The sequence below is a fragment of the Chamaea fasciata genome, unplaced genomic scaffold, assembly GCF_029207755.1.
Source record: "Chamaea fasciata isolate MVZ Bird 193981 ecotype frontalis unplaced genomic scaffold, bChaFas1.0.hap1 SCAF_1, whole genome shotgun sequence".
NCBI lineage: Eukaryota > Metazoa > Chordata > Aves > Passeriformes > Sylviidae > Chamaea > Chamaea fasciata.
Window position 1 is genome coordinate 66,262,512 of NW_027094086.1, and position 144,179 is coordinate 66,406,690.

General features: G+C 38.7%; 1 protein-coding gene and 1 long non-coding RNA gene across 2 annotated transcripts in view; both read left to right on the forward strand.

The window, feature by feature from the left end:
* The first annotated feature begins 288 nt into the window (after window positions 1-288).
* Window positions 289-77,440, forward strand: TMEM245 (transmembrane protein 245). Its single transcript, XM_066185327.1, has 18 exons — window positions 289-804; window positions 10,273-10,390; window positions 11,536-11,637; window positions 12,515-12,622; window positions 17,569-17,793; window positions 21,568-21,737; window positions 26,564-26,587; window positions 32,068-32,172; window positions 33,479-33,561; window positions 35,545-35,635; window positions 36,443-36,541; window positions 38,397-38,528; window positions 45,549-45,671; window positions 49,578-49,723; window positions 65,521-65,621; window positions 66,936-67,110; window positions 69,243-69,437; window positions 70,504-77,440. Exons 1-18 carry the CDS (start codon window positions 304-306, stop codon window positions 70,547-70,549), a joined length of 2,544 nt encoding a protein of 847 aa, XP_066041424.1. The 5' UTR covers window positions 289-303; the 3' UTR covers window positions 70,550-77,440.
* A 58,495-nt stretch (window positions 77,441-135,935) lies between these two features.
* The window catches only part of LOC136302366 (uncharacterized), a 25,785-nt gene continuing 17,541 nt past the window's right edge, over window positions 135,936-144,179 (forward strand). Inside the window, exons 1-2 of the long non-coding RNA XR_010724045.1 lie at window positions 135,936-136,066; window positions 143,329-143,387. This is a non-coding gene — a long non-coding RNA (uncharacterized lncRNA). The remainder of the gene's footprint in view (window positions 136,067-143,328; window positions 143,388-144,179) is intronic.

Sequence of the window (144,179 nt, forward strand, 5' to 3'; positions counted from 1 at the left end):
CTTTCCCGCCGGGCTGGGCGCACGCCCGGAGCCGCGCGGCGGCGGAGGCACTACAACAGCCCGGGGCCCCTGCCCGCCCTCGGGCACGACCGCCCCGGCTGCTCCGGCCCCGGTCCGCGCCCGCGGGCGGCGCCTGTCCCCGCCATGGCTGACAGCGCAGGGGCCCCGGCTCCGGACGCCGGTCCCGCCGCGGCTCCGGACGCCGGTCCGGCTGCAGCTCCGGATTCGAGTCCCGCCGCGGCCCCTCCGGGCTCGCCGGCGCGAGAGCGGCGGGCGGGCGGCTCCCCCGGCGCTGGCGCGGCCATGCCGCGGCTGCCGCTGGGCGGCCCGGGCGGGGCGGCGGGGATGTCGCTGCCGCGGCTGGAGAAACCGATCAAGCAGGCCTTCTACAACACCGGGGCGCTGCTGTTCGCGGGGCTGTGCTGCGGCGCCGCCGTGCTCGTGTACTTCATCCTAGAGGCGTTCCTGCGGCCGCTGCTCTGGGCCGTGCTCTGCGGCACCTTCCTACACCCCTTCAAGACCTCGCTGACGGCGCTGGGGCGACGCTGGCTCGGCCGCCTGCACCGCTCCCGCACCCCGGTGCTGCTGGCCGCCCTCCTGCTGCCCATCTGCTTCGCCAACTACGGCGTGGAGGCGCTGGGCGAGCAGGTGCTGCGGCGGCGGCGGCTCCTGCTGCTGCTGGGCGCCGGGGGCCCGCTGCTTTACGGGCTCTACTGCCTGGGCAGCTCCCTGGGCGTGCAGGTGCTGCTGGCACAGGCCGGCCGCGTCATCTGCCAGGGGCTCGACTACTTCAGCAGCCAGTGGGTGAGTGAGTGAATGAGTGTGTGTCGCTGGTCCGCGGCCGCGCTTTAGGCATGCCCCGCTCCTGGAGATGCTGTTAAGGTCAGAGGTGATTCAGGCGGGTTCTTGGGCAAACATCGAGGCTTGTTGAGGTCTAAGGTGTGTATTAAAGTGTTGTGAAATGGCAGCACGGCTCCACAAGTGACCCGGGGTGGGGGAAGGCACCTTAAAGCTTTTTTCTCTTTTTTTTTTTTTTTTTTTTTTTTTTTTTTTGCGTATGGTTTTCTTTTTCTTAGAGTATCAAACAGTGCAAGCGCAGTTTGAATGTTAAAAGGTAAAGCTGTTTAACTTACAGATGTTACTGATGGTAACAAATCCTGGGAGACTACTTTTCCCTGTGTTCTGGTCGATGGGATAGTTAGAACTTCTGGCAAAACTCTTTTACACTTTGTTAGTTATAACTGAAAATACACAAAGTACTACATAGCAGGAGCAAATGGGTATGTGAAAGATCAGAAGCTCAGTAAGCTGTACTCTTGTTGAATACTGATGTACAACTGGCATACTCAGATTTCTTAGTGTCAAAGACTTTTCAAAAGCTGCTCTGTTTTTTTAAACAAAGTATGCCCTTTCCCTAGGTAACAGTGTTCCCGAATGGACTGACAGAGAATATTTTGACAGACTACCTCTAGTGTGAATAGAATGGACAGGAGAATGTATTTAGTCTCTTGAAAGTAAACACCGGAGGAAAAGATTTTCTTGACTTTATTTGGTGCTGGAAGATGTCAGAGGAAATGTGTTTCTGGTCTGTTTTGTCCTCAGAAGTATAGTTAGGACTAAGTAGACAGAGATACATTCTCTCTTTATGAAGAGGCAAGATACTACCGTGTTTACTTTCAGCTGAGTAGTAGCAGAACTAAAGCATGGCCTGGTACTAGTGGGAAGCTTTGACTTGTTGCCACACAATTTGCTTGGTAAGCTTAAGAGTTTTCTAAGAACTTTGCACTGACCTCTTTGTTTTATTTTTAACAAATCTATAATGTTCCTGCACTAAATGACCTGGTTAAGTCCAGGCTTTTATTAAAAGTTTGTTAATTAAGCCATACTTAACACTTATAATACTTAACAACTATCTTTATACTAAATATAAGGGTGCTGAAGGAAGCTGCATTTATTTAAACTTGTAACTATGGCTGTAATGCACTGCTAGATGTCTGTGCCTGCTCAGTACAACATTGTTTAGCAGTCTCTGATCCTTCTGCTTGGCACTGGTGTTTCTGGTTTAACACTGGTGTTCATTGACCTGTGGTAGGATTTTACTGCACAAAACATAGTAAGCTCCCACAACTCTTCAGACTTGAATTTCTTGGGAAGATTTTGGGTTTGTGTCAACGTAACTATCACCGAGTTCCTTAAGCAAACCAGTTTCTTTCTAAGCATGCTGTGTCCCTTTCTGGGGCCTTATAGGAGAAAAAAATTGTGGGCTTTCCTTTGTGAATAACTGCAACTCGGTCTGGCATCATCTGTACACTTTGCAGTGTTTTCTTAGTCCAGTTTTCTGAATTTTGCAGTTGCTTGATGTGTATTATCTCAGAGCTGTAGCAAGATTATTTAATTTTATCCATGCAGCTGAGGAGCCCTGAGCTGGATCAGTTAATAGTGTCAGTTTTAACTTCAGTTAAGCACTTTAAAGCCCTTTAATTGCTGTGTTGTACTGCAGGGCTCTATTTGCATGCATATGTTCTGCTTGTTGGCTGCACGGGAATTTGGGATATTACGAGTTGATTTCTCCATTGTACTCTTCTCTGGGCTCTGAATCCTCCATAGTTCCTTCTGTATGCATGATTGTCTTCTCCCTTTCTGATTCCCTCTCCTGTACTAGAGAAGTGAGTGGCTGCCTGTCATTAGAATTACGGGGATTTGGAATAATGATTTGTTATTCTCTAACTAAAGGTATTTTGATGGTATCTACTAGGTCATGATACTGAGACAGAAGTTCTCCTCTTACGTTCTAGAAAAAAAAGAAAGTTCTTCAAATGCAGTAATTGTATGTGACAATGACATGGTAAGGTGTATCTTGGCACCAGTATGTTGAAAATCTTTCCTGTTCAGCTGCTGTCCTCAAATCTGACATTGATGAGTCAAGATTCAGAAGTGCCTGTGTTCCCATCCCTGGTTCTTAAGTCGCACCTGCAGTTGAGAAATTTGGGTACCTCCATGATTGGATTGTTTGATAGCTGGTTAAAAACACTGCATTTGGAGAACAAGTTCAAGATCTTAGGCTAGTCTACAAGCAGCATGTTCCCATGGTCTCCTTTTCTTTCCCTTCAGGCTTTATAATCTTCGAAGAAGCTTGCTCAAAAAAATGTAGTTGTCTGGTGGACCTTAAATTAGAGGCTGGTTAAAAATTCCAGATGAGTTCCCTGTTCTGACTCCAGCCTTCTCTTGGTTATTTGCAGAGTTCTGATGCAGAGGGCCCTGCACAAACAGCAGTTTCATAATATAGGGAAGGGGAATGTTTTTCTCTGTAGTTTTTTGTCTTGGAAAGGATGGGATTTTATCCCATAGTGAACTGAATATAGTCCTGCATGCTTTTGGGCTGCAGCAGTTTCACTAGTTTTGCAGGAACCATGCCTGGTCACAGGACCAACACTGTATCTAAAAACCAAATTCTTTTGCTTTGTGACAAGAGTTCAAACTACTTTAGGCTGATGTTTTGCACTTAGGTTAATATATATCCAATGCCGGCTATTCATTATATTTTCTTCTTTTTTTTTAGAAGAAGAATTTACATGCTCGTATTTTTTTGGAAAACGGATAGTTTGTAGATCCCAGCAGATGTAAAGAATTATACAGCTGCTCTTTGTTGGCTCTGAGGTTCATCTTAGTAAATTAAATTTGATGTAATCATAATGAGCAGAATTCTCTGTACTGAACTTGATTATAGGGCTGTCAAAATCTTTCTGTCTGGCCAGTCTTTCTTCCTTGATTTGTCACGGGTTATTGATCAGGCTCACAACTGTGTAGTCACGTGTGTGTCTGTGTATTTTTATATCTCTGACTGTACTGGGTACAATTCATATTGTTCTGGGGGTTTCCATGCAGTTAGAGCACTTAATCAATCCTACCCTCACAAGGGTGCTGGGCAGATCTGGAAATGCCTTTGCCCACCATTGCTCTGACTGCTGTATTGGAATGTTGTCAGAGTACATGCTACCTGTTTTGGCTGGTGTACTGTTTGCTCCCCATCAGGGATTCTGTGAAAGACATCCACCAGGGAAACCTCTGTTTGTGTTGGCACTAAATGCCAGCAGTCCCCAGGCAGCCCTTGCAGACTGAAATTCTCCAAGCATCCTTCCTGGCAGATGCTTTGGGGTGCCATGCTCTGAGATGTTTGCCTTCCAAAGTCCTATTGAATATCACTTCTGGGGGCAAAATGTTTTGTCGAGTTCACCTCATGGGGCAATTTCTCTTCCAGTAAAGGAAAGGGCACAGTTCTGATTTTTAATGTGCATGCAATTTCTATTTCTTTGAGCATTTAGGGTAGGTGGGCTTTTTTTTTTCCTCCCTTTCTTCTTAGAGTGAACTTGCAGGTTTCTAAAACTTGCCTGCCATAAGAAAACCCCAAAACCAAAACAAACACCTGTACAAGCTCTTAAGTATTATTTCTCTTAAGTATTATTTATCCTTAATTATTGTGGTATCCTGCCTTATAAATCATGAAGCCAAGTACTGACTGTAAATATATCTTACCAAAACCACAGATTTTAGTTTGTTTTCACAACTTTGCTTGGGTAGAGATAAACTGTGTAGAGGCCACCTGTGGCCTGTTTGACAACAAGATGGGGAAAGGCAGGGTAAGTCTGGAATGATGATAGTGTTTTTTACTGTTGTTTTTCTCACACCCACTCTCAGTTTTGGAAGGGCCTGCAGTGAGATACCTTTCTTGGAGTGGCTGAGGAGCTTGTTCTGGTTTATATGCAGGAACTACAGCCTCAAACTGGCACTAGCCTAAAGCCTAATGATACATGCTATGTAATACTAGTTATACATTGGTATTTTTATGTGTTGATTGAACACAACGTTTCTTTTTCCAGCACCTCTGAAAAGGAGTGATCATTATGGAACTGTCCAGCAAAATTTTAACTGTGCTTTATATATTAAAAGTAGAAGGTGAATAAATTGTGTGTATTTAGGAGCCATCTCTTGCAAAAGTATTCCCATGAAGTATGTCAGAAGAGTGGTGCTTTGTCTGCAGGGGAAAAAAAATTGATGTGCTCTGGGAAACCTGTTTTTGCAAGAGAATCTTGAAAAATTTGATTTCTGAACAGCATTTTTATTACGAGTTTCTCATAAATAGCTTTTGTATTAAGACTGGAAAAGTGAACTAAAGGAGAAGTATTCTCAACATCTGTTGCTGCAGTCTTCTGGATATCTTAGATTTATTTTTTTTTCTTAAATTCAGTGTCAGAAATGTTGCAGGATACATTGAAAATAATTTTTAGCCCATGTGTTGCAGTGTTGATTTTGATTGTCAGTTCCCCCCTGGCCCAGGGTTCTGGTTGTAAGTTCATAGTTTCATCCCTTCAAAAAGGGGTAATCTCACTAAAGCCCATGTTTCTGTTTCATGTGGTTTAGTAGTCTGTGTATTTTAATGCCAGAAGTACCAAAATGGATATATGTCACATATGTTCATTTCTAGAAGAAATGGAATGGGCACACTGTTCTAGTCCTTTGGACCTGAGACAAGGAATAACTTACTTGTGTTCACTTAGAACCTACTTTAGGTAGATGAAGGCTTCCTGAGTAAAGGGAAGAGGTGGTTGTCTTTGCTCTGAGGTGAAGAATAGTCTTAGATGTGTGATTAGTTGGAGTTTGGGTATTTTCTTACATGTTTGATAAAGGCTGTCTCCATGCTGAAAGGGAAGGCAGTTACACACTCTTATTCTGCTGGACTCTGCACATTATGGGATGTTTCCTCTTGTGTACTAATGAAAATGTACTAAAACTACATTAAATTTATTTTGGTTCTGGAAACTGGAGTCAAAATGACATTTTCATAATTTGTCACCTGCCTCCTTATTATCTTCTGTATTGTTTAGAAAACCATTTTCAAATGAAGAGGCAGATGAAGAAAACACTGATTTTTTTCGAAGGCAAACACAGTTTGGCTTTTAGCAGTGCATGTAAGGCCTTGTGTCGCTTCATTTTTCAAGTCCAACTCTCTTCTGCTCAGCTTTTGTGGTAGGTTCATTTTCCGTTGTCAGCCTGCATCATCACTGAGGAGGGAGATGGAGAAGTAGTGAACTAGTGTCGTATGATCACCTCTTTAAACCATCTTCGCTCTGCAGCGCTGTTTTAAAAGTTTGCAAAAGTGCTGTGTAAATGCTTGGTCAGTGTTTTTAATGATTTTTTATTTGGAGGAAAGCTAATGATAATCTCTCTTTCCAAATTAAAGTTTTGTTTTAAAATATTAAAGGGAACTGATGAGGTAGTTCGGCCCTTTTTTTTTTGTTCAAAACACTGAGACTGGAAAATAGCGGTTTGAATTAGATCTGTAGTTCCATCAAACAACTTTAAATTTAAAGCTCAGTTAAAATCCCCCCCCCCCCCCCCCCCAATAAACCAATCTCTGAAAAACCTTGCCGTATGATTTCCAAGTGGGAAAGAACAGCCAGGGAAAAAAACATCATTTCAAAGTGGTCAGGGGAGAGGGTAGAGCTGCAATTAGAAAAGGAAGGAGTTCAGACACTCAGTTTTGTAGGTGCTGACTCGTTAAAAACTGAAAAATGTTGACAGGGCATATATCAAAGGAAGTAATTGTTGGTTCATCTTCTCAGTCTTCACTGTTGTGTTGACTTATGGGGTGGTTCATAGAATCATGGAATATCCTGAGTTGGAAGGATCGCTGCAGTCCCACTCCCAGCCCTGCACAGAGGCCAGGAATCACACCACGTGCCTGAGAAGGCACATGAAGCAAGTGGGAAATGTATTTGCTGCAGGATTTTGAGGTGTTGGGGCAGCATTCCAAGGAAGACTAAATCGTTCCGACAGCTTTGCTATCTTCTACAGTGGAAAGCTCTTTTTGCTTTTTCCACTTCCGACATATGCTTCTAGTGCCCTGTTGTTGGTGCCTGTCATATTTCTGTGGGCCTGTTTTGCTATAGCTGAATTACAGGTGGCTTTTTTATGAGCTTAGGGAGCTTGAGCTGGCTGGATGAATGTTGAAGCTGTTGTGCAGAAGAAGTGGGACTGCCCAGCTGGCAGCAGGAGACAATGAATTGCCACTTTCAGTAGCAGTGAATTATTGAATGTGCTCATCTGCAACACCTTCCCCTTAGAGGTTAACTTGTTGATAGGAGAAAAGGGAGGGAACCACATAAAGAATTTTACTCTGCAATATAAATCAGTATAAAAGTTGTCAAGAGTTGAGTAGTAAGGGCTTGTTCTTGAAGAATGAGGCCAAAGCCAAAAAGAGTGGCTCAGATTTTCAAATCCTTCAGCTTTAACAGGAAGGAGAAACAAACTTTCAGTGATGTTGATGAAAGCTCATGCGGGAAAGTCCTAGACTTTCCATCACTGAAATTTCAAAGAAAATTCACTGAAGCAGATGCTTGAGTTTAACGTAAAAGCTGCATCTTTCTATGCTGTAATTTTGTCTCCAGTTGGCAATTGAAAGAGAACTGAAGCCCTTCATAGTTGCCTTAGACACCTCTAAATCTGCCTCTTAAATTTACCACTTTAATATAGAAATGGATGCTACAATCCAAGAAGTTACTTTGCAGTTTTAGCACTATTTATTCAGAAAAGCCAGCAGTTTTGCATGTCTAAAGGCAAAGCAACACTTTGTTCAGTTTGAGAGATGCTACAAAATGCAGAGGAGATGTGAAAAATGAGGTCTTTTCTGTCTGTTAATACTGCAAAGATAGGCAAGAGAAGAAAGAAGGGCAGCTTGCAGGATTAAATATCCCAAAGTTGTTATATATGTGGAAGTTGTGCATGTCTGTGAATAATAATTGTGATTGAGTAGTGATTTAAAATCTCTGAGTATGTGGTGAAAGTTAGGCATCTGCAACTGATTTCAGCTTGGTAAATAGTTGATGATAGTTAATGCATTCTGCAAATCTGAAGTGTATGTAGTCGTTACCTGGTTAACTGTACACTCTAACAAATCAAAATTTTAGGTATTTTGGCTTAGCATGGAATCTTACCAATTACTGTTTCAGTGCAGTAATTGCAGTAGCTTAATTTTACTGAAAGTGGGCAGTCTTTCATTCTTTGTTTCAATTATGTCAGTTCTTGAGAATGACATATAATGGTAGAAAGGCTATTAATATTCTCCAAGCTTTTCAAGCCAAAACCTTTGGAGACCATCCAGAAAAACAATGGGAAGGATTATGTAACATTTAAAGCTTTAAAGGGTTAAGGAAAAAAAAAAGTGTGCTGTTGCCAAGTTAGTATGGGATGAAATCCTAGTCCATGTCAATCAATTTAAGTTAATTTGGTTTGTCAGTTGCTTTCAGGTATGAACTGTTGGAAGCAGGCTACCCTAGTTCCTGTGTGCTGGTTCTTGCAGTGTAGGGATGTGCTTGGTCATAACATTAACCAATAAAGGGCTGATTATTCCACGGTGAAATATTCCACTGAAATTAAACTTCTTGCCCCAGTCAGTTGACTACACAGTTCTCTTTGCAGGGCTTCAGGAAGGTTATTGTTTGATCTCTGAAACAGGGTGACTGGTTTAAAAGTAAGCTATTTCTCTCTATTCAGTAGAAATAAATACTTTTACTTGGATCATTGCTAAACTTTTAGAAATGAGAACTGATTAATTATTTTAACTTTGAATACAGAAAAAAATTATTGAATACCTAAACCCTATAATGTTCAGCTTCATGCCTAGCTAAAAGCAGTGCAGTCTGTTTTGCTTTGTTGGCTGTTAAACATAGGCTTCTTTCCTGTTTGCCTCCTAGTTTTGGCTTGTTTTTAAACAGAAAGTTTCAATTACTGAATGTACTGAGTCTCCTATTTGTAATTTATCATTGAATTCAAAAGCTAAAGAGAAAATCATATTGGAACTGGAACATTCATCATACAAAGATGCTGTGTGGCTGATATTAGAGAGTAGGATAGTATCTTTGTGATGAGTTATCTCTTGCAATTAGAGTTGTGCTGTAAAGTGCCTTATGAGTGAATTTATGTTTCAAACCTATGCTGCTGTTAAAGGAGTTGCTACTGTGCATTTCTGGTGAAAATTTTTATTCGCTTGTGACTTTAGTCTTGGTGTCTATGGGTTCTGTTAGTTTTAGACCTTTATTTTGAGTCCACACTTGGCCATAAGCATTAGCTGAGAAGTATTAGTGTGCAAAGGGTAGGTATACCTTTGTTCACATGTCATAAGTGATTTTAAATGACCTTGCATATTATGCGATGGTTCCCTCTGGAGTTATCAGGGACCATCTCTCACTGCTTGTCTGCTCAATTCAGTATAGCTAAGATTTCCTCTCCACCAATTGGATACGTGGCAGTTGTCACACAAACCTGCTTTTCACAAGGACTGTTGCATTTTCAGCATGAGTTGTATAGTGCAGAGGTGAAAACTCTTCTGGTGTGTTCTGCCTAATTACTTCTTCCCTGTCTCTGCCTGTGCATTCTTTCTTCTTACAGTGATGTCTGATTCAGTAAATGCTCTTAATAGAAATTCTGTTCAAACTTCATTGGGATTTATGGATTTATAAGGGTAAATTTGAAGGTGTACTTAATTGGTAATGGATAGGGAATGTTCATTGAATTTGAACCAGAAATGTCTTCAGTTATTTATTTTAAGAATGAAACACTGGGTTTTAATTTTTACAGGTTTTTGTACTTCTTTTATTTCACATCCTCTCCTGACTAGCAGCTTTTCACCTTCTGGCGCCTCTTCTGGTTTCTGCTTCATTCTTCTTTCTTTTCAGCATTTTCAAGCTCAAATTCATCATCTCAAGATTCTTAACTCCAAGTCTGTATTGTGATTTATCTGATGAGTAGAGTAATAGAAGGCGGTTAGAGGCAGCAAATCCAAATTGTCACTGACGTCTTCCTGTCATTGGATTTTTAGTTAAAAAAATGAAAAAAAATTACATGTCACGTGTCGCAAAAAGGCATCTGTTTTGTGAACCAACACCACTAAGGAACAGCAGTTTTTATTGTGCTTCCTAATGGCTTCTTTGGCTTAAGCTCCCTTTTGTCTCTCTGGACTGAAACACAGGAGCTGGCAAACTGCTCCATGCTGGAATGAGTGCTGTGCTGGCCAGCTCTGTCTCCCTGAGGCCACACAGGTCTGCTGCTGAACTCATTTAATAATTGAAATGTGGATTTTTAAAGACTTAGAAGCTGACTTCAGTTCTCTGTCTATGGCAGTTATGGGTGTGTGCATGAGTGTACGCACATGCATGAGTACTGTAGAGCTTTCTTTTGATGTATGTATACATACCTCTGTGTATCTTTTTCTTACAGATATGGACACTGGTAGTTGGTTACCTGCTGATGGTTTCATTCAAGTGGAATATAAGCACTGAACGTTACTTAAAAGCAGTGTCTGTTCCTGTCTGGATTATGCTGCTCTTTCACTTAGGTGAGTAACAAGAAGTTATTATTCTGGTAACTGAGGGTTCTGTCAACAAAGCTCCTTGCTTGCTCTTCTGCTAAATCTGTGAAATGGAGTTTGAGCTGAAATGCAAACTGTTTTGTCTGCTCAGTAATTCTGGCTGGATGTGTCCAGAAGGGTGCATTGGAGTAGGGAATGGGAAGGCATGAAGATGCTGAGCAAAACCTTGCACTCCTCATGGCTAGTTTGTGCTTCCCATGGTTTTCTCTGATTTGGTTCACAGTCAAGGTATTTCTTGACAGTGAGGAAGGGCTGGGCTCACGAGGCTGGCTTTAGACTTTCATTTGTGATATTTTATTGAAAGCCTGCTATTAATCAAGGCTGAAGCTGCAAAATGTGTTTAGTAGTAGTAACAGAAGCAAAAAAAAAAAAAAAGAAAAATTCTATCTGTAGTCAAGATGCATATCAGGATAATATCAGCAGTATAAAATACATTTGCCAGCAATCTATATAATCTGTTTATACAAATATAAGATTATAGTAATCTTTTAGACTTATGTTACACATTTAATATAATAAATTATCACGTTATGTTCTCATATCAGGGTTTATGGTGAATGGATCATGCAATGAATAGAAGACTACCATGATACAAGGTTTCACTGTGTACTTCATGATTTACTTTACTCTAGCACTAGGTTTCAAGGGTTGTTCTGACTGTGGGGGATGCTTCCCTGAGGTTTAAGCTATATGTAATGGCTTTGCATTTGCTTAAATTTTGAGAGTCTTGTATTTACTGGAAGTACAGGCTGAATAGGCAAAATCCAAGAAAATGCCCATTCTGTGGAGATCTAACATAAATACGCATTTTTGGGGGGAGCATGACTTCTCTGATGTCATATACGTTTTAATTTTGTATGTATTTCCATGTGATTTTGAAAGTTGTTTTTAAAATTGTTCTCTGTATCAACATAATATCACTGTAACAACTTGGTTTCTTCATTGAGAAACTTGTTCACGTTTGTTTTCTATTTTTCCTTTTCTTTAATGCAGAAAGCCTGTTTCTTTTATGACTTTTTTTTTTTGGTTGATTTGCTGCCTTTCTTGGTTTTGCTGAATGTAGGGTTTATTAATGGTGTAATTATAAAAAATCCCAACACTATGTCTTTCAGCTTCTGTGGCAGGTTCCTGGAGAATTCCTGTATTTCTGGTTATAGTTGTTCTGATGACAGTAGGCATGTTGCATGAACAGCAGAATGGAAAGGAGTCTTCTGGTAAGGAAAAGTCACTGTTTCTTTTATTGCTGGAGGCAAAAATTCACTTAAGTCACATAAAATAATCTGGGCTGTATCTCCATGAATTCAATAGCATATGGATTGCAAGAATTTACTATAGGATGTTTAGTGTATTTCAAAGTGTTTACTCATGCTGAAGTGAATCTTGGATTCTTTGCAGAAAATGATTACTATGGGCTGATGCTTCTTTTCTGTGGTAGAGTAGCAACTCATTATTAAACCAAATTCCTTGAGTTTATGGATTTTAATCTGTAATTTCAGGCATGAAGGTAGCCCAGAATGTTTGGCTAATTTTGAAAGAAATGAGCCATATGGGTTTTTTAGCGCCTATAATGCTGAGTATGAGAGAAACCACGGCAACTCCCTCCAGAAAATTTCCAATATCCGGTTATTTGTTTTTAAAATAGTTTCTTAAAAACATGTTTTGTGTTTAGATTTTGAGGAGAATAGTTTTTTCCTGTTGCAAGTCAGTTTGGAAAAAAGCAAAGGCATAGTATATTCTTGATGAAGGAAATCTTGTTCCTGTCTGGCTCTTTTGGTTGGTTAGTAATGTTGATTAACTGGTATAAAAATTTGCCAGCAACTGTGCATGTCTTGGTTGGTAGCAGCTCATTATCAAGAAAAGCACTAAGCAAATAACTGATTTTGAGTTTTGGCTGCAGGTGAATAGTAATACTGAAATTAATAGCACTCATTCCTGTTTCATAATATTGACTACATATAATACATAGTAAACACTAACAGTGTCTGTCCATATAATTTCTGCTGCCTGACAGCTCCAGTGGATATCTAACCCAAATGAAACATTTTAAGACTTAAGCTTTTTGTTCCTTACATACACATATATATTTTACAGGGGCAGAGCTTCCTGGTCAGATGATTTCCATTGCTGCTTCAACAATTGCCATGGCAATCTCAATGACAGAAGATGAGTCCAGTAATGAACGTTCTTCCCAACCCTCAGGTGACTGAATACTCTGTAAGAAACATTTGAATTTGCTCTAAAGGCATGACTGGAGGGAACTCAGAAAAAAAAATCAAAATAGTCTGTAACCTCTTCATTTTGTCCAAAATAGTGTCCAAATTGTGAATCGGGTTTATCTGTTTTAAAAAAATGTCAGTAAGATGCTAGTATAAAAACTTTCTAGCAAAAGACAGTTTATGTGGCTATTGAAGGCCTGACTAGAAGGATTTTTGATTATTTTGATTTTGTTTTTTTTTTAGAATGAAGGTGTGATTTTTTTTTTTCCCCTGTTCTTCAGTATTAATTTTCCTAGTCTTTTGATTTGTTGGCAGTTACATGTTATACAGCTGGATTTCTGGACCAGCCATAGACAGACCGGAGGAATTTCTGTGTACATTGCAAGGAGAAAAAACCTTACCGCTTTGAATATGACCTGCTCAAAGTCCTTCCTATAGGGAGTTTACTTGACTTTGTAGCTTGAGTCATGTGATACTTTCACTTGGAATAACACAAGTGGCTTAAAAGAGTTCAGACAAAGTGTTTAGATATCCATCATGATTTTGAACTTTGCTTGCTATCATTTCTTTTTTGGGTAGGTCTTTGATGAAATGTGATACTGGAAAATTAGCTATTATTAAGTTTCATGCATTTCCTGCAAACCAAACCAAAGAGATTATTCAACTTGACAGTGTGTGTACTTCTAAAACTAAAAAATCTACATTAAAACTTTTAAATCTAAAAATGGCAGCTTTAAACAACTTACTCCTACCTTTTTTTCGCCATTTTACATGACTATCATCAATATAAACAGAGAAGCCCATGTAATTATATCCTAAAATTTGAGATCAGAGCATTATGGTGACAGTTATCCTGTATTTCTGTGTCTAATCTTTAATTTTGGAAATGAGATTTTTTTTTTTTTTGAGCTGAATTTTGAAATCTGGAAAAGTGACAGATGCCCACAAATGGGCTATGTAGGTGGTTGTGTTCTTTTGTTGCTGCTTTTTAAACTTAGCAGTTCTTATTTTTTCACTTCTTTAAGACAGTTCTCTCTCTGTTTTCAAGAAGAGATAACTACAGCAGTTTTTCAAAGGTGTCTTTTATATCTTTTATGGGTTTTTTGACTTCTCTTGAAACAGCTAACCGGATGGGGTTTTTTTTGTCTTATGAATTCTGTTGTTTTCCTTCACGGCAGAAAAAAAACCAAATACAGGATTTTCTTTTGACTCCTACTAAGAGTTAAAATAATTTTCCAGCAATCTGGAAAAAATTAGTATTCTGTTCTGTGATATATTAAACATAATTTTGATCATCTTTGGTTTGGATCTTTTGTGAATGCTGTTGAACATTTTTCTTACACAGTGAAAAGTTTTACCTACAGGCTTGAGAACTTACAACTTTCTTGGTTTTCTTGACACTGTATTGAATCTATTACAGAATAACCAGGCTTAAAATTGTTTATTAAAAGATCGTGAGGGGGTATAAGCTTTGTGGATTTTATATTTTTTTTTCTGAACACTCATGTTTTTCCATATTTTCTTGTTGAATAGTGGTATTTAGTACTGGGATTGAGGAGTTTAATGATACCTGTTCAGGTGGTCTAATAAGTGCTCCTTCCTGATCTTCCAGAGTTTCCAGTGTATACAGCAAAGAAGTCTGCAATTTCTGAAGCAGATAGCACTGCAATACTTGGTAGACAAGTTTCTGTTGTCTTGTTGGCTTTGGATATGATAGATGCTAAAATCGTGACTCTCAAGCTTGCTTTTGCCCTCACTTCTTTGTTTTTTAAGGAAAAAGCGTAAGAAATATTTTTTTGCATGAAATTACAGAAAGGTGTGGTTCTTTATGAAGGGGTACCTTCATCCTGATGTTCTGAGGACTTCTTCATTAATAGTAATAGAATTACTCTGTTTCTAATTTATGCCCTGCTTAGAGAGACAGACACCTGCCTGTTTATGTTACTGTTTCTTTGTCTTCTTTGAGAGGAGAATAGTTCAACATTCTGTGTTAGCAAGAAATTGATGTGACAGAGAACATATTGTGTAATGAAAAAAAACAGGTCTTAATAAGACAGCCTGAAAATTTTGCTCTTTTTTTTTTTTGTCACTCAAATAAGTACCATTCATTCTGATTTTGCTAGAATTTTTTCCTGAGTATTGTGCTAGCTGTTATTAGCTGGAAGATAGAAAGGTGTTTTTAAGGTTTCATCTCTCAAAATACCATGAAGCACACTAAATGGGATTTTACAGAAACTAAAGTTACTCAAAATCACTGTACTGACAGTTCTTTTTTTCTGTTTGTGTTGACAAGGCACTCACACCTTGGTTTGCAGAGCTTATCTTGCCTGCAGAAGATGACTGTTTTCATTTGCAATTTTGGTTCTTTTCTGAGTGCATGAGCTTTGTTAACTGGTTTATGAGAGTCATCTAAATGGCAGTTCTGATGCAGGCCTTTGTCATGAGGAGAATACTGTGTCATTGGTAGTGACAATTTAATTTTGCTTAAAAGTGCTGGGGAACTGCATTCTGGAAAAGCTTTCTTGCCTTGGGATTCCTTGGAAGTTTTTCTCTTTTTTCTTCCTTTTTTCCCTTTTTTAATTTTTTTTTTCTTTTTTCGTTTTTCATCCCCTCATCTTTCCCCATCTGTTTTGTGTTCTGTGTACAGTCTGCTTACAGGGAAACTGTAAGAAATAAGGCTGTTTGTTACTGCTTTTAACATTACTGTTGCTGTTACTTAATCAAATCTTCTTTGCAAAAATATGTCAATCAAATTTTTTGTTACTAAAAGAAGGAATGTTCTCTTTTATTTTCTAAAGGTGACTCTACTAAGGAGTTTTTGGGCAAAAATATTGTATAACTTTAATCCTAGGCTTAGACTTCAGCTAATTAGTCTGTTTTGGCTTTCAGTGCTTCATTTTGTTGGATAAATATTTGAGTTTCTGCCTGTTGTATTGTTATTTCTTATGTTGATTATATTAATTTCGGAGTAAACAGTGAGAAGTGTTGAATAAATTGAAGGGGAAAATTCTTCATTATGGGTATACTGTTTTCAAATTTGTGTTCCTTAGTGCATCCATTTGTTTCTGTTAGTACTCTTCTGCTTTATTGCATATAGACTAAGAAGTACAGGGGAATCATACATCCTCTTCCATATTACAAAAGTACTTTGTCTTTTTTAGCAAAATTTCTGTTTACAAATATCTTTTTCTCTCCCCTTACAAAAAATTGTTTGTGGTTTGTATGGTAGGGCTGGCCATCATCCCATTGAGATACACACTGATTTGCCAAGAACCTCCCCACCTGAAGCTTCTGCTGTGCTTAGCTACTTCCAGAATTCCTTTATTCAGGTTGCATGCCATAGTTCCGTCATGAATATTGTGATGTTCCACCAAACACATAACCAGTAACCAGCTGATGTTTCTGTCATCATCCCAGTGTCAGTCCCAGCTGCGTGAATCAATTGGCTTTGTTGTCTTGGTGTGGTGGGAGATGGTTACGTAAGCGGTTAAGTTGTTCCAGTTACCTGTATAACACCAGTGCAGACGTCTGCAACAAAAGAGAGGTGTTCATCCGTTGTGTGAGGATGCAGTTTGTCACTTATTGCTGCTGTATGACAAATGAGTCTTGCCTTTTTGAACGTTTTAGCTGTCATGCTTTAGGCTAGAAATGGCTAAAGTGAAACACTGCAGCTAAAAACATGTGTGGAACATGAGTTGTTGGACTGCTGTGCACGTAGTATGTTGTAGTACAGTTTTTATGCAGTTTTTCTTCATGGGAGAAGGATGTGTCTGTGACACAAGTCCAGGGAAAGAGTTGTATTAATTGTTCACCACCTGTGTGGTATGTACCAGCATATTAAATTGCCTTTTATGTTTCAGCCCAGAGTAGCTTCTCAGGTTTTCCTGTGTGTGTGTTCCTCCACTATGGCTGCAGACTTTTCTCAAGTACTGATGTGTGGGAAATGTGTGAATTTCGACAACAGCACAGAGCCTCAGTATGATTTAACACTGGTGTTCTCGGGGAGAGATTTTACACAGAGTGGCTGAAGATGGACTTGGTGTCATCCAGCAACTAAAAGATTAAATAAATAAATAAATTGTCATGTTCTGCATCCAAGGATTTTAATTTGAGCATAATATTTTTACATGAAAAGACTATTGTTTACATATAGGGTCTTTAACACATCAGTTTACATTTTTGAATTTAATTTCTTGTTTGCCAGCTTATGAGTGAGAGACTGACAAAATTTATTATCCACTAAATGGTGCTTGATGTTACTAATATTTGCTACACAGAGCAAGGAATTTAGGATGACAGTAGGAGTGCTGCCGTGTTTGTGTTGTGAGTGATCTGGAAGAGTAGTAGTGAGACAGTTGTAAGATACAAGCTTTCTCTTCAATGCATACTTTATATTTTTTGTTCTGTTTGAATGAGTTTTGAGCAAATCTCAGATTCATTTTTGAATACCTGAAGTAAAGGGAAGTGCAGGATTTATTTTAGGACTTCAGATTTCTTACAGAAATAAATTATATTTTGTGTTTTTCTTGGTTTTATGGTTCTTTGATAAAACATATTTGGCTTGTAATTTAGCTGCAGTGACAGGAGCCCTCTTAGAGGCTATAGCAACTTTTTGTCTCTCCTCTTCTCAGTACTGCTTGGCATGGTGATGCAGGATGTGGGAGAGTTTATACAGCCTTGTTCTAGCTTCTCAAAATGCAGATCAGTGCCAAGGCTGCCTCAGTCTTTTAGAGAAATTAAAAGGAAAAAAACAACCCCAAAAACCAACAACAAAAACACAGCCTTCTGCTGCTGTCCCTACCTTCACCCCCACCTTAAAAAAAAAAAAAAAAAAAAAAAAAAAAAGTAATTTGGGTATAGGGAACATATTCTGTTTTGTGGTGAATATTAATGTGATAATTTCCCTTTGTTTGCATGTGTTTTTTTTAGGAGCAACAGCAGAAGGTGATCAGCCTCCACCTCCACGAGCTTCATCATCTTTCAGCTCCTCCTCTTCAACATCTTCTGGGAACAGGCAAAGACCTGAGATTGGATCTTTTCTTAGAAAAAAGAAAACTAGTGATATTTACTTTGTTACTCTTGTGTGGGCCATTGTCATTGTTCAGATCTGGCTAAATTTTTGGATTGTGCAGCTGTTGCCAGTGCCTTTTGCAGGTAATAATCCAATTACTAGAAATGTTTGGCATCATGTTAAATAAAATAGGAGGAAAGGCTTGTAGGCTTGTATGAGTTTTAAATAAGAGCTTTTTCAAGTCTTGTTAAGACAAGATTAACTGTAGCTTTAGAAGGGATGATTGATGTGCACTGTCTATTACCATGTAGTGGACAACTCTGTTAAATTGCTTTGTCTATTGACTATTGTAGTTACCTGAAATAGTATACTGGCATACCTTACATAGTAAAAATACTTCTGGTTTTGATCAGCTAGTTTTTCTTCCTCCTCATGTCAATTCTTTAGTATTTTTGCACTGATAAATGAAGAAAGTTTTAGAATGTTATTCAGTAGTGAAGTAGGGCTCATGTTAACTTTTAATTTCTGTAAAAAATGGGTTTCTAAGCTCTGTGGACCAGTCATGAGATAAATTTGGTTCCAATTTTAGCTCTGAGGCTAATTAGCTTTGTTGCTTCACATCTACATGCATCTGTTCTCCTGTATGTCAGGCAAGAATTGGAGTAGTTGTGATAGCTATCAACAGACATTATTTTAAAACTGAATGCCCCTTTTTCCTCTGGTGGGTTGGCCCCAGCTAGTGGTCAAATACCCTCAAAGCTAATCATTCTTCCAATGTTTTAATGTGGGCTTATCCAGGAGCTGCATTCCCTTTAGGGAGGTATGATCTTAGGATTTTCCTTATCCCTAGACCACAGTCCCTTCAAGAGGTTTACCTGCTCCAGCATGGATCCTCTGTAGGTCATGGTCCCTCTAAATGGTGTGTCTGCTCCACTGCAGAGCAGTTCTGCTTCCCTGGCCTTTTCATTACCTCTCTTCATCCCTCTGTTCCTTTTTCCTCTCTAGTCACTTTGCTGTGTCCCTTCCTCTTCTCCCTGCCCTGGGGTTTCTGCCCTTAGATACTTGTTCACTGAGGCACCACACCCGTGCCTGACAGGCTCCGTTTTGCCTAGTGATTGATCTGTTGTGGAGCTGCTTGGAACTGTGTCTGGCACAAGGAAACCTCTGTTCTCTTCCCATGAAGGCCACCCTGCTACCAACTCCTTCAGATCTGTAAACCATTTGGAAATTGGGACTTGGGGTCATACTCACAGATTTGAAGGGCTGTGAACTCTGAGGCATGGAGAGAAGAGCAGCTGCACCTTTGGCTGTGGCACCGCAGCAGCAGCTAAAGGGTAATGTGGTGGCAAGACGTATAAATAGCTTGATGAAGGGAAAGAACAGAGAGGAGTTTGACCTTTGTTTAATGCCAGTATAGGTACTATAGAAGGAACTTCCCGGTTTTGGTGTCTGGGTGCCGTGGGAGATGGCAATCACAAGTGAAAAAGGAATTGGAAAATAAATTTTAGACTTATTAGAAGCAGAGTTTACGTGGCTAGTTCACTGAAAAGTCAAGTCAAACTGTTCAGAAACACCTATGTGTGAGGAAAAAGGGAAGCAGCAGTTCTGCAGTTAGACAGCCGTGAATGGTTTTAAGCTTGAGCCGCACAAGTCTAGATTAAAGTGGACATCTATAAATGAAACAGATGAATACTGCTCCTGGCAGTCATTAGGTCTAAAATAACTACCCAAACAATAAACTCATGCCAAAAGAGAAATAACTTTTGGGAATATTTGTGACTTGTTGCCTTAGCAGTGACACTAGGCCATGAAGTGCTTTTTCATGGCATGTAACTGAGTCATCAGAAAAATATTACACATAGGCAGTATAACGATGAACAGAGCCAAATTTAGAACAGTGGATTACATTAAATGTCAGGTGAGGGATGATAATCTGCATGGCTAAAAGAGAGGTAATAGTAAAAATACTAGGAAAACAGGAAGGCTAGTAAAGCAAGTTTCCTTGCAATGGTTCAAGTCTAAAGAGAGTAATAATAACTTGAGGTACTTCTGAGGCCGTAAAGAGGATGCTTCTAATATGTAAAAACCCCCCCAAACCTCCCTGAAACCTTAAATAGAAAGGTGTTAATTTCATCAGAGTTCCTTACACTGGTAAAGAGGACTCATATAAAGCAGCATTTAGATTATTAGAAACATCTTGGTACCATTAACGTTTTTCCTTGAATGCATTTGTACTTCAGTTGGAATGAAATGGTCTTTTAAAATTGCTTAGTGTAGAGGGTGGGAAAATGATACCATAATTATACCATAAAATGAAAAGGTGAAAGAACTGCTATGAATTTAAAAGCTAAGCAATGAGCCACATTGTGGAACACTTGCAGCATTTCGTTCAGTGAGTAGAGCCTAGAAATCCTGATACTGTCTCTTTTTAAGATCTTTCATTTGCTTCTTTGCTTGTTCTGTTGTATCCTTTTTTTTTTTTTTTTTTTAATTGTCTTCAGGTAATCTTCAGCTTCCTGCCGATGTCTGGAACTTGTTACTATACAGGCTTTTGTTTCGCTCACTGCTTTCTAATAACAGTCCTTTAGCTTTTCCTCTCTTTTTTGACTTAATATAATTACAGCTGTTTGATTGACTGTAGCACCTCCTTTGCAATGTGTGTACAGTCATTTATTTTAGAAGATATTGTGTAAACTCTTGTTCTTAAATTATAGTGTAAGATTAGAAAGCCATTTGAGGTGTGTTTGTCACTGTGTAAAATGCAAGCCTGTCTTTGCCTGCAAGCAAACTGGCTTTGCTGAACAGCAGTTTGTGTTGTGACCATGAGCTGCATTTCATCGTACAAAACTTCAGCCTTTAAGTTCAGTGCTGGCACTCGCACTGTATTTTCTCCTTTTCTGTTTGTTTGCCACTCATTTTATTAGAGAAATTACTGGATTGTTCTGTTTCTTCGAGAGAATCAATCCCCTACTTGCCACATGGTGGTGCCAGAGGGTAAGTGAACTACGTGTCAGCAAATCGTTTCACTGGCTCTCCAAAACAAGAACATCAACTATTACACGTGTGGCTTGCAGGGAACAGGCTCTTGTGGAACTTGGATAAATGCCCTGTAGGCAGTAAAAGTTAACCTTTCTGGCTATGTTTGCCATTTTACACGTCTCCAAGTAGAAATATGATGTGAATTTTTGATGATTAAGTGTTGTACTGCCTACTGTTGTGGAGCTCATGTGCAGTAGTAAGTAATGAATCTGGTTTGAAGAACAGCCACAATAAAAAATTATTGAAAGTAAAATTTCATGTAGTGATAGGAAGTTCAGTATCCTGTGTTGCCAAGATAAAATGCTAATCTCAAATAGCTTTTTAATGTTTAAAAGCAAAATCTATCAGTAATACTTCAAAAAAGATTTAAATGGATGCTTCTTTATTGTGAAATTCCACATGATGTGGTGTCAGTTCTTGAAAGAAAGACACACTTTAACAACTTAGAAGGCCTAAAACTTAAAAATTTAGGCTGAAGATTTTCTTTCATGTGTAAAGTGCTGTTAGGTTCTGTTTGTGGTACTTTATGTGGAGTCAATTGGCACGGTGTGTGTGAATTTGTATGAAATCCACTGTACTGGAATCGTGGTGTGGCACCTTCTTATCCCAGGCCTTGCTCAATCCTGTTAGCTGCATTATTGGGTAGTGTGCAGTCATTTTTCTTGCGCTGTCATCTAAGTTCCATGTGGATAAGCACAGCTGAAAAGCCAGTGAGGAGATGAGTACTAAAAACCCTGGAAAATTCCTGAAGTTTTTAATAGGAGATAAAACTCAAAAGTCTTTTCCTTTCTTTTTCATCAGTCTTCCAGAACAGGATAAGTAGTCTTGTGGTGCTTCTCTGAAATCTCTGATACTTAATTTCCTTCTTGTGGTTACAGTTTGGGCGCTTAAAAAATTTGTGGTTCATTTTGGAGTTTTGAACTTCATGGGACACCACTGCAAAAGTTGGTGGCAACTTGTTGAAAATTTTGTGAAGGAACGTCAGGAAGCCCTTGCTCCACGGCCCATCAGAGGACTTGGAAGTGTTATGCTAAAACTTGACAGTAAGGTATTTCTACTTACTTCCTTAAGCAACTTGAAAGTTTGTTTTATTCTCTATTCACCATATTCTGAGGTGCTTTAATTCTGAGATAAATGTCCATCAGTAATGGATATGTCTGTCACGTAAAACTGTATCTGTTTTATGGTGTATTTTAAATTGTGTCTCTTCTATCACTATTCACACTTAAGTGCACATTTAAATTTGTCAAATGGTTGCATGCTAATCTCGGTGGAACTCACTTTTAAGATGTTGAATCAGCTTTATAAAATTCCATATCTAAGTAAGGCAGAGTTCTCATGGTTTAATCACCTTACCTGGCTACAAAGATTTTGAATTTAAACCTGATGAGCTTTAGTCTGAAGGACAAGATGTTCCTACTTCTTACGTGGAGATTTAATTAAAAAGCACACCATTGTGTTTGGTAAGTAGGGCCCAGGTTAGACATATGTCTGTACTGTGTGGAAGCAAAGTTGGTGCACACAGTAGTATGGTCGTACAGAAATGAGTCTTTCCTCTGTAAGTGAAGAAATATGTGGGGTAAAGTATTTGGGAAATGCCATAGAATAAGGCTTCTGTGTTCCCCTCCCTTCTTCCCCACGCAAAGTATGCCTACATTTGCATTGCAAATTAGATAGTTGGAAAGCTCCAGAAAATTTATAAAGTTTCTTTCATTAAGGGTTGTAAGTTTTCACATAAACAGATAGATTATTTTGTTTGTAATAGCTATGGCACTGTGTAAAAAATGTGCTTTCTGTATCTGTGTTGTTGAAGTATTCTCTGCTCTGGAAGAAACCTTTATCTTAGGACTTGTATAACTGAAGAGCTGAACCCTGTAAGTACATTTGTCAGAGCATTTGTACCTTGGCAGATTGGTTTTGTAGTTTATAGCTCTGAGATCCTACAGGAGAAGGAGGAGCTTAAGCCTGCATCCAGTGGGTAAATGGATGACATAAGGTCAACAAAAGCTTTAAAATGGCTCTAGGAAAAAATTAATGATTTCACAGGGTTCATTGAGGAAGAATTTGAAAACAGAAAAGCCTTTCAAAATCCAGCTATAAACACAATAAAGTGGTTTTCCAAAGGTAATGAAAATTACTAACGTGGGGCTAAAAGCTTAGATTATACAAAGCTTTTCATAAAAAGATTCTATTCTGTAAGAAGACTCTGTAGACACAATGTTGAATGTATCGTTTCATTAGTTGTCAAGTTTGGTATCCTTGTATTGCATAACTGTATGATACAGTATCCTTCCTAATTCCAGCAAGTCTTTTCTCCTTAAAGAAGGTAGGGCTTTAATGTGCAGCAGAACCTCTCGCTCTTCAGCTTAAATGTACTTAAGGTCAGTTTATTTACATGTTGTTTTTGTCTAAGCAAAAGAACAGTGTTGGCTAACTCATTTCCCCATCTCCCTTCACTGCTCCATTTTTTATATGACAGTTGTATTCCTCCTGAGTCTGCGCTCTGTGTATTGAAGCAGTTTAAGCTTTCCCAGACATTACAAGAAGGGCACTTGATAATCTGCATGATTCTGTTGTCCTCATTTGTGCCTATTCTAATTCTGTTTCAGCCAGCATTTATCATGGGTGGCTGGGATTATGTGTAGCCTTCCAATGCTTATCGCACTAATACTTCCATATCTTTTAAGTTCTACTAGCTGTGCTTATTCCGTGTATTGTAGGATGATGGAGGCATGGTATCTCAGAATTTGGGATGCAGTGCTGCAGACTGTTGGCAGTTACATTTTCTGTAGGGACTGGGAAACAAGAGGAGTAAAAATTACATCCTTGCAAGATTTTTTAAGTTGGATTACCAAATGTTTTGGCTTCAGTAGGCTTCAGTGGAAGAGGAAGTAAAAAATATGCGAATACACAATGGAAATCTGGGGAGTAAATAGTTACAGCTTACCTTTTATGGGTGTGTGTGAGTAACCAAGACCAAGGGATCATTTCCTTTGCAATTAGAAGTTTAATTTTTAATATTTTGTTTTTAACTTATTTTCATGGGAGCTGGATCTGCTTGGGTTTTTGTTTGGTTTGGTTTTTTGTTGGTATACTGAGTTAATTGGAAACTGAATCTTAGCATCAGGATGTATTGAGACTCTCAGCTAAGTACAACAAGCCATTGACAAGGTCTGTTTCTCACAAATACTTAGTGGTACTACTTAGGCTGGCAAACATGGTATACCCATTTAGGATATAGTTCCAGATTTGAGTGAAATGTAGTGAGAATGAGGAACGTATCTTAGAGTGGCGTGTCTTTTTCCCAGAGAAATTTTATAATGCTAGTGTAGATAATCTCGAAAATAACCTATTGTGAGAAATGGGTGATTACTGCTCACACATGCAAATCTGAGCTTTACTGATTATGTCTCTTTTTTGAACAAAACCATCAAGAAAAGAACTGCTTCTCTTCTTTCACAATTCTCATTTAGCCCTGGTTATCCTGGAAGTGCAGAGAAATTTGAAACGAAGAGAAACCCTGGTCAAGAGAAAAAAAAGGGGCATTGCATTTTGGTTTTTTTAGGCAGGTCAGTTTCTGTCTGAATGTGTCACCTTTAAATATGGACTATGAAAATAGGATGTCATTACTGTATTCTTTAGACCATGGCTGTGCATTTGCCTCATGAAGACTCAACAGACAGCAGTTCAGATGTGAGAGACTTCCTGGAGGAGAGAGTAGGAAGGTTTCTGTTGTCAGCCACCGAACCATCCTGAACTTAATAGATAGGGTATCGTGTGTCCTTATCAACAGTAGGAAATTAATAATTTTCTTTCCTGATAAATTTTTAATTTAAAGAAGGTTGTTTTCTTAGAATATGATGACTGCAGTTTGATTATAGAATTCGTGAGGGAGTGTAGCAGCCTTGGCAGTGGCTCAGCTGCATGCACTAGACTTTTACTGGTTGCAATGTAGTAATAGTTTGCATGCATGCTTTCTGATGTACTTGAGAGAATCATGTAGTTGTTATATGATTTTCTAGGTATAGTGCACTAGAATTTTATATGTGGATTGTTTAGATTTTGGATAAAGTCAACTTCTATTTCTTCTGGTGCCAAGTTCAGCACAAAGTCTAACCAAGCACTGAAAACAAGGAGAATCTCTGCCAGTATTTACATTATTATAAAAAAATGCTTTCATAGACATGTAAGATCTTAGATGAATAGTTTTCCAATAAAATACTGGAAAAGTGGCTATAGACTTATTCATTTTGGATGACTTGAAGATTAGAATTAAGCTGTAACCTATTTTCAAATGTAGGTTGATTACATTTGTAGAACTACTTAAACATCAGTATTGGTAAGCTAGTAGGCAGGTAGAGCCTCCCAGGTATTGTCTTAAACATTATTAAAAATATTGTTATTCTGGACATACAATGTTATTTCCTGATTACTGTATTTATCATCCAGTTCCTAGAGGCTGAAGTTATAGAAAAATACCGAAGAATTCCTTTCACATTCTGCTAAAATCTTAGGGCTCTTCTGTTGTATTTTGTATGGAATTGCTAAGTGGAGTGTCACAGCCATGAGATCTATGTTTTTTCTAAAACGAACCTCATCTACAAATAACAGATTTTTCTAGTGCAGGAGTATAGTTAAAAGTATGTTATTGAATCAAAAAACAACTTTCCCTTTTTCACAGGTAAATTATTCCATAGATGAAGAGGTAAAGTAGAAACAAATTCTTCAGTGTCAGTTTGAGGCTTTTGAAGCTTTGTAATTGATTTCTTTGACTGTGACTTTTTCCACGAGTAGCAAAAGCTAGTAAATGTGGGTGCTTTGTGACATGCTTTATTTTCATGTTTCCTAGTGTTCTTGTTTCTTTGTAAATCTGCTTCTAACTTAATCAGCCTTATGAGATTTTTATAAGTTTGAAATATTCTTACCCGTTTCCGTTGGGAGCTAATGTAATTTCTGGCAACTGGCGAACATACTAGATTTACTGACAATTTCAATGGTCTTGTTTCCAGGGAGAAATAAACTTCACTTACTTGATCTTAATCTCTAACACAGATGAATAAAAACATTAAAGCTCTTCACTGTTGTGATTATACTACTAATTGATTAGTAATGGTTAGAATTAAGAGTATAGTCCTATGTAGACTAGGTCCTAAAACAGGTATGCTTTAGCATGTGGATGAGCATCAGTAAAGAAAAATAACTTGAGTGCAGAAGGAGAAATTGACTGTTTAGTAGTGCAAGGAGAATTACATGAAATCTGTACATTTATATGATCTACAATTTGCTGTTGTGTGTATATCAGGTTTAATTATGTATTTGATGTTGTGCCATTGAATATGAATGCTTTAATATGAATGTGGTACCAAAAAACCATATGAAATCTGTTCAATAGTAATTGACATAATAGGAGTGTTTTGAAATGCATAGAATGGGAGTATTTGAATGCCTGAATGGGAGTATTGGTACCATAAATGAATACCTCATGTTAAGATTTGTTTTTTTGCTGAAATGCTCTTCTCAGAGTGTAAGTCCTGCTCTGAAATCTGATGGTATCACTCAGTATAATTAAACTGAATTGCCCAGATTGTGCTGATAGCTCTGTTAATACCATTAAAGTTGTTCATATTTGTTATATCTCTCTTTGTTTCAAAAGTGCATGTTGATTGTAAAACCCAGGTTCTTGCATTAGAATTTGTTATGATCTTTTCTTCCTATTGCAATTTACCTTTGTGTCTAGAACAATTTCATTTTCATTCTGTGGATGACTTTGCCTGCCTCTCATTGCTTTTTTCCCCTATTACTGCATTTTTCAATAATTTTCCACTGTGTTGTGTTTTTTTCCCTTTTCTTCCATCTCCCCCTGCCACTGACAAGCTGTGGCACTGGCTTAATAAGAAGGTAAATAAACAGAAAAATCGTGATTCCAACTAATGGATTCTGTGGTTTTGGGGAGTTTGACTTTTTTACAATTTTTTTTTTTTTATTTTGCCGCATGAACACTCCTTAACATGCCTTGCTTCATACAGATTTCTCTCTCAAATGCCTCTTTTCCAGCTCTTGGTATAAGCTACTGAAGGTCATATAATTCTGTCTGATCTCTTCTACTCCAGTGAATGCACATAGTTAAATGTTTAGCACAGCAGAGTATTGCATTAGCCTTTGAAGGGGTAGAGTGATTTAGGGGCACTTTAATTTAAGAATAGTTGATCTTCACCTGGTCCTCACTTGTACACCCAACAAAACCAGTTCTCTCCCAGTCTGGAGAGCTGTTCTCTGCTCAGAGAGAGCATCAGTTAACTGAATTACCAGAGGAATGCTGAGGGTGTGAAGCACAGTTGTAAAGCTGTAAGTGTTTGCAAATAGTGCGTGGACTGGTGTCACTGAGTGCTGTCAATCTTTTACTTTTGAAGTGCCAAACTTGCCTGTGTACACAGGCATAGTCTGTAGTGTACCAGGAGTGAATACATACAAAATGAGACTTTGCACGGCCTCAGGACTGCTGAATCTTAACAAGTCTGAAGGAAAGAAAAAAGCTAGTTAAAAAAACCAAAACAACTAAGTAGTAGACATAGCTAAAATATTTTTTTCCTTTTGTGTGGCTTTTCAAAGTATGTAATATGTTTCCATGATTCAGTTTTAATTTTCCTTGAAGAGGGGCATTTTTAATGTTCTTTTGCCCTTGACTGTATTTCTCCTGTTTAAAAATTACCTTTTTATTTCCCAGCTTTGACATGTTTATCTTATGTGAGTGATTTGTGATTAGTAAATAGGTGGAACCGTAACCTGTCATGATTTTTTTTTTTTTTTAGATACTGGTTTGTTAGCAGTGTTCAGTTGAAGAGATGAGTGAGATGCGTTTGATGAGCCACAAGAGAGAGTGTAGTCTCAACTGCTTTTTTTCTGGTTAAGAATTTGTTGAAAATTCATATGAGTAGATAATGGGTTTTTTCCCTTAATATTAGTAGCTTGCAAAAACAATTTAACTGTAATAGCTTTCAATGCTAAAATGTCTGGATTTTATTTTTAGTTTAGAAATTTGCATTATTTGGAAAAACCCTGTGGATATAGTTTCTTAAACGAGTGGTTTTTTAGTTCCTTGGAGTTATCTTTGACAACTGTTGGATTACTTTACAGTTTCATAGTAGAAATCTGAGAAAGTTTACAGTAGAAATCCTGAAAGTCCTATAGTATTACATACAGTGTTGACTTCTCTGCATGAACACACAGTAATAATATTATAATCAAGATTAAAAAAAAAAAAAGTGAAAAAAAATTTGCAACCGGGGGTTAATTTTGTTGTGTGTAGTGTTTTGATGATTTTTTTAAAAATTAAAAAAAAGTCATACTCTACCGGAGGCAGAACACTGGTTGCAGTTAAAAGGTGGTTCCTTTTGTGCCTTTCTCCTTTTTGCCTGTCTTTGAAGGGAAGTACTTCAGAGACCACAGAGATAAATTTCTGATAATCCATCAGGAAATTAAAAATCATATTGTTATGGCGGAGTTTGAAATGATGGTTGATTATGACTGCTGGTGATAAACCTTGGCTTTTTAATTCCTGTTTGTGGTGTATATATAGCCCAAAATACAGAGTAGATTCTGTCAGTCTAGCATAATTTGTTCTTAATAACATTGTCTATGTCAGGAGTCTTTAGAGGGAATTGCTAAATTCTGCTGCTGCTTTTGGAGGGATACTGGTGTAGGTAGACTTGAGACCTCACGCAGACTGTTCTCTACCTTTTCTAGCTTAACTACTCAGCTGACTCATTTCACCACAACCTTAAGGTGTGTTCTGGTTGCAGACTTCCCCTTATTCTCTGCAGATGATATTAATGAGATGGTATCTTCAAATATTAACTAACTAAAGGAAAATGAGAAGTCTAAGGAACGTCTTGGGGAAAAAATCCTCATAAATAGCAGAACTGTTTACAGAAAAAATAAGTCCATGTTGGTAATTTTCTGTAGATTTAATCAAAAATGAAGTAGATGCCTAGGAGTGCTTCACTGTTAGGGTAATGAAGTAAATTAAACATACTAGAAAAGTACTGCTCTGAAGGCTATGCAGTATGAAACCTGCAAATATGAATTTGTAGATGATGTATCAGACTGTATAAAGTGGAGAACCTGTCTAGGTAGTAGGATTTCTGATTTTTAAGTATGGACTGTAGTTCTGTTACAGCTTAATGTCATGGTTTGTGCCTTCATCCAAAAGTTGAAAGAGGTAGTACTTGCAAATTATTGAGGAGCTTTCTGATAGAATGTAACTGAATCATAAAAAACCATTTTACAGTGAGCTAAATCAAAATAAAAACCTTGATAACTTCTCTTTTCAAAACTGTGACAATTAAAGGTAGTATTTTGTGAGCAGTCTATCACAAATCAGTAACATTTCAGTTTGGTTTTACAAATGTGACCTTCTGTAGCTGTGGAGCCTGGCTTTCCTTTACCTTTGCATAATCTCAGATGTTGTGGCAGCCTCAGCTTTCCGCTGTTGACTAACCTTTAGATGAGAAGCTTGGAACTGAATATAAAACTTCATGACCTCTGGCTAATGAGTGTGTTTAGTCAGTACATGTTTGTTTCTGTGTGCATGCCCATGGTTTACAGGAAGAGTGAAAAGGGAGGTCTGGCAGGGTTGGGGTAAGAGTGAAGTCTGGACCTGATCTGGTGATAAGTACAACCACACAAGCATTTAGCAGTGCAGCTTCCCTGCAGTGAGTAGCTTACCTGCACCTGTGCATTATTTAACATGAGTGTGAAAAGGTGGGGGATTGCTAAGGAAGTGTTGTGGGTTAATGTAGGGGAAGGAAGTATGTCTTAACAGAAGAAAAAAAAAAAGTAAATATAGCCTTAAGTGAATGTTGTCCATCTGCTTTTACTTGTATGATACTCAGTCCAATTCAGTCTTCTACTGTGATGTGTCTGTACCACTTTCATAACTTGGATCCCCTTCGGTGTGTGTTGAGAGATATAATTGCAGCACCTGTAGGCCTGCCAAAGCTGGCTTTCATCAGGCTTCCTTGGGCTACCTGCCCCAGTAAATAGAGACAAGGTGGGTGTTCATGGCTGAGGCTGCTGCTGGTACCAGTGCATCATCAGTGCTGCCATGACTTTACTAACTAGATTAAAGGTAATCCAGGATTTATGTGTGCTGCAGCTGCACCTTAATGGCAGGCCAGGCACATTTGAACCCTCAGTATGAGTGTCCAGGGAAGATAAGATACCTTGTCTGTCATGTGCCATCTCGGAGAGAGTCCTCATCCTGGTCTTTTGGAGCTTGCCCTACCAGTAGTTGCTACACGGCAAAACATCTGAAGTATTCAGCCTCATCTCCACTGAGATTTCACCTATTGGATACCCCTCACACAATCGCTGAACCTAGCCTTTTTGGAAATCTGGGACAGAACTTCCATTTACATGGATTTAATGAATCTGATTAAGGTGCTGTATGTAAGACTGCTGGATTTCTTTTAACTCTGACTTAGAAAGTAAATAGTTTGAACTTTGTCTGAAATGACAAGGGCAGCTTTAATTTTTAATAGCTTCATTTTGAAGTCCATGCTATAAAATTTTCTTCCCCTGTCCATCCAGTGGTGTTTTCTTGGTGATGTTTTTTATTTCTGTCCTTTGAAACCAGGACTTCTATTTCTTGCTTCTCCTGTGCAATCATTAGATGTACATGAGTGTTGGAAGGACACAGCAAATCCCATTTCAGTCTTATTTCCAAAGAGGTAACCCCTATATATATACCATATATATGCCCAATGTAAGGGCTTCTCAAAGTTTTTCAGAGAGCTGCAGTACCACTGCAGGCAGGTCATCTCCCTCCAGCACTGGCAATGTATTTCTGATGGCTGAAATATTTAGGTTAAACTTAGGTTAAAAATACCTAAGACAAAAGATTTTTCACGCTCTCTCATGCTTTCTGAGTTCATTTCTGAAGTTCTTAATGTAGTGCAGACTTTGTTACAAGAACTTGTGTTGATATAGATCAGACAAGGGGCTGGTTGTAGAAACTTGAAGTTTAAATATAATTACTTGATATACATAAACTGCTCAGATGCTACCAGATGAAGACGTCGGGTAAACACAAAAAAAATCCTTACTTTTTTCAGATAGGAAATCTAACTTCAGTGTTGACCAATTCAATCATCACACAGCAGTCTGAGAAGTTCGTTGTTCTGGGGTCAATTTCATGTGTAAGGATAGGGTAAATAATGAAGGAAGAACTAATGTAAACCATTAGCATGCATATTAGTAGTTTTATAAGATCTCTAACTAAATAATTACCAACCTAATCACTGAATATATAACTTGTACTCGAAAGTACTTTGGCTTACTACACATTGGCTTTGACCTCAGTTCTCGTAAATCTCGTAAATCACAAATTTTACAGTTGTGCTGTTGCTTTTTCCTGTAGTAATACTAAATGGAGTAGAAATAGACCTGGTATTTGAACCATAGGAGCTAGAAAAATGTATTTGGTCATGCTTGCATGTGCTTTCACAGCTTTTTATGTAAACAGTCAATTTGTGTATGAGATGAAGCTCAGCTTGCACTGTTCCAGAGCGCTCTGCAAAGTCATGTGACTGAGCAGTTTCATTGTTTTGAAAGACATTATTAAAATTTCTCTACTCAAATGTGGTATCACCATTTGCTTATGGACATGTATAGAATGGGCCTTTTTGTAAACTGACAGAACAACAAATGTGCCTGTTTCCTGTATCAGTGAGTTTAGCTGATGCTTGCTTAATGCTGAGCATCCTCCTGAGACTGGAAGTGGATAGAAATAGTTGGTGCTGAATAATTGGCCTGGTACTCAATAACCTCACCTGTCCCATTTCAGTTCAGAAGGTGATGAGGCAGCTTTAAAAAATGTATTACTTGCAAAAATACCTCATTTGTCATTTAAATGGTTCTTAGCTGTTCAAATCCTAAAATTCTGGTTGTGCTTTAAAGTATGCCTTGATAGCATTGAAGTCCTGTGCAGTATCTGTAAGTATCTGTAAGTTTGCAAGTTGCTGAAGGACAAGAAACAAAGACAAATTTCTGGGTTCTCGTTGACATGACTGTCTTCTTTAGGTACTTCTCTAGGTCTAGTAAGTGTTGAATTATTGATTGCTTTGCAGAGAGCTTGTCGTGTTGTGTGGTAACGTGTACATGTTCTTTGCAAAATCACATGTCATATCATGACCTTAATCATGCTAACATCGCTTGTTAATTGTTCATTTCCAAGCTTGGGCATAAATGCTGTTGGATTAGAGCCTGATTTTGTACTGTGATTGTAAGTAAAAATAACAATACTGTCGCATAACATACATAATTTTTTTCAATAAAGATTGATTTATGTGCTATAATTTGTTCTTTTTTTTTCTGCACAGATTATCGTGTGGTTGGAGAAAATGCTTGATAAAATAATCAGCATTTTCATAATATTTTTGCTGGTGATAGGAACCCTTCTGCTAGCTCTTCTCCTTACTGCAAAGGTACAGTGTGCTAACAAATATAATAATAGAGCTCATTTTCGTTACTAGTGAAGGTTACTGGTACGAGATTGTATAGCTTAAAGAATTTTTCTTATTGTTTAGGAGCTAATTGCTCTGTTGTTGAACTTGTCACCCTTCAAAGACTACAATATACAAAAATATATCAAAATCTAAATAGTTTTATTTCTTTGCATTTCTATGGGTTTTGCCTATATGACAAGGCTAATATACAGACATTTGGAAATACAACATTTATTCTAATTAAAGAATTAATAGCTTATGTATTACAGGAACAGATTTGTTTTGCATCCTGTTGACACTTTCCTTGTCAACAGAAGAACCACTTAGAATTTTTTCTCTTTAATTTACCCCGCATCAGAAACATTTGCAGACTAATTAAGGATGTGTTTGTCAATTGGTTTGTGTAATTGCCTGTAATAACCTCATGGTATCCTTTTCTGAGTTAAATGTACTGAGATTCATGATCAGGTATTCTCTGCAATTGATTTTTGGTTTATGGTTGAGTTTGGGTGGGTTTTGCTTTGCTCACCAGAAGAGGTCACTCATGCACTTTTTTCCCTTTTCCTTAATGGAGCTGTGTTCATACTTGAAATGGTCAATGGAGATTGAATGTTTGACTTGAATACAGTTATAGAACAAAGATCAGTGGGTTCTGATGTCAATCTTCTTTTTTCAAAATGTAGGCATATGTAATGTTGAGTACTTAAAATTGAGGACTTCAGAAGTTGGGCAAACATTCCTGCCTAAAGTTCCCTTATATTCATAAAAGGACTGTTAAGATATTTATAACAGGTGTATTTTATCATTCTTGCTGAAGAATTTATTTGGTCAAGCGCTTCTTAGCAGGGCTGGTCGTGTTAGAGCTAAGTATTTATTAATTTTTAGGCTTCTTTGATCCATGGCTTAAAAAGGTGTATTTGAAACTCTGCTTTGTATTTTAGTGCTTCTCTTGACAGCGCTGCTGTTATTGTTGGATTTTTTCCACTGATGTGATAATGTTTAAGTTTCTATTTGCTATTACTAGTGACCAGAATTTATTACTGTATTGACTAGGTGTTTCTTGGGTTAATGGAACTTCTTTCTTCACAGTGGGTCATTTGCCCTGGAAGAATTACTTTTTAAATGTACAAACTGGTCACTGCCCCCCTTCTCACCTTTCCCCTGCCACCCCACCCTTCTCCTCCCAATGCCACTCTCCCCTGCCTCCCAAAAAAAAGTCTTTCTGAATGTAGGAAGAGTTGTAGCTTGCACTGCATAACATTTCTCCTCTGTCTCTTTAATTTAGGTACATCAAGAGAGCGTTCACATGATTCAAGTCACAAGCAGCTTGATCAATGAGACAGTAGCCAGTCACCCAGAATGGGCAAAGTAAGAATGCTGAAGTTAACCGAATAGTGTAGGGTGGATGAACGAGCTTCCAGGTGCTCTTATGTGTAGTTTTTAATTTAAAAAATCCCCTAGGTGAACAGAAATGTGGCTGTCTCTCATAGTCAGATGTAAAAGCTAAACTCTCAGACAGCACGGATGTTTATGCATCACTCTGGAGGGACTGCCAGTGTGGTATCTCCTTTGAGGACTGGTTGGATTTTGGTGGTGAAGGATGGCTGTATGAACTTTTCTATCTACAGTTGTGGAGAAGAAACTTGTGTAGTGCAGAGAATAAAGAGATCTGGGGTTTTTTTCCCTTTTTCCTATGAAAGAAAAGTGCTGACAAAGAATGCTCTCTCTAGAAAGTTTCAGGATAGAGCTAAATTAATTTTTAAATGTAGAGAGATGGATGTGGAGTGCATTTGAAGGAGTAGGAGTTGCAGATATTGTTCCTGGAGTGAACCCAAGAAGAGTTCAAGGGTGGAAAGAATGGTGGGTGGGGAAGTTTGGTGTGGACCAGTTGGACAGGGCCATTGCTGTTAAGAGTAGTTGTGTATAGTGAGCACAGTGGGAAGTTTGTAAGGTTAGGTTGTGTAATGACTAAAGTAAGCATCAGGACAAGTTGTAAGGGAGAGAGAAGGTTTTGAGAGGAATGCATCTAGAAAAAAACATGGGCACACTGGTGAGCAAAGGAGTCATTGCATGAACATCAGAGGGGGGTGTATGTGACACTGGATAGTGTGCTTTTAAGGGGGGGTGTGTTCCAGGTGGCTTTCATTCTGCTTCAGCTAAATGAACATTGGGCAAATGTGAGATACCAATTTAATGTCACCAAAAAAAGATATCTCTAGAATAAGAATGGTTGACTCTTTCAAAGCCACATTCTAAATAAAAGTGATGATGATTTAAGAAGATTGAAAGAAAGCAGATGCTGTATTTTAAGAGCAAAACAGTTTTTCAAAAACAGAACTAGAAGGATATAGGTAATTAGCACTGTAGTAATGCGTGCTTTAGCACTGCTACAGTAAACACAAGCATGAGAACAGAAAGCACTTAAAGCACTTGGTTTGATTCCTTCATGGTATCTCTTGTGTTGTTTGGCCTTTCTGGTTTGCTGTGAGATGGAAATTAGCGGGCCTAATGAAGATAGAAATTTGACTGTCAGAAGCTTATTTACATAATCAAACTACTGGAGTACTATTTAACTAATTTGAATTCTAGCATAACTTTTTACTCCCACTGTTTGAAGTATCCATTACACTGTATTTTAGTTCATTAAGAGTAAGAACACCTCTTGCCAAATCCATGAAACTTCACCAGCTTTCAGAGCTTGATGCTCGTATTATGTTTAGAGGTGAGTGACTGAAATTTCTTGGAATTCCAATCCGGAACATTTCTGAAGTGTTATACAGACAGAAGAGCTTCCATGTTGATCTTCAGTCAGGTGAACAAATACAGCAGTTCTATTTCCTGAATGCTTTCATTTTGTTTTGGAAGGGCTCCAACAAGTGCCATTGAATCAAGATCTAAAAAGAAAGTCAAAGCAGAGACTGTGTGCCCTGTATTCACAAGTGGTGAAATGCTGGCAACTCAGTAGGGTACATTGCTTGAAAGTGATGTGAGTCCCTGAAGAAATTCACAAGCAGGTGGTTTGGTGAGGGCATCTACAGATTGAAGAGCAGATCTCTTTTGAAAAAGTTGAGATATCAATTTAATTAAGGTTTCAGGAAACTTCGAGGATTTTAAATGCGATGACATGCCATAGATTTAATTTTGCTTTGCTTATGGGAAGATCTGTTCCTTGATATGTAGAAGGAAACATTCAAGTTGTAATAACTTTTTATGTATTTAAGCGTAATGATTTGTTGTTTCAGGACGTTAATTTGCAGTGTGTTTTGGGTGTAATGAAGTGTGTATAATATATAGCAGTTAACTTTTGTTTTCCCTCATTAACACCCCCCCCCCCCCCCCCCCCCCCCCCAGCTGGCTCCCAGAAGCCCAGGTCATTCAGAAGGCACTCAATTCTGCAGCTAACAATGTGTACCAGTATGGCCGAGAATGGATCACACACAAGGTGAGAGTGAACTGTCAAAAAACTACAGTTCTTTGGGTTTTTGTTTGATTTCTTGCATTTCATAATGGTAAAATGAAATAAAAACGTTTGTCAGTAGTTCTTTTCCACGTGTTTAAGCATTTTGTTGACAGATCTATTCTTTCCACTCTGGTTTAGGACTTTTGAATGAAGAGTGGGAGTGATTTCAGTAGTCGTTTTTGTTCAGAGGATCGTTTCTTTTTGAGAACTGAAGAATCTGACGTAATTCTAGTGATTCCCAGTGAAAATGCATCAAATAAAATTGAGTAATTTTTTTTTTTTTGAACTGGCTTTAGCTGTCCTGTTGTCGCCAGTGTAGGCTTTCATTGCGACCACTGCCCCTCCCTCTCCCCTAATTTCTGTGTGGGCTGGGTGTGGTACACTGGACATTTTTTTAATCATAATTTGTATAGTTAAGCTAATTTTCTTCAGAAGAATTTGCCAAGATTCTTATTTACATATTTTATATCTAGTACACATCTCAAATTATTTGAAATATTTACTCTAAAGATATGATCAAGGGTTTTGGATTAAGCATTTCAGAGACAGCATTTGTTTTTCAGTGCAGGAAGAGGACCTTAGTTCAGCAGAATGTTTTTTAAGAAAGTGTCTGTATTGTGAACCATTTTTTCTGAAATGTGAATTTCATACTGATAATAATTTTTCTGATAACTTGGGTTTGAATTGTGCCTTTACAGACAATCTTATGTTATTCATCAAACTTGAAATTTATCAGTGGATTCTTGCTTTGTTCTGTTCTGTATAATAAAAGATTTTTATGTGTTTTAGCTCCACAAGATTTTAGGAGAAAAAGTAAATAACACTGCTGTCATTGAGAAACAAGTGCTGGAGCTCTGGGACAGGCTTTATCACTCTTGGTTTGTGAAGGTGGGTAACTTATTTAAATGGTATTCATATAAACTATGACTTAGTACTCTGAGATAATTATGCTAAGTATGAATTTCTGAGGAAGAGATCAGAAAGTTGGAAGGTTGAGTAAAAGTTGGTAAAAAGAAGGTAAAAATTTCAAGTGTGTACGACACACTTTTCTAGTCAAAGTTTTAATATAGCCAGAGCTGTGTCCTACACATAAGTAGTTAAGTGTGGTTTTGTGTGTGCCATTTTACAGTTTTCTGACTTTTTATAATTAGTATTTCATAGTTTAGCACTTTCTGCTGAATTTTTATGTTGTCAAGGTCTTGGAAAAGGCAACTGGTCTATTTCATGATTTGTGTAACTTTTATTAATTTGAAATTGTGAGAAAGTAATTGTCTTCTCATTCAATTTCTTACAGTGTATTTTTGAAGCCATCTTATAATGGGTTCTGTACAATGAATCCTGAAAAATTCCTAAGCGTTAAATAATAGTTATCCTGCCAATGCTGTTTGCCTTTTAAAAGAAAAAGCAATTCATTAGCCATCGTGCAATGGAAATACCAAATCCAGAAGTCAAATTCCCGAAATACTACTGTATATTTAAATGATAGCGATTATATTAACATTTTTCTTTACACAGTTATTCTTCAAGTACCTCTGAAGTTCCAAGAAGATCTCTGCATTAAAGAAATAACAGTTTTGGTATAGAACTAGATGAACAGATGATAGGTCTCCATACAGTTTACATATACAGAAGGCCTGTTGAAGAGAGATTTTTTTGACTACTCGTATGTTTCTACTCTAAATAAATGGCTAGCTCAGAAGAAAGATCTCTGTGTTGGCAGTGGACTGTTACAGAAAGTTTCTAATTGTGCTTCACAAAGTGTAACAGTGCATCTAAAGAGAGTTGGTAATAAGCAGAAAATTTAATGCTCTTAGATAAATCAGTGCAGGGACCGCACTTGGAATGTTATTTGCCTTGTGTGGCAGAAAAAGATACTGTCATTTTGAATGCAGACTGCTAAGGCTAAAAATGTGCCGAAAATTTAAACAAGTAGTGGAGTGCTTATTGTAAAAATCATAGTTAAGAACTTGAGAAGTCTCCTTCTATTAAAGACTAGGATGTTGTAGTCAGTGGGTCTGCTTGAGCTTGCTCACAGAGGATTTTGGCATCCTTCTCTGAAGAACTTGTTACAGTCCCAGACTGAGTCAAATAGCCTCATTCAAGATGGTAATCAGGTATGATTCACTGGGCAACAGGCAACTTCATAATTAGGGAGGAGCCACTTAAGGAATTAGCTGTTTTTATGGCCATGTTCCGTTATCTTGTTGTGTTGCAGTTACAAAGGTGTGTAGTCAGAAGAAATCCTCCTGCTGCATCCAGTTTAGCTTTTAGGTTTTGTGTGATTGACCATTACCTGTGGAGACATAGACTCTTAATAGTGAGAGAAGTACTTGCTTGGACTTCTGCCTGCATTTTTCTTTATGGGCTATACTGGGAAAATTTGTATGTTGCAAACAGTAAATTATGTAGGCTATAACTGGAATCATTACCTCTTTCTTGTGTACTTTCATTAAGAGCAAAATAGATACCGTTGTATGAGTCAAACAGTAAATTTTTAACGGGTGAATCAATACAACATACACATATGTAATTAAATGGGATAATTAACTACAGTTTTCTGTCAGATTTTAATTTTTCCGGTGTACAGAGTACTTCCAGGTGTTTTTGGGGGATGCCAGTTAAAGCAGCTCTCAGTATTGTTGGATCTATTCCTCATTAAGAAAACATCAGTCCTAAAGCATTAGCTTTTGACTTTCTCAAATCTCTAAATTTTATTTGAATGTCTGTTTTCTTTGTTGTTAAGAATGTAACACATTCTGGAAGACACAAAGGACACAAGTGGCACATAAACCGTCAGAACAGCTGGCTTGGAGATATTCTGGACTGGCAAGATGTTGCATCGTTTGTTCACGACAACATCGAAACGTTTCTCTCGGTACGTATTCTTTTCACTTACTATGAAATGGGTCTAATTTTTAACAGAGCAATTTCTTCTCAGAGTACCACTGAGATTATGGATTCACGTAAATGGAAAATTATGGCAACACTGTTAGTGTTATTTACAATCATCTAAGCAATTATTGCAAGTCTCTAAGATATAATTGTAAAACAAACAGAAATTTTTATGATAAAGAAGCTCTTGTGCTTTTCAGGATCTGCATGGATAGCAGCTTCCCAGATGTCTTCCTAAGACAGATTGTTCACCTGTGTCAACTGCAAGCTGATTTTCAATGTATTATTTTATGTAGTCTTTTCTCTTTAAAGAAGAAACCAATTGATTTAGGTTATAACTGAAGAAGCTATTGACTAAGAGGTTGTGAAAACAAAACCAAGCAATAAAAGTGTGTGTGGGGGGGGATTATCTTTTTTTTTTTGCCTCAAATTATTATTATTTGTTGGGTTGAAAGCAGCTGATTATTCTCTTCTTTTATGAAAGTTCTGTGGAGAACGAAATTAATGTTTTACACAGTGTGAATTCCTGAATAAAAACATTTCAGCTTAGGAGGAGAAGAAGAGGAAGCATTGAAAGCAATCCAAATTGAAGTGTTTCACTAAAAAACCATGTTAAATCCAAAATGCTTAATACACAGAGTCAATCCCCAATATAGTTCATCTTTGACTTGAGCTGTTATTAATAGAAGTATATTCAATTTTGGAATACCTAACTGGCACTATAGCAGATCTGTGGATGTGGTCAAAGCTAGTATTTGCCTTCAAGAAGTTCCTTGGTTTAGACTGATAGGCATGTGTGCTTTTTCTGTCCTCCCCCAATTGCTGCTTAAACTGTTAACAGCCTCTATCATAGAAGAAGATGTGAGACAAGAATGAGTTGAGAGAAACTTTATTGCAGTAAACCTTTTCTCAGTTAATTATGAAATTTGCTTAATACTTTCTCAAAGTTGGCCATGCATGCTTGAGGCAGAGGGTTTAAAAATGCACAGCGCATCGTGATTTAAAATCAATGTGGAGTTTCCTTCTAGGCAAGAGGCACAGAAGGAGGAGAAACTACCTGATAAGAGTGTGTCATTTGAAGCATTGCTGCACAGTGCTCAGAAACCATGATGTAAATTGTGCTTCAGTAATCTAAGCAGGCTAGAGTGAGGCAAAGAAAAGTGTAAAGAGAATAAATATTTAAGAATAAAAAACATTAATATTAAAATTTTCATCTAGCTAACATGCTTGCATTATTTCTAAAACTTGGTTTAGAAGTTCAAGAAAAATGCTAGCAATTGACTTGCTTTCCTGTTTATTTCCAGGAACTCATTACTCATCAGCTGTGGGGAAACACCTGTCTTTTTTCTCCATATACTCATGTCCTTAATAGCGAACTGTAAACAAGTCCTCTCAGTATAAAGCTCTAAATCCTGATTTCGCATCCTTACTGGGCAAGCTTTTCTTTCCTAGCTTGCTCTACAGTGCATTGCATAAATATTACTCACACTAATATTTTAAATTAAAATAGATGAAAATACAGTCTCTGTTCTTGTTTAGGTCATTAAAACTTAGAGATTATGAAAATAAGAATAGATTTTTGCTTAAGTCTGGTATGTTTAAGCAAGTTTCTTACCTATCCTAAGAGACAAAGCAGCCTTACTGTGTTCAGGATTTATGTTCTTACCAGAGCATGAAAACCTTTCTCCTGGTATTTTGAAGTGGAACAGTGGGTTATTAGAATGGCATACTGAGTTGGGAAGGGTTAATATTTTAAATTGTGTGAGTGCTTTTGGGAGTGTGTGTTCTGGGGTTTTAATTTTGCTTAGATTCTTAAGTTTTGGTTTTTTGTTTGCTTTCTTTTTCTCATATTTCGTGGAACTTTGAGTGGGATTTAGACCAGATTAGATGGGGCTTTGAGCAACCTGGTCTAAGGAAAGGTGACCCTGCCTATGGCAGGGGGATTGAGACCAGATGATTTTTAAGGTTCCTTCCCACCCAGACTGTTCTCTCTTTTAATTTTTTGGTTGAGTGTGTTGTTTACGGGGAGAGTGAGGTTGAACACTTGAAACCAGTGCTAGCTTGCAGTTCTTAAGAATAGAGCAAGAAACAGTACAGTGCCAAAGCTGTGTTGACAGTTTTTTTAACTTACAGATAATTTAAAGACAATGAGATAGCTGTAAAGAACTGTGTAAAGGAGTGGATATGCAGCTCTAATGAGATTTCCTCCACTTTTGGAAAAGAACAAATGTATATGATCACCCTACTTGCATATAACAAATATGTATGCATAGGTTGAGTTTACCAAAAAATAACTGTCTTGCTAGCCCTTTGACTTTCTGAAGTATTTCAGAATAGACCAGATGACAGTTTTCTCTGAAAATACAGCTATTTGACAATGTCGTATTACAGCCAGAAGCATATAAGCTCTTCTCCATTGGTGAAAGTCATAGGAAGTGTTCTTCCTCCTTAATAGGAGGAGTGTTTGCTGTAAGAAGAATGTTAAGAGAAGACAGATGCTAGTTTTTCACTTCAGGCGTTTCCCCTAATGGACGAAATTTTCATTTTAGAGTTGAAAGCATATAATTAAATCACTGATTTAGGTGTGCAGGGGAATTGCTGGTGTTTATTTAATTTGTAACAGCATGCATGGATTCAGCTTTGCAACTTTGAGTATCAGGTAGAGCCTGGAAGACTTCTGTACCCCCATCAAAATGTGCTGTTCATTGTAGCAGTTATGCGTACCTGTAGATTGATGTAGACAGTCCTTAATTATTTTGAAGTAATTTACTATAAAAACATGTAAATTGCCTGAAGATTTAATATGAAGATAAGCTTTTCCAAGTCATCCGTTTGCCGTTTTTTCCTAAAAGCTTTGGTGTTAGCAGCGCTGCTGCCTGTTTCCAGTATTAGAAGCAGTAGTGTTAAAAACCAGCATAATATAATCAGTGATGCTCTCTGAAGTGGGGTTTATTTCATCTCATTCTTGGCAGAGAGAGCAAGAGTGGAACCTCACTTTATGCCTTGTATTTTGCACCCCATACTCCACTCTGAGGTAGTTTATCGGATGAAATAGGCAACGTGTAGCTGGACTGTTAAGATTTAATTTCTAAAAAATAAAAAATATTCATTCTTGCCTCACTCATCTACTTTTCCATTCATAACCCTTTTTCTCCATGTCATGTATGCTTGTAGCATTGAGAAAGTGAATTCCTGCTGACTGAATCTGTGAACGATGACTCAGAGGTCCCTTGATGTTACATGAGACATTGCGGATGTCTTCTTAATTTGATCTTTTGGCTCCTTGCACAAGAATACTCATCATTCCACCAGCAGGTGGTATCATTCGGAGATCGCCCAGACAGGAAGACAGAAGACCTTCCACAGAGATACCCTGCAAGCTTCAGCTTAGTTAGGTTTCCCTTTCCATGCTTTTAGCATGACTGATCTATACATTTTAAATCAAGTCAGTTTCTCAGATATTTTGCTGAGTTATGGCATATCCCAATATTTTCTCTGGCTCCAGTAATTTCTTCAAGTAATCTCATAAATTTGTACTTAATTCAGTCTATTTTTCAATAATATATCAATGGGCATGTTGGGTTGGTTTTTTTTTTTACATCTTTGTGTCCAGTTTTATTCCCTTTATACAGAATCAGGTTAGGTACATAGTTTTATCTGGCTTCCATAAGCTTGCTGACTTGAAGTTCTCAGCAAATTACTGTTTTGGTCAGGTCCCTTTTAAAACTCATTTTCAGGTGTTGACCAGTTTAAAAGCGGCCAAGAGGACACCCCAGATGCCTGAGAACCTTGTGTGCAATTTTGCTTTTTGGCTTGTTACAGATTGGAAAAGCACAGTAACTGATGCTAATGGTGAGCACAGCACAGTGTGATGCTTAAGAGAGTCCTGAATTCTGTACAGCCTTGTAACTCTTTTAAACACTGATCCCTTAGGGTTGCTTACAGAGCAGTGGTTTGGGGGCAGAAGTGTGTTTTTCTGCTATTTAATAGTAAAAAACTAACTAAAAGTAATGTGACATTATTGCATAAATACTCAGTTAGTTGTGTTTCAGAGAGCTCAGCTGGCAAGGTGTTAGCAATTCTTCATGTGTAGTAGGTGAGCTCATCAACTCAGATGCAGTAGGCTCTGGGAATCAAACAGCATTGTGAACTCTTAGGTGCAGCTGCATGTAATTTGATTTTGTGAGTGGTAGGAAAGTATTTGAGCACATTCTGATACCGTATTCAGTAATGATTAATGTCTGCTATGTCTGTCTTCTCACCTTAGCTATGAAAAGCTTGTATCTTGAAATTTTAATGATACATATGTGTAACAAGGAATTTCTTTGTAATTAGAGATGAGTCCTAAAAGATGCAGCTGCTTTCATAAGTCATACCAAAGCTGTAGAGAGGCACTACCTGCACTTACTCTAAAGCAGATGCTGGTGATAACTAGTTCAACAGTTCCAATCAATGACTCCACCAAACAAGGATGTTCACGTAGGAGAACCATTCCTGATGTTCATTGAGCAACCTGATACCTACATTCAAACTACCTGTAGTTGATACTCCTGGTTACTAGCCCTCAGGCTAAAGCTTCTGGGGAGTGTTCAATAAATCCTGCCTATACTGGAGAAACATTGTATTTTGTAGAAAATTTTCACAGTCATGCCAGTTCTGTGCCCTCCTCTGGCAGATGGAGCAAGCTCCTCTGTGAACACTCACTGGTGTCAGCTCAGCTTATGTGTTGCAAGTGAGGGTTTTAACAATTGCTGTGATTACTAGTTAGAAGTTAGAAGGCTGTTAAATCAGGCTAGTTTTACTCTTTAGAGCAAAACTTTACTAGACCAATTTTCATTAACATGCGTCATGCCAGTGGTTTGCTTTGCAGTCTCCTAATGGTTATCATTATGTACTGAAAGTGGTCAATCCTTAACAATCATGTCCTACATGAGCTGTGAGGCTAATAAACCATCATGATGGTGCTGTGTAGTTGGCACCACTTGAGGCTGTCCTTAATGGTCTGACTCAGGAGTCTGAATGAGCTGGCTCAAGAGCTCTTAGGTATGCAGAGCTGGAACTCAGACATCATCTTCCCTCAAATTAAGGAGCTTGTCCTTTCATAAGGTGTTTTTGTTCTAGGCAACTCCCACCCCTTGACCTCTGCCCTGGACTATATGCTGTGATGCTTGGGAAAAGTATGATTTTTCCAGGTCATGGCAGGTGCCTTGTCCTGTTGTTAGCCTGTTGTGTTTTTTCCCCTCTTTCTTAGTTCCTACCTCATTTTCTTGAAGGAAAAGCAATCTTTCTAGCTCATAAAAGTTGTGCATCTTCAATGCCTTCTTACTGAAAGCACTGCTCATGCTTCAGGGGCCTTTGTTTTCAACCTGTGTCCCTATTTTCAAGGCCTTTGCTGCTGTTCTGTGATTAAACTCCACATTATAACAGAAGACCTGTGACTCAGAAGCTCCTGTTCACACACCAAGTTCTAGTAACAAGCTTAAATATCTGGGAGGGGAACCTTGCATACAACTTCTAAGGCCTGGTATTAGCAATGGCAGCACTACCCTTCCTGAATACCAACTGGAAGGCCTCTGCTTTAGCTACAAACCATTCCCTCAGAATTCACTGTCCTCTGTGTCTACAGTCCTCATAACATAATGTGCACATGGTAATATTACCTGGGGGCTGCATGGATTTGTAGCACTGCTGCACCCCCAGAACGAATTTGTAGTCCATAGAAGGAGCAAAGGGACAGGTACCAGTGGGAGAACATTTTTCAGCAGTGTCCTCTTCACTTCTAACCTCACTTGAATTCTCAAGAGACACTAATAAAATCTGTACAAAAGATGAGCTTTAACATTCATAAGTCCCATTAAATAGTAGGAAGCATGAACTAAGTAGGTCTCTGTGTTGTAATTCCCTGCCATTTCCCCCGGCACTTACTCCCTCTCAAGTTCATGCTTAATAAATTATGTTTAGTGTGATTCACTCACTTCTAAAGGAGAGGTGATCACATGGCTTACAGTTCTTTGTCTGCTCTACAAATGCTGACTTGTGAGGAGGGATTTTTTTGTTTTGTTTTGGGGAGTTTTTGGTTGGTTGGTTTTCTTTTAATTTGGTCTAATTGCTATTTGTTAAATCAAGACTAACAGTTGCTAGTTTTGAAGTCTTTACTTACGGCGTTGAAGCTGAAGGGCTTTCTTGTCAGAACTTTTACAGTTTTTCCAGTTACATTAGTTAATCTGAAAGAATTGTTTGTGATCTTGCTTCTTTTACATGTTAGAATCACTTTGGCTTAAACATTTTTATGCTGTTGCTTCTGGATGAAATATTTGTTTGAAACTAGTGTGCATTGCCTTTAGGATGCCTCCATGTGCCTTCTTTTGATGCATCAAAACCAGTCTTTGCTCTATACAGCCATAAGCAATCAGTTCCTCAAGCCAGTACAAGCTAATATTGTTTATTTTTAATAATTGGTTGACTAACAGATGCAGCCTTACTCAAAATCACAACTTTTGCATTTCTCTGCAAACATTGTTAAAAACATGCATTTCATTACCATGAAAGCTTTTAAAACAAATTTATTGAAATAGTAATTTTATTGTTTGATTGGGAATGTCAGATTTTCTTCTACCTTGTGATGTTACTCCTTGTTCCATGTGTCCTAACATTTCTGCTTTTGAAAAGGTGAATATTTTCTCCCAGGACAGGATCTGCTTGACAGCAATGTTGATCACAATAAACAGGTGTCACCACATCTAGTTTTTTTGCAATTTTGCTTAATGAAATAATTTTGAATACTGAGAGAAAAATTACAAAACCTTAAAATTAGCTACATAGAAACTTTTACCTTTGGTAAAGTAGACATTTTCACTTGATAGAGTCTGCTGTAGTGTAGGAGGGAAGATGAGGGGTTTTTTTAAGCCATCTTTGTGTAGGTTGATGGAGATGAATCACTTAGCAAGTAATTCTCTGTCTTTGCTAATAGCATCCAATGTGTAACTCTTTCTTCCTTTTTCAGATCCTGGAGTCTCTGTGGATAGTGATGAGTCGCAATGTGAGCCTCTTGTTTACTACGGTTACAGCATTAGTAACAATCCTCTTCCACAGTGGAACAGCTCTTCTCAATTTTGTGCTTTCAGTGGTAAGTAGTATGTCATTGATTTACATGGTCCATTTTACTGCAGTAACCTAATTGCACGTATTGTAACAATGGAAACTCAAACCTAAAGCACTGAAAGCATCTTCGAAACTTATACCAGAGTTCTTTAAGATTTGCAAATTTGCTATCTGTTTGGGGGCATTCTTGATGGAGGGCAAGATTAGGAGGTTGTAGGTCTTCCTGTCATTCTGGTAGTGGAAACTTCTTGTTTCAGGCCTTGAAGGTACTAAGCTGTAGCTTGTAATATCCTCCATAACTACTGAAATCTTATGGCATGTCTGCATAAGCATGTCCCTATACAAGCCATTGCTTTCAGGAGATGGAAAAAAATTTTGCCAATTTTGAGTAGGAGATCACCAATTCTTGCCGAAATTCTCCCAGTTTTGATTGGGAACCAATTGTATTCTCTAGCTGTCTTTCATTTTAAAAAAATTGCATTGAGAGTATTTTATTTCTTCCTTAGTCCACAACTTCACCCAAGATGGCACATTTAAAACTGTGTCCAAAAAGTTAGCATACAGAAATTGCACGCTTGGGAACTAACTGCTGATGATTTCAAGGCACTTGGGCTGAGGTATAAAATTTATCTTTAGATGCCTAATGGCTTATAACAAGTTCATTGCATGCTGTTGCTATGATGCATGATCCTGACTTTTTGTCTGCCATCAGGGTCCTGCCTCTTGCTAGGGTACTGTGCAGTCAGCTGTAGTTGGGATCTTGCTGTGTTGCAATTCTTTTAAAGATGAGGTGCTTAAACTGTACTTTTATTTTTTCATTTTGCAGGTTTCCTAGTTGCAACAAAAAAGTTTTTACTAGTTTGGGGTGGTACAAGCTAACTTAAATTTTCCAACAAGATAATGCTCAAAGTGGTTAGCTTTTCTGTTGATTACATTTCAGTTCAGTTTTAGTCATCTTGAATAGAAATGAAAATACTGATTTTTATTGTAGGTTTAAAAATTTGTTCTTTAAAGCATGGAAATAAGGGACATTTTGTTCAAAGCTTCCATTTTGAAAAATAAGTCTTCCGTCAAAATATTAAGTAGGAATGCCAATCTGCGTAGCACATCCATCCATGATCCAGTAAGAATGTTCAGATCTGCAACAGACTTTGGAAAATTGGTCATTAGTTACAGAAGTGTCACTTGTATTTCACTTCTGAATGCAAGTTCCTGTCTGCACACATGTGCACATGGATGTATTTATATGCCTTTGTATGGGTGTATAATTATGCACATGTATATACTCACATGTGCTCGCTCACTCACTCTGCTCATATTCTGTTTCAAAGATTGAAAGAGAAAAAGCTTCATTTGACTGGTGGGCATCTACAGTCCTCCAGGGAATGCACAGATTTTGGATGCTGTTAAACACACAACTGAACAAACAACCAGTAAACCCAAAACAAGCAAAAAAAACTCCCAACAAACTAAAACCCTGAAGCTTTTCAGCAGAAAGTAGGCTATGAAAAGCAGATACCAAAATACTTACTGAATCAGTGGACCTGATGCACAAGCAATTAGGCTGTGTGTTTCTTGATACCTTTGGTAATGCTGAATTACCATTTTGGTAGAGAGTGTTTACCCAGAGTTTTCTCCTTGAATTCAGTCTATCCCTCTTCAACTTAGAGTATTTAATGTTTTCAGCTACAGGAAAAATTCTGCAGTATGAAATAGTAATCCACCAATTGTTTAATTATGGAAATGTCTTACTCTTTTGTCTTTGGTAAATTCTTCCTCATAGTCATTGGCAGGATCTTGAATTATTGCTTAGGAATCAATTTAGGTATCTCAGATACCCTGTAAAAGGTGGCTCAAAGCTTTTAGCCTCCAGTTGCTCTAAGATAGTACATATCTTTCGCTGCTGTATGTAGATAGTATTTAGGTTATTCTACTTGTGGGAGGAGTCAGCAAGCCATTTGATAATACATTACTGAATTTTGTGGCCACAGCTTCTTTTTGTGTTTCTGTACCTATTTTGCTAAAGGAAATACATTCATTTCCTAAATGGCAGATATTGCAAAATTTGATTAATTTTATATGATGCTATGGTTACATCCATCTTCTTTTAGGAGAAATTGAGTGGGGTTTGTATGTTTTCCTGGCTTGTAGTTCAGCTTAACACCATTTTATTCTACTGCTGTTCATTCCCAGCCACTGTTTTCGCTTTTACCCTTCAGGTGGGTATGTCTGTCTTATGTCGTCTTAAGAAAGCAAGTTTATTCTGTAAACACTGAGAAAGAACAGTCAGGATAAGCAGATATTATACTTACTGTGCTTAGTGCAATATGCTGCTCTCTCTGTTGGAAACTGCACGTGCAGAAGGGATCTGTAGGCTGAGCTTAGTGGAAGGAAGACACATCATCATCTGGGTGCCTGCTTCAGTATAGAATTTTTTAGTGAAATCAGGAAATATTATAGTAGCTTAGAACTGTCAGAGCTCATCAAGGAAGAAAAATAACCATAATTGTAGAATTACAAAGGATGTTAAAGTGTGATTTAAGTTTTAAGGTTCTTTTACTTGAACAAAACATAGCTGATACTGCTTCTGGCACTAGACTATTTCCCATTAAAGCAAGACTTAATTATTCTTACTATTTTTTTAAGCACAAAATGAATGTTAACAGCATGCTATTAAAATCTGCTAATATAATGACTTTTTTATTAGATGAATTGGTTTATCTCCCAAAGTAGATGCTAAACACCTGGGGAGATGGAATATAGCCTAAACCAATATATGAAGATTTGGATGGGGGTCGTTACAGGTCAATAGTTGAATGTGACTTTCAAGTTAAGGTCTGGGAGGGCAGAGTAGGGGGAAAATGGTAATAGCATTTTACTGAGTATAAAGAAATTAGGAACAGAGATAGATGTCATTTTGAGATTGGTAATGAAATATGGCAATGCTGTCTGCATTTTGTTTTCTGAGCATCTTCAGAGGGAATGAAGGAAAAGAGCATGAGGTGTCTGCAGTCTGGATTAAATGCTTGAAAGTAAGAGACTTACGGAGATCAGGTTGTTTGGCTCATAAAATATTAAGATGTGGTTAATTCTAGAATACAAGTAGGTTGGAAACAAAGAAAGTGAAAGAATTCTTTCTAATCATGGGAGGAAAGAAAGAATATGTGAGTCTTGTACATGAAGAAAATATAAGCCAAAGTTTATGCTTTGAGCATACAGAATGGATTTTTCTTGTTTGAGGTATTCTGTTTCAAGATGGACACATTTCTGTGATTTATTCTTACCCGAGAAGTTGCTGAGCCCACTAACAAGAAAATAAGAGGAACATAGTTGACTGCAACATAGAGAAAGCTAATCTAATCTGATTGTAATTTTTTGGTCTTTTAACTGAAACAGTAGAACTGCTATCGCTGTTGTTGAGACTCATCATCAAGCTCACAGGAGGAATATTCACTTAGGATTGCCAGCTTAACATAAAATTTATGGTTGTGAATTTTTATGTAATTCATATCTGATACCCAGCTGCATAATGACTCTTGAGACAGCCCAAATTTATTTGGCAGTTTTGTTTGCTTATTTTGAGAATAGCTGTAACTATTCAGCAATTTTTTATCTGTTAAACGTGCTGAAAAAGAACCAAAGAGCTCCACAGCTAGAATGTTGATCAGCATTCTAGTTGTTTGGTCTAGATGTGAGTTTGGAAAGAGGCTGAACAGAGGCAGAAGTTTTATAATATCTAGCTGTAAATGTGAAGTCCTTTTTTGTAGCAGGGGAAAAAATAATTCTTTCAGCTCTGTTTTTCTAAATCCAGGCTTGCAGAAGAGTATCTTGTTCCTTTCCAGTAAAATTCAGTATCTGAAACATAGCTGCATACTCTAATTCTGTGAAGTATTTATTACCTTGTAATTTAAAACCTCAATTTGTTTTGCAGGTGATTTTTCTGACCACGCTGTTCTACCTGTTGAGTTCCAGTGATGAGTATTACAAACCAGTAAAATGGGTGATAAGCCTGACACCTTTGTCTCAGCCAGGTCCCTCCTCAAATATAGTTGGCCAATCTGTGGAGGAAGCAATAAGGTATATTGCTGATTTCTTGCCCTTTGTTGGAAATTCTTTAAATTTGATGTTCAACTGCAAATAATTAACAATTGCAACAGCTTGTGTTTCAAAGATGAGTTGCAAAAAAGATTTTAAGAACTTAGCACTGATAATTTTTTTCTGCTTTGATTGTTAATAGAGCAATTTGATTGGACTTTGCTAAAATTTTTTCAGAGGTCTGTGCTGTCATGAATACTAGTGCTTTGTAAAACTGCTGCCCCCATGACATCCCTACGTCATCAGGAAGCAGTGTTTGCAGTTGTGTTGGCAGTAACAGCTGGTGCAGCTTAGTAGGAGCAGATGCAGAAAAACAGTAGAAATGGAGGACCTGACATCAGTGCTGTACACATTTCAGAATTATTTAGTTTGAGGTATTTTGTCTAATATTGGAGAATAAATACCCATTTGTACCTGGAATGTATTAGATATGATTCTGGACTATATTTTCCAGTTCAGTTTCACCTGAAAGAAATCTAATTCATGATCTCTGTAAACCAAATTATATCAAAGGGAGCACCAAGGGAGCACTTTTCCTTATCACACTTGGAACACTACTGTGCTGCACATACAGAGTGCATCCACAGTGTTTCATGCTTAGTCACCATTTCTGTGTGTTGTCTCTCAACTAGTTCGGTAATTAAAGGAGAATTTTTAATGTTTTTGAATATGGTTCACAAAGATTTCACAGTAAAGCTATTCTTGGGGTGGTGTAGTAAAGTTCATTTATCACAGATGAATGAAATGCTCAGCTTTTACCTGTTAGCAGCTTGAAACACTAACATGCTGGCAATGTGGAAAACTGGATTTTAAATAAGGTGTGTAAGTCATAGTGTACTTTCAAAAAAAAGTTGATGGTCTGGGTAAAGTGGACAGACTTCATGCTGAATTCTCTATAGCCATTGCCTCTTACACCACTGCTTTCTGTGTCATCTTGTGCATACATACAGTACATGAGTAGCTTTAAACTGGCGAGGTATTAAAGCTGATTGCTAAAGGTTTGCCATTTTAGCAATGGCAAGGTTATATTATGTTGTGTAGGATCTCGAACAAGAATGCTAACTGCTGTAGTAATTTAAAATGAAGGGGCAATTCGGGTAGAAAGCAACAGATTTGGAATTCTGCCAAAAAGTTAATAGCCTTTCTCTTGAGTGACTGCTATTGAGTTTTCATTGATCACATGGTTAGTATCTCAGTTCTATCTTTTCTGAATAGTGTGAGTGGATTTGGAGACTGATACTTGTCCCATAAATTGTTCTCTTTAGCCCATGGTAGAGGGGAGCAGTGTGTAAAAGTAGGACATGGTTTATCTGGGCATGGATACTATGTGAGGAGGATTGTATTATATGCAGTTATAAGTTTACAGGTATGTGACACGGGTGACCCAAGGTATTTCTCAGAATTGGAGTGGAGGAAAGAAAAAAAATCATTTTATAGAAGTCACAGGAAAAAGAGTAGGAAAGAGCTAGCATGCATCAATAACTGCAAATATGATGGGAAAAAGCCAGTGTCTGATGAATCTGGAGAATGTGAAATGGGAAGCAGCTTGTCATACACAAGGGATCTCAGTCTGTGTAGTCACTAAGGTAGCCTGAATCAGTCACTCATATTTGATTGGAGTAGTGTACTTGGTGCCTTATTTGAATTCTTTGGAATGATTCTTCTGAGATTTTTAGAAGTTCCTCTCAGTTGTACCTAAGGATTTATCCTTATGATTCTCAGTTAGCTTGCATTCCACTCAAAATTTTCTGGTCTTCAGCATGTAAATATGGTGAGTGTAGTAACAACTTCTCATGAGTTTATGCATGCCCAATCTGTTGCCATATGAAAAAGAATTGCTACTTCAAGCCCCTTCTTTTGTCCCAAAGAAGCAACTGTTCTTTCTTTTTGGAGATGAGTTGTTGCTGCAAGGGTAGGAACCTAAAAATGGCTTCTTCACCTCATCTGTAAATGGCATGCAAAATGGATGTTGCTTCTTGGTGGTAGGATGGAAGAGGCTCCATTTGTGTTATGAATTGTCAAATAATGGAACATCTGTAGTTTCTTTCATTATTAGACTATGACAGTATAACACAATATGAATTCACCTTCAAAATATCCATGCTTTCAAGTTGACCAAAAAGATTAGATTAATAAATCTCAAAAGTCACCAGCTGTGTTCCAGCTCCCACCACTCTTCAGCAGGACATATCACATGCACAAAGTTAAGGCAGCATCTAACTAGTTCTGTCTAGAGGGCAGGGATCCTCCTGGCAACAGATAGACCTAATCTCTCTGTTGCTCACAAACCAAATGACATAAAAATAATCATCCTCCATGTTGTCAGTCACTTCTGTGCTCCTTTACTTAAAATGTGTTTGTGAAAAGCTCTAGGAAACTTGAATATAATCAAGGAAGTCTGTTCCCTTGTGTGCTTTGCCACTTAGTGTTTCAGAGGAAAAGAGCAAGGGGGAAAGAAGAGAAGGGCAATTGGCAACTCATTTCTGTAGCTCAGGAAATCCCTTAATTTAAAGATGTTACCCAGCAAGCTCTTAAAGAACTTTCCCCATTTCAGTTTCTCTCATCGTAACTGTGCTGTGTTTTTCTATTTTATTTATAAATACTTTTCTAACTGCTTTGATGATGAGTTTGCAAATACAGTGACAGTTCTCTGTTCAAACAAATAGATTTATGAGCTGTATAGGGGTAAGAGCAGCTTTCCAGGCTGCTTTGAGCCAAGTCTTGAATCTCACTGTTTCTGTCAAAATACCAGAGATTATGAATTTGAACTTGAGTAGTGGGAAAAAATAGATGCAACTGTGGTGACACTATAGGAGTTTTGAAGAAGCTGAGTGTAATCCAAGAACTGCCTGCTGCAGACCATGGAATGAATTGCCCTCCTGGCCTTTGATAGGAAATTTATTCATTCAGGATGCCAGAGAAGCAAAATGCCAGCAGCATGTATCAGGTGGTAGAATTGAGCAGGGCTTTGACAAGAGCATCATGCTTTGCCTGAGCCAAGAGTTTGTTTGGCAGACCTAATGGTACAAAGGCAGAGCTGTGAAAGACAGGAGATCACTTGGAGGCAGGAGCCAGCACAGCTCCACCAAGAAGTTGTTCTGGGGAAAGCATGAGCCTTGCTTTGAAGAGGCGACTGTCCTAGTGAGACCTGAGGGACAGCAGTGACTGCCACTTGCCGTGACTTCAGCAAGGCTCATGACAGCCTCTCACAGTAACCAGCTGGGTGAGCATGGGCAGGAGAAGGGGATGGCTGTAGGAGTGCTGCTATGGGCTCAGCAGGACAATTCCAGCTCTGGGGATGCTGCTGGTGGTAGTGTAAAGGGGCTGTGCAACCCTTGACAGTGGATAAAATAACTCTTTTCTAGGTCTCTCACAGCAAAATAACTGTTTTCTAGGTCTCTCTTGAGACTGGAAGGCAAATGGCAATCTACGGGATGATCTGCTGCTAGTTTGGTCTTTTCCCATGTTGTGAATGTGACTGTCAGCTGGGCATTTGCCTTTACCCCAGATACCTGCCTTTGTCTGAGTTCCCAGTTCTCACAGGCAGTGCTGCCTTGCTTCCAAGCAGATGGGAACTGGCAGTATTTGGACTATGGAACAAACACAGATTTGCAAATTGGTCATAAACCAGTTTTCCCAATTTTGAATAACTTTCATCATGAAAATGCTTCTATGATTTTAGACTAAACACTTGGATGTGCTTTGTTGTCATGTATTGCCTTTGCTTCTCATTGTTTGCATCTTGTGGAAGGTAGCAATCTCCGGGGAAGAGGAAAGGTCAGTAGTTATGTGATGATTCCCTAAAACACAGTAAAAAACCTGGGAGAAATATTACTACCAATGGCATATGTGACTGCAGGGATTTCTGACTGATGTGTGAAGTACTGGATCTCTTTGAAATCAATCAACTAATTCAAAATTCCATGCTGGAATTTCATGTGCCATTGCCTGTAAATGAGGTGGGAAATAAAAATTTAGGAAAGTTATAATAATCCCAAATACTGCTAGTGCCTCAGCAGTAAAAGAGCTTCTGTTCTGTAGTAGTTTTGGTCCTTCAAGGCCAGTTGGTGTATTTGTTTTTCTTTTTCTTTATTTTGCAATCTCAGGTCTTTCTCAGTCTGGTTCTAACTTTCTTGATGTGGCCACATTTCATGACTCTTTTTTCTTCTTGATATATTCTTCATTTGTCCTTTGCGTTTCATCCCTCCACAGTTCTGTCTTTTGTTTTTCCTTTATTTTTCCTTTTTTTTTTTCCCCCCCTGTTTTCCATATTGCGTAAGTGGGTATGAGGATAAAAATGTGATGAATTATAAAGGTAATATTTCATCATGTGTGAGAGTCTCCCTTGCTGACAGTGGTGGTTAGTTGCCTGTGAATATAGTAAATACATGATTTACTTTCACTGAAACCGCCTAAAGTCAACCATAGGAATGAAGAAAGGGAAACAGGGAGGGGCCTGATAACTGTAGCAGAAGGATTATGCCAGAGCAGTTTGAGCTGCAGGAATTCTTTTGGCACCACTCTGTCAGGTTTAGGAGGATGACGTGCTTTAGAAACATTAGGACCACTTGGATCAGTTTACTGCATTTAGATAATTTTAATGAAGAAAATTCTCAATAGTGGTTAGTGAATTTTTTCATTGTAACTAAGAATCAATAATGTAGTATTTTGAAGGTTGAGGGGAGTCATTATCTGTTTATAACAGTGTGAGATTTGCTTTGTTCAGAAGGGTTCTGTAAAATAAAGTTGGTTCATGAGTCACCTACTTTATTGCTTAAGTAGGAAAATTGTATTCTTTACCCTTGAAATAGGGAGAGGGTGCTCTTGTCTGGATTTTTCTTTTTGTTTTGTTTTCGTCCTGAATGGAGGAAGCAGTATTTCTCTAAATCGCAGGTTTCCAAGTAGTAGCATGCACACCTTTGCCTGAACCATTTTCCTTTCCCTGAGCAGCATGTCGTTCTCTTCCTGAATGCACCATACCCTTCTTCCCTGAAGCTCCCATTCTGCTTGCTCTGGTGGAGATATTGCACATTACTAAGTTGCATGTTCTCACGGCCTCAGTGCAATTTAGTGTGTGCGATACTTTCACATGAGTGCATGCACACGGGTATGGCTGTGGCTTAAAGTTACTGCAGCTTTCAGTTTTGGTGGGGCCTAATTAACATTGTGAAATGGTCTTAAACCCAGATCAGTGTTTTGAGTGATGCCTTGAAACATGTGTTAGTGGAAGTTTGTTCTGTAATGCCAGGAAGATGAGGACTGTTTGTTTTCAATTTGAGAAGGGTTATCATTATTTGCTTCATTTTCTTCATTTGCCATGCACACCTCAAATTTGATCAGATGTTTCATTGGTTATAGAAAAGTTACTTAAAATATTGCGTATTTCTAAAGAGAAAATTGTTATACTTAGCTGAAATTGGTTGGAAAGTAAAAAAAAAAGATCTGATGTGAAAAAAAATTTGTGTCTTGATGGATGAAATTGGTTCTTAATGAAATTTCAACTTTTATTTATTAACATCTAAAGAGATCTGTAAAGAGCTAGCATGCAAACAAACAAATAAACAAACAAAAATCTCAGCTGTTCAAGCATCTAATTGGTCTGCTGTGGCATCCTGGCAGTGATTGTGGAGAAAATGAGACAATGATACAATTCCCACAGAAAACAATAATCTTCCAGCATGTTAAGCTAATGCTTAGAAAAAGTAAAATATGTGATCTTGTCATTTTACTGCAACACTAATAATTTCTTTCAGATTAATTTTTCAAAATAACTGTTAACTGGTTATGTTTTGACAAAATTTTTGCATGCAGTGAATGTTCTTCTGTAGCAGGAGTTAATTCTTGCTGAAATCTTTTGTCACAGGAATGCATTTAATAGGACCTTACTGAAATTTTTCAAGCTTTACTTAGGGTATTTGTGACCAGATGGGAGTAAAATTGAACAATTGTCTTAATGATTCTGTGTTAATCATGAAGCCAATGGCATCCTGGCTTGTATCAGCAACAGTGTGGCCAGTGGGTCCAGGGCAGTGATTGTACCCCTGTATTTGGCACTGTTGAGGCCGCACCTTGAATGCTGTGTCCAATTCTGGGCTTCTCAATATAAGGACATTGAGGTGCTGGAGTGTGTCCAGAGAAGGGCAGTGGAGCTGGTGAAGGGTCTGCAGCACAGGTCCATTGTGGAGCAGGTGAGGGAGCTGGGTTGTTTAGCCTGGAGAAAAGGAGGCTCAGAGGAGTCCTCATCATTCTCTACAACTCCCAAAAGGAGTCTGCAGCCAGGTGGGGGTCAGCCTCTTCTCCAGGGCATAAGAGGAAATGGCCTCAAGCAGCACCAGGGAAGATTCAAGCTGGACATTAGGAAGAATTTCTGCACCGAAGGGGTCGTCAAGCATTGGAGCGGACTGTCCAGGGGGGTGGTGAAATCACCATTCCTAGGAGTATTTAAGAAACAACCAGACGTGCCATTTAGTGCTATGGTTAGTTTACAAAGTGGTGATGGATCAAAGGTTGGACTGGATGTTCTTGGAGGTCTTTTCTAACCTAAATGATTGTAAGATTGTCTAATCAAATAATTGCCTAGTCTGAAACTGGGAACAACAGACACTTTCATTTCTAATTACACTGAAGAAAGGAAAGCTTCAGTTGAGTTATTGGAAAAAGAATATAATGTAGTCTGTAAATGTATAAGAGATGCCACATTGTTTCAGTACATATGCTGAACTAAACTGGCCGTAACCATAACCTGATATATAGTAGTATTTTTAAGCTGCCTATTTTAGTAGCAATAAACGCATGACTTGCTCACACCACTTTTTTCTTCTTATATATTCTCATATTTGCAAAAAGAACCGCTCTAGGGATTGTCTTTACCCTTAGTTCCTTTTATATAGAAAATACTTGTTCTTAAACACCAAAAGCTGTCTGTGTGTTGCTTTATGTACATGATTTCAATCAGTTATTCAAAAAATATTTCAAAGAAAAACAGATCTTAAAAGAAAATTTCAGGAAATAATTTATTTGCTCATACTTAATCTTTACTCCAAAATTTACCTGAAACTATGAAAAATAGTTCATTATTATACACATATAATTTTGGTGAAGCATGTCACAGTCTGTAAATTTAATCTGAATTTTACAGTTTACTACCCCTAATTCACAAGCTTACCTAAGTGCATAACCTGATGCTGAAACAGGCAGTCCTGTTCTCTCTGCCCTGCAGGCTGATATCAGACACATTGAGAGGCTACTGAGGACTCCTTGCTTTATGAGGGACAGTACTGGTATTCTGCCATTGGCTTCTTTCATATTCCAGATGGCATGTTCTGTATGTTCTAACAGCAGTTCATCTAAGTGCATATTCCTAGTGTGTAATTCTCTGGCTCTCCATTGTTTTTTAAGACTAAAAATATGTGTAAACATGGAGGATGTGGGTTAGTGCGTGTGCGAGAGGGAGCACATTTAAACACATGAGCAGATTTCCCTGCAATCTTTAAGAATAATGTAAATACACCACATCTTAGGTACTAGTCCCTTAATTATGTGTTGCAGTTAGGCTTTTGTATATGTATATACACCCACTCCTTCTCTTTACTACAGCACCAACTTTTAAAAAGTTATTTGTATGTCAAAACCTATTTGAATGAAAGGTTAATTGGTAATGACATAAACTGTGCCAGATTAGAGAGTGATGCTTAAATTACATCTGGAATTTAGATCAGCCAGTTAGTTTTTCTCTTTGCTTCTAAGGCAGGCTAACTGGAAGGGATGGAAAAAAAAAGGTTGCTGAAAGACTTTTTAAATATATAGGGAAAAGAGAGTCCATCAGGTATTTCTAAGAATAAAAATATAGTATTAGAATTATTTTTAGTATAATGTTTCAGTGTTCTGTGTTTGTTTATCTAATAATTCTTTATGTGTGATTTAATGTTGCAGTATGTGTTATAACCTTGATTAGATTTCTGCTATCTACAATACAGATCTATTGTAATGTAAGAAGACAGCATGAAGTCTTATATAAAACTTCAGGATTTCCTGATATTTCAAAGGTTTATCACAGCTTTAGCTTTTCACTCTTTTGAGTTATAAGGTCAATCTGTTGTTTATTGTCTCCACCAACATAAGCAATGAAAATACTCCCTTCTGTATGTTTGTGTTTCATAATTTTCTAATAGGAATAATCTGAACACTCTGCGAGTTTCTTACTGTCAGACTGCAGTGGATCTCAAGCAGTATTGGCTCAAGCCAGCTGTTGCTCTCATTCATGAACTTTACAAGCCAAAATAGGAATCTTAAAGAATTTACATCCATGCGAGTGGTGTGGAGAACAATAAATATTAATGCTAGTGCATGCTAACAATTGAATAAGTCTGAAGGGAAGAGTGCATATCTGAACAGCAAAATATTAAAGGCCATGGATATGAGAAACTGTCCTTAAAAGCTGAAGTTTTTGCTAAAAAAAGAAAGGATCATAAGCTTGAGCAGATAGAAATAGGCCTAAAGCATGAGGGTGGTGCTGAATTGGATTCATTTACTCAAAGCTCCACAAAATGCTATTAAATCAAAGTATAATTTTTCACATGTGGCAGGAGCAACAAGCAGTCAGAGGGCTGAGGGATGACAAGGAGTACTCAGCAACCACAAGGCTGTTGCAGGAGGCAGGTAAATTGATGCTGTGTTGCTTGTTGCTGTGAAGGTAAGTGGAGGGAGTCATATTGTGAAACACTTCTTACAGATGAGCTAAAGCAGAATCTCTCAGAAATTACAGTGACTGTAGAAAAGCTTGTAGAAAAAAAAAAACTGATTAAATGAGGAGTAGCAAATTATTGGGAGTGGCTGATAACTTGCTATAGAAATCTCAAGGGAAAAAAAAATTGTTCCGGGAAACCCAGGAAGTACAAACTTGTAAGCTGGATGGATATTGGTACTGTAAGGCTCAGTAGGAACTTAAGGACATACCAGCACCTGGTTAATGTGATTTAGATGGAAAGAATCAGCGGAGTTTTCACAGAAGGAAGTTCTGACTCATTCCTCATGTTTTGTGAAGTGTGTGCAAGCAAGACCCTTCATAAGTTCACCTGTCTGCTGTATTCTACCAAAATTTAATAAAGGCTTTTTACCGTATTGCTTTCCTGAGACTTTCAAGGATAAGGGGTATTGTCTTTATACAGGAAGAGGGTAGGTTTAAATTACATATAAGGAAGAAATTCTTTATTGTGAGAGTGGTGAGACACTGGAACAGGTTTCCCAGAGAAGTTGTAGATGCATCAGGATTGCAGACAAACTCAGTTAGAAGACAGCCGTGTCTGGGAAATAAAATGACTGATGAAATGTAGTGTAGGTGAAAGTGATGCGTGTGGGGGAGAACCAGTCCTAACTTCACACATAAACTAATTATTGCTGTGCTGACTCTTATCACTTGGGTACTATATTTTTTGGTACACAGGCTAGCTCACTGCTTGCTAAAACCTAAAAAAACATCTGCCAGGTATATCAAACATTAAGATTTGTTACCATAGGCCTAGACAACAGAAACACAGAATAGTACTCCCATTGTATGAAACTATGATTTTCCTATACCGTGAGTTACTGTGTGCTGTTCTGGTTCCTGCGTCTCAAAAAGCTAGGAGTGCTACAGGACTGGTTAGAGAAATGAAGGCATGCATCAATTTCTCCCTGAGGAATGACTGAGCTGGTTAGGACTCTTCAGCTTGGAAAAAAGGATGTTAAACAATTGAAGTTTGTAAAATCAGAACCAGCATAAAAAGGGTGACTGAGCTGGGACTGCCTATGGTCTCTTCTAGGATAAAATCTTAGTGTCATCAAAAAGCCACCAAGCACTTCCAAAAAATGCATTGGTGCAGGCAGTAGGGCATGGGTAAGATCTTGCAAAAGAACACTGAAGTTGCAGCAACTTGCAGGATTGAACAGGAGGACTAAGAAGATATATTAATTGAAGATTGATTAATAGAAAGCCTCCATGAGGTTTATAATATCCCCTGAGGTGGAAGTAGAGGTTGGAAGAATGCTCAGGGGGGATTATTGAAGAGGTTTGTCTATTTCTTTTGTTCCCTTAGCATCTGCCTTTGGACTCTACTGGAGATGGGATGTTGGCTAGACAGGTCTTTGGTCTGAACAAATTTGCCTTTTTATATATTATGTTCCAAGATTAATTTTAAGATGAGTGTGGTATTGAACTTATTGTACTTTATCATTATAAAATCTGTAAATGTTAGAAATAGGTGATTCAGAAATACTAGTCCTTTCAAATGTGTTTCTCAGAAGAATAATTGTAAGCTTACAATTACAGGCCAAAGCAGTAATTTAAAAATTAATACAAATACAAAGGCATTTTAAAGAAATACTCAGATGTAGAATTTCTTACAGGTTCATTGTTTTTTTTCACAGAATGTAGGTGTTTCTGTTAGGGAAGAAAGTCTGTGTGCTACTGTGTCCTTCAGACTGGTTGCCACTCTTTAATGATGTTTTGATAAAGTCATTGGAGCCTTGTCCTGCCTTGGGAGGTGTATGCAATATTTGCATCAGTTACGCCATCTGGAGGAACAATGCTTTGATAGAAGACTATATCACTTTATCTGATTAGTGTCATTACTAGCCTGCATATGTTGGAGCTGTTTTGTTCAGTTGTATCATTCATGAGGAGAAATTAATTCCAGCAGCAAAACTGTTGAAATCTTGTCATGGAGTCATCTTTGAAAGTAATTTGCATATTTATATTGCTCCTGAGATGATCTTACTCTGTCAAGAAACATTTCTTGCCACTTCTGCTTCCTGCTTTATTCATAGCTGAAATCCATCTTAGTGCACTTAGCTTACTTTCATGTTAAATTTGAAACTGAAATATAAAGAGGGTCATGTTTTTATCCCTAGAAGAACAGAACCCTTAAAGAGAGTCAAAGAACAACTTAAGGAGTTTTTTTCAAAAGGAGCTCTTTGAGTCATTTTGTTCTTCAGTGTTCACCTGGTGATTGCCTGAAATTTTGGGGATCGTTGTAGAAGAAGAATACGTTGGCCTTTTTGAAGATAATAGCTGTCACTGGTAACTTGTCTTTTGCGACTGATCTTGGTGGTCTGTGAAGATAGAAAGTTTTTCACACACCACCAAGATTTCTTTGGTTTTGAAGTTATGATGATGGTGAGTGTTAATTTCAGCTGGGGTAAGACAGCACTGATGTGTTCTTGCTCTCCAGCCATGAGTGTACCAGCTTCTTTCCTGGTGGGAATGCAACTATTTAAGCCACTGCTTGTGAGTTGGCTGGGGAGTGGAGACCTGAGCTATTTTGTTAAAATGAACCCATCATGTAACCATTGTCATGAATTCATTGTAAAATGAAAAAGCTGAATGCACTGTAGAAAGTGTCATGGCACATAATGAGGATTGTCCTGGCAGGTAGACAGAGGAAGGGTCATCTGGGACAGAAGTGAATCTTGGAACAGGGGAATGAGAGGACTCCTTTCCTGAGACACTTCTGAGCTAACCTGATCTGAAGATAAATTGTGAAACCATGCTGTGAAGTTTTGAATTCATTTCACTTATACTTTGAATTCTCTTTTAAAATACGATGATTGTATTCTCAAAAGAAACTGAATAGCGGAGGTCTCGTAAAGCATCGTTTTGAATTAGTCCTCTATACAGAAAGGTTTGCAACAAAGATGTTTTTCATGTCTACTTAAACAATATGAGAAAATACCAAACATAAGTGGTGTGAGGAAGAACAAAATTGTATTATTTAAACAGTATTTCTGGCTGAGGGTGTACCAAGCTTGCATTTTAACTGGATTGTAAGCTGTTGTATGGATTGTAAAGTGTTTTGTAAGGAATTTAGAGAAATGCTACTTCTTGCAAACTTTTCCAAATATGAATACTGCTTTTGTCTAGTTTTTACTCTTATGCCCATTCACAAGCCAGGGTTCATATGCCTGTTCATATAAATTTAGTATAATAACCAAAAAATCCCTCTTCTGAATTTATTATATGCTTACTCTAATCTTTCTGGTAACTCAAATTCTCATTATTTCAGCCCATATGCTCTTCTTTCCTCCAGTGCTCTGGGAACAGAGAGATCTAGAAAATCAAATTAACTTCAAGGTCAAAAAATCCATTATATGAGCTGAAGGGCTCTTTTCAGCTGGTGTTGTTGCAGCATTAGGTTGAAATTTTTGAAATCTCACTGTGTCAGTAACAGTGAACAGACTTTACCTGCAGGCTCTGTGAAGTGAATCTGAATTCAGGTGGACATACATTTGATATAAACTACAGTAGTAATAAAAATGAAGCTTAATCAGTAAAAGAGAAAAAAAAAAAATCTACAAAACACATAAACTGAAAAGGTGGCCTTTCCTGTGTGGAGTCTACAAGCAAATTCTCTAGCTTAGGGGCAGAACTTAGTAGAAGCACCAAAAAAAACCACAAAAAACAACCACAAAAAACAACCACAAAAAAAAAAAAAAAAAAAAAAAAAAAAAAGTAGGCCAGCTGTGCAGAAGCATTTCACAAAAGTTTCTTCATTTTTAATCTGAATAATGTGAAGCATGACCCATGTCCTCTGATTTTTTTAATTTTACATGCTTTTCAAAGCTCAGTAAAATGGAATATGTATGTCTGAGTATGCCTTATGCCAAATTGGCATGAAGTGCTCATAAATTACACATTTGCAGGTGACAGCTCTTGCAGGTAAAATGGTTCATCCAGATACAGTGCCAAAATGAGACGTGAGCAGCAATTGGATTTTCTGATTTCTGAATCATACAATTACTCTTGTATATAAAAGGAGGCTGTATGTGTGCCAATAATGTATTAAGCGATGAAACTTACTTAGAGTCATAATTATACCAGGAGGGTCTGCATTTTAGAGATGGTAATAAATTCATGCAGCACTGGCACTAGCACATCCACATCATCTTTAAGGTCTGGTATCTCAGGTGCAGAGTAGCTGAAGCAAACTGCTGATAAGATTCTGGTTAGTATTTTCAGAATTTTTTGTTTTGCTGCCTTAACCATGAAGCAAAATACATATGAATTTCCAGACTTTAAGATAGAATTTTTAGTTTTTGTGACAGTTAACAAAAAGTAACAAATACGAGTTTTCAGAGAGATTAAGGCTCTCCTGGTCCGTACCTGCCACAAAGTAGTATCCCCCGTGCCTGTATTGTGACGTTTTTGTGACTTCAGTTGAGGCAAACATACAAACCAAGGGGAAGGAGAGGAGGAGAGTGAGACCAGGTACAGCCTCCTCTCCCTTCATGCTTGACCATTGGCACTTCCCAACTTCCCAGCACGGTGTGATGGCTTCTCCTCTCAGTATATTAGTTGTGAGTGTTGGAAGCTTGGAGCCAGAGAGATGCTGTGCTAAGTCTATCAGAGGTATGCACTGTTTGGCCATTGGAATATAGTATGCGTCAACTTGCAGAATGACATCAGACCACGACTGCCTGTTAGTCCCGGACTGGTTTTTCTGTTGTCCTGCCAGTGCATCCGACTGCCAAGTCCTTGAGCTGAGACTAAGAAAGCAACTTGCTTTACAGACACCTTCAATCGTTTTTTTTCCCTGGCTTGCTGTCGCTCCTTTGGTTAACATAATGACACTGTCTTCCCTTCTTTTGTAGTCTCTCTGGGAAAATCTAAAATGACTGCTTGTAGATGAATATTTTAAATTCAAGTGAAGTTGATACTTCAGATACTTTCCTTAAGCTACAGGCCTATCTCACCTCTTGTGCAATGAAAAGTAGTTTTGATGCATACATGTGGAAGTCCTTAAGACCTTGTTAATTTTACTACAGTACAGAAAACATCTTTTTGGAAAAAATAAGGAGATACTCAAGAGCCGTTATAAAATATTTTTGACAACTGTTACGTATTTGTGCCACAGTCCCTGTTGGATAAGAAAAAGATTTACTTGAAGATTACTGCACAGATTCTTCTTAGAAAGATATTATGCTCCTATGATATCCTCAGAAAGAGTAGACATGAGTTAAATGTCAGAAAAAGTGCAGAAAATTAAGTCTTTTGAATATCTAAAGTATGAAAGTATCTTGAATTTTTAATGTAAATTCACATTTTGCTTTATTACTGTGGCCTTGGGTTTGGGGTTTTTCTTGCCTCCTTGCCAATTTTTATTTATGTCTGAAACTTCTTTTCTTATAACTCAAATACAAGTGAGTATGTCACTCTTCAGAATTTGTAGATTTTGTATATTTTGGTCTGACTTTCCATTTTTATATAATAAAAGTTCATCTGAATTGAGAAGTGTTGAGACTTTTTTTTTTTTTTAACTGAGGCCACCACATATTTGTAAATGTTCTCTGCCTTTCTTTTTGCACCATATAATTCTTGCCTGTCAAAGATTAGACTTGTTACCTCAGGTCATTCTTTAAAGCTTGCTTTTTTTCTTTATTTTCCCTTTCTCAGAGGGGAAAATGGCTGACAGCACTTGTTTCTGTTAAGAGAATCTCACATTTTGAACGGTAGTGTTGATGTGTGCCGTTTATTATGCACTCATAGCTTCCAGTGAATGAATTTTAAATAAGATAATTTTGATTCTGTAGTCATGTAGAAATCTAAAAGTGAGCCCTTAGGTAGGAAACAAGGGCAAAAATATTCACACTGCCTACAGAAATAATAATGAAGATAGCGGCCAAAGAAGCAAAAACTGAGAGTCTAAGAATTCTTTTTGGTACCTCAGAAAAGATTCTACCTAGTAGTTTAGTATCACAGAAGTTTTCTTTGCTACAAGGCTTTATGGACTAAATGGAGGAAGGAAACGGTGCTGTTAAAGACTTTAGATCCAGGAAGGGTTGGTTTTTTATGCCCTTCAGAGATTCCTGTTGTATGTCTTCCTGTCCTCTTTGCCCTGCTGCCAGAGTTCCCAAAACTGCCAAGACACAATCACCATGAGTTGTAAATGGAACTTTTCATCGGGAAACTTCACGTTTTTCTTTGCTAAGAGAGTGTATGTGCCACCACTTCTACTGTGATGTAAGCGTTCTGAGTTGTGGGACTTGGTTACTTGGATCCAAGCTCAAATAGTGATTCCAGGAAACTTCACTTCTCAAATATGGGTGAAATCTGACTTAATACAATAATGAGATTTAGCAGTTTGAGATCATGGCTTTTGTGACTGTAGACCTAAGGCATGGGTTTCCAGTTCAGTTATGGGATATTCCATGTGTGTACCTGCCCTAGTGCTGTGAAAATGTTACAGCAGTTAGTTATTTGCTCTCTTGTGAAACCGTGGTTGCACTTATGAGAGGAGAACTTTGGATGTAGATTCAGCAGAATTGAATTAGGTTACCAGATTAATTATTTGGTTTTTAGTAGTGTAGCCTAGTGAGCAACCTAAATGCTGGGGGAATCCAGTGAAAAAGAGCAAGTATAGAAATGTAAGCAGATAAAGAAAATGAATGAATGAATGAATGAAATGGAAAAGAGGAAAGAAAAAGTAGTTTGTACGTAGAATGGTACTGCTTAGAAGAAAGGTTATTTTAGATTGAGAATGTGGTCTGATACTTGAGCAATTTGTTTCAAGGAATTTATCCCTGGAACCCATTGGTTTTTGTGTCTAAATGCTTTTAATTACATATGTGGTGAATATTTTTTCTTCTCAGAGGGAACAGATGTATAAAGGGTTCAGTGTTATATTTTGAGATGTGTTATTTGTGGCACTGATGGCTTTTCAGTTACTGAAAGCAAACTCTGTGTATCTTCATAGTTCTTGGAATCTTCTTGCTAATAAAAATTAACAGAGTTTCTTTGATCATTTTAGAGGTGTGTTTGATGCTTCCCTCAAAATGGCTGGGTTCTATGGACTCTACACTTGGCTGACTCACACTATATTTGGGATTAACATAGTCTTCATACCATCTGGTAAGAATTTGAGCAATTATATTTCTAAATAATATTATGTAATTATTTATTGTACAAAATCAGAAATATTAACTGTTGCTGACAAGCTTAGGTCTGGTCTTGGAGAATATGGCTGTGGGAAGGGTGGAGAGAAGGCCCTGATTGCTGCCTTACCTCTGAGCATTGCCTTTTTCTGTTTTCACAACACATTCCCTGCCAGCTGTTTTACCTCTTCTTTCTGTTTCGTTTGCTGGATCCAATTCCTTCTCCCTTGTATTCAGTCCAAGTGTTTTCAGATTTTAACTTTATTCTACATGTCTTGGCTTCTATTTCTTTTACAGTTGACAGATGCTGATTTTTTAAGATGCCTATTTAGGAAGGAAGATCTGGTATCATGGAAGTGCATGATAGCAGAATGCTTCTTATTCTCAGTATCGTTGTCTGACTGTTATTACCAGCCTCTGGTTTTCTTATACCATTTAATCTGAGTTTTGGAAATGGCTGGACAGTTTCTTGGAGAAAAACCTTCTTCTCCCCTGTTCCTCTTTGCCCTCTTATCTCTAAAAAGAATGATAATAATAGTAATTGGAAAATGCTTGTGAACAAAGAAGCATAAGGGGAAAGTATGAAGCAGCAAACCCCAATATAATGGGAAATGGCTGTAAAGTGCAACTACCTTAAAGGCATTGATTGTCACTACACCTACTTAGAAATAATCAGTCTTATTTTTTTCAACTACATGCAAAATCTTAAAAGTTTTTGCTATCTGGTTAATGAAACAAACAAACAAAAAAAAAGGCAATACCCCACCTAATTGTGCTTTGTATAATGTTTATTCTTGGTGCATTAAATTACAGTGGCAGGAGATCTGTATTGCTTTAGATTACAGCCGGTCTTTATTATAAGCAGAAGGGTGTGCACCTGTGTGCACATGTTTGCATGGAGGAATATGTAAGTCATAAATCCCGTGTTTGTCTGCTTTCTCCTATTATGGATGACTGCAGGAAATGGAGTAAGAGTGAGGCTTTCCTACACAGTAAGAAATGTACATGATTCTTATAACTTCAAGTTTTTCTAAACTGGTGCCTCTTAACTCCTTATGACTGTCAGTTGCTGACGCTCTTCTGTATGGGGAATGGTATAATTTTCTTTTTTCCTAAACCACAGCTATAAAACACCAAGAGCCTCATGTGGCACTTCTTCAGTACTTTATTTATAACAGTTGATGGAAGTGGGACTTACTGGTGTGGCAAAAGTGTCAGAATGTAACTGTAAATACATTTGTGAAATATGTTTTTGTGATCTTTTTTTCACTTCTGCTTCTGTGTGCTCTAGCATTAGCAGCGATCCTTGGAGCAGTGCCATTTCTGGGGACATACTGGGCAGCAGTCCCTGCAGTACTAGATTTGTGGCTTGTGCAAGGACAGGGATGCAAAGCCCTTTTGCTCTTGGTTTTTCACCTCTTGCCAACCTATTTTGTAGATACAGCAATTTATTCAGATATATCAGGGTAAGTACATTGAACACTTTTTAAAATTAGCATTGTAAAAATGATTGACAATCACTGATGCCTTTAATTAAACTCATTTTTGTGAAGCATGCAAAACAGTATCTTCTAGCACAGGAATACCCTCATAGTAAGCAATTTTACTGGCCTAAGTGCCTTCATTTTCCCAGACCTCTTTTCTGTGAACTTTGACACTTCAGAGGTTAGAACTCAACATCAGCAAAATGAACTCTTTCAGTTGGGATTGCTGGAATTGGTTTATGTTTTCTATTTATCTAATTATTGACTAAAGGTGTGTAGCATTTCCCTTTATGTCCTAATGTCAGATGATGCTGCAGAGCAGATAAAAGCATGAGCTATTTAAGGACCAAAAAATAATAGAGTTACTGTAGAATAAGGACATTAAGTGGTTCAGTTCTGTGTTGTTAGAAATTAGTGTTTTTGTTTACTAAATATAATTACACTGAACAGAGAGTACCTAATGATAATGTGCCCGATATTAATATGCTCAACATTAATACTAATTTTCGTAGACTGTGACTCTAGTTATTTTGCATTAATTGAAGCTAACAGGGAAAGTATAATCAAATTAATTTTTTTTTCCAACAATAAATCACAGTTAAATTTAAGGCAAGTAGCTATTTACATAGCAAATAAATCTTCTGCTTACTGGAATACATTTTTTGGACTGTAGAGGGTGCAGACTCTGTTTACTGTCCAGAAAATATACGGGACAGGAATAGATTTTCTGACAGTGGAGGAAAATTGTTTTCTTCTCAATAAATTGAACAATAAGCATCATAATGTCCTCCAGATTAGATTAAACCTATTTGAAATAACTATAATTAGGTTATGCAGGGTTTTTTAAATGGATTACCTTTGCACTATTTCATGAGGTGGTCTGTTGTTTAATTTAGAAAACTAGCCAAAATAATGTTTAAACTGAAGCAAATGTTGGAAAAAAAACGAAGTTTTTGAAGCTTTAGAAATTAATAGTGTCTGTTGCTGGAGAAACATAAAACTTTAGGTCATGTTTGTCTCCTTGGGAAAGCAATCTGGTCCTGCCAGTAGGTTAAGTTTGAACTGGGCAAGATGTGATTGAGGTGTGTATGATTTAATAGGTCATGTTTCATGGCCTTATTTTGCACACAGTTGTGAGAAAGGCAAAGACTTAAAATTTGGGAATTCAGTAAAAATCAGGACCATTGTAAAAACCTCAGGATCTGCTGGATCTCTGAACTGACTAGCTGGTATTTTCTATTTATTACACTCAGAATTTAGAGGAACTTCCTGATAATTGTGTACCAAGTTTCAACTGTAGTTTTTCTTCTACAATTCCATATTGCTGTCATTATTTTAGATATAAAGAATGATGAGCAGATTTTGTGTAAATGCTGTTGGTAGGATTCACATTTTGCAGGTGAACACAGGTGCAAAATGAATATCTGAGACACAGAAAATAAAAATGGCATGTTTACTTGCTGCCATAAGAGCTCTTATCAAAAAGCTTTTCTGGCTCCAACTTTCCAGTAAATATTAGTATGTTCATTAAAATTTGGTTTTGTTTTTCATCTGAAAACGTTAAAATCTAATGATAGCAAACAGTCTGGTAGGCTTTTTTATAACAAAATGAGAAGATATGGCTATTTCTTTAAAGACTGTATGCTAGCTGTTCTTTGAAAGATGCACTGCAAGTTGCTATCATCACATAACTGAATGGCTTTGCTCAGGGGTCTTCATAGTACATGTTGCTAATTGTGTTAAATTTCAGCAGTTCTTGATCATAAAGCATGAACAGTCTGTGTAACCCATCATTTCCCATTCCCAAAATGGGAGTATGTTTGCCATTAAGTCCTTCAGACATTTTTCAGCAGATGTCTGTAAACTACTCCAATGTGGATCTTGCCAGCATTCCAGCCTACAATAGAGTTTGATCTGCTGTGCGAATACAGTGCAGAATACAGCTTGGAACCTTTGTGCAGGCATTCAGACAGTAGTTTATAGAGTGAATAGGGGTAGCTGTAGCTTCCTGTGTCGTTTCCTAAACTTAATAAAACTTCAGTATTGATTCACATTTTGTAATTGATAATGCTGTGTTTGTTGTTCTTTATTTGATTTTATTGTTCTTGTGGCAGAGGTGGTCACCCTTACCTGACAGGCCTTGCAGTGGCTGGTGGAGCATATTACCTGGGACTGGAAGGGGCCATCATAGGACCAATTCTACTTTGTATACTTGTGGTTGCTTCCAATATATATAGTGCCATGTTGGTGAGTCCAACAAATTCTGTGCCCACTCCAGCACAAGCAACATGGCCATTACAGATTTACCGGTGAGCTATGAATGTCTTACTTGTATGAATTATGTTTTCACACACATCAGTGTACGTATGCACAGGTGTAGGCAATGTGTGCCTGGGCTTCATATAAGAGTGTGCAATCACCTCTGCATGAGTATTGCGGTATTTGAAGAGGATTCAGCTATCCCATATCGTAGAAATAAAAAGTATGGCTAAGTAAAACACTCACTGGAACATGTATACTGGAAGTGTTCATTTAATGTCTTTCAGCCTCTTACAGAAGGCTTGTTTAAAAAAATTGCTGATAATACCTTTGTGTCCTTTAATTTATATGTTGCTATTGTGCTAGGAGATGATTGAACATCATTTTTAAACTCTTACTCATGGATATCTAAGAGTTCATTGCCCTTAAAAACAGGTCTTCCCCAAAATGCTTTATTTCTTATGTTGTGATGTACAATACTGCAAAATATAGACATAGCTAGATTTTAAAAAATGTGATATCATTATATGCCATTTTTCCATTAAAAGTATGGTCCTTAGTAATGTCATTATTGAAGTTACAAAATCATGGAATATAGAAATGTATCTTTAAACTGTACAGTTAGGAATGGGATAATAATAATAATAATAATAATAATAATAATAATAATAATAATAATAATATAGTTAGGAATAAACTCGTAATTGAATAACTACTTAGAATTGTAAATCACATTGTGGCAATATTAACAACAGTAGCTATTTTAATGTTTCTACTGTCTTGTTAAACTGTATACCTTAGCTCATTATACATATATCTTGAAGAGAATTCTCTGCTTGTCAGAAATAATGCTTTACCTTATTCACATAAATAGTGCTCTCTGCTTTCATCTGGGTAATTTAGGAGAAAAAATGGTAATTGGACCTGTCTGTAGTCTCTGGTTTGTAAAACTTACATTCTAGTTGCCCTGTATAACACAGATTGAGCTTCCAAGTACACAAAAAAAATCTTCATGTGGGTTTGGTTCTCCCTTATTTTATAGGAAACAATTGTTTGGAATCACTGGGCAGATTTATGTCTTACTTTTCACTTTTCTTTTCATCCCCCACCTCCCAGGTCACCTAGAGAGAGTCCCGAGGAGATGAAAATGTCTGCAGAGTGATGGAGGTGCTGGGCTGCACCACTGCAGCATGAGGGAATTGCTGTCTTCTGTCTTGGGTTCACAACAGCCATGGCCTTCTGTCCCTCCCCAGCTGTGCCTGGGGGCAGCTCACAGGGAAGCATAGACTGGGTTTTAGGAGAAAGCACTAGAACATCTGCTGGCCTTATATGATTGTGCACTTTGCCTCTTCGAGAGAGAATGTTTACTTCTCATGGCTTTGCATACCAACACACGGTCAGCTGCCTTGTTGAAGACTTTGAAGACCTTTTGTCTTATCAAAAGAATAGTTAAGAGGACAGGTACTTCCACTGGAGTCATTATCTTACCTCCTGAAATTACTAATTTGGCTTTTATTTATTGGGTTATTTGTCTTATTAAACTGTAGTAGCTTTAAAGAAAGCTGTAATTCCAAAATATTTATTTTTAGTCAGTCTGGTGGCAAAAGAAGGGCAAACCACTCATTGTGAAATGAAAGTATAATATAATAGTTTGCTTCTCCTTTATAAGCTTCAACCATCATCTGTAACATGTAATAACACTTAAATATTATTCTTGTACATGCACTGAAATTTAATGTTGTTGGAGACTTTTATAGGTATTTTTAATACCTTCCTGATATTAATAGAAATGCAAGCTGTTAAATGTGGGTTTTCTCTTACTGACATAGGGCTTGTATAAATAGTTTAATCTTGTCCCCATTTGCAGAGAAATCTGATAATGTTTCCCTGTTTATCCACCCTCCCAGTGGAGTCTTGTCAGCTAAATTTAATCAAAGGCCTTAAGTGTTTTCAGACAGTAGTAATGTAGGATGGTCGCATCTCCTTCCAGTAATTGGAAGAAGTTCAATGGGGATAGTTTTAATGTTGGTTTTCAAATGCTGTGGCTGAGTTCAATTCACTTTTTAAACAAATTTTACTACCAGAAAGAAAGGGGAAAGAGCATGGATTTCGGTGTAGTTCAGTTGGGACTTTTTAACTCTGTAAGCATCTGGCCAAATATTTGAGATATAGGATATATCGTAATATATTAAGGTATATCTTATTAATAAACAAAGATCCTGAATTTTTGAAGTGATGTGTTGCCTAGGTCACAGCATCAAATCCTCTAGTGTTTTTCTTCCATACGTAATTTTGCTTAAAATGCGGCTTTGGTGACATTTAAGGCCTTTTGTATTGATTGTCAAAACATTTTGACACAATGGATCCTTTTTGTAAATGGGAAGTGGGGCTTTTTGGTAAATATTTCATACTTGCACAGCTTTTCCACAAATCCAGTGAGGCCCTAGGTACAAAGTAGCAGATGCACTTGCTTAACCAAAGAACCACCATTCAATTTCCAGTAACTTGAATTGATTTCAGAATTTGATTGATGGTGAGTTGTAGAAAATAGAGGCATGCCTTGTATTTATTGTTGACAGTAATTCAATGCTTGAAACAAAGGGATCTTTTCCAGGGATAAGGATATCTAAGATGTGTGCACAGACAGCTTGCAGTAACTGAGATGTTTCTTTTAATTGAGTCCTAGGAGTGCTGACAGATTTGGAAGGTTCTTTCTGTGATATTGTATGTGTTTTTACATTGTTTTGAAAAATACATTGCCGTGGGAAGTGATTGGAAAGTACTCTGATACTGAGTAAAGAAGAAAGTCTTGCCACAGGATCGCAATACACAGGCTGCCTAACAAGACGCAAATACTCTGCTCCTCAGATTCTCAAAATAAGCTGCTGCAATTTTTACTGATGAAATTGTATGTTTTAAGTGGGAGGTGTTGAGTATGCTGTTGGTGCACACATGGAGGTATGTGCTTGAGGGACAGACTTCGGCTTAATTTAGTAGGTTGACTCAGGTTTATCAAAATATGGAAACATCCCATTTAATATTTTAAACTCTGAAAGATCTACACATCACTTTCAACTAAATGAATAAGAAGAATGTGTTGCTTGAATCAAATATCTGTTTTATCTCCTTGGTTTTGTGGCTTATGAGAAAGCTTAAGTGAAACACATTTTTATAATTGTTGCTGGCTGTGGTGGAGGATGTGGGAAAACCTGAGGCTTTCCTAAAACACTCCTGCAGCTTTCTAACCAGCTGGAATGAGACGACCATGATATTTAGGTGACTTCTTTATTGTATTACTATTTTTTCAGTTCACGGTTTTGCACTGAATTGTTGTGTTCTTGTTGTAGCTTCTTGTAGACAGCCTTTAAAGCCCCCCTTTGCTCACTGGTCAAGACATGTTTGTTGTCCACATTTGCCTTCCCCTTTTCTGAGACAATCTTTCATACTTCTGTGGTACTCGACTTAGTAATTTTAAAGAGTCATTAAAAAGCATTGTTTTGTTTGGTTTGAAGTTTTCTTCTTCCCCTTCAACCAGTTGCCTTAGATCAAAAAAGGGCCTCTGCTATGAAGATTAAAACCATGATTGAGACACCGTTAACTTCAGTAATGCAAATGAGTAAAATCACCTGAGAAGGTACATTGCTGTTTTGAAATGTTCCTTTTCTGACATGAAATCATTTTATATCGAGAATTCACGTCTGATGGAGTCTTGTTCAGTTTGTCCTCCTTTGAAATGAGGCTTCATTTTGATGCATTCTGTTCCAAATTCAGCTCAAACTTGCCATGAAGAACCATCCAAATGACATTCATACTCAGTAAATGTAGCTTCAGGAACTCATGCTGTGTGCTGTATCTGATTGAGGAGCCAACTGTATGGTTCAGTAATGGTGTATTAACATATACTACCAAAAAAAAAGAAGGAACAAAACTTGCAATAACACCTTCTTGGAATAGAAATTATTTGCTGATTTTCACCATGTTTAGAAGAAAAACACAAAAAAACCCACAAAAAACCCAAAGCCACAAAATACCATCCCATGAAAGGGTGTACTTTGATTATTTGGGTTTTGTATTTATCATGTGTCTAATTACCAGCAGATCTAGAAGAAAGACCTTGTCGCTGGGTATTTAACAATCTGTATTATTTTCTGAGTGGACTCAGCCTTTGTAAGAACAAAGATTTAGTTTAGATCAGTCTCACATTAATGTGAAAATAATCAAACTGATCATTTTGACTTCTGGTCTTTGAAAAGTGACAGTTTGTGGTTATATTGCCTCATCCGCAAAAACAACCAGCAGTTCAGTGGGATAAGTTTTTAGTACATGAATTGTAACTTTCAAAAAAACCAACTCAACCCACTCCCCCCTCCAAGGTCCCACAGCAACAACTAACCAACAAAAAAAGGCCCACCACTCTCTGCAGTGCAGTTTTCGTAGGAGAGGCCATCTTTTCTGTAATGCTTGTAGGCAAGAAGTTGATGGCCTTTAGCTTTACTGTAAACAGTCATTCCAGGAGCAGGTATTTACTAAGTGTATTTAGTACATTTAGTGTTCAATAATTTAGAGTTCAGAAGGGAATGTGTATAGTAATGCAAGACAGTGTGGCCTTACGGTATTGTGAAATTCAAGTGTGCTGGTTTTTATCATTCTCCTTGGGGAAATCAGGCTTGTTGCAGTTAAGTGTAGTGCCAAAGGGCTGGTGCTGTTTCTGACACTCGAGTCTGAGTTAGCCTTTCCTTCCTGTACCTTGGCTGACCACTGCTGTAGCAGAGCTGCCAGAAGTGACTGTGTGCCAGTTCACAGCCCAGCGTGTTAGCCTCAGGTCACTGTAAATACTGGCTTAATTGGATCCATGAAGGAGCGAACTGCAATGGGCAAGAATCTGGCACACATTCATTCTGCCAGCCTTACTACAATATGGTGGCATTCAGCGCAGGTGCACCATGACCATCTGGGAGCAGAAATGACTTATTTTGAAAGGCTGCTTAAAAAAAAAATAGTTTAACATTATAATAGTACATATGATGCACATTTTTTCAGAAGTTAAGTTGATACCCACATGATCTTTCCGTGCCCAGTGTTGTGTGTGTGGACAGATTATCCATGGTACACTTAGGCTTGTCTGATTTCAAGCTCGATGTGGCTTCTCTTAAAGACACAGGGGAGCAGGATATAGTGGCTGTGTACTTTGTCAGTGTTTACTGGAATAGGAAATCCATAATGTGATTAATTAAAATAAGGAAAAAGCATTGTTGAGGGAAAATTGGATGTATTATCCATTGTGGGTATAAGCATAACTTTTGAAATAGGTGTATAGCTGCAATGTTAAACATTGTTTTTCAGAAAACCTGAAAAAACAAAACTGGATGAAATTGTTCTCTAGTAAAAACAGCAGCTGAATTGCTATGCTGCTGATCCCTAGTATTAGGAATACTGCAGTGTGTTGCCTTTCCTATGGACCTGATACACTGAAGATGGAAAAATACTGTTACTCTACTGAGATTCCATAGCTTTGCATCATTGGTAGTGGGTGTTTTCACAGCTGTCTTGATTCAAACATTGTGTTTATATTATATTGACTTAAATTTTGTAGATTGTGCTCGATGCTACCTCTGGAAATGGCTGCGATTGCCTTTGAAGGTGTTGAGGGGTGTTGGGGTTGGAGGTGGCATCCATGAGGCTTAATAGCAGAGGTAGAATTCTTCTAGAGATGCAGTTGCTTGCCTTGAAGCTTGCAATTTTACAAGAGAAAATTGATTTGCCAGATAATTTTATTGAGTGCCAGCTGACATCTCTTAAATCCATGGATGCATCTTTATAAACTCTGTATTGACTTGTTCTTCTTAGTATTGTTTCCTGCCCTTTTTGCTTACTATTCCTATTTGTACAAAAAGTAGAATCAGTTAAAACTCTTGGCAAACTTTAGGGAGACTTGATCTTTGACCTGGTACTGTCTATCTGTCAGTTTTACTAAGGTACCTTAATGATTTGTGGTAAAATTTGCCAAAGTAGCTTTTAAGTGATAAAATTGGAAATAAGAAAAAAAGCAATGTGAAAAATTATTTTGGTGTTTTGAAACAACAAACAATGCCAGAAGTCATAAACATATTCAGGGATTCTACATTGGGTTTATAAATGTATATATTGATGTGCAGTGTTACATAAATATTGGGAGTCTCTCTTCTATTCAGACTTTAACTGAAATTTTGTCCTTTTTTTTTTTTTTTTTGTGAGATACCTGAGAACAAAATAGTGCCTGTATATAATGAAAACAAGCAACATTTTCTACAATTCATGTTTACTTGATATTGAGGAAGAGCTAAGCAAATCCTGGTAGTGCAACTACCACTGTTTTATTGTAGTTCAAATAAAGTAGGGGAAAGCTGCTAGTAATGCATTGCTGAGAGATTGCTGTTCCTGGAAGTATTTGCACACATCCTCTAAACAGCTGCCAAAATTAATAGGTCATGAAATAAATCTTCAGTTCCCCAGGCTCTTAAACTCATCCACACCTCCTCTGGTATCTTGTTTGGAATATGGTTTAGTACATGAGAGTATTGCTTCCATCCCCTTTTGGGAATTGATTCCAGGACCTGAAGGCATGCTTTGAATGTCCATACTGAAATAGTATGTCCAATTCAGGAGGGAAGTGCTAATTGGAAGTAAATGCATCCTTGATCTGCTCTGCACATTGATGGACTTGGACAAATATAATTCATGTTGCATTGAACTGAAGATGGATTTTTTAATATAAATTAAAAACACCAAAGCCAGGTTTGAGTGAGAAGCAGGGCAGATTTGCTTGCAGCAGGGTGAATTTGCAAGCTAATAAAGCAGAGTGAGTGCTCTAGCATCTATAAATAAATATATGTATGAAGGATTTTTAGAGTGATGTCTTAAAAGCAAAAAGTTGATTTCTTCTCCTAACCTCACTTTTTACCAACTAGAGTGTCGTGTACAGTGATCCATTGAGGACCTAAACTCAAAGAAATGTTTCATACTATTCGTGTAGGTTAAACGTAAGAAACATCACAAAGTCAAAAAGTAGCCATGCTACAGAAGTTCATTTGGCTTAAGGACTGGCATATAGGCTATTATAAGGTCAGAAAAACAAAAACCCAGTATTAACTACTCTTCGTGCCAGTCTCAGCCTAAACCTGAGTCTCAGGTGTCAGTAAAAACTACTTTTGTGTTGTTCATAACCTACTGTCTGTGTAGATCACTGTTTTTAGCTTGTCATCTGTCATCACGAGTATATTTGGCAAGCATTCAATTTGTTCAGATTGTTACCTTTAAAAACAGATTTTCTGGGCTTCAGTGATGGTTGGATGGTTGGAAACCAACTTTTTATATCAGTTGTTAGGTGCTTACCTATATACACACACACACACACACACACACACACACACACACACACATATATATATATTTATGCTAGCTAGCATTTGATGTTTTGGTCAAAAGACATGGGAGGGCTGGGGTTTGTTTTTTTCCCCTGGGGAAATTTAACCAAACCAAATCCAGAGAAACTTTTGGCATCCTATCCTAAGACTGGCTACACCCTACTCAAACCTAACTGCAGATGTTTTGCATTACAGAGCACATGTTGTTATAAGGTGTGTGTTCCTACCAGGCCCCATGGGGATTTGGAGCAATAACTTCCATTGTCTGTTGACACAAATTTTGTGTGTATATGTGATACATCTTCAGAATGGAACTGTTTTCAAAAACTGATGTTTTCATAATTGGGTTTGGTACAGTACCTGGTTTTGCATGTATAATACTCACAATATAACCCCTATGTCCGTCGGTGGCCCGATAAAATGTGTAAGTTAAGGTTGAAAATACTTGTGTAGACTGCAGAGGTGTTTAAACAAAATAATTTTGATTGTATGAACCAGTCCTCATCCTAATAAAAATGGGTTTTGTAGCAGGTTTAAGAAGCTTTTAACTTGATATTGTATTCACACTGCAGTCCTTTGTAAGCACAGAAGGATTAATATATTTTGAAATAAATTGCCATTAACATAAAGAGAACTGAGTTTGATTTGAATGATGGGCTCTTTGGAATCAGCCACCAAGGCAGCGGTTAATCTGGTGAAATAACAGGTGTGCTGGAGGCAAAGCTGGGTCTGCAGTCCCTGTGTATAAGTGAAGTCACTGAGAGAATCCATACTTCGTTGTTCCTTTTATATTCTGTGGGAAAGGGAAGGACATGGCCTCCAGGGTAACTGTGGCTCAGCTGGCACCTGGCAATTTGCTGCAGTGCCTGCAGTAACACAGCCACATGTCCAGACCCTACAAAAGCTCCCATTGGGCACCTGTAGGTAATTCAAATGACTTCCATTATGGCCTGCTCTCTGAACTGGAAATGGTTGTTCAGTGCTTGAGCAGAGGTTTAGATCATTCTATTGACTATGAAGCAAAAGTGATCAAATCCTCCCTGCATGACTGCTCACCTTATGGAATTAGATATGGCTGATGTTCCACTTTCCATCTCTCTCACTCTTCTGGGAACAGTCGCTTTGAAGTATTTCCTACAGGAGAGTCAGTTTTAGCTGGTACCTCCTTAGTTCTCTGAAGGGATCAAACCTCTTTAGTGCATATACAGTGGGGGGGGGGGGGGGAACAACTGACACTAGTAACATAACTATGATTTTATTTTTAATTGAGGCAAGTTTTCCAAAATGCTCAGACTTCCTTTTAAGTTAGAACCAAACCAAATGCATCTGTAATCAGGCAAGCCAAAGCACATCTATTTCTGTGAGAACTCCTTAGCTCTTGTATGGGTTTTTTAGTCATTTTATTGTGCACATAATAATGTTTTTATTAAATAAAATAAGTTCTGTTCAACACCTATCTCAGATAAAGCTTTATAGTGATGCAGCGCCAACCTATTCGCTTGGTCTCAACTGTTTCTTCAAAATAGTTTAGGAGTTACATGTCCTAGATGTTGTATAGTTCATTAACATTTTGGGAGTGGGAGGATAAAGATTATGGAGCAGTTTTCAGGCAGATAGCAAGCAAAAAAATGTGCTTTTGAGTTTGACCAGAGATGCAATTTAAAAGATTGCAGTATTTTGGCTTTACCACTTAGAAAATAGCAGTTGGCATTTTGAGAAAAAATATACCCTAGACATTCGAATATATCTAGTTGACATCCAAACACATGGTGAATGATAACAAAGAAAACTAAGACTGTTCAGAAAGGCACTGAGATGGTATCTCATGCTGTGTATAAAATTTTGTGCTGCCACTGAATTATAGTGTGTAATCATATCAAATGCAAGAAGAATTCAACTTCCATACTTTTGACTGAAGGATGTTTGTATCAGTTGGCATTAATAGCTTTCTTCCACTTCCCCAAATCAGAAAGTACTCTGTCCAAACTATTATTCACAAGGAAGTTCATGTTTCACATCCTCACAAGTGGTTACTTCTTTTGGTTCTGTTTTATAATCTTTGAAATTAAGAGTATTAATGCTGCCATTACCTGTGCTGTGATGGGTCCTGACAACTTTTTTGAGGATCTGGTTCCCTGAAGTCCTGAGCATTCACCCTTGCAAGTGTTTTGGTAAAACTGGCAGATGGGAGGATAGTTTAAAGAAGAGGCAGGTTAGGCATGCTAAACTCCTCCACTGTTTCTATACCATTCTTGATGTTGTAATAATAACTATAAAAAACTCCACCTGTACCTTCAGCATAACTTGGTTTTGAACACTGAGGGTACTTGCAACTCATGCAGGTGAAAGCAGGGCTCAAAGTATGCACCAACAACTGTTGGGTGGTTGTCTTGGGTTCTCTTTTTCTCTTGTAGACTTACAGCTGTGCACACACTTGCATTCTTGATTCACAGATGGAATCAAAGCCTTATGCCTTAAATAACGAGGCTCTTAGTTTTGATTTTGCCTTTATTACCAGAATCTCATCTTTTTTATTAATAAAAAATAAAACCAAGATTATCTTGGCCAAACACCTGCTTTTCTTTAGAGGACAAAGAGCAGAGAGAAGACCATTGTGATAAAACTTTGTGAACTTTTGGTGCTTTCATAATTTGTGGATAAGTGTCTTTCAGCTGAAGTTGTCTGACAAGTTTTAGGGAAAATCACACATAATCTTGGCTGGCCTGACTTAAGCCCTCCTTTTGTTTTATGAGAGAGAAAAATGTTTAATTTAGAAGCTTTTCGTGACTTAACACAGCACATCCTTTTTAAAGGACTGCTGACTGCACACTTGGATTGCTCAGAGAACTGGAGAGAAGTCAGGTTGAAAGTTTGCACCTCGTGTTTCTGTTTTCCAAAAAAAAAAAAAAAAAATCATTCTCAGGGTCGTGAATGTAATTGGGCTTGTTTAGAAAAGGTAAGCTTTGGAAAATTTTGGCTTGTTTGAACTTACCTCAGAATTATAGAATATGCTGAGTCGGAAGGGAGCCATCAGGATCATTGAGTCCTACCTCCTCCCCCTGTGCAGGACATCCCCAAGAGTCACACCATGTGCCTGAGAGCATTGCCCAAACACTTCTTGAACTCTGTCAGACTGGTGCTGTGACCACTTCCCTGGGGAGTCTATTCCAGTGCCCAACCAGCCTCTGGGTGAAGAACTTTTTACTAATATCCAACCTTAACATCCCCTAACACAATTTCAGGCCATTCCCTCAAGTTCTGTCACTGGTAACCACAGAGAAGAGATCAGTGCCTGCCCCTCCTCTTCCCCTCACGAGGAATTTGTAACTGTGATGAGGTCTGCCCCTTAGTCTCCTCCTGGCTGAACAGACCAAGTGACCTCAGCTGCTTCTCATTCAACTTCCCCTTAAGACCCTTCACCAGTTACTCAGTTTCTTTGGACATTCACCCTTATGCTTATGCTGGTGAGGTAAATTTGCTGCCCCCCATCTGGGGTTATGGATTGAAAGGCTGGGAGCATTTGATATGGAGAGTTAGTAATTAATCAGTGACCAGTGGTACAAACAGGTTAATGATCACCAGATTAACAGTAAGCACTATGGCGAAGAAGCAATTCCATATAATTCTCTTCTACTTCAGTTTTACCAACAGAAGTAACAGCCCCGTCACAGTTTAAATAATTCATCTTTTTTTAAGATGGTGCAGTCAATGATTTGTAATGATGAGTATGTTTATAATTACTATTCAAGGGAGGATATCCAGGTAGGTTTATCAAACTAGAGGTATTTTCAAGACCTACTCTCATTAACCTTAGAACTCAAATTAATGATGGCAAACTTGGGAAATGGTGGTCCTGCCAGCCAGAATCATTCCAGGGATTTCGGCACTGGACTAGTGATTTGGAGGCTTTACATGGTAAAATCTAGATGATACGTGTTCAGTAAGTGTCCACATACAGGTTGCAAGCCCAAAAAATAGAACAAAAGGAATAATACCGATTGACAGTTAAAGGATAGCTTCATTATTTTATGTTTGCTAGTGGAAAGGTGGCTGCAGGGTTTTTTGTAACAATGGGGTTATCAGTCTTGGAGTGAAAACACTGTGGGGCCCTAAGATGACTTTGTGGTGTGGACTTTTGTTGTAAGATTTTGCTTAAATGTGATGCATTTCCAAAAAAACCCCACACAACCAGTCTGTGCATTTCAGAAAGGGAATCTAGATTTGATTTTTATCAAAGCAAATGGTTGCTTAGATGCCTGTCAAAGAAAGGTCCTAAAAAGGTCATCTTTCCCTGAGACGTGCCAGAACTTTTTCTTGGCCAAGACAGTTCAATTCTACCCATTTCAATTCAACCTGGTAAAAGTCACAGCATCCTGTTCAGATGTCTGATGGAAAGCTTAAAACCAGATTAAATCCCCATCAGGAGGCAGCAATGTTTCCTTTAGGTTTTTTGTTTGTTTGTTTGTTTTTGTTTAACTTAATCTTTTACGAGTTTTTCAAACAAATTCAGTTCTGTGTAGTGCAAAGGCTGCTGGCTTTTGTCAAATGCTGGTTTTGAGGGAGACTTTAAAGAAATAAGTCAGTGACAGGGCAATTCAGAAGCTTACACTGGGAATGTCAAACCTTTTCTTGTGCTTCTCGGTGGTCTGTAACTGACATGTAATAAGTTATTTCTTTGCTTTATGAAACACAGTTAGTAGGTAGGTGTAGCCAGGCTGTCATTGCTGTACTATTGCAGTGGTGGTTTTTCTGCTCCCATTTTTTAATACAGCCTGACAAACATAAGCTGCCTGAACACTGTAAAGCCAATTTCTTCATGAAGATTTAAACTGTTGGTTTTTTTGTTTTTTTGGGGGGGTTTTTTTGGATTTTTGTTTTGTTTGGTTTTGGGGGTTTTTTTGCCTTAAAGAGGAAATGAATTTGATTTTCTCTTTGAAGTGTTGCCAGTTACTGTGAATTGATAAAGTCCAACATGTTTTCCTAGCCATATTTATCTGGGAAAGTGTCAGCTAATTTGAACCCTCTGCTTATCTTCACCACAGGTTTACAAGCATTTAAAAGCTTGCCTTCAATGCACTTCTGCTCTTTTATGAAAGCAAATGAATGTCCTGTGGTGACAAAAGCTTCCAATATATTTAATTTTTTAGCCAGAATGAACTACCTTGCAGTGGTAGCTATTAAGTAGCTAAACAGAATTTTCTCAGTATCTGTACAAGAATATCTGATTTGCCTGTGCATTTTCAAATGTTGCTGTTCTCCTTATCTCTCAGGAATAAATATTTGAAGAAAATGATTCTGGGTGTTAGTTCTCCCAGCTGTAAGAGATTCACCATGGCCATAGAACAAAAACACCAGCCTCTTCCTAGATACAGCAGGTGGTTTTCTACACCAAAGTCCTATCTTTCAAAGTAGAAGTGCTCTGAAGGTTCATATGAATTAAATAAAATTTGAAAAACAATTATTTGACTGAATTTCAGTGATGAAGGGGTTTCCTGTCTTCTGGGCAGTCATTCACATGGCAGGTCTTGCCCAAAGGAATGCTTCCATTTGGGTTGACACTGAAGAATTTTGTTGACCTCATGGACTCCTGCGAGACTTGACAAACACCATGTCAAAATCAGATCAAGATTAAAAAATTGGTAACACACGTGAAAACTTAATTATAAAATACTGACTGACTGTAGAAATAATAAATAGGAATACTTCTAGAAAACGCTGTAATGTAGGAGGAAGCATTATAACAACTTGAAGGTTGTGCGAAAACTCGGGATTTGCAATGACAGGTAAAAATTCTTTCTGAGAAATCTTGATTACTTGTCAAATTTATCTCATTAATAGAGCCAGGTGCAAGGTGATGCATTCAGAATTACACATCTTTTATGAGGATTATATTTTGGAAGCTAATCCCCCTCAAAGCATTCAGGGTTCAGTTTAGATATCTAACAGGGTGAAAATTAGTGGTGTTGGATGATGATTAAAACAAATCATCCTATATTGAAACAAGTCATTCTGTAGGTGGCTGGCTGATGTTTTACTATCTTCAGCCCTTGTTCTTGTGGGAGCTTTTAACTTGTTGATGTCTCCTGTAAGCTCAACAGGGCAGCAAGGAGGCAGTCTAGGAGGTTCCTGGAGTGTGTGGAAGAGAACTTCCTCACACAGCTGGTAAAAAATGAGCCTACAGGGGCAATGCCCCACTAGACTCTGGCTTATAGAGAGAGAAGTGTTGGTGGGAGATGTGATCAGAGGCTGTCTTGGGCACAGCGACCATGAAATGATGGAATTTTCAATACTTGGGGGAGTGAGGCCCGGGAAGGCGGGGGTAAACAAAACTCTCTCGACTTCCAGAGGATGACTTTGGCCTATTGAGGACACTGAAATTGGAAATTCCCTTAGAAAACAGCCCTTAAAAACAAAGGGGCTCAGGAAGGCTGGATGACTTCAAGAAAGAAATCTTGAAGGCTCAGGAGCAGGGTGTCCCTATGTGCTGGAAGATGAACTGGCAGGGAAGAAGACCAGCCTGGCTGAGTAGGGAGCTTTTACAGAGACTTGGGGGAGAAAAAAGAGGGTATATCACCTTAGGAAAAGGGACAGGCAACTCAGGAAGTATTGAAGAATGCCAAGCAGAAAGAAAATCAGGGAGGCGAAGGGTGGTTTAGAACTTAACTTGACCACTTATGTAAAGGATAATAAAAAGTGTCTTTATAAATACCTTAATAACAAAAGTAGAGCCAAAGGAAACCTTTATTCTTTATTGGGTGTCAGGGGGGAATATAGTCACCAAAGATGAGGAGAAGGTTGAGCCACTTAGATGCTCACAAGTCCATGGGACCAGATGGGATCCATCCCAGGGGGATGAGGGGGCTGATGGAAAGACTCTCCAATCTGCTCTCTGTCATTTGCCATCAGTCCTCACTGGAGATATCCCAGATGTTGGAGGTTGGCCAACGTAACACCCATCCAGGAGAAGGGCCAGAAGGAGGATCTAGGGAACTGCAGGCCTGTCAGCCTGACCTTGGTGCCCAGCAAAGTTATGGAACAGATCACCTTGGGGGTGATCACACAGCACGTACAGGACAACCAAGGAATGAGATCCAGCCAGCACAGGTTCAGGAAAGGTAGGTCCTGCCTGACCAACCTGATCTCCCTTTATGAGCAGGTGACCCAGCTGGTGGATGAGGGACAGGCTGTGGATGTATGTGCCTGGACTTCAGCAAAGCCTTTGACACCATCTCCCACAGCACTCTCCTGGAAAAGGTGGCAGTCCATGGCTTGGACTGGTGGGACCTTTTCTGGGTTAGGAACTGGCTGGATGGCTGGGCCCAGAGCAGCTGAGGGAGCTAGGGTTGTTTAGCCTGGAGAAGTGGAGAACTTAATGCTCTCTCCAACCACCTGAAAGGAGGGAGTAGCCAGGTGAGCATCTGCCTCTTCTCCCAGTTAGAAAGAACAGGGCAAGAGGACACAATCTTAAGCTGCACCAGGGGAGCTTTAAGTTGAATATTAGGAAGAAATTGCTTCACAGAAGAGTTGATTAGACATTGGAATGGACCACCCAGGGAGGTGGTGGAGTCACCATCCCTTCAGGTGTTTGAGGAAAGACTGGACATGGCACTCAGTGCCATGGTCTAGTGGATATGGTGATGTTGGATCAAAGATTGGACTCAATGATCTCGAAGGTCTTGTCCACCCTAATTTATTCTGTGATTCTGTGAAATATGATCCTTGGATGTATAAAAAAGATAGCACCATATATGTCTTTGGCAATAATGGAACTGAGAAAATATTCAGACTAGTCATGAGGCTCACGCACTGGAAAGGGTGTTGGACTGTAAAAAAAGGCCTGAAATCAGAAAAAGCTGATTCAGTCCTGACAATTTTTTTCTTCTAATGTGAGATTTAAAAAACTTTGTTTTGGTGTTTAGACAAGAAAGAGATCATTGACGTTGGATTGATCAAAGTCTAGGGACAAGCAAATTGAAAAATCAAAGGGGCCTCCTTTCAAGCAGGAAAAAATGTCAATAACAGGTAGTTGGAAGTTGATTCCATACAAATTTGGACTCAACTTAAGGTACATGTTTTAACAGTAATTAACCAATGGAAAAATCTCACTCATGAAGGTATTAATCATCCTTGGGGATTTAAAATCATCCATTGCACTGTCTAGGACAACTGAGTCTCTGAATTAAAGTCTTATGGCGTCTGCTTTGTAGGCTGGAAAAAACAGGCCTAGAAGAATTGCTTTATAACAAAATTCTGTAAGTGCTTAGAATAGGGAATGTTTCATTCAGTTAAATTTCCTCTTGTATTTAAAGCATCCATAGTTGTCTGAAGAGATAAGCAAGGCCTGCTGTCTTGGCAGCTGCGAGATCAGCATCTGAAATTTCAAGATAGTTCCTTCCATGCTACCAAACTCTGTCCTTTAATGTGTCTTTTTATTATAACACAAAAATGGTGGCTGCACAAGGGCATTTTTGCTGGGGATTTAGGAATGGAAATGGTTTCATGAGTCATGCTGAAGCCAGATAAATTTTTCAGCTCTGTATGGTTTTACTTTGATGTTAGCTTGTTGACTTTGATGTTTTCCAAATAAATACCTGTGATGTCGAATGAAAAAACATTTTGTATTTTCTGTCGTTTTCAAAAACTGATGCCTTGCCTTGATCTCTCTTAACAGCAACATTTGCTGCTTGAGGTGCTGGGAAACGCTGTCAAGTTTTCTAGTTTACTTAGGCGCTGCTTCATTTTCCTCAGAGTCAGTATGGCCAGTAGTTACTAGTTATCCTCCTAGTATTAATTGCTCCTTAGTGAAGGAGCAATCTAATCCATAGTGTTCTAGGGTATGCAGGAACGACCTTGTAGATTTGCTGAGTTGGTAAAAGTATAGAAAAGTCCCACTGCACTGTTTTTTCCATTGGGTTTGTTTTTTAATCCTTATGAAATCCAGTTGAGAAGATGAACTGGGTAAACTGTTGCTGGAGGCAGCCTCTTTATCACAGTTAAGTGATACTGAGGCAGAGGTGCAATTTTTGTAAAGAGACAGACCCTTTTCATGTACTGTTTGCTCATGACTAAGTTTTATCTTTAAAACCATTTTTCCCCTCATAATAAAGAAAAAAAAAAAAAACCCCAAAGCAAAAAACTAGTGGAACATTTTTGCTGATACATGGAGTCCTTTGTGGAAAAAGAATGGATATTCCTACTGCCAGACAGTTCTTTTTTCTTTAGCTCTTTCCAGATTAGGGTATTTGGGTAACTTGTTAAAAGCAGATCTCAGCCTACCAAGGAGCAGGAGACTGTTAAGTGTTTATTATTCACAGATAAAATGAGGTAGTGGGAAATTCTTGGTGGGATAAACAACATTGATGTCACTGCTTTCATTACAAACAGCAGGAGTTTAATCAGATACTTCAGAGGCACCAGAGTTAAATCCATGTACTAAGTGATTTTGAAAAATCCCACTCTGCAGAGTTCACTTTGAAGACAGACAAAGCCAGTGGGACAACAGGAGAAGAGATCAGGATTTTGTTTTCCTATGTGTCTTACCTCTATACAGACTACGTCACATCTGCTACCACCAAAGTTGCTTTATCTGAAACAGATTTTGGTATGTTACGTTACCAGGAGCTGACATGGGTTTTTGTAAAGCTGAAGCTGATGCTGTGGGTAGAAGGGTTACAAGGGGGAGAGAGCCCTTTAGGTGTAACTAGTAGAGCCAGTGCCTCAGGTAGGGTCCAAAGGAAGGGAAATCCTGGAGGGGTGAGGCTGCCCGTGGGGTGAGGGCGTGTGGCTGCCTCCTGGCTGCCTGTTTCCTGGTGGCATTCTGCCTTTTGAGGCAGAAGCAACCTGTGGGAAGTGGGCACCCCTCTCCTGGACCTGGTCTGAAGCCGTCTTTTGGCTCAGTGAGCACCCTTATAACTTCCGTGGCCTTGTTTAAAGTTCACAGCAGTTGTAAAGTATTGAATCTGCTTGTTGCCCACTGCAGATTGGATTTACAGCTGCCTTTTCTCTGCTGAGGATTTACAGCTGCCTTTTCCCTGCTGAAAGGCTAAAAAGCAATCATGGCCTTGCTGATGGTTCTGGCAGTGTTGCTGTGTCAGGGTTTCCTCAGGCTCTGTCACAGTTAAAGTCTTGGACTCTCATTCTGACCACTGAGAGTGTTAATTATCTTTTGAATTTCATTCCCCTTTTTCTTTCCAGGCAGCCCCTTTCTTCTCTTTGCCAACTAGTATAAAATATAGACAAGCAAGGGAAGCTGTTGAGTGTTGCTCTCCATCCACTCAGAGACACAAAGTGGGGGAAGGGAATTGGTATTTGCATGTCCAGTATCACAATTGCTATGCGATTGATTTCATCTTAATCCTCAAGGAAAATAACCTTTGTAGGATTACAGTTTTTATTATTGTGTTCCATGAAAGCTGTTTTTAGCTGGATCTTGGTAGAGTTTGGCAGAGCTGAGCAGTTCAGAAACAGACACCTGAGCTCTCCCAAACCTGTAACTAGGTGTGCTTCCTCTGCTTCCATTAGCTGCACATACTCTTCAGCTGACTTATTTTTCATGTTTGAATTTGGGCTCTTGGCACAACAGAGAAGTGACTGATGCTGTATTGTAAAGCAGGGCCAACATAAGCATTATGTATGGGATTTTTAAAGTTAACTTGGTGGTTTAAGCACTAACTGGGGATGCAAGATCAGCTCACTCTTCTTCGTGAAAGCAGCCTGTGTGGAATGGGATGCTAATTCCTTGCTGCTGCTACAGTAACAACTTCATGTTAAGTAGGTGAATTTATTTTTATATGTAGTCTAGAGGCTGTTGCTCACTCCGTTTTAATAGGTTTTTAAATATTCAGTGTGCAACATAACAGCTTTAACTGAGCAAAGAAACCACCCTCCCAGCTCTAGATGGAGAAAGCTGTTAGGACAGAAGAATAATGTTTTAGTGTCCTAGGCAGAAAAGAGTACTGAACCCTCTCAGGCAGGTTTTCAAACACACAGCAGTTGGGTAAAAAAACAGACTGGATACAACCATCTTTGCTTTTGCTTCTTGTTAGGAAAAGAATTATACCCTGCTCTTGTCCCCCTGAAACATGCTTTTAGGAGGAAGTTCCAAGCTTTTAGTCCTAAGCCAAAAAGTGTTGCCCCAACAGAGGCACTGGTGCAGAAGAATGTTAAGCATCTTTGCCATAAATGTACAGTAAGCAGTGCTCAGAGTATGGCTGTCTGTGTTGGAGAAGAATGGAAGGAAAAACCCAAGGGAATGATTCTGAATTCTGTAGGACCTGTCCATTTAACTTGCCTTTTCCAGAACATCTGCTTAGTAGGTTCCTGATTGGGGTCAGAACTTCATGAAATACAGACCCTGCTCTTCAAAGGAAAAGCATTTTGCCAAAAAGTGAAGGCATCAAAGAACTGGCTGTGTACTGTACCCCATTTTCATGGGAGAGTAAACCATCCTAGATTGGGATGAGACTGCACAGTTAAAAATTAAGAATTACTTGGCAGCTTACATTATAGAAACTTCTCAAAATCTTTATGCTTTGCAGGTTTTGATATTGCTGTTTGCAGCTGTGCTGATGACCGTGTTCTTTCTAGAAGCTGCAGTTCTTTAGAAAAAATATTATCTTGCAAACAATTTTGATGTTTCAGAATGAAATCGTAATTACAACAGGAAGTGAAACTGTAGGAAAATAGCACAAAATAAAAATGCAAGCATTCCCCACCTGAAATGTCAAATTTAAAATGTGGTTTTCCTGAAAACTGAATTTAGAATTTCTTTCATCTGTCATTGACCAAGTTTCAAATTACTTTTCTCAAGGTGAATACTGGGCAATATTTGCACTGATTCCATAAATTTCCCTGGAATATTTCTCACCAGTTATCTGAAATATTTACTGAGAATTGTCATGTACCTGTAAGGGGAAAAAAAAATCCATTAACAAACTTCTAAGAGGTGAATTACTTATGGAAAATTTTTGGTTGTTCCAGGTTCAGAGGATATAGGAGAATAGCCAAAGAAGTCCACCAGAGAAAAATTTACTGCTGGCATGTTGTGGGGCGCACCAGATTAAAATATAAATTTCGTCTTATCTTCAACAACAGCCAAAAGATGTGGAAGAATGTTTCACAGTATGGTTCTTGTTTCACGTTTCATGAAGCGGCAATTCAAAACTCCCTTTGATTCTGCTCTGTAAAGTCCTTTCTGGTAATGAACACTCTAGGGATTACACTGAGTCTGTTGACTTTCAGGTACTTTGTGTGTTCTTACAATGACTCCATTAGTGGAATGATCCTGAAAACATAATGCCAGCCCAGGGCTTTACTGAACATCGCTCCAGTGGCTGGTGACCGTGGGAGAGACAGATGCTCTGCAGGCAGCTTCATACTTAAATGACAGTCTAAAGCAGACTCTGGAGAAAGAAGGAAGTCTCAAATCTCTGTGCTTCTTTTACTCCACCTAGATAAATTTGATTCAGACTGTGTGGTCAAGTCAAGAAATTTTAAATATGCTGGTCTGGAATGTGGTGAGCAGTAGGAAGTAACACCTACCTATTATGAACCCAGAAATTTATTCAAGACTACCTTCCTTTTCAGATAAGCCTGGAACAGGAGCTTAAGGAGACATTTAGGCAAACAGCTAAAACAAAAATTAGAAGTTAGATATGAATAGTTACATGTGTTACTTTTAAGTAAATTTGTAGGTGCAGCAGGTGATGAGTGCAAGGGTTGATAGGAAAGAGTGTAACATGATTGGTTATAGAAATGTATGTTTGAGAAATAGGCTCAAACTTCAGTAAATAAAAACAGATACAAGTGATGTCATAAGAATTCTCTGAAGGCTTGTGTTTAACAGGCACAGTTATTGCTGCCAGTCAATATTATCACTTTCTTGGCAAATGTTTCTGAGTTTACAGCTGTGATATATTTTTCTTCTTAAACGAACAGTGCTGCTGGGGAGACCAGCATCCTTGGAAGGGAAAAGATACTAGATCAGGAAAGCAACAGATAGGCTTTAAACTTTCTAAATAGGAGTGGTTTTACATACAGACATTGCTACTGATCTTACCCTTAGCTTAGAAATGGATTATTTGGAAAAAAAAATTGATTAGAATGTAGTCTTTATTGTAGTAGTAGTTTACCAAACTAGAAATTTCCAAGTCTGCTTTATACTCAATACACTTCTATAATCCAAACACTTCTGTAAAACAGGCACTCAGCAGTGACCTTAGAAAGGTAGCTCCTTTGGTTCAGGAGAAATGTGGTTGGCAAACCTGGTCTAACTGCATCATTAAAAGAGTGACTCCCAGGGAAGAGATCCTGGTTTGCAGGGAATTTATCTAATTACTTGCTGTGGTGTGATAAATTGTATTATCTTTCTAATATGTACTGTAAATACCTTGGGAGAGATGTGTGGTATTTGCATATATTACAGTTTTATCTCATTGACACTTGATAAAAATAATAATGCCATGATCATCAGAGTCAGCAAATAGTTTCATCCCGGGAACAGCTTAGTATCAGGTGCAATTACTGGCTAATTCTTAAGACAACAGTTCTGAAGAAATGTCTACTTCCAGTGGATTATTTCAGAATTTTATATGCAGTGTTGTCAAGAGATTTACACTGTTGTACAGTAAAGCTGTTATTTCTTGGGGAAAGTATCTGTTGATTGGCTTTGTCTTAGCAGGAACTTGAAAGGCTGTGTTGTCTGATGCATAATTAATCTGAAAGCAAAGGTCACTGAAAAGCTATAGCATTTACCAGATAGTGCTGGCATGCATTTGAGTATTTTTTTTATTTCTTGCCTTGAAATATTTTTAAAATCTAAACTATGGCTTTTATGTACATAATAGAGCTGGCAGCTATTTAGGCAACTCTTGTACAACTTTTCATAAATATTCCCTTGACAGCTGAACATTTCTACCTCAAGTATACATTTTTCATAGAAAATTACACTGCTTCCAGTTTCATTCTGAAGTCTGTCAAGGAAAGGGTACTTTGCTGTTGAAGCTTTCACTGGATTTTCAGGTGTTGCTGTAACTTCTTACTCCTTTTTTTTATACCATCTATCTTGTCTTCGGCCAAAAGAAAGGAGAGCAGGCACACACTGCTTGTAGGCATTTTTGAAACGGTATGGGAAAATCTCATTTTGAGTACCTGGTTGTCTTTAGAGAACTTACCTGCATCCTGAGGAAGACAAGTGAGGAATTCAGAGACCATAAATAAGTCAGAGCATGATTGCACACGTCTAAGTGTGATTCAGTTGGATTTATGAAATGGAAATACAAACGACAACACTGGCTGTGTGTTTATATGTATCCTTGAAGAAAGATCCTCTTGAGACAACAGTGCTCTTCAGCCATTGCTTTTCCCAACCCTGAGCAGAGCCCTGGCCTGGGCTTGGCCTTTGCTGTAGGGGGGAAGTTCTGCAGGTGGATAGTGAGGCCCTTTGCTGTAGACACAGGCTACAGACTTCTGCTTTTGTCTCTAGCAGTTACTTTAAGCTGCAGAGAAATGCTTTAGTTGCAGTAGATGGTAGGGTTTTAGGTGGAGAGTGCAGGGACAGAGATATTTGCCATTCTCCTCAGTCCCTCACTCCAGTTAGCATGGAACTCTCTGAGAGCAGTACTGTCAAGGCCAGAATTCGGGCTCAGGTCTGAGTTACAGCAGTTCTGGCCGTCTCTGTTTGAGCTCAGCCCAGGAAAAACACAAGAAAAGTTAATTTAATAAAGTGTGCCTCAGCAGGGTTGCCTTACCTTTGTCTTTTCCGTGACAATAGAGCATGTCCATCAGCTATTTTTGGTGCTCATAGGACCTAGGTAACTTAGTTGCATGTTCAAGCCCTAAGGTGTCATCTCTGAAAAATACGGGGGGAATATATTTTTTTCATGAGTATTAAAGCATAGAAATGTAAATGTTTTATGAAAAACTTGACATTTTAATTTCAGTTTTAAGAGAAAAAGTGAAGAAACCACTGGATTTACTTTGTAATGGTTATATTTTAAAAGTGCAAAAGTTTCAAAAGTCTGACTTGTTTAAATACTGTTTTCAGTGTAAACCATGAAGGTTAGATGCTGTTATCTAGAAACTGTGTGGTATATCCCGAGATCTGCCTTGGAGCTGATAACATAGATCCTTTGTGTAGGATAATCTTGAGGCCTCAGCAGTGCTTCAGAAAAGGTGGAATTCAGCCTGTCCTTCTGTAAGGGGGTATTCTGAGGTGCAGGAGAAAGGGGAGCCCAGACGAATTACATGTTAATTTGTCTTGGTTTCCTCTTGCCTTTCCTGCTGCAAGAGATCGAAGTACAACAGTTATCAGATGATCTTTTTTTGCATTCTTTGCAGTGAAATAAATACAAAAACACTCTATAAATATGAATTATGTTTATCCAAAATAATGATGAAAGTAATTTTTTGTACTGGATGAGCAAGCAGCTGGAGGGCTGTGTGCAAAAAATACCATAGTTATATACTTGTGCCTGCGTTGCAGAGAGAGTAAAGAATTTGTTTAGCTTCAGCTGAAAAATTTGAAGTGATAATTACATCTGTGTGTTTATCAAACATCTGCAAATTTTTCCATCTGAGTGAATACAGCTAGTGCCTCCCACTGGTTATTTGTAACCATCCTTCTGAATCAGTGTCATGAAGAGCTGAGATTTTTAGAGCAGAAGAATGCAGTTTGCTATTGTGGAAATAACAGAGTCACATGCTGCCTGATGAAATGTCAGCCATAAGGTTCTTAAGTCTGAAAAATTCTGCTAAAACAGTACTGTAATAAACAAACAAACAAACAAACAAAGCCACCCCAAAACCAAACCAAGCAAGAAACTAATAAAAGTATCCGAAAACATTCCATGTCACACTTTTGTGAATAGATTGAATGTATTTTTTACAAGCTGGTGTGTAAGAAAAATTCCTGTTAATATGACTTTCATGAAGAGTTTAACTTTCTTCAGATGTTGTTTTTTATGCAAGTGCAAAGTATAGTTAAGGCTATGTAACTACACTAGATTTTATTTTTTAAAGACATTTTTTCTGTTAGTGCAAAAGAAGTTGGTGCATTTTCCCTCATTAAATACAGTGCAGTTACTGTATTTAAAATCATATTTAAATATGATTAAAATCGTATTTGATTTTAAAATGTTCAGGAAATAAGGAAACATTAAATACAAGTTTGAGAAATTTATGTAATGTAAGTAATAATGTAAAAAATATTTAAACCTCTCTCCCCCCCTCCCCCCCCCAAAAAAAGCCATCAACCACTCTACTATAAAACATAAAGATGTGAAATTCTGCAACTTTTAACGAAGTTAGAGACTCTGTTGCATCAGCACCTGTGACATACAGTGAACACACCCCACATCTGGAATGTTTCATGTACGATGCATTATCAGATTCCTTAATTTTGAAACTTCAATTTCTTCCATACATGTACTTGTCCGACAAGAGTTTGTATAAAATTGAAGTAAATAATTAATCTACCATTTTAGAACAACTTAGCAAGTTTTAAAAGATTAAAATCAGATAGAGGATCCATCAATTTAATTATGTTCAGCTTGGCAGACCACTTAGTTTCTCAGAATAAATAGGTGAAGTGAGGTTAATTACTGTCTGAAAGCCTTGATTTCTTACATATTTTGAAGGAGAAGGTATATATGAAAGTGGAAATAAGATTTGATTTTGAAAATATTTTCCTTTGAATCAATTCAAGCTGACAGCCTTAAGATCTCAATTCTGGGAAATGCTGAGCACCTGCAACTGTGAGCAATCAGTAGCAGCCAGGAGTGTTTTTCTTTCAGGAGGTCAAGCCCTCTCTGACTAGGCCTTCTCAGCAGTGAAGAAAGATGTATGAACGGGTTGAAAGAGTATGTACATGATGCAAAACCATTTAAGAGTTATGTATGAGTCATGTTGGGTATTACTACATAAGTATGCATAGTTGTTTACTTTTTGAGAAAATGAAGGCACAAATACAGTTTGTTAGGTGAACAGAAGCTTCCCAAGAAAATAACTGCACATTTTCATAAAACTATGAGGTATTTCTTCATTTGAAATGTGAAGAAATGTGATATTTACCTTATGTAAAGCATTTGTGACTTCCTTAACTATTCTGAATGCTTCATGATCATCCAATAGGCAGTGGGGATGATTTGCTCATGGCTACATCTCACAAGTAGATAGGAGTCTCAGGGTGATGGTATAGGATAGGAGGAAGAAACCTAGTGTTTTCAGGCAAATATTTTAGTTTCTAATAAAAAATCACTGCCACAAGCTGTAACAATCCAGTGATGCCTTCTAGAAGCTGGTACAGAATATTCTTGTGAAAAAAAACAATTCACTGCCCATGGCACATAGACTCTAGCAAATGAATCACCACTGAAAGCCTGTGTTTAACAGAGTAGCTATCTAAGTTGATGTTAATAGCAGGCATCCAGGCCTTTAGGGTTCTTAAATCCACTTCAGTGGATATTGATTTGGATAATAAGAAATATTTCCTTAGGGAAACACTTGATAAAAGAGCTTAAAGCAAGGGGAAGTGATTTTGCACAGCAGTGAATGTGAAGAAAGAGAATATTTAGCCAAACAGCAATCTCTGATCAGCTGTGTTTCTGACTTTTTGTGCTGCCGCATCTCAAGTGTTTGGGTACCTCCCCAGGAGCCTGGAAGCACTGCTGCTCTCAGGGTGATTCTGCCCTTGACAGGAGGAAAGCTGCTGCTGTTTGTGTGAGAGCTTCCTGAGCTCACCTGGGAGAACAAGCAGGGCATGTTTGCCCGTGTATAAAGCCCGGGCTGCAAAGGCTGCTTTCCAAAAGGGCTCTGCCTCTGTGAGGGGGGGCTGTGAGAGTGCTGCTCTGCAGGAGAGTAAGATGCCCAGAGACAGGAGCTCTGTGCCTGGTTCTTCCAGCACCCCCAGACCTTCAAGTCTGAAGGTCTGGTCTGCCACTGCTCTGATGATGTGGCAAAAATTAGGAATTGTTATGGACAGACTTTGCGTTAAGTTCAGACTTGTTCAGCAGCCCAGATTCTGCCACACCAGCCATGGGGATCAGGTTCGTTGCGTGCTGGATTTATGCCAGAATACTGGGATAGCAAGCATATTTGAAATGTGTGCTGAGGAGAGAGGTACTAGCAAAGAGAGAGGAAGACAAGAGACCAGTGACAGACTTTTCTTATGAAAAAGAGTGATTTCTCAAGTTATCCTGCACGTTTATTTGAGCTTGTGTTTTAGTTTGATCTAATGATAATTGAATTACAGCTAAATAAAAGTACATCCTTTTTCTGTTCCCTCTCACTTTTTTCTGCAATCCAGACCTGCCTGACATTTTTAGATGCAAGATGAGCACTGCCCCTGAGGGCTGTGCAGTCTTCCCTGTGCTGCTGGAACAAGGTGATGATCTATTTGGGGAGGGTGAGGCCAGTGTCACTGAAAGCAGAGATGGAATTGCACTGGAAGCGTTCCTTCAGTTCGCCCTCTTTCAGTAGTCCTTTGCTGATACTCAATTCCCTAAACATGGGCTCTTTGGTTTAATTCCACACCCCTCCCCTTTGCTTTGCCTTCCAAACCTACTGATGTGCCAGGTGCCGTGAGGGCCCCTATTCAGGACAAGATGAGTTAAAAGAGTCTGAGTGTGTAGGATCTGAAGAAACTGGAGCTCGGTGGGAGCAATGCCAACAGTGCGGCCAGGAAGACTCCAGGGAATTGTGATAGAAAGGGTTAAGTAAAATGTGAATGCAGCAGCGTGTGAGAAGATTTCTGGAAGATGGGTTTTGGTACACTGCTGGTGTAACTGGAGAGCTTTGAATAAGTAGTTAAGGCCCAGCATACTGTAAAGGCACTCTGATAATGGAGTTGAGGGGTTAAGTGTTATGGCAGCAGTGGCAGGGGACAATTTGTGATTATTTTCAGCACGTCAGCCAGATGAGAAAGAAATGGAATGGGTGTGGAGACTGAAAAGGAGGAAACAAATACAGGGTGAAACACAAAGAATTTAGAGGTGGAAAAATGGAGAAGAGGTGGATTTTGTAATTCCAGACAATTTTTGAGTTACGTTTAGAATTGTAGAACAGGGGACAGTTTGTGGGATAGCTTATGTCCTTCAGAATAGAATGTTTCATTATTTAAAGATGTATATGTGACATACAGATTTTTTTGAGTAAAGTGAAAACAAGATTTTGTATACAGCAAATTTCAGAATGATGAATCTCTCAACTTTCAGGTTCCTGAATATTACAGAAGGTAGAGAAAAGAGGAATACTGATCATGTGTTTCAAATTTGATAAGTTTCAACCTTTGATAAGTTTTGAAGAGGAAGGGAAAGAATAAATGTCAACCTTCAAACAGGAGTTAAGCATGAATATTCTGGGTAGAGGTATATGCCAATATTTTTAGAGAGGCACCTGTCTCATCTTTGTCAACAACATAACTGACCATTACTAGAAAGTATCTTGATAAAAATGACTTGCCTTTTTCAGTTCTTCTATTTAATTGCATTTTAGTAAGCACAGAGGACTGGATGCAGCTATGCCGATGCTGGGAATAAGAGGGGAGAGAAGTTATTGTGGATTCATTAACAGGCACTCAGTCCAACTTGGAATATGCAAAAGATGCTGACGGGAGAGGGAGAAGAAAAGGTCATGTGACTTTGGGTTAGTCCTTGCCTGCAGGATTGTATCCACAATTGCAAGTGATCAGTGCCTCCATTTTTCATTTTTGCACAGGACTTGGATGCCTTGAGGAATGCTTTGAGTTGACATTTTATACACCTTTTCAAAGGCAGCAGTAGCTTGGGATGAGTGAAACCTGTGAGGGTTTGTGAATCTTTTCTTTGAGGTCACACAAGCAGATTGATTTTGTGACCTTATAATAAAAAATATCTGGTATGTACAAAAGCCCTGTAATAGGGTTGACAGAAATAGAGATAGTCATGGCAGTAGAATGTAACAGATAGAAGGTAAAAGTAAAAAGTCAATAAGGAAAGATACAGCTCAAGCAAGTACTCTTCTTTCATTCCTGTAGCAGGCATTGTTACCCGTTCTTGTGATTGTTATGTGATGGTGGTTGTTTTGGGTTTTTTTTTAACATCAACCCAAAACAAAAGAAAAGAAAGTTTTGGAAGTATGCTTAGAAGTGATAATAAGGAGAATTTATGAACAACATTGAAATTAATTAAATCAGGTATTATAGGGAGAAGTTCTTAAAGTAATCATCATATAACAGCCGGTGTGTACATGGCTTGTATGCTTTTTCATGAAACATTCAGGGTTACCTTTCTTTTCTTTGATTACAAAGTCAAAAGATCAGGCCACTGCTTTTATTTTTTTGAGGCATTTTAGACTCTTATGGTGCTCCATTTTCCATCTTGGCTTGTCACCTGATTCTCCAGACGTGTCCCTTTTGATGGCAACTTTACAGGGTACTCTAGTTGTCTGGATGGCTTTTGGTTTGGTTTGGGGTTTTTAAAAATTTTTTTCTAATAACTGCTGTTTCCTCTGCAAGTTGTACACAGTATAATTTATAATTTACCTGACTTGGTGGCAGCTCTTAGGACTCCAGATTATAGTGACTTGCTTTTCTCTTGCTTGTTTGTTTTGTCTTGAATGTTAGTAGAGCTCTTATGTATTTTTCACATTTCCTGTTGAACACAACACCAGCAGCTCCCAATGCAAACATCATTCCTGCGGTTCAGACCTTACAGTGCTCAGTCAGAGGCTTCATTTTCTCCTGACACACTTCCTCAGACTGTTCACTGCCCCTGTCCAGTGTGTACCGTGTAGGTATGGGCCCGTTCTAATTCAGTGAGCCCCTAAATGTTAAAAACAATACTTGTTTACCTTTGCCATTTACCCCCATATTTTACCTCATTGTCCTAGTGAGGGTCAGCTCACTATGACACCAAACACATTTTGTGACAGCCCTTTCCCTGCTCACATCGCTGTTTCTGATACTGCATTTATCCAACTGTGCATTCATCCAACCCTAACATCCCAGTGGCTTCCAGGCTGAGCTTGTGCTCAGCTGCTGTGAAATTTTCCATGGTTCTTACTGAAATGTTCTTCTTGACCTACCACAGCTGTCTCACTCAACTCTTGAAAATTGCCATATGATTCCAAGTGTACTAACATGTGTGAAGAATGCATATTCTTTGTTAGTGCTCTATTCACTATAAATGTATAAAAAAGCAAGCTTTTCTGCCATTTTGGGGCTCAGTTCTTTAATTTAACATGGGAGACTTTTTTTCCCAAAACTTCTTACAGTGTTTAGCAACTAGAAAACATAAATGTCACCGAAAATATATTTTTGTGTTCTTTGTGAGAGACCAATAAGTATATGAACTACTTGTGCCTGCAACCACCCTGTTGTGCTTTGCTATGACTTGGCTCAAGTTCAGTTTTACTTGTTTGATTTCTGTTAGTCTCCTGCTTTTTTTGCCATACTGTGAGCTAATGAGAGGTTTGACTGACTGAGCTTTCCAAATAAATCTTCTGAGAGGATCATTATCAAAAGGTTTCAGGAACACTAAATAAATTCATCTCAATTCACCTTCACAAGCATCATTCTTGTATATCATCTTACACAGTGGATAACTCAAAAGTTGTTCATTTATTTCTTCACGCTTGATTTAGATTAGGGTACTGTTTTATTTAGACAAAAAAATCTGGCATGGTCAGGGAAGAATTTGTTTCAACTTTCTCTGAGAAGTTTGGCTTAAATTTTCTGTTTTTTTCCTTAGAATAAAGAAAAAGACAAAAATACTTGCTCCACCAGAAAGTTGCTTACACACATTTATGTAAGGCTTAATTGCCCTAAAAACAATGCTTTGTGAAACTCCTGGATTCCTCCCAAGGTCAGAATGAGAGACACAGATTATTGACTTATTGTATGTATTTTAAGGTGTGTAGAAATGTATATATTTCTGAGTCTTGGCAATTTTGACTGTTGGGGGATCAATTTTTGGAAATGCTCCCTGTAGATATTTTTGTACTGTATCTAAAATTATTTGTGACACTTCTGGGGAGCACTGGGGGGGTTGATGAGATAATGTGGCTGTTAAAAATTGCATGCATGAGTGCTGTAACTAGAAGTGATGGAAATATCTGTATTGCATGACTACCTTTTTCTATAGTATGTCTTGGGTTGACAGTCTTATTTTCCCACTGTCGTGATAGAATCACGATGGTAAAGGCATGTTTCAAGGGTAATTACATGAAATTGATTTGGTTAGTATGTTTCAAGTCTTGCTTCTCTCTGGCCGTTGATAGAAAGAAGATACTGAGCTACAATCAATATTGTTTACTTACTCAATTATCATGTGTAAATTCAAGTCTAGGGTTTTGCAATTCGATTGCAAGAACCCTTACATAACCACTCACGAATCATCCATGAAGACAGACTACTTTTTCCCCCACATTCTTGCTTTTGGTTGAAGAGAAGTTAATGAAATAAATGAAGAATGAACTTCATTTCTAAATTATGTCTACCTGAGAGCACTTATGAATGCATTGGAGGTGTTGTGACATATTTTAACAATTTGTGAGTCGAAATGTAACTTCTCAGTTTTCACAGCCACCTTGCAGCTTAATTGATAGATTAAAAACTAAATGCAAAGCCACCAACATATATTCCTGTCTTCCAGGAATATCTCAGGCTAAATAAGGTTTATTGCTGGGATGGCTGATAGTCTAACTTATGGCTAAGGACCATAGAAACAAATTTGGTTAAAATGTGTGTAGTGGTTTGAAAGCAAAACAAACGAGAGGCTCCAAGTCGGAGATACAATTTAATAGGAAGAAAGGAAAGAAAGTAAAATAAAATAGATGCAATAATACAAAAGACCGCTGACAGAGTCAGAATACAACCTGAGCAGAGTGATGGAAGCAGTCTAGATGGAGGTGGTCTTCCTGAAGCAGTGATCCTGTAGAAAGGTCTGGTAGCTCTGTTCCTCTGGGAATCCAGTGGGTAAGGGCCCCCTGTACTGTCCCAAACCCCAGATTATATCCAGGTGAGAATGCTTGGTTCCTCCCCCTGGACAGAGCATCTCACAGGGGGATGATGAGTCATGCAGGGGGTCCTTGATGTCCCATTAAACAGAGACAACTCCTGGAGGGAGTTATCTGTGAGTCATGGGCAAGGCATCTGATGGGCCATTAACAGAAGATAATGGCGCAGAGGGAGGGGGTCTGGGAAAACACTGCCCCACCTGGATTCAACAGTTCATGAAGATGGTGATAGAATACTTTGTGCATATCCTATACTACAACCCAGGACAATGTGGTAGCTCTTAGAAATTTTCTTTACAATCTACAGTTTGGGTTGCTTTTACGTTTTTCTTTTTTTTCCCTATTAAATCTAATTTTCTGGAAAGAAAGATAAATATATGTGCAGTGCTGTGACCTGTCTTTTGTTGATCTTATGGAAGAAACAGCACTTGAAATGGCTTGGGTGGCTTTGTGGTTTTTTAAAAATCTATCTGGAGTGATTTTGCAGGTAAGGTGAACCTGCAGTGTTTTTTGTTTTGTGGTGGTTTTTTGGGGGGTTTTCTTTGTTTTTTTTTTTACTAGGTGATGTATTTTCTGACTGTTGTATCCTCTTATGGTCTTTCCTTTTTTGGTTCTGGCTGCTCAGATCTCATCAGTACTTCTCTGATGCTGCTGGGGGAGACCTTCAAAACTCTTGAGGACCTCTTTATTTAACTGAATGCCCTCAAGTAGCACTCCTGGATTGATTTGACTGCCAGCTATTGTGCAGCTCAGTGTGTGAAATGGTATAAAAATCAGAAGATGATACATTTCTTGCACTAATGATAATTCTCTTGAACACCACTTTCCCCTTTTTATTTAACAGTGTGGATGTAATGCTTGTAAGAGATGTCCTTTTGACAGTACTGTGGAAGAAGATTAACTAGAAAAAGTGACTGTCATACATAAATGTGCAAGCATACCTAAGCATGTGACTGGTGGAAGTTTAATGAATTTTCTTAGAAACAGAAATTAGATTAATCTCCATGGTCCATCTAGGTCTGGTCTCTTCACCCAATGTTCTAACTACTGCAAAGTGCATTGATAAGTTAGTTTTGAGACAGAGAAACACATTTCATCTACATTCCACCACTTGGCCTCAATTGAAAAAGAATTTAATCCTCACTGGCAGGTAAAACACACACCTCTGAGGTGATCAACTGTGCTTTTGGGACAACGCCAGTACCTTTTCAAAGAATGTGGAAGTTGTATAGTTGAACATGGAATACAAGAGGAAAGGTTACTTCTGTAATCCTTATTCTGACATGGATCAACTTTCACAGTAACAGGCTGCAGTTTTAGGAGAACACAGCATGTGTTCCTTGTCCAGCTGTCCCAGGCTTCTATCACACTTCTATCACTCACCAACATAGTACACAGGTCGGCGTTTCTCTCTCGTGTGTGAGGTGCCTGAAGAGAATGTATCACTAAACTTCGGTTCTGAGATTAGGGATTCTTGTAGCCAGCACGTTTTCCAAACACTGTGCCTGAAACAGTAGCTTCACTTTCTGGCAAGGTGTAGAGTGGTGGCTGGAGCAGTGCTTACACACAGACTTGCAGCATATGCAGGTCTGTAGGTGTGGCCTCTTTGTTCTGAAAGTAATAGGGCAAAAGTCATTCATTTGGAGTCTCATTTCAGTCTCCAGTATGCCTGGAGTGCCTTTGGGCAACCTGTCATTTCTCTGAGTGGGAAAACGTGTGAGACAGCATTGCAGAGGGAGATACAAGCCCCACTACCCCATTTGTGTATGTGCCATGGGCAGAGGTGCCAGAGGCCTTTATACAGGTCTGTGGTGGACACTGGGCAGCAATACATGGCATCCTCCCCAGACTGGAGGCAGTTATTTGGGGGAAATTTTCACACATTTCTGAAAAATTTTGGTTCTTTCTATTAGGCATTATGACTACTGAACGCTGTAAACAAATACTGATGAAGGCAGAACAGCCAGGGTGAGCTCTTAAGTGGATATTCTTTCAACTGAAAGTGGGGCACTCCAGCACATCATTATTTTAGAGACATTATCTTTTTAACTGGTCGCTTTTTGCTTCCCAGAGCTGAACAGCATGTTGCATTGACACTTTCTTCTTTGTGCTTTACTTCCTTTTCTGAAACCCTGCAAAATGTATTTATTATGTGTCCTTTGGCAGAGGGTTGATTTCCTGTGGCTTGTCCTACCTTACAAAGATGTGTATTATTGTCCTGGACCACTGGTCCTATCACTGGGTTGTAAGTAGTGAGTCCTCTAGAATCTTTTTATGGCCCTGTGACTTCTGAAAGGAAGAGGAAGCTAATGATTTTCTAAATGTCTTTTTCTCCACCCTTTAGATCCCCTTCCAGAAAACAAACCCTAGACCCCATTTCATAAACTTTTCTGAATTGCAGAGTTCAAGCATGTTTTCTGTGTGCCAGAGGGTTGTGGGGGCTGGGGAGAAAAGGGTAGAGTAGATATCTGGGGAAGACAAGATTCATTCTCAATTTGGAACAGCAATTACTCTAGCTATGAGTAAAGAATTGGACAGGGTGAGCTAAAACAAAATTGAACATTAGTTCTCTGTGTAGCTGGATGGTTGTTAAACTGTAGGAGCAATTTCTGGATTACAACCACGACTACCAATGCAGGCTGTAGCAGAAAGGTAGTGAGAATATTATGTACATTCTTGTTTTGTTGGTTGTGAAATGAAAACTTGGCCAAGGGTTGGTTTTCTTTTAAAAATTTACCAAACACTGAACAAACCCCCAGTATTAGGACTGTTCTTCTTGAGGAATCAATAGATTATAACTGGCACATACGTACATAGCTGCCAATTAAATTCTGTTCAGTGAGAGCGTTTCTCTTTGATAGATGGAGAACAGCAGTGCTGTGGGTGGATACTGGCTATTCCTGCACCAGGGCACTCCTGCCATTCTCCATAACCCTGTGCAGGTGCTGGATGCCATCCCTCAGCTGTGAGAGAGCCTCTGCTGGCAGCTTTCCAGTCTCCTGTGGAAATCATCCAATCTGAACAGAAAAAGAATGTCACCAGGCCTTGGATGGTCACATGCAGGCAGTAAACAGAGTTACAAACAACTGCCTATATGTGTGCAGTTTCCTTGAAACCTTAGCCTTTAATTAGACACAACCAAATTGAGTCTAATGACAGTCTGTGAGGTGTTTTATGACTATTTCCCTTTTATCTACAATGGATAATTGGTTTGGCTGAAGTTTTCCCACTCACAATTTCATCCTTCTAATTGGTATTTTTCTGATATTTTGATTTTAAGAAGTTCAGGGGGTTTTTTTGGGTTTTTTGTTTTGTTTTGTTTTTCTTTAATTAGGAAAACTTTCACAGTACCCTGTGTAAATCTAGACAAGTGTGAAATTTGAATAACTGCCATTTAAATCTCCTTGGAAGTGACCTGTTCTTACTGTATTTTGAAGTTGTATCTTGATGAGATAAAGATAACTGAAACTGGTGGGGTCTAGGCAAGAAGATGAATGAGACAGGTTGGTGTGTCTTGTGCTGCTTTGGGGAGCATGAAGATGGAGGTGCTGAGGATCTCAGCAGTGCACACAAAGCAGAAGGCTGAAGGCTGGCACCTGCTGGAGGCTGGAATGAGCTCCTGTTATTAACCACCTGTCTTAACTGCTCCTGAACTCCAGCCCATTGTACCTAGTCTCTCAATTTTCTCTTGGGCAACTTAGCAAAGGGGAGAGAAAATAGTTAACTTTTGAGTTTTGTGATTTCTCTACGACTGTCCATAATACAGCCCATGAAATCATAGAATATTCTGAGCTGAAAGGGACACACAAAGATAAAGTGCAACTCTTAGACCTGCACAGGGCCAACCCCCAAGAGTCACCCTCTGGCTGAAAAAACTTTTCCTGACATCCAGCCCAAACTTCCCTTGACTCAGCTTCATGCCATTTCCTAGAGTCCTGTCCCTGATCACAAGAGTGAAGACCTTGGCTCCTTCCCCTCCACTCCCCCTTGTGAGGATGTTGGAGACCACAATGAGGTCTCCCCTCAATCTCCTCTTCTCCAGGCTAAGCAGACCAAATTACCTCAGTCACTCCTCATAAGGCTTCCCATCCAGACCCTTCATCATCCTTGTGGCCCTCCTTTGGATGCTCTCTAATGATTTAATGTCTTTTTTATATTGTGGCACTCTAAACCTCCCCCAGCACTTGAGGTGAGGCTGCCCCAGTGCAGAGCAGAGCAGGACAATCCCCTCCCTGTCCACACCAGTGATGCTGTGCCTGATGCCCCCCAGGACATTCTTGTCCCTCCTGGTTATCAGGGCACTGCTGACTCATGTTCAACTTGCCATCAACCAGGACCCCCAGGCCCCTTACTATGGTGCTTGTCTCCAACATCTTATTCCCTAGAATCTGACACTGGCCCTTTTTAAACATACTGGAGAGTCACTGTGGCACATCACCTAGGAGCTGCTATAGTAGAGGCAAGAGATTTAGTCATATACAAGGCATGAGAATCAAGTCTGTGACCAGATTATTCTTGTATTTTTATCCTGATTCTAATACTTGCTCTTTGAAGAGCTGAGCCAATCCTTTTCACTGCCTGGATTTTGTTAATTTTAAAATAAGTGGGAGTTTATTGACTTGTGGAGGATTATAATGGCTTCATACTCAGAAGATTGTTATGGCATGCTTGGATATCCCGCAAACACTCTGAGAATGACATTGAAAAAGTGGAGATAGGTTTGCAAAGCATAACTGGGAAACTGTAAGATGTATCTTCCTGTGAAGGACTTACAGAACTCCATTTGTTTAGCTTCATTGCACAGAAAGGTGACTAGATAAGTGAATTTAGCAAGTACTTTTATGAGAAGAAAATGCTGGGTTCTTAAAAAGCTCTTTTATCTTGCGGAAAGAAGCATAACAAGAAACCACAGCTGGGAGTTAAAGCCAGAGAAAATCTGTTTGAAAGAGAAACAGTTGCGTTTGGGGGACAATGGACATGATTTTAACAGGGAGAGTAGTTAACTGTTGGGATAAACCAACAAGCCCTTGAAGTTTTCAACAAGCCCCTGAAGTTGATGCCTTGTTGCAAGGTATACTGTAGCAAAATATAAATGTCTGGGTTGAAGAAGGCTTCACAGGCTTTCATTGTATGGCAGACTGAAGTATATTATCGAGTAGTCGTTTCTGATTTTAAAACACAGAATTCTGTGCACATTACAGGTCTCTTCATCCATATGTATGCATGCGGTAATTTTAAAATAATAAATATTGAACTGTATGGGTAGATTATACCTCTACAATATTTGGCATCTTTTCCAAAATACATAGCACAAAGCAGACACATGCAATTTTTATTGATTTAATTTACACATATAATATTAAAAAAATCACGTTTTGGGTATAAAGGTAATTGTCAAAATGGAAATGTGATATTACTCAGAAACACCTGGGTTTCCAGCAGCTGAAGTTACTTTGACATTTTTGCTGTAATTTTTCTTTATCATAATTTAGTCTTCTCAAGATAAAGTAAAAAACCAAGCGAAGGAAAAAATTAATCACAGGTCAAAACATGCATTTGAGTTTGAAGAAAGGGCATTTTTCCAGTGTCACAACACTGGAACTCTGAAGGGCAGAGAGTGTATTCATTTTGGATTACGTGTACTTTTTTTCTTTCAATATCAGAACATGATCTGAAAGTGTAATAAACAAAAGAATTAGTCAAATAAGCCCTGTAGTTTTGTAACTTTGAGGATAATCTTTCTCTGGTTCACTTGTGCTTTTAATTAGTGTGACAGTTACTTTATTTTGCTGTCTTTAAAAACCCCATCAAAGTAAGGGCTCAAGATGGAGCACCCAGAGTTCATCTTCAGATTTTTGGTTTAAGTTAAGAAACTAGGAATATTAGGATTGATTTAACCTGGTTCTACTTTTGCTGTTAACAATATATACTGATCAAAGTGCTGTTACCTGTTGCCCAAAGGTTTCTCCACCAGGGCTGTTCTGCAGACATTTACCGATTTTCTGGCAGCGGCCAATTGGTTCCCCAATGTTATGAATGCAGTATAACTACCCCAGCTACTGGAAATGTACTCTCCAGAAGTGCCCTGTTCTTCATTGGATCTGCGTTTCAGGACACACCCCAAGCAGTGTCGTTTTCGGAGGTCCCAGACAATGCAGAATGCATGTATGGAGCAAATTTTTTCAGTCTTCTTCACTAAAGCAAGCCAGGTGTTTGCGTGGAGGATGCTTTTGATATTTAGAATGTGAGGAGAGGACTTTGCGATGTAATACCAAATGTACTAGGTTGTGTCTACAGTGAAAAAATTGGGAGGAGGCTGGTACTTTCCACGTCAGCTTTATTGCCTTCTTTATAACAGAAAAGTAGTGAGGAGATCTCTCCATTAACGGCAGCTGACATGGACATTTCAAGTTAAGAAACAAATAAATGAAGGAGGGGAAGGGAGAATTGGCTATGATTAGACAGGAATCCAAGAACAGATGATTGTGGCTCCTGCGTGGATACACATACGTGTGCATGCACAAGCACAGAGGTCAGTACAGTTGACGTCTTCTGCAAAATAACTTTTTGCAATTGAAAAAGCAAAGAATGCTGGCACATGGGGGGAAGCCAGAGGTGAAAACAGAACATTATTTTCATTGTTAATGCAGACCGTTGTGAAGAAGAAAGAGCAGCAGGGAAGGTTTTGGCTTTGCAAGCAGACATAGAAACGTCTGTCAGCTCATAATGATCCTGCTTTCACCACGGTTTTCGCCTGAGTTGTCAGTGCTTGTGTTTCCCTTTTTCCTTCCTGGCTGAACTTCTTTCTTGATCAAAGTTCCTATTTTATTTTTAAACTTTTCATTCCTGTAAATGACTGGAAGCTCTCCAGCTGAGCTTGGCTAAAGCCAGAGGGGACTGGAAGCAAAGAGCAAGGACAGATGTGAGGACAAATTACAGACACTTGGGGGGCATTCCTTTAAAGCAGCAAGGAGCAACTCTCCTTCCTCTCCTTGCATTTTAGCTCTTTCCAGATTTTTCTATGGAGCACTGAATTTTGTTTTACATCCCAATGCAGGAAGAAGTGTCAAGGAGACAGGGAAGGACCTTGGCACTGCAAATAGCTTAGATGTTTTTAAAGGATGTGAATACTTGTTTTTGGAAAGTTAAAATAATTAATTCATAATGATGTAGGCAGCTGCACATAAGATTTAGACTGAAATGACAGGTTTGAAAGCAAAAACATTACAACTCAGCCAAAGGACACTGTCACCTGAGCAGTTTATGCCCAAATAACCATGGATAGTATTTCAATATCAACCTGGCAAGAAGTAACAGGCAGTAGTAGTTTTCTGCTGTGCGTGACTGGATGTGAAGAAAGGCAATCTGCCCTGTAACCAATTCAGGCCCCTCTTAGCTCTTACCTGAGGCATGAAGCATAGCAAACAGATGGAGAACAGAGTGGGGAGACAAGGTACTTGGGTTGGTTTTGTTACTAATGCTGGCCTTGCATGACCTCTCTGTCCAAAATTCTCCCGCTGTAAGGGATTCACAGATGAAGGATGAATGCAATAATTCCTAGTGATGATGGCAAAAAACTAAGAGAGTCTGTTAACATTAAAGTGACAAAAAGGTTCTCTCTTCTTCAGGCACATTTAGACAGTGACTGTATCTTAGTAATTTGGTGTGCCTAATCAGTCATATTTTTACTTGCTCTTAAGCCACCATTTAATTTACTATTTTAGCATTGTTTTCCTGTGTACCAGCTGAACTATCTCCAGTTAAAGAACAAAATTTTACTAGTATTAATGCTAATGTATTGGCAAGAGAGACGGTAACAGTCATACCAATGCTAGATGGAAAGCAACTCCTTTTCATTGTACTAGTGAGATACCTTTCAAAGTGTGGTCCAGCTTTTGGGTTGCTCTCCATTCTTGTACCAGCTTTATAAAGGGTCCTGATAACCTTCCCTCAAAGACTATCAAAGTCAAGCTAGGCCTGGCGTGAAGGAGGAGTTCATATATTTATAGGAACGTTGAAATTTATTAGACTGTAGAATTAACTAGCCTTAACTTAAGTAGACATTGTCAGCTTAAATATCACCCATTGTTAACATCTTGTGTAAATAAGCTGTAAAAAATACTATCCCTGATAGGGGAAAAAAAATCTTGTCTTTTTAAAATAAACAAATGCAGGCATTTCCCTGAACTGTGTGAAAACCCAACACGCAAAGGACTGACCCTATGTTGACAGTAAGTGTCAAACAGAAGTGAAATGAATTTTATGTCTGTGTTGAAAAAAATGCAGTTAGTATAAAAAGGAAAAAAAAAAAAAAGAGGAAAGCACTTCCTTTTGGTAAATAACAGGCCATGAACATCACTGTTACTCTGCAGTAGTTTCGAAGTCCTGCTTCTCAGTATGGGTGTTAGAGAATACCAGATACAGCAGTTTATTAATAAAAAATCTGTTTCCTGAGCTGTCCTATCAGTTGTGTAGGCCTCTTCCATACCATGTGGTTCGGATAAGCCAGGTGCTGTGCACAAGCATCAGCATCCCACAGTCAGCCCTGCTCTTGTTTTATCCTTGATGCAAGGTCAACAGCAGTGCTGTAGATCAGCTCTGTGTTAGTTGCTCTCAGATCTGTGCTCTGCTGAGCAGCTGTGCCTGGTCATGGGATGAGAAATGGACCACAGGGCAGTTCCTGGACTAGGTATCTGCACCCCAAGATCCAGGGTCAAGGAGATCCTTTGAGGAAACAGTGCACCCCTTAGTCACCACCTAGTAAGGTGTCCCTACTACCACCTTGTGTCCTCACATTCACCTGAGGATCTGTTTTCCTCGCAAATTGTCCCATATCTTCTGGGTGAATAAAGCTTGGAAAAACATCAAGGCTGTAGTCTTTTGATCCAAAAGAGCTGAGAGATTTGGTAATGGTACTAGATCTATATTGTTATTCTGACAGATGACTTCTCTTGATATCCTGGTGCAGTTACCCTTTTTAAAATTTTTCTATTTCATCAGTGTCTGCCCTCACCTCCAAATGACACTCCAACTGTCTCTCTTCTTTGACTGCAGAGGGTACTAGCCTTGTAACTTTTCTGTCAGCTTCATTACTCTTCCTTGGCATTTCATACATAGGAAAGGACCAGAGGTTTTCTACCAAGAAAGGTACTCCCACATGTTTCTGCCCAAACATGCATGTAGCTCTTAGCTTTAGCCAAGATGTTTGCAGAATATTTGAACTATGCTGTTGGGTCTGTGAATCGTTTTCCAACAGTGTTGCCATTATTTGAACATGTTTAGTGAGTTTAGAGCAGGATCAATGAGTGTATTACAGTGTGACTGTAGGCCAGCCAAGAAATACTTCCTGAAGGAAAGAGTTTGGAGTTACCACAGGTCCTCTGTTGCTAAAATGCAGAGGTGACTGCTGTCACCCTGACAGTTGTAGAGAGGACATGATTTGTCCTGCCCTGGATCTGAGTCTTAATGTAATTCATGGCATAGATTGATCTATCGAAATTACATTAGTGAAATACTTATTCTTCACTAAGAGTTGGAAAAATGAATGTTCTGAGGTTTTCCTCAACAGGAAAAAGATATTCTTAAGTGCAGAGTTCATTTCTCAGCCCTGTCATAGACTGAGCAGATGCTTGGCTTGCTCGTAAAATACAGAGAATGATCCTGTCAGTTGTCCAGAAGAAATGTGAGGCTAAAACAATTGCAGCTATTCAACAGCAAAGCAACATTTATAGATATGATAAAAAATATATGTAATGTATATGTATAGCACATGTGTATATATATATGTGGAGAGGGAGAGAGAGCACAACAGAGCTATTCAACTTTTACAGTAGAGGTTTCAATTCACTGCATATTCATGACATTTCTGAAAGAAGTAGCCATCCTTCCAATGGGAAATGATCCATTCTCATACCTGAAAAGTGTATGAAAATATCCCTGGTGAAGTAGCTCATCCCTTTGGTTAGCCTTAGATCACTGGTGTTGAAAACTTGTGACAGATGGGAATATACTGATAATACCTTAGAAAGCTCTTCCTATTCCTTTCACAAGTTACAGATCTGCCCTCTCAGTGAACATATGCAACAGGAGGACATACAAGGGCTGCCCTTTCATTTCTGATTTTCACATCAGATAAGCTGTTTCCTTAAAAGTCTTGTGGCAGATCACATTTTAAAATTTAATTTTATTTTTCTCTTCCCAAAATGAGAACCCCCTGTGGCCCATATGCTGGGCAGAGACCTGAAGGCATTTTGTGCAGAACTTAACAAGTTTAGGGTCAAATTCCAATGGCCTTGTAGGAAGCCTTCAGCTTCCAGCTGTGTGTTTGGCTGTATGGCTGTATTTGCCAGCAGTCATCTGAGTTCCCTACAGAGAAGAAGCAGAAGGTTGTGAAGAGCCTGAGTGAGTTGCCCTCTTAATAGACTCCCAAACATTTCTTCAGGATATGTTCTTCATTGGGCTTCACGATTTTATGCTAAGAGCTGTGTGCAAACTCATTTTTCTCCATTTGAAAGCAACCTTCTGATTCCCCAGAAAACAACTTATCATATACTGAAATGGATCAGAGATGCCCAACATACGCCATAAAATATAATCTAGAGATGTGCCCTTTTCCTTATGGATAAGCTGTCATTAGATAGACATGTGGTTCTGTTCCTTAGATATCTGGTGCTGGATGTCTTGGTTTCTTAAACAGGTGAGTTAGAAGGAAGTCTGCTGTTATTTTTCCAGGTTTTCCTTAGATGCAGACATGGGAAAAGTTGAAAGCTAATGCCGGAATACTTTTGCTGTTGTGTGATACTTGTTCAAAGTGACTACTCCAAGAGGTATTTTGTTTCCTGAAACTCCAAAATCTTTGAACATCTAATTTTTATATTGTTTTCCTTAAGGAAAATGTATGAAAGCAAAATGACTGTATGCTGGTATTTTCCATGTAGTCACATTTGGTTATGATTACTTGTGGTTATTGCATTCCCTTCTCTTCAGATTTGCTGTTTAAATCATACTATTGCATACTTACATTCCCCTCTCAGCCTCCTTCTGCTAATGAAGGAGAAGAGAAGCTGTCAGGCTGTTCCAGAGAGGATGAGCATGAATTCTAATTTTATTCTAGCATATCTGGCTTCCTACGTTTTTATCATTACAGTGTGACCTCTCGCCTCTGAATACAAGAAGCAGAGAAATTAGAAGAATTTTTCCACCCAGGCTGAGACTTTTCTTTCCTTGGTCTGCAGCAAAATGGAAAAAGAAGCCAGAACCAGAATTTGCAACCGGAAGAGTCAAATGAATATTTCAAATTATGTGTTTTAATAGAAGTAGTATTACTCTAGATCTTAACATGATAAAGGCTTATCTCTGCAGGCATGACTGATCTCAGAGTGTGACTAATGTGGAAAGCACAAAACCTTCCTAGAAGGCAAAACTAGAATCATTCTGAGCAAGTTTGTGTCTGTGCTGTGGTTTCTTAAAGTCACTATGGAAACTGAACTCAGACTGTACTTCTTCCCCTCTCCCAGCCAAATCTATATCCCATATTCAGAAGGAGTGCTTTAAAACCATTTTGTTCTCCTCTTCTAAATAACACTTCTTGGGTTCAAAAGCCCAAATGGGCAAAATCTGTATAGCAAAAGATTACAAATCCATTGTAAACACTGTTGCATGCTGCAACCTGAAGCTGCTGGGGAATAGTACCACTCAGAGACTGGCTGGTCTACTTTAAGGTAGAAATTACTGTATTATCTGCAACATGGGTAACATTCTGGTAGAAACATGTATGATCCCAGATGACTTCTTTGATGAGTGCCAGTGCCTTCAAATTCTTTTTTATTTTCTCTCTTACAATTTAGTGATATAGCTGTCTTACATCCATGTACACAAACTCCTGGAAAAGTCATACACCATTTAAATAGGTTTGGTTTGGTTATTTTTTGGGGTTTTTTTCTTCCTGTTGTCTGTTTGTGGGGGTTTTTTGTGGGTTTTTTTTTGGTTTTGTGGGTTTGGATTTTTTTGTTTGTTTATTTGTTTGTTTTTGTTTTGTTTTTGTTTTTTAAATGAAGTCCATCACACCATTGTCACCTCAGCAAAATGGAGGTTTGGAGTTTATTTTGTCACAGGTTCCTTTTGCTTTCATTATATCCATAAATTCTTAAGCTTATTAACTGCTTCTGCCACAACACATATATTATGATCTGCCAGTGCAGTCCTAAAATCAGAGATTTCCAGGAAGTCCTTGCTTGCTGTAGTCTGATTGTCTAATTCCTCCTTCAGTGCTGCGTTCATCTCCTCGATGCAAACTGTTTGTGAGCTCACGTGAGCCTACATAACCCAGAGCTGTTGTGAGGACTGGTAATGCTTATAACATACACTTGTACTTTCTCACTATCTATCACACCTTCAGTGCTTCCCACTGTGCCCCCACAGTCCTTCTGGCAATGCACTGGATTTTTTGGACATGGCATAGCTACCCGTGTTGTACCCTCTAACCCTTATCCTTTCAATGCCTTAGGTAACATTTTATTAACCAGTGTGATTAAAATGCAGAAGCAAGGTAAGCTAGGTAACTTCCTTGTACTGTGGGGAAGCTGGTGTCAGGCAATTTCTTGTTGCCTCAATGATAATTGCTCTCCTTCAGTTTCTGTCAAGGCTGATATTTTAACATCTTCTAGCAAGGTAGATTGTCTTACTTCCTGTGGTTTTCCTGATGGCCTGCAGCCTTTTTGGTATCATGCCCTGGACATTTTGCACGTATCCTGTTGTTGAGGAGTGATTTTCCCACTGTTGCCTTCACTGTTTGTTATATTTGGCAGGAGGGCCCTGGTGGTACTTTATTTTAGCTAAGATTTTTTCCACCTTGTTCATGAAACCTCAGAAGCATACCAGAGCCTTGATGATTTTTCTGTCTCAGGCATTTAATGAATTTTCCTTTACCCCCATATTAAATTTTTGTGACTTGGTCTGTCCTCTAATTGCCAACATGCTGAAAAGATTTTTTTCTTATTTGCATTGAACCTTTCTGCTGTTTTTTGGGGTAGTAATATATATAGCTACTAATTATAGCTGGGCATTTACAAAATATGTAGTTATTCATGGGAGAAAGTTCTCTTTTTCCAGTTTTGTGTGCTTTTATTCTCCTTAGTGATCCCATTACAAACTGTTGCCAGAAGCCCTGTAGATGTACAGGTCTGCATTCCAATTTCTTGCCAGGGTATAATCTAGTAGATAATCATAACCACCTTGCAAGATGAAAGTCAACTGTATGATAAGCCAGTCAGGTTGTCTGTGTGCTACATCTTTTGAGGCTGCTGGTTAAAAAATAGAAACAAAATAGAAACAAATAGAAATTTGTGAGATGGGGTCCATATGTTTTAATTTTGGTTATCTGTTTCTGTCCCTTGTGTTCTTAAACATAGCTGGAATCCATGCAGTGACTCATGTGCTAGGACAGGGACTATTGAGCAATTCATTTGTGCTGATTTAGAAGAGCCACTATGGTGAAAAGTGAGGAGTTAACTCTCATTTGTTCCATAAGGACTAATCAATGTGAAGTCCCCTTCCCCACATCATTGTCATTTCTTCTGTCTGGATCTGCTGCTTCTACAGGAGATATTCTTCTAAATCAATGATCACATCTTGCTTTTTATTTCCCTCCTCTTGTTTCTTTTTTTGTGTGGATTTCTTTTTGTGTCTGTTTTCTTTTGGTTTTGGTTTTGTTTCTGGTTGGATTTTGTTTGTTTGTGGGATTTTTTTTGTGGGGGGAGGTAGGGGCATTTGCTAATGAATAGATGACAGCCAGAACAGCTTTGATTGAATACAATTTGGGTTTATGAAAGCAGAACTGAAGATAACCTAGCTGAAGTAGCCATGGACTTCAACTAAATCATTAAATTTTCATTTTTGTTTTTCAGTCATGTCTTCCTAATTGAATATTCTGCTTGGAATCCTTTTTGAAGTGATTTGAACAGAGGATTGAGACGTGCCAGATAGTAGATTAGAGGAATTATGTTTGGAAAGACTGAAAAACGCATGTGATAGAGAAACTCACCTCTAGTAGGAAAAAAGCCCTTGTTAAATGAATGCAATGAGAAGGTTCTTTCTTAAAAGATAGAAAGAGAGAAATAATATAGGCAAACAGTATCTTGTCCCACCTTATCATGAAACAAAGCCAGCTCAACAATTAAGTGCTTTAATTAAGATCCAAACTAGTGATATTTGACATCAGTTTAAAGGGAGAAAAATTACTCATATGTTCCAAGAAGTGAAGCAGGAGGAAAAGACACCCCATGCTGAGAATCATTAAGACCCAAAAGTAATTCATCACAGGCACAACCAACCTTATTACAGGAAGGTTGCATTGTCTTCATGGTGCAGGCATTGATTCCATGCTAGGAAATGAACATAAAGGCACCTTTAGTAGTAAATGCAAAAATATTAAATTGCTCCTGAAGATTGCAGATGTGCTGTTTACTCCATTAAGGAAGGATAATGAGACTGTTGAGGAAAGGCCAGCCAGCCAGTTTAGGGAATGTATTTTGTTAAATTCTAATTAAAGACTAATTTCTTCTGAACACTGTCCGAGCAGTAAATTATTTATTGAAAAGAGGAAGCCCAGGGAAAATAAAAAGCAAAAAGACAAGATATTTCTCTTCAGCTGTTAGAAGTCACCCAAAATTTTTGTGAGTTACTGTCCAGGTTAACTGTTTACTTACCACAATTATTTGCATAGTGGCATAGAAGAGAGCTTATCTTTCTTCCTGCTGGGCTGTCTTGTTTGTCTGTTAGCTAAGGGCCTCATCTACTGCCATTCATAGACTAATGGGTCTTGCTAGAATGTAGAGAGGCTAAGCAGCCTGGGGCAGAGAAAACCCTGCCACTTGTGGAGATAGTCCAGGTCTAAGAGGGTCAATGCCCAGCTCAAACTGGCTTGAACCAAAGGTGGCTTTATGTACAGCCACTCTAAGTGTATGTGCCACATTTTTTTGGTGTTTCACATTACTCAGGCTCTCCAGGTATTTTTGCTGTCTTGAAGTGAGGTAAAACTGGAAATATCATCATTCACCCCAGCTCTGATCATTAATTAACAGTTTAGTTCACAAGGAGCTTGGCCTTAGTTTGCTAGACCATGGGCATGTGTGAACGTACTAGCTAGTTTAAATGAAATTCTTATGTAGAGAACAATAGCTGGTCCAAGCGATATAATGACAAATACATAGACAAAAAGAGCCTCAGCATATATTGACTTGTCTGTGATGTTTCTTAAAAATATAAGTAGAAAAAATTATGGGGAACAGCACTGAGATTTGAAGGTGAGTTTGGACAAGAATAAATGGGATTTCCAGATGAAACTAGGTGAAGGAGCAGCTAGAGGGGCAGTGGGAGTGGGCCAGGTAACCGTTAGGATTCTGGTAGATGAAAATATTTGGAGCACTCTTGTTAAAACTTTATTTGATTTAGGAAGTGAAGTTTGTAGAAGTCTGGGATTTGATTACTACAGTTGAAGAGCTCTCTGTTCTTCCACAGTCTGAAGTGGTGGGATGAAGTTGCTTTGAAAGGCAGTAGGCATGTTAGGTGTACTGTCCTGGACTGTCTGCTACTGTTCAAGTATTGTTGAGCACAGGTCCCCAGACATCCTTCATGGGATCTTAGAGTATACATGGCACATTCTTTGCTTATGCCACTGAGGTCTTTCAAGGGATAGCAGGGAGTGGGAGAGAAGGATGTGCATCCTGGTCTCTTCATGATGTGCTATGTGGATATGGACAGAGAACACTGCTTTGAAAGCCAAAACCTGCTGGGAATATCTAAGGAATGCTCCTTTCCTAGATTTTGAGACAATCATTTTAAGGCCCTAGTAATTCTGCATGCCTAAAAGCCTGAGTCCCTAAAAATGGATGTCTTAATTGTTGATAAGCTGAAGTGAGAAGGTTTAATTGAAGTGCAGGGTGACAGGAGGAGAGTGATGTAGCTGTGAAGTCCTTCATCCTGCTGCATCGTTAAGAACATCCTGCAGACAAGGGTCTTTTTGTTCAAAATCAGAGCTCTGGTTGCTTCTGTGGGATAGATAGTAGAATACTTAAAAGTTTGGGCTTATTCAGTGTCAAGGGACAGGGCCACCTGCAGTTTGACTCTTTCAAGCCTGGTCAATGAGATAGCATTAGAAGAGAAGTCTTTTAAATAACTGCTCCTTCTGGCCTTAGCAGCAACTTCCAGATGTTGAGGGAAAGGCTGGGGCCTGGCTTGCCAGTGAAGTATCTGATTCATTATTTGGACCTTCCAAGTTTCCATTGCTCATTCTTTCCTTTGCATATGAAAAGAGCTGTTCATTTAACCCTGGGATTTTTTACATACAGATGTGCGTACTGCTCATCATCAATGCTCTTGTGGTGTAATTTAATTTCAGAATGAACTATGCATTTTTAAAAAGAACTTTGGAAGTCAAACTGCCTTGCAGAAAAGTTAGTCCATGACGGAAAAGGAAACTGATAAGCAATCACTATGCTTGGATAAAATGGCAAGTGAGTTGGTTGATAAACTAGGCAAGGAGGTGAAGCTGTGTTTTTTCAGCTTGAAAACTGAGCAGGATCATCCAGTTCAGTGCTGAAGAAGCACAGATCATAAGGGCAAATTCCTTTCAAAAATACAGCCCATCAGAGCTAGAAGTTTAAGCATCTTTTTCTACAGGTAGCTCTCCACTGATGTAACAGTTTTGGGGACCTAGATTTGGTTTTGAACTTTGCTCTCCCCAAGCTAGTTGTCTTACCACCAAAGCCCCCTGACTCTGATAAAGGTTCAGAAAGGAGGCAGTCATTATTTCAGCTTTCAGGAGTTAAATCACACCAAACAGATTTCAGTTAATGCTTGCTTATAGAGAATCTTTCATGAGAAACAGATCCTTTCCAAAACTGCAAAAGTGATGTGATGGTTCAGCTACACATCTTTTGTATTACAGCCTAATTGGCTAGAACACATATTGAGAGAATGTGTGACCAGGATAAATTCCTTTCTCAGCCTGAAGGAGTTTTACCTTTTGTTACTCACCTACAAGAGTAGAGGAAGTGGTGAGTGGCAGCTGTGTTCCTAGCCTGAGTCAGGCTGCCTTCCGGTAAACAGGGCTAGTATGAAAATTGAATATTTCTTTGATTAAAAGAGAGAGACCACAAGGAAGGGCATTACTGCAGTGATTAAGGCCTTCTCTGTGACTTGGATTATGCTTTTGTTTGCTTCAGTGACTTTACAGAAAGAGGAAGCAGAACTCATGACCACCAGCAAGACTTAAGGGGCTGATTATCACCCTCTCCTCTGCACTCTGAGCCAGAGCACCCAGAAAGGTTCCCCCATTTAGCCATACTTAGCAAGCATGTAAGGTGGGTCTTGAGGAGGAATATAAAAAATATAAATTTGAGTCCTGTCAGGCTCAGTTAAACATTGACCTCGGGTCTCCTATTTGCGGGCATCCTGCTTTAAGAAGGAAATCATTAAAGGTAGCCCACTGTGACACCTTTCTCTCACTTCTCCAAAGAAGATCCTTGCTCAATGTTCTTTTCTTTTTTTCTCAATATATAGCTATATCTCATTTGCAGGAGAGGATTTGGGACTTCAGTTTGAGGAGACTGCTCACAGCTCTTAATCCTGTTGCCTAATTTCATTCTAATTAATACTTTAGATGTTATTACATAATTATTTCAATTAGTTGAAATTTATTTTACTTAGTTTTCCGTTTCCCTAAGGAGTCATCCTTTTGCTCATCATTTTGTGTAAGCTAGCTCCTTTCAGCTCTTTGCATAAACTGTAGTATGTAGGAAAGAGGTCTGGTAAATTCGGAAAACATTAGGAGATAAGAAGGCAGCTGAATTTCACTGTCATGGTGAGCTAGCATTGGCTGGCAGCTAAATATCTATCCATCTGCTCTCTCACTGCCCCATCCTCAGCAAGTCGGGGGAAAAGATAGGATGAGAAAGTTAATGGGTCAAAATAAAGACAAGGAAACTGCTTACCAATTACAGTTGGAGGCAAAACAGACTCAAGTTGGGGAAAATTAATTGTCATTGAAACAGATATAAGTAGTGAAAAACAAAAACAAAATATTAAACCAACACCTCCTCCTTTTTTTTTTTTTTTCCCCCACAGACTCAATTTCTATCACGTGTTTCTGACTCCTCTCCCCTCATCCCTGAAAGGTGCAGGGAGCATGAGAGGTAGGGAGTTGTGCTCAATTTGTATGATGGTCCCTCCTCGTACTGGTCCCCGGCTCCAACACTGGTCTTTCCATGGGCTGCAATTCTTTAGGAAAAATGATCAATGCTTGTGGATGATGGTGCTGACCAGGCTTAGGTGTTGCTCTCCAGTTTTAAACCCCTATTTTCATTATTTATGTCGTCTGCCTGCTTGAAAACCAGTCTTGATTAATTTGTTTTATTGGAATACATTAGCTTAATAATACTGTGCAGTCCATCTTTCAGGCAAGTTTTTGAACATTTAACAGAGGAAAAAATATGAATATACATGCATTTTGCTGACATAGTTCTTTTCCAGGAGGGCCCTTTTTATAGTTTCTGACCCCAGTAAAAGAATCAATATGTTGGAAGTTACATGAGTGGATTTAAACTTGATTTGTGAAATCTCTAACTCTAGTTTTGATTGTACCTGTGCAAAACATGTCTGCTTGTGGAACATTCAGAGAAAGGGGTGATTCTGTGGATATTCTTCATATATAAAAATTAGTGGTGGAAGCAAGTAACTTCACCATCACTGGTACACAAAAGGTCTGGGGACCAGCAATAGTACAAGAACAGAACCAACAGAGAAAAGCACTAAAATGCATTAAAGGAAGGGAGGTAAGGAGGCCTGGAGAAACTTGGCATAAAATGTATTGCTGAAAAGTTTTAAGACTAAAATATAAAACCTCTGTGGAATGTGACAGCTCCAATCTTAATTCAAAAGCCAGAAAGTGATTTCTAAATGAATCTCCCTTCACTAAAGCCCATTAAGAAAACTTTTTTCCATTTTTAATGGAAATATTCAGTAGAATTTTCTCAGGACTTAAATTATGTGTTTTAGAGGGATGATGTTTTATTGATCACAGTTTGTGTGTTTCTTTTTGGGAGCATGTGCATACAGATCAGCCATCAGATTCCATTATGTCTTCAGTTTTCTTTTGGGACGCTACTTTTCTTTCCAAAAATTGGTTTCATCTATCATATACATATACATAGAGATGATCTATACATAGATCCCTTGATAAAAGTGGGTTTTTAAAAAAGAAAATAACCAAAAAAACAAACAAACAAAAATCCAAAAGGAAAAAAAGATGAGAAAACCAGAAAAATTTTAGAATAAAAAAATTACCAATCCAAGGAAGTTATTTCTGAAAAGGAAGTAATTTTATGAAACTTGGACATCTCCTTGAAATAGAAAAATAAATTAGAGGAGTGGAAATTTTATTGTAGATCATAGAACCATAAAAGAGTTTGGGTTGGAAGGGACTTTAAAGATCGTCTAATTCTGAGCCCCTTCGCATGGGCAGAGACACCTTTCACTAGACCAGCTTGCTCAGAGCTCCATCCAAACCAGCTTTTCTTCCCACACCTCCAAGGGCCCCGGAGATTTTAGGTTGTCTTTCCACTTTCCTTGAGCAGCTCTTTGGGACAGGCCTTTGTCAATACTGTGTTTCCAGTCCTCCTCCTCTGCCAAGGTCCCTGGCTTACTGGGACATGGGCTTCAAGCCACTCCAGTACCTTCTGCATGCTTGGGATGGCCTCCAGCCCCTCCAGGCCTGCCAGCTCTGGCTGCCCAAGGCTGGGAAATTAGTTCACCTGGCAAATGAGAAAAGAGAGAGGGGGATTTCTGTAGGAATTCTTCAAGTCTTGAGGAAGGGCTTCTCTACACTGAGGGTGGCAGAGCTCTGGAAGGGACTGCCCCGTGATGTCATAGAGTCTCCCTCTCTGCAGACATTTCAAATCCACCTGAATGCTTTCCTGTGCAACCTGTCCTGTCCCATGCCATGCCATCCTGTCCCTGGCACTCAGCTGCCTGAGTTGGTCACTGAGCCACCAAGACCATGTCAGGGAGGCAAGCTGCTCCTCTGCCTCCTGCTGCTGGGGCTCCTTCTCCTCCAGGCTGTCCAGCTGCTGCAGCAGAGTAGATTTGCTCCGTGGAGCCCTGCACCTGGGGTGTGCCTGGCCACTCTTCTCCAACCCCTGTGGATCCTTTATCTTGCTGGACATGATGGTTTGGCCATTCCTGGCATCCTGTGGGTTCTGTGGGCAGGGGAGCAGTGGCAGCCTGTGCCATGGGGTGCTGAGGCCTGGCCCTGGCTGCCCTGAGGAGCTGCAGGTTACTGCCCTTGGGCCACATGCAGGAAAAATGGAGGAGGAGGAAGCATGGGATGAAGGCGGCTGCCTTGAAGGCTTCTGCTCTTGCCTTGAGGAGTACCTGTCTCTGCTTCACTTTTTGCCTTTGTCTGTACCCCTGGACAGACCTTGCACCTGGTTTGCTCCCTCACCATACCTGGGGCTGCCAGTGGAGGCTGACATCTGGATCAGCCTGCTGCACTCAGGTTGCACAGGACTGCCTACACCAGCCTTGGCTGGTGATGATGCTTCCTGTGCTGGAGTCACCCTTGGCTTAGAGAGTGGTCAAGTTTTCTGCTTCCTGACTTTCTGTCCTGGTTGGTTTTTGCTTTCTCCTTTCTGTCTGTGCAATTAGTGATAATGATGTGCGGGTAGTAGCATTGCCTTCCTGCTTTGTTTGGAAATCTAATGATCTGGTGTTGGGAATGAATTTTTATGTGACTGCAGTCACAGGTTCATTAATTATTTTGTGAGACTGGGTAGGATGTGTAGATTGTGATTTTAGATTGCTGTAAAGTCCCATTGTCAGACTGCATCCTGCTCTCATTCCCCTTTTGGGAGCCAGGCACTAGAAGTTGAAGATTGCAGCTTCTAGTCCCTCAAACTAGAAGGGACTTACCCAAACCCTTTATCAGATTCAGCCTTCAGATTATGGATGTATATAGCTGTTCTGTCTAAGTTTCCAAAACGTTTTTCTCCTTGTCAGCATCTTCTGTTCTCAGCCGGCTCTCTGATTGGGAATTTAATTATGGCTAGTCAAGGGTAAATTTGATCAGAGGTGTTACTCTGCCTCTGAGCTCCAAAGGGACGACTTGGTGCTCTAACACTATCAATGCTGCTGTGTTCCTCTGGCCCTCAGGATTCCCTTCATCTTCCAGTGGTTCTGTGTCTTTGCTAAACAATGCAGCATAACAGAGTCACAAGAACTATATTGCTCTTATTTCCAGTCATCAGCAGTTTGGTTTTGTAGAGATTTTCCAAGTTCTAGGAGGTGATTCTGTGATTTATTTTGTTATTTTCTGCAGCCTCACACTCAGTTTCAGTTCTCTGGAATTTTTCTTTCCTTTGGCATGTTAGAAGAACACATTAAAAAAAGTCTCTACAGTTTGCTTTGGAATCCTTGGAGAGAGTATATTGATTGAAAACTCACCAATACTAGGTAAATTCGGGTCCTGCAGCAATTCCTTAAGCACATTTCACAGAAACCTGCCTACTCTAAAGAAACAGTAGGCTGGCTTGTCTACTGTCTTTATTATACCAAATAATTTTTGGCTTGTGCTTTTCCTGTCTCTAGCTAAAGTTGCTGCATCATATTCAGGCCATAAGAGGATGCAAATGACTGAAGAATCCGTGTCTGCTTCAAAAGTGCTCTTGAAAATTTCACTGATAATTTCCAGTTGTTTAACTGCCTGACCTGTGTTCGAGCTGTGTGAATCTACCATTCCATTCAACAAAGCTTGTTTTTATCTGACTTTGCTCAGTCATAATCCAGCTAACAAGTCAAATTTAGTTTTATTTTACTTTCCATAGCTAGGGGGAGTATTTTTGCTGCAAATATTTATTATTTCAGCATTAATATGAAGTCCCGCAATCTGTTAAACATTTTATTTTCTACATTCATCCCTTAGAAAAATTTCCACCAAACGCCTACATCACAATTTGCATTTGTGGACATTCCTTCCCAGCCTCTAGAGAGAGCATGTTTGATTCCTATATATCAGAACAAAGTAGTAACTTCGATCTTTTATTTTTGGGTAATTTTTGCATTATGACAACCTTTGTTTTAAAAAACATGTTGTTGCTTGAATACATTCTGAGTTTTTTTTCCTCTTAGCAAAGACTTTCCATTTTCTGTAAAAGGAGCTGGAGGGCAAACAGCTTAAACTTGCACATTGGATGTTAGTTGTTCAGATGTTTAACTTCTGCCCAGTGTGGGCACCTAAAAAAGATAGGGATGGATAGATCCAACCTGAAAGTATTTGAAATGTAAGTGGGAAGCAGAACAAAGGAGAATTCTGTGAGAAAAGAGACATACTGTCTGACTGTCTGTTCATTTGCCAAACTAGAGAAAGCAGGTTTTCAAACTTAAATTAGTACCTTTGAGCTGCTCATTCTCATCTTTTTATAGCAAATGGAATAAAAGGCAATTTCCAGAGTAAAATATCTCAGGCAAAGGTAAGTGCCCACTCCCACCCTTCTCCTTAGCAGTCATGAAATTATAACAGGTATGGGTAATACCTCATGTGGTTCCTCTGGAACACAGTGAAGTTTCCTGTCTGGCTTTCAGTGAAACTCAACTGGCAGTAATATTGCCTGAAAAAGAGAGTAGATGTTGTTGAGAAATTAACTCTACCAAAAAAACCCAAACCGAACAAAAAATTAAAATTTTAATTTTCAGTCAATTAGGTTCTGAGCATAGACCCTGAAAACTGAAGTTCTAGCATTAGTTTGTTGGGGGCATGTGCCTCAATCAGGGGTAAAACAGGGCTGGTCCTTGTGGGGCTGCTGTACTCTTGGGTCAGTTTGGCTGTTTAGTCTATGTGGCTCCAGTCATGGTATTTAAAGGGGCTTGCCTCAAAGGGGATTGATTTAAAAGTAAAAATACTCCTGATGTTTTAGGAGGAACCATATTCTGATTGACTTTTTTATCAGCTTGATACCTCTGACATCTACAGTCAAACAGGCTGCATAATTGCTGGAAATCCATTCTTGTTATGTTCAGTAGCACGTACCCTCAGCAAACTTATTTGACACCAGTAATTGCATTAAGGAAGAATTTTTATCTGCTGAGAGTGCTATCTCCATTTGTGTAAGTTGCTTTTTTGGAAAAGGTGGTTTGGTTATTGCTTTTATTTGCTTTAGTCAGTTGATCACTCCAGAGACCATTCAACAAAAGAATGGTACAAGATTTAATTTCGTTTCCCAGTCCTTAACTCCTCTCCATCCCCCCATTCCCCCCCCCCCCCCCCCCCCGATTTTTTATTTGTTTATGAAAGGATAATGTGTATTGGGGGACTGATGTTGGCTTGTTTCAGTAGCTGTTTCGACAGTGTAATTTTTGTCAAAATTGTTACAATGACGAGCCATTTTAAACTTTAAGACATGCATGTAGCAGGTTTGAGTTCCAGGGCTTTTGGATCAGTTAAGTATTCAGGAAAGTTTGCTGCATCACAAAGAGATCAGCAGAACTTGCCAAGTGAGCTGTAAAAGAACCAATCTCTAAATGTGATCTATGGGACTTGAATATTCTAAAGGGTCTACCTTAAGGTTCTATTATGCAATTGCATTGGAATGCCAGGACCTAATGAAGTGCCCTATTCTGCCTTCAGTATCAACCAGTGGCAATAATCCCTGCTTGAAGGGAAGGGTTGATTCCTCCTCTCTTGAACATGAATTGCTCTTTGTTATGGCAGACAGGACTTTGAGATTTTTATGCAGTCTCTGTAAAATTACAGCATGAATGGTTGTTGTTGCTAAACTTTCCTACATAAAAGCACATAAGCTGCCATCTCTTATGGATGTATTTTGTGGCCCGCCCTTTCACTTTGCTAAAAAAATGCAGTTTCTGAAATTAAATACACATAATGAAACATAATTTTCTTTGTTTCCTGGTCAGGAGGTCAAGACGGAAAAATTCTTCTTAAGGGCACACGTAACCAGTGGCAAATACAAGTCCAGCTGACCGCTTACAGTTGTGAAGGACATGCCTTACTGATGCACAAACCGTGGTCTTCTCTTTAGATCTTGGTGCCTCTTTCCAGCTCTCTTAAGTGTTCATTTTACCTCCCAAAAGGTAGTGGCTGTTGGAGGCATTTTTTATAGGCAGTGCTGTCTGGTCACTGTTGGAATGTAAGTAAAAGGAAGATCTGGGACTGTGAAACTCTGTTTTCAGATTTCTGTGTTTAGCTACTTAAACATAGGACAAAATGCTTTTGCACCACTGTAGAAATGCACAGTAGATATTAAGTGGTTGAATATCTTCTGTCTATTGCTTAGGGATTTTTAAAGTTGTTTCCTAAAAGTTCTTTTTGCAGACAGTGGAAAAGAAAAGAAAACAAGGATGAAAAGGGAATTTTTTAAGAAATACAGTCAGTTCTCATGGATTCCTGTAGGAAGCATTTGCTATTGTTGGGACAGCTTAGCAACATTATGCCTAATTTGTTTTAGCTTTTTCAATTTTTTTTTTTTCTTGCCTGGGTATAGCCATAATAATTGTGGTGTCCTAATGCATGCTCTTTGAAGTGGCAATTATAAATTGATCCAGGTGCCTGTGAGGAGAGCTGTTGTGGGTACACTTCATTTTTTGTGAAACTACTTCAGTGTGTGGTATGGCACTGGGAAAAGCAGTTTCGCAAATTTTCAATAGAGCATGTTGTGATGAAAAGACCCAGGGCTACCATTATTTTTTCAAATTTTTCTTCCTAAAACATATTCAATGTAGAGTCTTCTATTTCTGTTGATCATTGACTTGGATTTCAACTTCTTACTACTATTCAGATTGAGTTCCCTGTCTTGGAGCAGTTTTCCTTTTAAAGCACTGGTAAGATGCCTTTGGGACTTTTGTCACAGATTTGTGATGTGATTTTAGACAACTCACTTTTTTTTTTTTGCTGCAAGTCTATCAAAAAATCTAACCAGTTTCTTGAGGATTATGAAAAAAAATTATATTCACAAACATATATAAGCTTTAAAACTACATTTTTTAGGCCTCTGTAGCCTTGAAGTGAAATGTGATTCTCAGAAAATAGGCACAGTACTGAAGCTAATGGGGAGGATGATTTATAAATACCCAAGAACCATCATGAGAGCTTGAAATACTATGTAATCACCCTTGTTACTTAATTTGTTTCACTGAAGAATGGGAATGGTAGAGGTAGAAGACAAAATTTTCTAGGTAGAGAAAATGCAGTAGACATCGTCAGGGGCCTGCTTTACCCCATTAAAACGTTGTGGTAAAATTAGAAATGGTTTGATCTCAAGATTCCCTATTAGCATTAGATGCCCTGCTTAGTTTCTCTCAAAGTGAACTTGTTTGGATTTGGCTCTGTTTTAAGTCTCATGTGGGTTGCATTGGCAGAGGAAGGACAGTGTACAGTTAAGCAGATCAAGTGGTATGAACTTGTGTAACTCGTGAATGTGCCGTGGAGGACCAACAGGAAAATAAATATTTCAAAGGAATTATATATACAATACTGATGTCGCACATTCCTTATGTCTGTTACTGGTCTTGAAGTATTTTGAAACTCATTAGAGGGCATTATAAATAAAGAAAAATAATCTTTATAGCAAAGTGCAAGTTAAGTATTTTATTTCCTTACAAATCTTCCCTTTGAGACTAATGCACACTTGGACTTTAGTGCTCTAATGAATAAGAAAAAAATATTCTAGTGATAAGGTTAAAGAGCAGTCTTCCTAACTGTTGAAATTTCTATTTTAAAGCACTAGACATTGCTTGAATGTTTTCAGCTGAGTATTCTTATTTTTCCTCCTTTACCTGGACTCTGAAGCACTTTATGTAAATTTTTTTCACTTTTATGTAAAAACATTTTAAAAGAAACAGCCTTACAAAAACTGACTTTCATCATGATAAAATCAATGTAATTTGCTTTGAGCAACAGGCTGTTATCGTCATAGTGGAGGCCTTGAAGAAGAGTTGGAAAAAATAGTTGGAAGATGGAAATCTTTTGATGGAAACCTTTTGAGGGGAATCTTCTGAGACGCTGTGAAGTAGTAGCACTTGCAAGAAGAATCCTTCTGTTCAGGCTCTTTGTTTCTGTGTGGTGCCATCGCTATCTGATCTTTACAAAGTAACATGGTTCAGTGATTATTCTCAGAAGTTTTATGGCTGTCTTTCAGACACTTATGGTGGTATTTATGTCTTCTGCTTTTAGATAGCTGAAAACTGTGTGGCAACTAAACCTCTACCTACCCTGGCCTGCATTTACTGTCACTGGAGAGAAACTGGTAGTTCCAGAGAAGTGTCCCTGAAAGCAGTTTCAGGATGAAATTACTTTCCTTCTTTAGATGCCTTTCTATCTACTTTGACTTTAAGGTGTGGTTTGGAAAGACCTCATGCTTCCATGTCTTTTAGTTGCCTGTGTAAGATGGAGTGAATCCCTCTTTCTGCCTCAAAAGAAGCTGAATGCAGTTCTCGTTTCTGAAGAAGCCATTTCCTTCCAGTAAGGATGGGTTAGAGAAAAGGCTTAACTGCCACGTGCTGTGCTTGTAAGACTCTCACAGCTGTGACCATGAACAGAGGTAATTTCTGGTTTGGAACAGCCTGGCTTCTAGATCATAAATTGGGCTGATTTATATCACAGTGTTGTCTACAAGTAATGCCATTTTTCATTGCTTAATAAACATTAAAAGCCTGATTCTGACCCCCACAAAACACCACGAATGAGAAATAGTTGCACTGGAATTACTCCGCTTTGGCAGCAGAGAGCAAACCAAATCCATTCCCTTAAAAATACCCATGTTAGAAGGGACGGTACTCTACAGCAAGGGGAGAAAATTATCTTTGGTTTGCCGATACAGCACAGTCCTCAAAGCACCATGTTATTTATTTCTTTTGTGTTGTGCTGAAACCCCACTGCTAATGTACAATCTGAGTTTTGCTTTCAAGAAAAAAAAAAAGTAAGAGTGTGCTAATCCGTTGGATTATTTACTTGTCTTTGTGGGGCTTTGGGGCTACTTTCTCTACAGACATTTCTTTCTACGTTTCCTATTGCACATGTGAGTCAGGTAATAGTTCAGCAAGTTAGCACCCAAACAAGCTGTGTGTCTGAGCAGGGATGTACAAGATCCTCTGAAAAATGAGGAGGCAACGAAATCATACAGTGGTCACAAGACGCACTTAAGCAAGTGAGTTAGGTAGGAACATTGTGGAAAGCTTAGGGATTGTTACTGACATGCTATTCTAGATGAATTTAACTTATACCTAAATTTATTTGGCTGAATTTTTTTTAAAAACACGTTGAACATTTCAACTTTATTGACTAAAAACATTAGGCCTAATAAAAGGAGATGGATTGATTCGTTTGGAAATTGAAGTCTTTGACCAGTCAAGTAGTGGTTGCATAGATGAAGCTCCATTTCCAGATGGCAGCAAATCATCAGAACGACACATGGGTTGCATCTGATGTTTGTGAATAAATGGCAGCCAATGTAGATTTTGCCTCTGCAATTGTACTCCCAAAATTTTTTCCTTCCTTCTGCATCTTTTGCTCCAAAACACCATTCTGATTAAGGCATAAAAGAAGTTACCATTAGTTTCAAATTTTTTTTCAATTTTTCCTTTTGTGAGTGAATTGTTTCACACACAAAAGCAATTATGATTGTACTGAAGTTGGATAATGTCACTCTTTATTCTGGATTACTTATTTATTTTTACCAACTTTTGCCTTGCTTTCTGCTTCACTTGTTTTGATGACCTTTAGTGGATTCCATTATTTTAAGGAGGTGGCTTTCTTGATGACTCACACACCATGTCTTATTTTACTTTCAGTTTGTTGTAGCTTCTGTTTATAATTTAGTAAGTTCTGCAAGTATCTGCTGCTTTATTTGTAGTGGAATGTATATTGTCTTTCAATCATGTTGTCAAACTGTTTAATACCCTAAAATACCTTGATTTTTGTCATGTAATGGCACATGATTAAGACTAAATGTTGTTACAGTCCCTTTCCATCTTCAAAATCTCTGAATCCATCTGGCTTTTGTGTTTCAGCTACCTTATAATGCTGCTGATCATGAATACAACGTTTCTGTTTGTAGCACTTACACACCAGTTTGTAATACTGCAACATGAAGTATAGCAAACTTATAATTTTGAAGATCCTACTTAACTGTCTGGCTTTAAAATATATGGTAATTGTGCATAAAACATTTCATAGCCAGGATGTGACTGGAAAGAGATCTGATAAATGCTTTCTATAACAATAATTCTGAAAAGATAATGTGTATTAAATGTGCAATATTTTATTCTCTCATACCTCATACAGGAACAAACAATTTGTACATTTTAATTTACTTTTTCCCTGCCTCTACTGACATGACGTACAGTAGAAATAATTTTTGCCAGGAACACTTGTTGTGAGATTAATTTTGAAGTGGCTTTTCATTTCCCTTTTTTTTTGAGGCTGAATCCCAGAATCACAATGTGTTTTCAAGCAGTGTCCCTCCTGCCTCCTTTCATTTGTGTAACGTTGCCAGTGACTGGGAGGATTTGGCTTATGCTAACATAAATTATTTAGCTGTTTACCCTGCTAGTTTATAAAGGTATTATGCTTAGTGCCTAATTAGTAAAAGCCTTTGGTCTGTAAGATAGCAGATGTTAGAGGTGCAAGGTATATATGTAATTTTGTTTTCTTGATTTTCAGATGTCACTGGCCTGAAGTACTTTTGAATCATTCTAGTAAAGAAATGTCAAGTTTTCTTCCTTGGTGTGTTCATTTGAATGCATTAGGGCACACCAGATCTTGAAGGGATGATTACTTCAAGCAGCAAATCCCACTGAAATAGAATTTGATAATTTTGTTTTCTGAACTGACCTGCCTAATTACTTTTTTTCTTCCAAGTCGAAGTAATTTCTCTCTGTTTGTGACACAGTGAAGGTTCTGAGATCAAGCCAACCAACCAGACAGAAAGGCCCACTTCTTGCAGCAGAAAAGAACTTGGCTTGGGTGCACTTTCTGAATGGAACTCAGTAAAAAAAAGAGAGTTTATAATTCTTCAAAGAAGGGGCAGGCAACTCAGGAGGAATACAAGGATGTTGTGAAGTAATGCAGGGAGAAAAATTAGAAGGGCTGAAGCCCTATTAGAACATGAATCTGACTACTGCCGTGAAAGGCAATAAATTTTTTTTCTGTAAGCACATCAGCAACAAAATGAGGTCTAAAGAGAATCTCCGTCCTTTATTGGTTGTGGTGGGAAACAGTGACAAAAGCTGAGGAACATAATGCCTTCTTTGCCTTAGCTTTAATAAGAACAATTGTTGTCTGCGTATCCAGCCCTCTTGAGATGGAAGACAGAGACAGGGAGCCCTCACAATCCAAAGGGACTGCCAGGATGTGCCCAGGTGGCCAAGAAGGCCAGTGGTATCCCGGTCTGTATCAGAAATAATGTGGCCAGCTGGACCAGGGCACTTGGTCATGGGCCAGTACTCAGCAGTGATAAGGCTGCACCTGGAATCCTGTGTTCAGTTTGGCGTCCCTCAATACATGAGAAACATTGAGGTACTTCAGTGAAGGCCAACGGATTTAGTGAAGGGTCTAGAGCACAAGTCTGCTGAGGAGTGGCTGAGGGAGCTGTGGCTGTTTACCCTGGAGATCAGGAGGCCCAGAGGGGACCTTATCCCTCTCTACAACTCCTGAAAGGAGGCTGTAGCCAGGTGGGGGTCAATCTCTTCTCCAATATAACAAGTGATAGGACAAGAGAACATAGCCTCAAATTGTGCCAAGGAGGGTTTAGCTAGGATACTAGGAACAATTTCATCATGGAAAGGGTTACCAAGCTTTGGCGCGGGTCACCCAGGGAAGTGTAGATGGGGCACTTGGTGACATGGTTTAGAACCAGAACTAAACCAGGCAGTGCTGGGTTAACAGTTGGACTCAATGGTCCTAAAGGTCTTTTCCAGCCTAAACTATTCTGTGGTTCTGTGTTCATTGTTAGCACTTACTGTGGTTGAGGAATAAAAGGAAATGAACACGTGTGTTTGGCAAGCCAAGCCTGGACCAAATGTTGCACATAGATTTGGCTCTTAGGCTATGCATTCTGAGGCTGATACCTTTCGTGGGCTGTGTCCTTGTGCTGAAAAGGTGGCCACAGCAATCTTTTGGCTTTTATGGAAATTCACTGCTGTTTGCAGGCAGGTTGCCCAGTGTAGGTCATTCTATTGAAGTGGATTGCCAATAACAGCCCCCTTGCTAGAATATGCAGTGAATTGGTTTATTCTAGACAGTTATCTGCATAATCAGGGTGGAAATGAGAGTAATAAATATACTTAAGTGTTTTCAAATGGCTTTCTTCCTGATGATTTTTCAGTGGGTGAAAATTAGGATTAATTCTAAAGAAGGAGAACTGACCTTAAAAACTGCATTACAATGGACCTTAAAAGCAACAATCTTTCAGTTACTGAGAAACATTAGCTAAAACTTAATTGAAAAGATCACTGAAACCTGACCCAAGTTATAACAATACTAATTTCTTTTTTTGCTCACTATTTCCATTTATTTATACAGATGTGTTAAAACCAGAACAATGTCCATCACTTTCGTAATGGAAATGATGGGAATACAAGAGGTGAAATTTGTGTGTGTTAGTATTTACCATTTCTTTGTTCCATGTTTTGTTTCCTTATTTCACTTGTCTAAAATACTCAGTGGCATGTTGATTTAGAGGTACAAAACACACATAATGAACCTCTTTTCTGTTATATCAAATCTGCAGGAAGCTCTGCTTATGCAGTTTAGAATTTTTAAGTGTTTTACTACATATTTTCTTTTTTTTATCAGACAAAAAGACATCAAATTAGCCTTTGAGTGGTTCAAATCTTGAAAGCTTATTCATCATACAACAGTTCAAATTAAGCATAATCTCCTCTTGATGTTTGTAATCTTTTTTATTGTTTGGATCCCTGCTAAACTGTGTTCTAGGTATCATTTTTTTTCTTTCACAATTACTGAAAACCTCTTCTCTTGAAAGGTTTCTCATGTAAAAAGTTTCCCTGCAGTAAGTAATTTATGGAACAGGATTCAACTTAAAACATAATTTAAAATTTAAATCCTTATCCACTTTAGCTCCATTAAAGCTCAGTCTGGCTGTGTATTTTCATGCTTTTAGGTGCCTTCAGTGTAGCTAAATGTTGTTTTAAACAATGTCAGCTTGTCTTCTCCCATGGCAAAATAAAGGCCAGTGCATGCTGTTGTCATACAAGTGAACTAAGAATAGCTGAAAACTGGAAGATAAGTTTTCAAACCTTATATCCAAAAATCAGAACTGTACTGGGAGAGCCATTAAGGTTTGTGTTGTCCTGTTCTGCTTGAACAAAATGCTTTCCTCACCACAGTGGGTTTCTCTCAATGTCTGAGAGGGCTTTTTTTGTAATTTCATTCTGTGTACAGTAAACGGCATTTTATTCTAGGTCTGTAACATTTTAGAGAGCAACAGCTGCTGAAACAACTAAGAATTGCTTCTGTGCAAGTGCTTTAAGCTAGTTGACTGCGGGGAAAAATGGACTGCAAGCCAGGCTTCGTGCTGAGTCTCCCAAGCTCCACCTTGTAAGGATTTTTCTCTGCAGTCATTTCACTAAAAACACACAGAAATCAGAAAGCTTTGTTAAAACTGATGTGGTGCCCTTTGCTTGGGATATGATGTAGGAGTCATGGACTAAGTGACATGACAGGAGTTCACACACATTTTGTGGCCTGTTGACAGAGACTGTTAAATCCCTGGTTACCAGTGATAGTTAAGGCCCAATATGCTTTTTGTTCATAGCAGTATCAGCTCTGTGTTTCATAGAGTTGATACTTCTTTGCTTGATAAATTTTTCTAGCTCATTCCCATTTACATTTTTGCGACACAATATACTTTGTGTATATTTATCTGCCTGTGTAGCAACACCCACATGCAAACATGCAGATACATGTCTCTATATAGGGCACACACCCCCTCAAAATCCAGCAGCATTTGTTCACAAGAATTCATATCTTGGTTAACAGATACTCCTTTGGAGGAAGCAGTAATGCATAATAATATGTAATATATAAAGGTATATATATCTACCGATAGCATGGATACTCTGTTGCTTCCAGAGTAAATCATAACTGCTATTTAATAGTGAACAACAATAGTTAAGGACAGGAAATTGAAAAGAAGGCAAAAGATAATTGAAAATATTAGGAAGATATCTGTGAAGAGGTTTCTAGTTGCTAATTATACTGGAGTCTGGACAGGCCAACTAGTGTAACTCCCAAATCTGGGTACATGGCAGTGAACTCTTCTGTTTCTGCAGTATTTAAGGTTACAGAAAAGCACTTCAAATGTATTTTTTTTTTCCCTTGAATCTCTTATTAAATTATTCATATACTTTCACTTTTGCCTAATGGATCTGCAGTGGAAGTGCAGTATTTCTACACTTAAGTATTTTTTCTGCTGTTCTTCGAGATGGATGGGAGAGGTGGTTTGGAGTTCACATATATGGGAATTAACATGAGCTCTAGAGAGCAATATATGGCATACAAATTAATCTAAGTCCTAGTGCAGACTCTTCTAGAGTGTGGACAAACATTCCCAAACTAGCCCTAGGTCCAATTGGTCTTCTACTAATTTTCAGGACTTGCAGAAACCTGGAGGAGAGTGGTCAGTAAGTCAGTGCCTTAACTCTCCAATTGTATCTGAGAGGGCTGGCCAGTGCTTTGCCTGAGGCTCATCACTTGTCTCTGGAGCCATCAAGGGCTCAGCTGGAGGAAGCAGGTGCTTGTTGTCAGCAGGCCTGAGAAAAAAGAAGAGGGGGGTTTGTATCCCAGCCTGCCCAGGGCAGAGACAGGATACTGCTTGGACTGATGATCCTCATGGGTCCCTTCCAACTCAGAATATTTTATAGTTCTACTTTATGAAGGTTGAAAACATAACTGAAAAGAAAGGCATGGTGGAAACCCTTCTGCCTGGCTGAGGGAAGGCACTGCAAGTGGAGGTGTTACAGTTCTGTAAAGCCATTCAGGTATTAGTCCTTATTATCTGTGAGATGTTATTTCTTTTTATCTGTAAGACCTTAGTTTTAGATGACATGGCTTTGGGCACTACTGCTGTATGGTGCTGTGGATCAGGAGGTATAGAACAGGCAAAACATTCGGTTTCCCTTAGCACATAACCTTGATGATCTGTGTTCCAGAAGTGATAAATGGTCTCCCTCTGTCCTAACTTAAGGTTCCTATTCCACTTGTTACTTCACTGCTGCCAAGAATAGTCAGCAAGCTGGGAGAAGCTAAGAAACTGTGTTGGGGGTTAGGTTTGTTCCTTCTTTCTCTAAAGATTTTTTTCCCCATAAGTTACCACGGAGACCAAGTGTTGGATACTTGAGAGTACTTAACCAAAACAAAGAGGTAGACAAAGTGGGAAGGGGGAGATAATGCAGGTAAAAGACAGAGCTTGGGGCAGCTGCGGGCTCTTCTTTTTTTTTGGCGTTCGGAAAGAGAGAGAACAGCTGTTGCTGGCTTGAAGAGTTTCACTGTGGCCAAAGGGATCCAGTCCTGGGGAATCTACTATCACCAGTTCGGCCAGAATCCTGAGCCTTCCCTGCTACCCACGGGAGGTGGGCCGGCCCTTCCTCGCCTTCAGCTTCTTGGGCACTGCTCCTCTTGCTACAGTGTGACCGTGCACCCCCTGCACTGCCGGGACATCCTTCCCCTGCCTGCCGGGACACCCTGCCATCCCAGCTACCAGCCCGGGACTTTCCACTGTTTCAGCTTGGTGCTCTGAGGATCCTGCAGGGGCACCAAAACCAAACTGCCCTGAGTTTTGTGAAACAAAGCCCTCAAGGTTCTTGGTACTGTTTTCTTTTGTTTTTAATGCTGTAGTTGTTCAGGTTTTTTTGTGTTTGTTTGCTTTGTAATACATACTAGTAAAGCACTGCTATTCCTATTTCCCAAATCTTTCCCTAAGAGCCTCTGATTGTAAATTTATAATTGAAAAAAAAAAAAAAAAAAAAAAAAAAAAAAAAAAAAAAAAAGGGCGAGAGAAGGAGTTTACGCTCTCCATTCCAAAGGAAACTCCAGCTTTTTTTACCTGGCAGATACCTGTCTTCCCAAACCGAGACTAACTGGGAAGCAGAATCAGAGACAGGAGGGATATATGTAAAGCATATATAACCATAACAGTTAGCATTGTTACATTTTCTGTTTAGTATGATGTCCTGTTTGGGACTCTGAGGCCAAAGAAAAATGTGGAGAATCCAGAGCATAATTGGCAAGGGAAAACAGAGGGATTTTGCTCTCAAGACCAAACTTAATCAGGAGAAGACTGGAATATGAAAATGACAATAAGAGGAAGGAACTCTTTGTTCTCTCTGTCTGTGTGGGGCACTGCAAGAAATAATGGGACCACATTGTAGCACAAAGATTTTTTTAGGCTTAGATGAGAAAAATAACGACAAAGAGAGTTCAGTGATAGATTAGGCTGCCTAGAAAAGGTGTGACTGCCTCATTGGAGGCTGATAAGAAGAGGTGAGGCAAAACCATCATGAATGGTTTATGTTTAGTGGTCTTCCCTGAGGCAGGGGCTTAGGCTTGGGTAAGCTCCTGGATTTTTTTTTTTTTTTTTTTTTTTTTTTGGTGGTTCTCTGAATATTCAAGAAGTCCTGTGTTGTTCAAATGCCTACAGGAAGCAAGGCAGCAGACAAGCCACCAGACCAGTAACAGCAATGTAGGTTAGAGGAGTGATGCATTCCTATCCTGTGGGGTGAGACGGGAGCAGGGAGCTCTGATGCTGCTGCTGCAGAACACTGTGTGCACACCCTTTGTTTATGAGATCTGTTGAACCACACTGCTATTGCATCTGGGGCAGCAGCTCAGCAGCCTTCAACAGAGAGAGAGGACGATATGAAGGACAATGAGAAGAAGCAAATGAGCCATCCTTTTTCCTTTGCTGCTTCCTCTGTACCCACAGGAAAAAAGACACCACAAGTAATCAAATAAATGCAAAGTTAATTGTTACAATGTTTACCAACTTTGTATCTCATGTCCCCAGTTGGTATAGGTCCCTCTCAGGAATATACTGAAAGATTAAAAAGTCCCCAACCAAATACACCACCAACTAATTCCAGTGATTTTGCTAGTGAAAGCCTCTGTAATTTATATTACTCAGATAAACTTCTGTTAAGTTCCTCCACAAACTGGAATTTTTCGGACTTTGTAAAGTGTCATAATATGTATGCTTTTTCCACTGCTCTATTCTGCTTGATATTGAGCCCATCTGAAAGAAAAAAACTCTCAGAATTTCTTATTACATGATGGGGAAGAGGAGAACTGGTAGGAAAGGTAATGATCAACCTGAGAAGCTGCTTATTTAAAGCTTGTTCATGTGCAGAAATGCATGGCAAAGTTTAATGGGTGAAGGTGTCTCGTTGTGTGTGAAATTGGATTAAGATGTGTTTAAGAAAATCTGAGTGCACTCGGAGACCACCCCAAAATCTCCTTGGCCAGTCTGTGGTAAGGGAGAAAATATTCCTATTTCTGTGAAGTGAGGCTTTGTTACAAAGAGATTGTACATGAAAGCAGAGTAACCCAATATAGGTGGATGCGTGAAGACATAATTCATCAGGTTTTTTGCCTAATGTAAGCAGTCCTCGGTGTCCTAACATGACTAAGGCAGTGGACATTCCTGGGGTGTGGCTAATTCTGGGGAAGCAGTGCAAGGTGAATGCCCCTGATGTAGCTAACTTGAGTACTTTAATAGCTGAATCAGTTGTCCACAAACTGCAGCATAGGTGTGTAGTCCTAGTCCCTCCCTTCTGAGATGATCTTGGAGGATTGTTTTGAGCTTTAGGCCAATGGCTTGTCTCAATCTTTCTCAGATGAGCCATGCAGTGCCACTGGCATGGTATGGCTGTCAGTGTATCTTAGAACAACTGCATCCCTGAAGCAAGCTTGTAGGTGTAGAAGAAAGGATTGCAGGCAACCTCACCTCGATAAGTCACAGTTGAACTAGTTACCAAAGAAGACCAACAGCCTCGCTCTTAATGGGTCACAGCTGTAACTAATAAAGATAAGTGTGATAAAAGGAATGGGTTAGGCCCTCAGGGGGAGGAGCTAGAAGAAGGTGGTACTGGGAGGGCTTTGAGGGAAAACCTGGAGTAAGAGGAATGATCCTGAGGAAGGTGATATTCAAAGAATGAGCCAGAGAAACACAAAGAAGAATGAAAACAGGAGAGAGAATCACTGCTGTGAGGTCAGTCTGGGTCTGCAGTTAGAGCCTGCTGTTAGAACCTGCAGTCACAGTCTAGCTAGGTAAAAGCCTGCATTCAGAGTCTGCAAATCAATACTTGCACTCATAATTTAGCAGGAAATAACCAGCAGTCAGAGGCTGCAAGGGAAACCTACAGTAGGAGCTTTCTGTAGCCAGAGTCAGTGAATAGTTGGTGTCAGGATGGCTAAGCTGCAAAGAGGAAAAAACCAGGACCCTTTTCATCCTGTGATAAACAAGAAGTCTGCCTTGGCTCATTTCTACCCTCTAATGACAGGGCTGCTGCAACACAAGCTGTCTTTTTTTGAGGTAGACATTGTTTTTAGTACTCTGGAGGTTACTACCAGAAGATGGGTTTTAACTAGTACTGGGGATCTTTGAACATGAAAACTTATTGTAAGGTTTTGTCTTTGGAAACAATAAGAACTTGATGACTATTATATAGGAAATTTCTGTCAACCTAGTGTTGGTGTCCATAAGTATCTGGAAACCTGGAGCTCAATAGACTGGGCTGCAAATACAAGATTTTAGTAGCTTCATGTTCTTCTTATTTGCCTTTTTGTTCCCTCCTTTGAATTATTAAATGTATCTCCATTGTGGCTTTGAACACTTTTTTATTGGTATGAAGTTTGGTGCTGTTTATATAATTATTTCAAACAGAAGGAAATAAAAGCTAGTGTGTGAATCTTGATGTTGTAACTTTGAGCAAATTAAACCTAGTGTCACTGAGAAGTTGCTGGTTGGTGTCATGAACATGTGGTGCTTGCGAGGAGTGGGCTGAATGCTGTTGCATGTGCCAATGATGTTTCCAACTTAATGTTCCTGCAAATTCCCAAGAGCGACGTGGATTTGGCTTTTCCTCTTTCTGTGTGCTGACTAGACCTAATTAAGATCAAGAACTGCTATTACATGTTTGTTTATTAAAGAATGGCGGAAGTAGGCATAGTGTGAAGTTCATCTCATAGCAACAGAAATGCAACTCCAGTGGGTGAGGCTGGGTATGGAGTTCTTCATGCCCGTGGACTCAGAAGCTATACCCTCATCGTGCTGGTTGGCTCAGGATCTATAACCTCATTTTAGTAGCCGTACCCCTGACTGCTTGCTAGGTTGTGAGATATTTCTCAAAGCCTGGAGGAGGGTATACCATCTATAGCTGTCATGCCATTTTCTGGAATAGGTGTTACATTTTGTATCTATTGATTTTCCAAGGGAATGGTTCAAGTCTTTCTACTATTGGCATCAGGGAGCTGGTTTGCTTTGTCTGTTAGCCTTAGCAGATCTTACGTTCTGTTGGAAATCACGGAACATGTTGGCTTAGCTCTCAGATAATGTGAGGCCTTTATTGTGTGATCAACTCTCAAAAGGATTAAAACAAATAGTTCTAAAAAAAGTCATAAGTATATTTACCCCTTCACCCTCCCCCCAAAAGGAGATAACCTTTGTCAATATATTTATAGTTCCCTGCTGAAACCAAGTACCGCACTTTGGGATTTGGATATTCTCTGAATATTGTCACGAAAGTTCACCCAGTTTTTAGTTCTATTGACTGTTTAGAAAAAACCCTTTTCCTGTTCTACCAAATTTAGGAATCTTTGCTTTGTAGAGTGAATTGCAGGTTTTACTTCTTTCTACCTTATTCCTTGACAGATGGGCCATTGGCACATGCAAACAAAGGTTTTTTAGAATCAATTCTTCAGGTGACATTAGTATCCACTTTTATGCTAGTGCTTTGGAATTTGGAGCATCCTGTCCAGAATGTGAGGTTCAGTAAATTGATAATTTATGCATCCACTGTTAACAGTGGGGGTCAGTGAAAAATAGAAGCACTCTTGAAATTTTTCATGGAGTTCTTCAGTAAACTTTGAACAGGTTTTGATTCAGGAAAAATATCTAAAATGGTCTTGTCTTTTGAAGAGAATGAAGTGACAATGAAAATAGCTAGGCCAAAAGACATTTTTTTCTGCTGGAATTGTTATCATGAGGCTTTCTTATTAGCCAGGTTTGCTTATGCTTGTATTAGCTATTGACTGGGCTTCCTCATGGGGCTATGTATCCCATGAGGTGCCACAGCCCTGCAGCTTGCTTTTTTTTTTCTTTTCCTTATTAGCATAGCTCATGGTGTGGGTGGAGGTGGGAACATCCTTTGTACCTACTCCTACTAGTCCTTATGTAGTACACCTTGCATTCAAAGTGCAGCAAAAAACTTAGTACAGGAAATTACTGTACTTACACAGGTGTTCCCTGAGTAGGGGAGGAATAGGGTTTTTTTTCTGGTACTACAGGAATGTGATTTTTTGTGTATGTAAACTCTTGTCTGTTACGTGATCCCGTGTACATTTAATCTGAAGAGGTTATGCTGACAGGCTGTTTAGGAAATCTCTCACTAGTTTGTCCACTAGGATATTGGCAATGGGAGGAAAACTTTGTAATGGGCAGGAGGATGGATGTTCATCATCATCATCAGTAGTTTTCTGTTCTCCTGAGAAGATTTGAAAAGTCCTAAGGTGCTCTTCAGAAAACAAGCAATGGCTTTCAGTTCAGACAGCTGTTTCCAGCAGATGTGATTGCAAGGCTGAGTGTTGAAAACATGGTCATTCCAGTTTATGAGGCTGACAGATGTTGTGGAATAGATTGTTAATGTTATTCTTTGGGGAGCAACTGAAGATGTGTTAGAGCCTGGGTAAGATATTCAACCAGATTCTCATGACAGAAGGTAATAATGCAATATAAATGCAGGCAAAGGCCTCTACAACAGACTGGAATTGTAGCAGCTGTCCTATGTCTGCTGTAGCACAAATCACGTATTGCATGCCTTGACTCCAGATCTGATATTTTTGAACTAGTACAGATGTGTAACAAAAATTTTAGGAGGCAAGAGCCAATCAATTACAATTTAAATATGGAGTGACAAATAGCAGAATTTTTTTAAGTCAGAGAATTATTGGAGTAGTAGCAAAAATGCTTTCAGGGCTCCAGCATGGAAGAAGTGTTCCATTTTTATTTTCTTGACTTTAGGATCCTTGACTTTAATGAGAGGGAAAATGATTCCTGCTTGATGCTTTGGGTCAGGCGTGATGCTTTTCAAAACACAAAGGTGGCTGGTTTTCCTTCCTGCTTTACATATATTTTAAAGAAAGCTGCAGAAATACACTAAGGTGTAGGGCTTCTTTGTCCTTAGGCCTTATATCCAAGGTTACATGTTCCACCTTCAGAAGCAGGAGGATGCCTGGAGCTCAGAAGAATGTAACAGAGCTACTGAAGGTCAAGGAAAAGAAGCAAGAGAAGTTGTGTGACAAGATGGTCACATATGTATAGAAGCAGTAGGCAAGATTTATTTATTTAACCATCTGAGCCACCTAACACTTTTCTCATCTAAATCTGGGCTATAAAAAGGTACTCATTACAGTAATTCAAAAATTGTTTTGTGAGAAACGTATGGCATTAAATTGTGTAAGTCTTACTAAAATGCAAGAAATGCTTGTAGCTCTTCTCTGTTCAACTTATAGGTAGTGCTACCTCACACTCCTTGTCTGTAGAATGCAGTATAATGCATCAAGAAAATCTTCTTTAGTTACAATTCTTATTTAATAACAGTAAAAAAAAACCTGATTCAAAGGATATAATCTGTTACGTGTTGTTCCTTTGTAAGTACGTAAAACATATTTATTTAAAGTAAGGATTGGCAACTAATTGACAAGGGAAGGGAGTGAGAACTTTTGCTCCTTTTCATTTTTTCTCTCCCTTAAAATCAGCTCTTGCAGACATTTTAAATCCTGTTTGCTGTTGTTGTGTGCAAAGCCTCATGATACATCCATTCTGTGTTATTTAGTAAGCTACAGTAAATCGATGAAATGTCTTGTCATTAATACAGTCTAGCATTCACAGTTACAAGAAATACATCAAGTCTCTTCAGGTCACCTTTGAATGCCATTGCTTACTAGAAATCATGGAGTAGAGAAGGAAAATTTCATGCATTTCTCTTAACTTTTAGAGGACAGAAAAACCTGCAAAACCTTTAAGAAGGTGCGAGCATTAGCTATATATCAGGTTTGAATATTTAGCTGTCTTAATCTGTGCCTGGTGGGTTGTATGTGAGTTTATGCATATAATGACTTTGCTGCCAGAAAAATAAAACTGGAAACAAAGAGAGGCTGTTTTTTTTTTCCTTGTGGAGACCGTCTGTGGGTAGCTGCTTGCCATTTCGGTAGTCTAAAGCCAACTCTATTTTTTGTCTTGGTGTCAACCTCTTTGCATTCTTGGTGCGTGTTTACTTTGAAGATTGTTATGATTGTGAGTATCCTCTGAGGTCAGCCTAAATCTTGTAGCATTGTGCGTCCCGAGTAGATTTATATTCGTGCAGCTCATCAGTTCTCTGCAGATGTAACATTTTAGGTCTTAGAAGCAATTTGGTGTTATAAGCACAGCATTACTTTAAGCTAATAAACTTTGACTCTTAACAAAGCTAATTGACTTAGATAAAGCAGCAGACTGATAAGATTTCATGGTCTCTGGTGCCTGAGCAAGCCTAGTCCTTGTTTATGCCAGTAACTGTACCTCTAGTGTAGTACAGTTAATACAGGAATAACATCTGTGACGGCCACAGTATTTAGCATTCCCAGATTCTCAGCTGAAATAAAGTCACTTGAGTGCTGAAATGAAAAGCTTTGGCTCTCACGTCAAGGAGGTGTATTCTTTTCGTACCCACCAGCATTCTTGAATAAGCCCTGGGTTTTTTTTTCTCCAAAATGCAAGATGAGAAATGTCAGACTGAACATACTGAATACACAGAGGTGCTTTATAGGCAAAAGGATATTTATCTGTATCTATAGATCTGTTTGAATGTGGGGGAGCCCTTTTGAGAACAAAATTATTCTAGAGTTGCTGATTTGTTTAGTAACTGAAGGTAATGTACCTTTAGTGGTAGGGTTCACCATGAGAAAGGTTAATTTATTTGCACTCTTAGAAGCAAATATTTGGTCATGTGCTACTTCTTGTTGTCATGCAACAACAGGAAAATAACAATGTTTTGTTTTGCCAGACCTATTTAGATGGATGCATTAGGAATATTTATTGCTGTCTCATCTTGCACTGTCTTATCTGCTCTGACACCTAAAGTTCTTTAGTGGTACCTAGTTCTTGTTACACTTAGGAGAGCTTTAGGCTTCTGTAGCTACTGCGGGTTGTGTGGGGTGCTCTGCTGTGAGCTCCTTATTTATCTTGTGCTGCTTTCTGAGGATATGTGATTGTAGTCATTGTAACCATCTGTATGAAATGTCTGACTTGCTGCCTTCAGTGTTTGTCATTTCTGTGGCTTCTTCATAATGTTGAGAATGACTAAGGAATTTTGTTGACCGTGTGTTTTCTATGGGATGAGTGAATAGAGTCCCCTTTTCCAACACATTCATCAGTCACACAAATATTGTTAAGTAAATTTCACAGTTCTTTGATTCAGCAAAAAGTCCTAATCTTTGTCAATGGGTAGTATTTTAAAACATTCAGCTATCTAAATTGCCTATCATACCTCAGGCATAACAATCAAACTGTGGTGGGGATAACCATATTCATGTTGTGCCATCTCCTATGCCCAAATAGCCTACTGTTTGCATTTTTGTTTTGTTTTGCCAACTGCAATGACCAAGGATAAACTCAATTCATCTTGCATCACCAAATGTCATCCAGTTCTCCTTTATTCACTATTTTATTGATGAACTTATAGAGCTATTTTAGACTGATCAAGCACAATTGTCCTTGTTAGAGGTTGGTCTTGGTTGCATCCCATCTTACCTGAGGTATGGTAGTGTAAAGTTGCAGAAGGCATTGGTATGAGAGACATAACCTGGTATTTTGGAATGAGATGTTTAAATTCTAGGAAAGTCAGTCTGAGAGATGCTTAAGCAGAAAACCTCAGAGGCTGTTGTTTTGGTTTTTTTTTAAAAAACCCAGTTTTCAGGAATTATTTATGTGACTGACTTTTCTACTTTTAATTACAAGTATTTAATTCTTAAACTTAAGACATTTGTTAACTCAGTTTCTGCTCTCCTGGCTACTTAATGAATGCAGTTGAGGTACAAGGTTTTAGTAAGCAGGCTTGCATTGTCTAATGGAGAAAAAAGAATATGTTTCTTAAATTTTTTAAAGCTGATTTGTCCCCATGATCTATTATAGAGGATGCAGAAAGATATTAACAGTGAAAGAGTTATATCCACTAGTTGCTGTGATATTCAAGTGATTTTTGACTTAGATAGTAGGGTAAAAATAATTTTCTTACTCTGACATTTGTAGTTTCACAAGAAGGAACTGTTCATGAATCTTCATGGATTTTTTTTTTTCTTTTTTTTTTTTTTTTTTTTTTTTCCTCTCTAACACTTCAGGAAACAGTGGCTTTTTAAAAAACTTTATGTATATATTAGTGTTTATGTCTTTCCTATTAGAGGAATGACTTGTAGTAGCCTCTGTTAGTGGTAAAGATTGTTTTATAAAAGCAAGGAGAGTAGGAAGTCTTACTTTGCAGTTCATGATTACATTTATTTAAAACAATTCACTATCAATTACATGACAAAAACCTGAGAGTCAGCACCTTTAACACTGACTTTCAAATATTCTTAAACCAAACTGGAGGACTGCATACCGAGTATGCTTAAAAATTAGATTTCAATATCAGTTCCGTCCTATTGTTGTGTTCTGAATGCTTTAAGAATATCAAAGTTGTCATTTATTTGTATATCTTTGGATGATATCTTTCAAAGAAAAGCATTTAAGACCCCACAATACTACTGAAGCAAGCATTGTGCGGATGGACCAACCAGTAACCTCTGCAGCTGTGCGTGCAGAGCTGTGATCCTTGTAGGAGATAAGCCGTACTTGAATCATCCAGACTGAGCCATGTTGCTAGGCCTCTAGGCCGTGGCACTGAGGCCTGTGGGGCTTGTGGGGCAGATAGAAATTTCAGTGCCAAGAGTGTGTCGCATTAGAAATTTCCACTTAAGGTGTTGCTAAGGGTCAAAGGGTTTCATAGTAGTTAGTAAGTATCGTAGTTGGTGTGGACATAGTAGCTACCTTAAACAGTTTATTAAACAATGGGTGTTTGCATTCTTCCCTGTACCATGTACCCATGAAATGTATCTGTAAGTGTAAACTATATAGCGTGTATAAAACCTGCCATCTTACACAGAATAAAGGAGAAACATCGCTGTAATCATATTGATTGGACCTGCGTTTGCTTTGCCGACTTCCCTTCATTATTTCAGGATTCCCCTGCGACTTCGGATCCTGATCCTAATCATGGAGAGAACCTGAAGAGTCCTGTGTAAGTTTTCATTTTCTTTGCTCCCCACCTTGCTGTTAGTCACTTAGCAGGTCAGCAGGATCTTTAACCTCACCTCTGCATTTATCCTTGCTGCTGCTTTATCTTTGCAGGACTAGGCTGAGCTTTTCCCTTCTCCCTCAACGTACTGCCAGGCACTTCTCCACTGCTTCTCTCTGGTGATGGTTTGAATTTGACCTCCTTCTACCCTCTGAGTAGATGGAAAATAGCTTTGTACACTGTTATTTTCCAAGCATTTTAGTGGGCCTTCATACATTTCTTTTTTTTTGACATTTGTAGAAACAGCTTGTGCACAAGGCAAAATGGCTGTCCCTGAGCAGCTGGGTATTTATGACCCATTAACATGTGCTGAGTTTTGAGACTTTGTCAAATGATATGGAGCTAGAGTACTGATCATGAGGGAGGTATTTGCTGCCTCAGTGCTTAGCACTCCAATGCAATTTTTTATTGCTTTGATGTTATATTTAGTGGTGTGTTGGGAAGTGCTTTGTGCTTACAGAATCTGGCTCTTCTTGCTGCTGTTATATGCAGTATGTCTGGCTGGAAATTCTCTTCTTCTTTGTGTTAGCAGATTCTCCATCGAAGAAAACTTGAGACTACTTTTATTTATGTTTCAGAAAACAACTCAGTCACAGCTGTGTTATTTAGGGTAACTGTCTGTAACCAGAGTCTTTGACAGCTTGAAGTTCTAGTCTGCACTGCTACCAAATAGGGAGGAAGGAAATAGAGTACAGTATTGACAGATGAAGGAACTGAAGGGGGTAGGGTCACTCA

Coding starts and splice junctions, on each gene's coding strand:
- TMEM245 (XM_066185327.1), top strand. CDS start 304: ATGCCGCGGCTGCCGCTGGGCGGCCCGGGCGGGGCGGCGGGGATGTCG. Junction 11,638..12,514: donor GAATGGAAAGGAGTCTTCTG/GTAAGGAAAAGT, acceptor TATATTTTACAG/GGGCAGAGCTTCCTGGTCAG. Junction 35,636..36,442: donor GAGAATGGATCACACACAAG/GTGAGAGTGAAC, acceptor TATGTGTTTTAG/CTCCACAAGATTTTAGGAGA.